The sequence below is a fragment of the Serinus canaria genome, chromosome 11 (genome assembly GCF_022539315.1).
Source record: "Serinus canaria isolate serCan28SL12 chromosome 11, serCan2020, whole genome shotgun sequence".
NCBI classification, from domain to species: Eukaryota; Metazoa; Chordata; class Aves; order Passeriformes; family Fringillidae; genus Serinus; species Serinus canaria.
Genome location: NC_066325.1, coordinates 19332422 through 19444046, shown reverse-complemented (window position 1 = coordinate 19444046; position 111625 = coordinate 19332422). Strand labels below are relative to the sequence as shown.

The 111625-nt window shown below is 56.5% G+C and overlaps 6 protein-coding genes across 14 annotated transcripts; 4 read left to right on the top strand and 2 right to left on the bottom strand.

Annotated features, from left to right (window-relative positions):
* Window positions 1–16285: 16285 nt before the first annotated feature.
* CBFA2T3 (CBFA2/RUNX1 partner transcriptional co-repressor 3) lies at window positions 16286–44496 on the top strand. 7 transcript variants are annotated; one of them, XM_050978954.1, is made up of 12 exons: window positions 16286–16666; window positions 33125–33262; window positions 34639–34716; window positions 35899–36140; window positions 36483–36572; window positions 37986–38167; window positions 38275–38522; window positions 38624–38709; window positions 38983–39178; window positions 39324–39392; window positions 39567–39754; window positions 40634–44496. In XM_050978954.1, exons 2-12 carry the CDS (start codon window positions 33151–33153, stop codon window positions 40907–40909), a joined length of 1767 nt encoding a protein of 588 aa, XP_050834911.1. In that variant the 5' UTR covers window positions 16286–16666; window positions 33125–33150; the 3' UTR covers window positions 40910–44496. The 7 variants fall into 7 exon arrangements, with proteins under 7 accessions (XP_050834911.1, XP_050834907.1, XP_050834912.1 ...); XM_050978950.1 differs by having other exon boundaries at window positions 16287–16666; window positions 39564–39754; XM_050978952.1 differs by lacking the exon at window positions 16286–16666 and adding an exon at window positions 24235–24335 and having other exon boundaries at window positions 39564–39754.
* A 540-nt stretch (window positions 44497–45036) lies between these two features.
* PABPN1L (PABPN1 like, cytoplasmic) lies at window positions 45037–49956 on the top strand. Its single transcript, XM_050979089.1, has 8 exons — window positions 45037–45247; window positions 45565–45794; window positions 45916–46024; window positions 46452–46516; window positions 47382–47488; window positions 47565–47652; window positions 47757–47899; window positions 48218–49956. Exons 1-8 carry the CDS (start codon window positions 45037–45039, stop codon window positions 48255–48257), a joined length of 993 nt encoding a protein of 330 aa, XP_050835046.1. The 3' UTR covers window positions 48258–49956.
* Window positions 49957–50614: 658 nt separating this feature from the next.
* Window positions 50615–53194, bottom strand: TRAPPC2L (trafficking protein particle complex subunit 2L). Its single transcript, XM_009090781.4, has 5 exons — window positions 53109–53194; window positions 52194–52366; window positions 51717–51804; window positions 51534–51613; window positions 50615–50783 (listed from the first exon to the last, which is right to left on the bottom strand). Exons 1-5 carry the CDS (start codon window positions 53139–53141, stop codon window positions 50738–50740), a joined length of 420 nt encoding a protein of 139 aa, XP_009089029.1. The 5' UTR covers window positions 53142–53194; the 3' UTR covers window positions 50615–50737.
* GALNS (galactosamine (N-acetyl)-6-sulfatase) lies at window positions 53191–94875 on the top strand. 2 transcript variants are annotated; one of them, XM_050978769.1, is made up of 14 exons: window positions 53191–53357; window positions 55613–55736; window positions 56948–57022; window positions 57990–58092; window positions 60230–60373; window positions 61838–61904; window positions 62006–62133; window positions 62836–62975; window positions 64156–64259; window positions 69971–70107; window positions 72611–72713; window positions 80782–80903; window positions 89525–89642; window positions 92897–94875. In XM_050978769.1, the coding sequence occupies exons 1-14, from the start codon at window positions 53232–53234 to the stop codon at window positions 92981–92983; spliced, it is 1578 nt and encodes a 525-aa protein (XP_050834726.1). In that variant the 5' UTR covers window positions 53191–53231; the 3' UTR covers window positions 92984–94875. The 2 variants fall into 2 exon arrangements, with proteins under 2 accessions (XP_050834726.1, XP_050834727.1); XM_050978770.1 differs by lacking the exons at window positions 53191–53357; window positions 55613–55736 and adding an exon at window positions 59906–60031 and having other exon boundaries at window positions 57005–57022.
* Window positions 94876–101313: 6438 nt separating this feature from the next.
* Window positions 101314–105313, top strand: APRT (adenine phosphoribosyltransferase). Of its 2 annotated transcripts, XM_050978771.1 has the most exons (6): window positions 101314–101449; window positions 101865–101968; window positions 102962–103095; window positions 103347–103381; window positions 103906–103984; window positions 104240–105313. In XM_050978771.1, exons 1-6 carry the CDS (start codon window positions 101370–101372, stop codon window positions 104267–104269), a joined length of 462 nt encoding a protein of 153 aa, XP_050834728.1. In that variant the 5' UTR covers window positions 101314–101369; the 3' UTR covers window positions 104270–105313. The 2 variants fall into 2 exon arrangements, with proteins under 2 accessions (XP_050834728.1, XP_030083336.2); XM_030227476.2 differs by lacking the exon at window positions 103347–103381.
* Window positions 105314–106833: 1520 nt separating this feature from the next.
* CDT1 (chromatin licensing and DNA replication factor 1) lies at window positions 106834–111303 on the bottom strand. Its single transcript, XM_050979065.1, has 10 exons — window positions 110778–111303; window positions 110229–110393; window positions 109903–110141; window positions 109492–109686; window positions 109259–109407; window positions 108893–108996; window positions 108517–108705; window positions 107923–108057; window positions 107616–107817; window positions 106834–107539 (listed from the first exon to the last, which is right to left on the bottom strand). The coding sequence occupies exons 1-10, from the start codon at window positions 111135–111137 to the stop codon at window positions 107376–107378; spliced, it is 1902 nt and encodes a 633-aa protein (XP_050835022.1). The 5' UTR covers window positions 111138–111303; the 3' UTR covers window positions 106834–107375.
* Between the last annotated feature and the right edge of the window lie 322 nt (window positions 111304–111625).

The following is a 111625-nucleotide window of genomic DNA, read 5'->3' as shown; positions in this document are numbered from 1 at the left end:
CCTGCCAATCTCCATCCCACCCTGCCCCCACGGACCATCCCCTCCAGGATCTGTATCCCTGCTGCTCCCCATTCCTTCCCCTGCTTTCCGGGGTGTTATTCATCTCCTTGTCTGTTTACTCCTTCCCTTCATTCCCGGTGGCCGGGTGCCTGAAGCCTGGAGCTCCCCATTGATTCCTCTCAGTTCATCTCCTTTACGGCTCCGCAGCCTCCCCCGGAGCACCCGCCCCCCTCCCACGCCGCCTCCCTCCCACCTCGGCATGGGAGCACCCTGTGGATGGGGCATTGCCTCCTAATGGATGCTTCCAGTAAATTCCACACCTCTGATGAATATTTAACACTGACATCCAGTCTCTGCTGGTCCCATGGGAAGCTGGGTTTAGCCCTTGGGTGGCTGCATCCCGGGCTGTGCAGATGGCAGGGAGCAGTTATCCCAGCGGAGACTGGCACTGGTGACATCCTGAGCCAGCATTCCTGTGAATCCCTCATCATCCCCTGTGCCCACTGCAGCTGGTGGCTGCTCATCCTCAGCCTATCACAACCCCAAAAATAAAACATCTCTCTGTTTCTCTTGCCACCCTCAACTTTTTCTCCTGCTTCTCCTCTGCAGGTCTCGAGTCCATAGGAGCCACCCCGGCCTGGCCCTGGATGTCACTGTGCCACCCCTCCCTGTTGTGGGACAGTCCTGGGGCTGTGCTCACGTGATGTGATGGATTGGATGTGCCACCAGCCTGGTCCTTGCTGGGATGTGCCAACAACTGCTGAGCACCAAGTCCGCTGCGATGTGGCAATGGGAATGGGATTTCCCTGTGACCCTCCTGCAGCCACCAGGACTCAGCATCCCCGGGAGTGAAGAAGGTTCATTCTGCCAGAGCTTTATCCATGCAAGCACAGGTGGAGCTTTCCCAAACATGCCCAGGCCCTGCTGGCTGCCTTGGGGACCAGGATTCTGCCTGGGGAGGAGGAACGTGCTCCCTGCCCTGCTCCAGAATGTGGGAGCATCACCCAAGGGATCTGTGTGGACTCTCCAAGGGCTGTGCCAGGACCTGCTTTGCTCACCTGGAGCACCACCTCTCCTAACCCCAGCCCTTCTCCGTGTCCTGGGGATGCTCTGGGTTGTCTGCCCCATCCCCACCCAGGAGCTCTCTGTGCACAGGGCCATCCCACCCTTCTGTCCCCAAGGAACCAGGCTGGGAAATCTTGTAAAGGGGCTGGTTTTGGAGTGGGGTGGGGGCGCTGGAGGAGGTTCTGGGGTGCTGGGAGCTGCGGGTGCCCGGGCACGGGCGGGGGCTGCCGGTCACTGCCAGGTTACATCTGCCGGGGCACGCAAGAGTGACTCCAGATGCATTAGAAGTGCCGTGCTCCAATTTCAATTTCATCGTCTCACAATCATTTTCAGGCTCCTCTTAGTGCCACATTAACGAAGCCTGCTCGTTTGAATGCATAATTAGCCCAAGCATTCTACCTCGCTAATTTCGAAGCAAGGGGGGGGGGAGAGAAGGGGGGGAATTTGCATATTAATTTAGCAGAGGGAGAGAAAAACTGTTTACCACTTGCTTCTTGCTGTTGATCACAGCGGACTTAACTCTTTCCCGGGTGCCATCTGGAGCTGCGGAGCCGGCGCCCAGCCGGCACGTGGGACGGGCTGCAAAGGTTACACACAGCAATTAAATCCTGCCGACCACCCGGGCTGCCCTCGGGAGCTCCCTGCGAGCGCTGGGTTGCAGCTCCTGGGAGAGCAGGGCAGATGAAGGGCGGCTGAAGTGGAGGTGGCAGCTCCGAGGTGTCCCCCAGCCCTCCCCCCCCCCGTGTGGTTCCAGGCTGAAAAGCCACCCATTGTCACCCCCTCAGGGTGGCAGGGTCCCATCCCAGACCTGTCCCTGCCATCCTCGGCAAAAACAGGAGAAGGGATTCCCAACGGTGTCATCCCTCCTGCAAAGAGCGGCTGGGTCCGCTCTGTCATCCCTGGTGTGTCCCCTTCAGAGGGACACCTTTGCTCTCGGGGCTCTCTGATTTTTAGCATCATCCACCCATGCTATGGTGTTGGATGAGCCTGTGCCTTCCCCAAAGCCCTTTGCAGCAGGAGTGTCCCATGGAATGCACGGGGTCCCACAGATGCTGCACACAGAGAGCACCCAAGGAGCAGGGTGGGAGCCTGGCTGAGCACTGACAGCCCACAGCAGCCCCAAACACCATCTCCCTTTGTCTGGGAGTCTGTGGGCGTCTTGAGCCGGGGTTGGAGGTAATTTGTCTGTCTCCTGCAGCGTGCTGTCATCTCGCATCTGTGAGCCAGTTCCATTTGCAATGCCATTAAAAAATTCTCAGGTCTGACAGGTAGTAAAAAAAAAAAAAAAACATTAAAAAAAGAGCAACAGGATGTTGGGAATATCACGGGCTCGTCGCAGCTGGACCACCCTCACATCCAGCTCTCACTATCCAGGTATTTGGATTTGAGGGTCGTCGCAGCAGCTACGAGCCCTATCTTGGCATTTGGACATGTATCCTCAGGGATATCCCTTGGCACCTCCATCCCAGCTCTCCCAAACGCCTTCCTCACCGCTGGAGACCCCCTGCCCCATCATCCACCCTGTCTGGCTGGCTCGGAGCCATCCCAGCGCGTCACAGCGATTTGGGGACACTCCATCCTCGGCATTCCTGTCTGGCTGCCGCATGCCAGCCGCACGCAGCGATGCCCGGGGCTTTGTGCTGCCCCTGCTCTGGGAGCTGCGGGCAAGGGGCACATCCCCAGCGTGGCTCAGGGGTCTCCGGAGTGGCCGGAGCGGTGCCGGCGCTGCGGAGGAGCGCTGGGCTGGCTCGGAAAGGGTTAACAGTTGATTACAGCCTTTGTCTCCGCATCAGTGTACATAATGCGCCCGCATTTGCATACTGCAGTGTGCGCTCAATTAAAATGAACTTTTAATTTCTTCTAAGTAAATTACTTCTTCCCGCTACGTGACGCGCACAAAATGTCAGAATAATGGGAGAGCCTTAATGAGCTGGGAATGAGGGGCAGGGAGGGGAATGCTAGGGGCTCCGGCTCCCCTCTGGGCCACTCCTGCCGCGGGAGAGGATGGATCCTGCTCTCTTCTGCCTTCCCTGCTGGGCCGCGGGACGTCCCTGCTGCCAGGATGTCACCTGGGCAGGGCCGGGGTCGTCACCTCCTCCCGATCACCTCCTCCTGCCCGTGCTCCTGCAAGGAGCTGAGCTCTCTGGGCGCTGCCCGCATCCCAGGGATCTGTGGGGACACAGGGACATCCCTGTGCGGATCTGAGCTCTCCGGGTGCTGCCCCCATGGTGGTACCCAGGGATATGTGGGGACACAGTGACACAGGGACGTCCCTGGGAGCAGCTGAGTTCTCCAGGTCCTGCATCCTTCCCACCCTCCCAAAACTGCTTCCTGGGCCATCTCCTTCCCAGGAGGCCTCCCACCGCCCCAGGGAGCCGCAGCCTCTCTGTCCTTCCCCCGGGGGATGCTCGGGAGGGACCCGGAGCCCCCCGCCCGCCACGACCCTCCCGCTGCCCCCCGCCCGCCCCGCGTGTCCTCGGGGGCCAGATGGCAGCCGAGATTACTGGAATTTGATTTTCAGATAAATCACAAACCTGGATGAGCGAGCGCTGCTCCAGATGCATTATCCGTAATCCCCTGGAAGGGAACCTTTCGGAGGAGCCGGTGCCCGTGCCAGCCCGGCAGCAGCTGGGTAATCCCGGCACGGCCCCGCAGCCCGGGGGGCTCAGCTGCCGCCGCCGCCCCGCGCTGCGCCACCCGCGCTCGCCACGACCCACATTCGGTCCCGCCGAGCCCGGCCGGGAGCAGATGGAGCCAGATGGAATCACACCGGGAGCACACGGGCACCGGGACCAGCCCGTGCCCGGCGGGTACCAAGGGAGGAGGGTGAGGGGGGCAGGGGTCTCTGCCGGGCCCTCCCCATCTCACCTCTCCCTGTAAGGGATGCCCAGAGCATGCCAGGCCCTCCCCATCTCACCTCTCCCTGTAATGGATGCCCAGAGCATGCCAGGCCCTCCCCATCTCACCTCTCCCTGTAAGGGGTGCCCAGAGCATGCCAGTGCTGCCGGTGTGGGGGCAGGGAGAGCCCCTCTCCTCTCACCCCACTACACCTAAGTTAGGGATTCACCTCCACTTCTCCCAGGACTCACTGGGATGTGGGAATGACCCCCAGGCTGCAGGGCCAAACTGCTGGGGAGGAGGAGGGAAGGGACAGCCTGTGGGGCTGCTCGTGGCCCTCCCTGGGCTGCCCAGGGGAACCAGCACCAGGGAGCTGGGAACAGCAGGAGGTTGCAAGCCCCAGAATTTCTGGGGGTGCTCAGGTCCATGCTGGGGTTCTCAGATGATTTGAGGGCATGTTTTGGGGGCACACTGAGTTTTGGAGGCTCTGAGTTGGGCACATCTTCCTTGAGGTCAAGTCTGACCCATCCCCACCGAGCCTCCTGCAGCTCCTCCTCTCCTCCAGCAGCACAAATTCAGGGTCCCCCCTAATAAACTTCACCTGAAAGAGGTGGGGTGCAAGGTCCAGCACAAAGCCCCCTCTCCCCTCTCTGCCTGGCCAAGCACAGGCGTGGGCCCTGGGGCTGACCCTGAGGTGGTGCCAGGTTGTGCCCACCTGACACAGGACATCCATCACCCAGCAGGCATGGCAAAGGCAGCCCTGGCACAGGGTGCAGAGCCATGGCTGGAGGATGTGCCCAGCAGTGGGTGCTGAAAGCTGAGCCTACACCTCCTCCCCGGGCTGGGGGGTCTGGGGGGCCAGGGGGAGGTGACACATGTTAATTCCTCTTCATGTCCAGAATGAAAAAGGGACGGGAAAAGCCGAGTAGGGAAAGCAAAGCTTTGTCTGGCTCCAGTGTGGAGTGGGAATGTCAGCCCTGTGTAAGAGGATGGTCCTCGCACACCTCTGGGTGCATCCCCTAAAGGACAATCCCAGCTGTGTCCCCAAAGGCAAGGGTGCCCAGGCTGTTTGTGGCACTGAGTGTATTAACAAACAGGTATTTGTGGGGGTCAACAGAAGCTCCACTGCTGGACCCTGCTTTTTATTCCACCCCCAGCCCCCCTCTGTTTGCACACTCATTTGGAAGAAGGGCAGTTCATCTCCCTAGAGTGGTGGCCCAGCTTCCCGGGCTGCTGGTCCCTCTCCCTGGGCTGTGACCCATCTCCTGGGCCATGATCCCTCTCCTTGGGCTGTTCCCCACCTCCCCAGGCTGTTCTGCCCTGGGACAGAGCAAGGATGCAGCCTGGGGCAGGCATTTCCCACCCCCGTGCCCCTCTTTGGGCCCAGGGCCCCCCCAGACCCTGGCAGGTCCCTCTGGCAGCCAGGGAGCACGCACCAGCTTCCCCCCAACGCCAAAATTTACATTGAACCACAAATTAATTTCATAATTTTTTCCTCTCTAATTATGCCAACATCTGCTGCGAGGCCCAAGCTGTGCGCATGCATTTTAATCCAGCCCTCCCCCCGCCTCTCCCAGCACTGAACTTTCTGCAATTATCACCAGGAGAAGGGCTCCTTTCCGCGGGAGGGGAGGCCAAGGCTGGCAGAGCACATGCAGGGAGGTGCAGGCAGGGGCTGTGCCCGGCCTGGGGGCTGGCATCAGCCACTGCTGAGCCGTGGGGCCTCATTTCCAGGAGAAAAGGGAAGGAGAAGGGATGAGGCTGCTCCAGAGGCAGCTTGGGAGGGGAAAGTGGCAGCAGGGCCCCCCATGTGCAGGGAGCTGCACCCTGTGCCGGGATGGGGCTCCCAGGACAGCTCTGCCCAGGGATGCTCCCTCCCAGGCCATGGGGAGCAGTTCCCAGCTCTCCCCAGGGACATTGAAGGGTCCTGCCCTGGACACCTTGGTCCTGTTGTCACCTTGGCCTTGTGCCCTGTTGGGGGACACCTCGGCACCCTGCTGGGGTGGTGCTGGTGGCGTGTCAGCCCTGTCACACCCCCACTGCACGGCTGCTCCCACTCAGGGAGACGTTTCATGGCCTCGCTGGAAGATGCAAAAGGTCATTTGGCTGCCAAGTAATTAAACCTGGCAATTATCAGAGTAGAGCAGCGAGCTCCTGGCTTGGTGGGTGCTCAGGGGAGGGGCAGAATTGGGGCAGTGGGACAATGCCCATCCCCGAGCTGGGACCTCGCCTCCTGCACAGGCAGCACCTCTGGAGGGCCCACAGGGCTTCCACGCTCTCATTAGGAAGTTCATCAAGGGTTTTAATTAAAAGGTGAGGGGATGAAGGTGTTGCTTGGATACAGGATGAGCTTGGCTGGCAGGCTCTGAGGAGGAACGTTCTGCCCTGGGCATGGATTCCTCAGACCTGGGCAGGAGCTCAGAGCTGAGCTCAGACCTGGGCAGCAGCTCAGACCTGGGCAGCAGCTCGGATCTGAGCTGAGCTCAAACCTGGGCAGGAACTCAGAGCTGAGCTGAGCTCAGACCTGGGCAGGAACTCAGAGCTGAGCTGAGCTCAGACCTGGGCAGGAACTCGGAGCTGCCTCTGGGCTGGGAAGGGTCCAATCCTGCCCGGAGCTGTGCCACATCCCAGGGCACCCAGGGCATGACCCAGGCCGTGCCATCTCTTTTCAATTTCTTTTCAGTCTCTTTTCCCTTTTCCTTGCCCGAGGCAGCCAGCCCGTGGAGCATCCCCGGGGGGCAGCGGGGCCATCCCGCACCCTGCCCGGGGTGCCACCCCCGCGGGGCCGGCTCGGGTGGCAGCCCAGGTGTGCCAGCAGGAGCGGGGCCGCGCAGCCCCGATCGGCTGCTGCCGCCCGCCCGGCGCAGCCGGAGCAGATGGCAGGCGACAGAAGCTGCCGATGAATAATACACGGCTAATGAGCGCCGCTCCCGCCGCCCGCGCCGCCGCTGCCCCGCACGCCCCATCTGCGCCCCACACCCCGGGGTGCTGGCCCTGCTGTGCCCCTGGCACCCCGGGTCCTGCCCCACACCCTGCTGTGCCCCTGGCACCCATCAACCCTGCCCCACACCCTGCTGTGCCCCTGGCACCCCGGGTCCTGCCCCACACCCTGCTGTGCCCCTGGCACCCCGAGGTCCTGCCCCACACCCTGCTGTGCCCCTGGCACCCCGGGTTCTGCCCCCACAACCCTGCTGTGGCCTCAACCTGCCAACCCCATCAACCCTCACCCCACCCACACCCTGCTGTGCCCCTGGCACCCCAGGTCCTGCCCCACACCCTGCTGTGCCCCTGGCACCCTGAGGTCCTGCCCCACACCCTGCTGTGCCCCTGGCACCCCGGGGTCCTGCCCCACACCAGGGCCCCCCTGCCAGGCACCTTGGCACACATGGACTCATCCCCACACCATGGAGGCCCTGCCTGGCACCCATGAACCCAGAGCTGCTCTTACCACTGCGGATGCTGAGGCAGAGAAGTGCTGGGGACCAAGCAGTGGCTCTGGCCTGGAGCTGGCAGGGAAGGAGCACGAGGGTGCCACAACACATGGCAGCCCAGGTCCATGCTGCCCGGAGCAGAGGAGTCAGGATGGGGAGCAGCCTCCCAAGCATGTGCTGGGTTCTGTCCATCCCTCAGGCTGCTGGGGCTGCAGGGGCTGCTTCCCTGCCTGGGGCTCTCTGGTGGTGCACCTGGCAGCCCCAAGCCTCTCCTAGTGAGGAGCACACAGGTGAATTTTCCATCACCTGGACGTGAGGGTTCTGGCCCTCCAGTTCTGGGATGCTCCACTCACCCTCTCCAAGGGGTTTGTGTTCCATGCCCTGAGCTGAGCTCCCACCCACCATCATCATCATCCTCCAGCCCAGCTCCCACCTCAGGCCCCCCTTGGCTCCTCTCTCCCGGCCTGGAGCAACCCAGGTCAGTGGGCACCCAGAGCCACCACCTGGGGAAGGGGAGGAGGAGGATGGAAAACAAAACGCTGATGGATTGTAAAGCTATTGAAGTGCCAGCGAGTAAACTCCATATTTTTAACAGCATTTAAATGCCTCCAAGCAGATTAATAAGGTCTAGGTAATAGCAGCACCAGTCTATATTTATTCTATCTTAAACGCCAGTTTGTCAGGCTGTATTAATATTGATGGTAAGGCTTGGATTGAGGACAGGAAACGCTGGGACTTCACTTTATCTCTCCCAAGCAGGCTGCTCAGCCCCTTTATCAGGGCTGAGGCTGCAGCAGCAGCTGCCTCTTCAAGGGCTCAGCGCATCCCCTCTCCCCCCCCCACTCCCTCTTTTTAATCAGAGGAGGAGAAGTTGCTGGCTTGATCGTTCCATTTTTATCTCTTTTATTTACTCCATTTTCATGTCTTTCAGTGCATATTTTATTCCCATCAAGGCAGGACCATTGATAGCTTAAGCTGTGTCCCCCCCCGGCTCCCTCGGTGAGCCTGCCTGGGAAGGACGAGGGGTAATTACCAGGAAAGGGCCCCTCTGCCCTCCCCTCCTGCCCCACGGCAGCCACACGCAGAGGGGCCCCCCAGGAGGGGCTGAGCTGCCATTTGGGGGGTCTGGGGGGAGCAGCCCCTCCCGACCCAGCCTCAGGGCACCCCCCTGCCCCCCAGCCCCTCTTACTGCCGTCAGTGCTGCTGCAGAGGCTCCTGTGCCCACTGCCACCAACCCTTCATCCCATCTCATCCTGCCCCACTGGGCACCCCAAAAACCCCTGAAACAGCTGCTGGGTTCCCTGGGGCTCTGCCATGTGAGGAGAACCCTCTGGAGTTCCCACCCCAGAACCTCCTATGGGCCGAGGACAAACCCAAACCCATTTTCTTCCTGAATATTCCCCAAAGCCCATATTCCTGCCTGGCTCTTGCCTGCTAGCATTTGAAATGCAAAGTACTCTGGGTCTTGATTAATGCTCCAAACCATCCAGCTGGGGAGCAGCCGCCTGGCCACGTGGCTGGGGCGCTCCCCAAGCCTGGAATATTCAAACTGTGCAGCCCTTCCCCTGCAAGGGTGGGAAAAGTGATGCACAGGGAATTTGCACATGATTTCAGACGGGGGAGAGCGCCGGCTAGGCGGGTAATGAATGCAAAATAATCGTAATAAATGCTAATTGTGGCAGGAGAGAGGCAGCCTGGCACGGGGCTTGGAGGTAGTCTGGAAAAATCCACCAGGAGAGCAGGACAGGCTGGAGGGACACGGGACAGCCTGGGGGTGCTGGGTGCATGGGGATGTCCAGGGATGCTGAGGATCCCTGGGATGCAGGGGTGCCTGAACACCACAGGGACACACGGGAGTGCTGGGTGCCGTGCTCACGTGCAGGACAGCCCATCTCCCACCCTGATGGCCACAAATCCCTGCTCCCACATGACCCACATGGTGGGGATGTGGTGGGAGATCCCCTGTCCTCCCCCCACAGTGGCTGGTGGCTCCCAGGGCTCTGGGCACCGTGACTGGAGCAGCCCCTGCTCCCCATCACCCTCCAGCACTGGCAAAGCGAATAAGTCGAATTTAACAGCCATTAGTCCTGGAAACATCAAAGGGCTTCTCTGCCAGAAAATGAAAATCCTCATTAACTAATAAAAAGCCCATCGCTCACTCTGCCTTTAATATAATTAACACCAGCCAAGACTTCAATTAAGGTTTTATCCAAACTTCAAAATGCCACTCTCTCTCTCTCTCTCCCCCCTCTCCCCCCATAATTACGGCAGGCACAGCAGCTTCAGGTTGGGAAGGATCCTGGGTTCCTCCAGCCTTCCCTGGCATCCTCCATCCTGCCCTGGGTTTCTCCAGCCTTCCCTTGGTTGCTGCTCCAGCTTTCCCTGGGATCCTCCAGCCTGCCCTGGGATTCTCCATCCTGCCCTGGCATCCTCCATCCTGCCCTGGGATCCTCCATCCTGCCCTGGGATCCTCCAGCCTGCCCTGGGATCCTCCAGCCTTCTCTGGGATCCTCCATCCTGCCCTGGGAACCTCCAGCCTGCCCTGGGATGCTCTGGCCGTGCACCCGCCGGGACAAACATCCCAAATAGGAAATGTTTGTGCTTGGCAGCAGCCGGGGGCTCAGCCGGGTGCCTGTGAGCTCAGCAGGGAGGAATGCTGCCGGCAGGGAGCGGCAGCCGGGCGCTGGGAACGGGCCGGTTCTCACCGCCCTCCTCCCTGCGGGGGCCGGGCCGGCAGCGCTCCTCTCACGCCAGGGATGGGGAGGTCAGGGGATGGCAAAGGCTCCAGTGGTGCTCGCAGGGATGGATCACCCTGTCCCCTCGGCTGCGTCCCCAGTGTGTGGAGGTGGCCCCAAGCCAGGATGTGTCAGGGGGATGCCTGAATTCCCCAGTGATGCAGGGATGCTGACTTCCCAGGGATGGTACCAGAGATGCTGAGCATCCCAGGGATGCAGGGATGCTGGGTACCCAGGAATGCAAGGATGCTGGTACTAGGGATGCAGGGATGCTGGGTACCCAGGGATGTGCAGGGATGCTGGTACCAGGGATGCAGGGTACCCAGGGATGTGCAGGGATGCTGGTACCAGGGATGTTGGGTGCTGTGCCCACTGCAGGACTGCACTTTGGCCACCCCAGATGGCCACGAGCCCTTGTTGCCACCTGATCCTGGTGGGGACGGGGTGGGAGGCGCAGCCTGGAAGGTGCAGCAGGTCAGTGCTGCCACCCCAGAGCCCGGCTGGACACGTTGTGGCAGCAGAGGCAGCAGGAGACGGACACACAGATGGGACCCTAATCCTCCCCATGGGTCCCATTATCATCCCTAGCTGGTGAAAAAACTCTCATCCTGGATGTGTCTAATCCTAATCACTCCCTATGGCCCAGGACCACTTCAGACGGGCCAGACGGACAGACGAGGCCTCTCCTGCCCGGAATATCTGCACAGGCAGCCCGGGGGGGACCCGGGGGGGGGGTGGGGACAGGCCACCCCTTCGCTCCTAATCCCTCGGCGAGCCCTTCAGTTAAAAGGGGATTTGCTGTTTATTCCCTCCGCAGGCTCCGCGATCATCACCGGGGTCAACATCTGAGCTGGGAGCGCCTTGTTAAAAGGTGCGAGTGGTGTGTTAATTGGGGGGCAGCGGTAATGGGCTGGGAAACGCACTGGATGGTTTCCAAACCCCACAGCATCCCCTGGCCTCTGCTCTGCAATGAAAGGCTCTGCTCCCTGTGGCTGGGGATGCTCCCAGAAATCCTTTGACTTCCCCAAAGCACCCAGAGGTGGTGGAATCCATCCTGGGGGAGGGTGGCTGTGACACCAAGCCCTCCCCCAGGCATTTCCTTGGGGGGGGGGGCTGAGATTTGCCCCGCACAGGCCCCTCTTGGGCATTTCATTCCCCCTTCTCCTGCTCCCACATCCATATTTATGGCAGGGATGGGCAGGGGTCGGGGTCGGGAAGGTCATCCCTGGGGGGAGGTCTCCTTCTGCCTGCCCAGCCCTGGGGGCTGCCTGGGGCTGCTGGGGGGATGGGGATTAAATCCAGAAGGGAAAATATCCTGCAGCAGGTGCAGCCTGCGCCAGGTCTGAACGGCTGCCAGCCGGCTCGGAAATCCCAAACACATCTGTGCTCATCAGTTGGACACCAGATGGGCCCTGGGTTAGTATTTTGGGCTGGGGTTGTGTGGGGGGGTTGGGCAAGGCTGGAGGGGGGCTGGCTGCTCCAGCCCGGGATGCTCACACCCCGCCTGCATTCCCTCATATTTATCCTGGTATTTTTAGCCTGTTTTATCAGCTGGAGGTCGGGCCCCTCTTGGGATCAGGGGCAGGTTGGGGCCACACTAGAGCTCACAGCCAGACACCACAGCTTTCTGAGTCCTGGCTCTGCCCCCAGCTTCTCCTCCAAACCCCCCAGGGACACCCATCCACCCCCAGGGGCACCCATCCACCCCCAGGGACACCCATCCACCCCCAGGGACACCCATCGGGTGGGAGCTGCACAACCCTGCCTGCCTTAAAGGTGTTGAACATTATCAGCTCTCACTATTCTCATCCACAGCTGCACATCTGATTCCCCAGTGCATTAGGACCATCCCAGCACCAAGAGCACCTCATCTCCATCCTGGTGTCCTCCCGTCCCTGGCACCAGGCTGGCACAGGGGTGGCTGGATCCTTCCAGGCTGGTGGCTCCAAACTCTCCTCAAGACAAATTGTGCTGGGGCCAGTCCTGCAGCCCAGCTCTGTTCACCCCAGCTCTGTTCACCCCATCTCCATCCCTCCCATCTCCATCCACCCCAGCTCCATCCCTCCCCAGCTCCATCCCTCCCATCTCCATCCCTCCCAGCCCTGAGGGATGAGGGCTGGAGCTCTGGGCTGCTCCCTGTGGCAGCAGCTGCAGCTCTGCAGCCTCCCAGCTCCTGGCTATTTTTAGGAGCATGTCTGTGGCTAAATCTGGTGCCGTGTGGGCTCGAGGCTTCCCGGCCACGTGGCTGCTGCCCTGTGAGGCTCTTCTGGGTTCTGTGTGTCCTCGTGGGAGTGGGAGCATCATGGGCACACTCAGGGCAGTGCTCCCGAGCCAGGGTGTGCTGAGAGTGGGACAGGATGGGAAAACCATCCCAGAGCAGGGATGGCAGCAACAGGAGGGCAGTTCTGCAGCCCCGAGTGAACGTGGGGGACAGGGTGGGTGACACCAGGGAAACACCAGCACCCCCTGCCACATTTAACAACTGCTGAGTGTCAGGAGAGAGGGACAAACCCTGACCCCAAGCACGGTGATCAAGAGCCGATGAGGATCCCTGATGGCTTCACTAAGCTACAGGCAGGTGATGCCCCCACCCAGCCCCTCCTCCCCCGGGGCTGGGGCCATCAGGGCAACTCTTCCCTCCCTGTGTCTCCCCGGGCCCAGCAGAGCTGGGAGCTCATGGTCGCTCTGATAAGAGGAGAAAGCTGTTGAATACAGAAATGTGGCTGAGGGAAGTGGAGCCAGCAGGGCCTTGCATGCCCGGGGAGGAGGAGGAGGATGTGCCTTCTTCCAGTCTGGCCTCTGCCCAGCCAGGGCTGAAACAGAGCATTGGGAGGGGTCCTTTTTCTTTCCCCTATGTCTTCCCCCCAGTCCCACTTCTCCTGTGCATGTACAGCCCCATCCCTGTCCCCTTCCTCATCTTGGTATCTGTCCCCATCCTTACCTCCATTCCTATCCCTGTCCTCATCCCCATCTCTATCCCTGTCACTGCTCCCATCCTGATATCTGTCCTTATTCTCATCTCTGTTCCATCCCATCCCATCCCATCCCATCCCATCCCATCCCATCCCATCCCATCCCATCCCCTCCCCTCCCCGCAGCCCGGGGGTCCCGGCAGAGCCCTGGGGGGTTCTCAGGGACACTGTGCCCGGGGGTTCTCGGGACACTGTGCCCGGGGGTTCTCGGGGACGCTGTACCCGGGCGTTCTCGGGACGCCGTGCCCGGGGCACAGAGCCCAGCACCCCGCCAGGGCCCGGCTGCGCGTCCCCGCGGCTGCCGACGGCCGCTGCTCTCCCCTCGCCCCCTCCCCTCTCTCTCCCTTTCTGAAAATTGATAATTAACCTTTTGTCCGTGGGGCTGTTGTGTTTATTTGGCGCAGGCGGCTGCAGGGCGCTGATATGGAAATCGCAGCCGGCAGCCAGCTCCCGTCCCCCCGCAATCTGCAGCCGCGCACAGCCGCTGGGCAGAGATAAGCAGGTGCTTATTCACAGCCCCGCAGCTGCCGCCGAGGGCAGCCCTACCTGATCACTCCAATCTCAGTGAAAAACTACTTGAGGTTGGGCTCCCGCGATGGAGAGAGGCGATAGGGACGCGCCAGACAGCTCCCCCGGCTCCCGCTTCGCCTCCCCGCGCCGCCTGCCTCCCTCTGCCCGCGTCCTCTCCGCTCCCTCCGTCTCCCTGCTCTGTCTTCCCTCTTATCTCCCTCTCCACATCCCTTTGATTTCTTTTTTTTTTCCCCTTTTTTTTTTTCCTTAAAGAATTTGTCTTTGTGTTCCCTGTGAACTCTCGGCAGCTCCCATCTCCCTGGCTTGGCCATCGCTCTCCTTCCCATTCCCAGCTCCTGCCTTTGCTCCTGCAAATCCCCGTTTCCCTGGGCTGGAGGAGGCAGATTTAAGCCCCATCCCAAGCCCAGGCTGGGCCGTGCCCCGTCCCAGCCCCTGTTGGGAGGTGATGGTCTCGGCTGGGCTCCTGCAGCTGCCGGTGATGTTTTGCTCCCCGGTTGTTGCTGCCGCTTCCTTTTCCCCCTTGTTCCCCCACCCATCATTGCTTCCAAATGGAGAGAGGAAGGCAGTGGGGCACTGCAGGCAGTGGGGAACATAAGCACGGGGCATTTCCAGCACTGGGGAAGCGTACCATGCCATCCTGTGCCATCCCATGCCGTACCGTGCCATCCTGTGCCATGCCATGGCGCATCCCGCCAAGCACAGGGCTGGCACAGCCCCGCTACATCTGAAGGTGGCAACACCTCGATTGCCCTCCGGGGCTTCCTGACCTCGTTGCCCCAGCTCGCAGTGAGTGTGTGGGCCGTGGGAGCCCGTCCTTCTTCTCCTCGAGCCGGGGGAAGTTCCTGCTCGGCAGCAAGAGCCGCTGTGACTCAGAGAGAAACCGGCCGGGGGCACCGGGAGCGTGGCGGGAGGGGTCACCTGTGCCAGGGCAGACCCCGGACCGAGGGGTTCCCCCGTGCCAGGGTGGGCCCTCCACCCCCAGCGGTTCCTCTCCGCGTTAGGAGAGCTCAGATGTTTCCCCTCACCGAGCCAGACCCCGGGGCCCCGGGGGTTCCCCTCCCTCGGTGAGTCACAGCTCTGGATCCCAGGGGTTCCCCCTCCCCCGAGCCAGACCCCGGGACCCCGGGGGTTCCCTGCACCCTGGGGCAGAGCTCGGGGGTCTCCCCTGCTGGGGCATTCCCCGCAGCCTGCAGCTGCCCGGGCAGGTGCTCTCTGTTTCCTGGCGGAGAAAACCCTCCCGCGGGGGTGACACGGGGACACGGGGCCACAGCTGGGAGGGATTTTCCTGGCCGGCCCTGAAACCCTCTTGTTTTGACTCGCTGCCCTGGGACACTCCCCAGAAGTTGCCACTCTCCGTGTCCCATGGTGAGGCTGGCCCTGGCCGAGGGGCAGCTTGGCAAAACCCCGGGCAATGACACAGCTCCCACCTGGGCCGGCCTGAGAGAAAAGGGGAAGGAGCCAGAGCCTGAACCACAGCTGGAAACCCTGCCAAAAGCTCTGCCAGCCTTCAGCCCACACTCAGGCTGCTGTGCCTGTGCTGGTGGGGCACGGGCACCTCCAGGGTGGGTAGAATGGAGCTGGGGTGTCCCAGCATTGCTGGGATGCAGGATGTGGGGCCGGGGTGGAGCTGCGTCGGGGACAGCTGTGGCATCTTCCCCCAAACACATGGTCCTGAAAGGGTCAGGCTGTGCTTTGTGACTTGTGGCCCTTTCCCCAGCACATCAGCCCTGTGCTGGGGTTTCCCCTCATGTCCCTGCAGCACCCAGACCATGCTCAGTGTCCCCTGGGGCTCAGGGCTGCACCCAGAGAGCAGAGACACCCCACTTTGCTGGTGACACCCCACTTTGCCCCCACAGCACAGCACTCCCACACCCCGGTACCTTCCTCCCCACTTCCCCCCATCCCTTCCTGGCCCCCCCGAGGCCGGGTGGGGGGCACAGAGCAGGGAGCCCCGGGTACCATCTGCAGGAGCCCAGGTGGCCGCCGAGACACGCCATCTGCTCAGCCACCTTCGGGGACCATGCAGGCGCTGCTGTATTTTTAGGACACGTTTCCTCCCTCCCACCTGCAGCCCAGAGCCGCCTTTCGGGTTTCTAACAAGTTGTTTCTCTCTCGCTGACAGCTCTTGGGGAGCCCAAACGCCGGTGCTGAGGGACCTGGCCTGGGGTGCAGGGATGGGCTGCACAGGGGGGTCCCCCCAAGTGCTGAGGAGGTGGGGGTGATGCTGCAGCTGCAGATCAGGGCAGCAGCAGGAGCAGCCATGGGAAAACCTCATCCCAGGGTGATTCCAGGCAAAGGGGCTGCAAAAAGGGGGGCCCAGGCTGCAAATGGACAACCATGCCCTGCCGTGGCATGCTGGCTGTGCCGTGCCCCTGTGCACGGGGCTGGCTGTGCCAAGGTGCACCAGGACAGCCGTGATGTGCTGTGCTGTGCAGTGTCAGTCCTGCCGTGTCTGTCCTGCTGTGCTGTGCCATGCCCGTTCTGCTGTGCCCGTCGTGCTGTGCCCGTCCTGCCGTGCCACTCTGCGCCGCTCCAGCCCCTCACCGTGAGGAAGTGAGGCCGGCGCGAAGGGGAAGTTGTTGGAAAGTCAGACCGGAATGGCTGATAGGGAAGGCAGAGCTGGGCTTGGTCACAGATGGTTCCTGTTGGGGAAGGACACGGGCGCAGCTGCCCGGCCACCCCCACCCGCCGCATTATCACTGCCCGGCAGCTGTTCACCTTCCCCTCGCCATGGGACACGGCTGCGCTGCCACCGCGGCCCCGGCCGTCACATGAGTGGCCCTGGCGGCCAGGCAGGCGCCGGGCAGGCAGGACACCCTGCTCCCCTCTGGGCAGGACACCCTGCTCCCCTCCGGGCAGGACACCCTGCTCCCCTCTGGGCAGGACACCCCAAGCCCCTCCGGCCAGGACACCCCGAGCCCCTCTGCAGCTCAGCATCCCCAGCACAGCTCCTGCCTGGGACACCTGGGACAAGGCTGACAGCACCAGCCTCGGCAGGGCTCACAGGCTTGGGGTGCTGCCACCAAGCCCTCGGGAACCTCCAGAGAGGACAGGGACCCCTCTTGGGCCAGGGCACCACGCAGGAGCAGCCAAGGTGAGAGGCGGCAGCGGGGGAAGGTGGCGGTGGCCATGGCAGTGCCATGTGCCGTGGCACGGGTGACTCACTCCAGTGCCAAATGCAGCCTTGGGCAGGCAGGTGCTCCCTGAGGGTGGCACGTGGCTGGCACTAGTCAGGGCATCCCCTTGGGGATCAGCCAGTGGGAATGGGGAGCTGGGACATGGCCAAGCCCATGGCAAAGGCACAGTGGGGCACCATGGGCTCACTGTCATGGGGACTCATTTGGAGCCTGCTCTGTGATTAAACCTTTCCATAACAAGTAACCAGCCCCGAGGATGTTTTATTTCCAGCATTTCAGCTCTGTGTTTGCTGGGTGTTTGTGCTCATTCTGGGATCAGCAGCTCACATCTGACCCCACGGGCTCTCCAGGTGCTGCTGCTGCTGGTCTGCAGTGTGGAGGCTCCATGGGGATGGAGCATCCCACATCCCTGTGCTGGAGCATCCCCAGGCACCGAGGCCAAGGGGCTGTGGCAGCTCTGGGGGGCTCGGGGGCTCTGCTGGGCCCGTGCTTGGTGCGAGCAGGAAAGTGGAGCCGGCTGAGTCACCAGTGTGAACAATGCTGGCCCCGTGCCTCGCTTCCCCTCACTCCCCACCCCGCTCCCCAGCACAGCGCTCCAGCCGCAGCCCCCTGCCCACCCTGGCACCCGCCCGTGGGTCAGGGACACAGCTGGGACAGCACAAGGGCAGGGTATGGGTGCACCCCGGGTGCTGCACGTGTTGTGCCAGCCCACCAAGGGTCAGGAGCCGTGCTGGAGTCCCTGTCCCCCGAGCTGGCACATGCCAGCAGGGGCACGCTCCGATAAGGCGCTGGGATGCGGCGCGGGGCTCGGCGGGCACCGTGCTCCGGAAGGCTGCAGCCAGCGAGCCGTGCAGATTGCTGCGGGCTCGCCGGGCTGCCCGTTAGGCTTTTGGCAGGAGAAATGTTTATTTTGCTGGCCAAATATCTCTGCAAACTTCCTGATTTCCTTGCGGCCGGCGAGGCAGCGATAGGGCTGGCGAGGCCGTTGCCGGCCCCGCTCTCCAGCTTCGGCACCGAGAGCTGTTATCTCTGATGCACAGCGGGCAGGGAAGAGGTGGAGAAAGGGAAATGAAATACAACAGAGGTGGCACATTTTTTGCTCTTGATAACAAGCCCTGCTTTTAGCCTGGGAACTTGGAAACGATGCAGGTGGCCAGAGACAGCCTCAACGTCCTCCGCTGCCGTGGCGCATCTGGAGCTCGTAACAAATCCCAGCCCTCACCCGGCACGAGCCCGTGGCTCCCCGTGGCATGGCCTGGCACAGCACAGATCAGCACTGGCCTCCACACAGCCAGAGTCCCAGGATGGAGGATTTTGGCCCTGGGAAGTCTCTGAAAGCACCCCAGGGCCTGGATGTCCATCCAAGCCAGAATGAAGGCAGGCTCACACCACCTCCTGCTAGCTCCCATTGATTTTTGCAGGGATGTGAGGTGTCAGAAGTGCAATGCCTGCTAATTAAATTCCCATTGTTATTGGGATGATGCAGGCAGTGCAGCCTGTGGGATGGGGAGGGCCAGGAAGGAGTTGGTCCCCAAGGTTTGGGTGGGAGAAGGGGAGTGTGAACCTGTTGTGAACCCAAGGGTGTCTCAAGGGATTTTGTTCAGCATCTCCCAGTGAATTCCTGATGGCCAAGGATGAGGCTGGCAGGACTTGGCACCGGGTGCTGCTCCCATGGAAGTGCTCTCCATGCACCCCAAACACCAGCTCCTGGAGTCAGGGCGGCCCGTGCTCATCTCTGCTTTGCAATTAAAACCCTTCCCAGGCTCCCCATGGCAAAGAAAAGCTGGAAACTTGGCCCCTGGCAGCCCCAAAACCTGGAAGCACCCAGAGGAGCAGTGCTGTATCCTGAAGTCTCCCATTTTTTAAGGCAAACTGGTGATTTTCCGGAGCAGGCAGCACAGGGCAAGCAGGATGATAAGCAGTAGGGGGTGGTTTCCCTTTGAATGCCACGAAGCAGGAACGAATCTGTTAGCAAGGAAAACAGGATTTTAATTATTATTTTTTTTCTTTTAATGGGAGATGCACTTTTCTTCTTTTCTATATGGAAGTTGTGGGAGAGCCACAAAGCCACTGGATCTGCTTCAGCAGCCGGTGGGGCTGCTCCTTGCAGCCTGATGGCTGCAGGGTGGGTGACTCCAAGTGTGGGGAGCCCCAGGAGTGGTCACGGAGGGAAGCCAGGCACAAACGAAGCCCCTTTCCTGGGAAAGGCTGGCGAACAGCACTTCCTGCCCAGCAGATGTCCCCGGGCGGATGCAGCTGCGGCGGGCGATAGCCGGCGGGCAGGCGAGCGTCTTCCCGGCCGCTGGCTCCCCACCGGCCCCTTATCTCCCTGCTGCATTCCCCGATGGATTAACGGGCAGGAAAATCCAGCGCCAGGGCTCCTACTGCAAGCCAAATGCCAAGGGAAGAGTGCTGGGGGCTGCAGCCTGGCTCCTGGCACTCCTGGATCCTGGTGCTCGTTGCTGGCGGTGCTGGCACAGGGATGGATTTAGGCACTGAGATTTGGGCACTGAGATTTGGGCACTGAGATTTGGGTACTGAGATTTGGGCACTGAGATTTGGGCACTGAGATTTGCCACTGAGATTTGGGCACTGAGATTTGGGCCACCACATCCAGGCTCGCAGGCAGGGCAATGGGACCATCCATGGTCACACTGAGCCTTCCCAGCCCAGCAGCTCCCTGTCCCTGCAGGGATGCTCCAAGCAAACGGAGGTTGGAGACCCCAGAACCGTGCAGGGCTTTGCACCACTGCAGCTCGTGGGCCACACGTTGTCACCAAGCTCTGCTTGTAGGGCACTGCTGGCAGTGCCACATCCAGCAGGGACACAGGGAGGTGCCCAGGGATGCTCTGCTCCCCGAAAGGGAACGGATAGAGACTGAGAAACCCAGACGGACAGACAGACCCGCTGGGGGTGACACAGGAAACCTGTGGCACGCCAGGGCTGAGCGCGGCACGGCTCGGTGCCCCCGCCTGCAGACACCGTCGGTCCCGTGAGAGCCGGAGGGGACAGGACCCGGCATGGGGCGGGGCGGAGGGACAGGGCTGGGCCACCAGCCCGGCCAGGGGCAAGGTGTGATAAACCAGCACCGTGGGCTGTTTGAAAAAGCCTGAGGCTTGTGAAGAGGGGATGCGGCCGGAATAGCAATCAGCAATCAGCTCGGGGCTGGGCCGGAGCTCCCGGAGAGCCGGGAGAAGGGGAGTGCACGGGGTCACCACCGATGGCTGGGCACCCACAAGGTGTGAAAAGTGTCCCCATCACTGCGGTGGCAAGAGGGGCATCTGAGGGTGCCCTGGTGGCACCGTGAGCCCAGCACCCACCGCGTGAGCGGCCCCGATAGCGGGCAGGGGTCGTGTGCAGGGCAGATATGGACGGCACACGGTGGTGACCATTTCCTGTGAGGTTTTGGTACCAGCTGCCTTCATGTGCTCTCAGCGAGCACCTTATCTCCTGGCACACACCACACCGAGGTCTCAGTGCTCCCCTTCTCCCCCAGGCTGTGCCTTGGGGTGTCCCTTCCCCCGGGGCAGATCCTTGGCACCCTCCATGCAGCCTCTCTATGTGCACACCCAGCAGGGGTGGAGGACGTGACCCGGCACCACGAGCACAGGGGGTGGGTGATGGTGACACCCTCCCGTGGGGCTGGGCAGGCACGGATGGGCACCGGGCAGGATGCTCGGCAGTGGCAGATGCCACCTCCCCACAACAAAGGGAGCAGGGATCACCACGCCGTGTGTGGCTCATCCCCGCCCCGGGCTGGCCACGCCATCAATCACACCCCGGCGTGACCGACAGCGAGTCGGGACGGGAGTTTCCACCCTCTCCCACGGGTGGGAACGCACTGGGCCCCATCCTGCCCCGCTTTCAGATTTGCCGGGGGCAGGATTGCCAGCCCGGGGCTGGGATGGATCCAGCGGCTATCGGGCTCTGGCAGGCGCTTATCTCCGCTCCAGCCGTTAATTTCCCACCGCAGCCGAGCGGAGCGGGGCCACCGGCTCTGCCGGGGCGGGGCTGGTCCCATCGCCTGTCCCCAGGAGCCCCAACAGCACAGAGCCCAGGGGCTGAGGGATGCGGGAATGTTTTCCCGTAGGAATGCCAGACTCCCCTTCACCCCGCCCATGGGACCCAGGCGTGTGGTGGATGGGCGGCCGTGGAGCTCGCAGCAGCCCCGGGCTGGGAGCGGGTTTGGGGCAGGAAAGGGTTAACCCGGGGAAGTTTGCTCACTCTCAGCAATGATTTAAACCAGACAGAAAGGTTCTGTCATCCATCACGCTAACAGCCAGATCATTGTGTTTTAAAGTGTCTGTAATTGCAGCAATACAGAGACCGGGAGGAAGATAAAGGCTGGGAAGATGCAAATGCCGAGGGAAGCACCAGCCCCTCGCACCCAGCAGGGACAGGTCTGGGACAGCCCTGGGGACAGCCGGGGCTGGGCGTCCCAGGCGTCCTCCTGCACGGCGATGGCACGGAGTGGGTGATGGAGTGTCTTTGGTGCGGTGGGAGCATCCACAAAACAGCACAAGGGCCCAAATCCAGTGACAGGGATGGGTAGGGAAGGGTCTGAGGAGGTGCTGCACTCCAAATATTGTCTTAAAATTACGTTTATCTTCCTCATTATCCCTGATTAGTACAAAGTGGCTCTCCTTTCCTGCTTCCTTCGGGATCCGGGGGATCCCAGGGATGGGGCACAAAGGAAGGTGGGAACTCGCCCGAAGCCTGGGAGGAGGTGGCCACGGCCACGGCCACGGGTGCCCGGGCTTTGTCCCCGCATCCCGGACCACGTGCACAGCCGCCGGCGGGGAATTATCAACATTCAGCCGAACCCCGCCGAATAAAGCGAGCTAACACAAATGTTTATTTTCACAGTAGTGAATTATGACTTCAATAGACCAAAATTACAGGCTGCGTGCGTGGAATAGGAACGCAGCAGCCCCTGCCACCCAAACGCCACTGGGGGGGGGGACATGGTGGCTCTGTCCCCCTGCTGTCCCGCGGGGTCGCGGTGCCACCTGCCTGTCCCCACAGTGCTTGAGTGGCTCCTGTGGCCAGGGCAGGGGGTGTTTGATGTTGTCCCTCAGCTGCACCCCAAATCAAGGAGAGGGGGTGGCAGTTCCCAGCAGGTCTCTGTGATGTGCTGGTGGCAGGGGGCTGGCAGGTCAGAGGGGATGGGTTTGGTCATGGCCAGGCTCATGGCATGGCACCAGCTGGGCACTCACAGGAGGGCCTGTGGCGTGTTCCAGGGGTGCACATGGGTGTGTGACACAGGTGGCTGGGCTGAGAGCATGGTCACACCCACGGGCAGGTCCCTGCTCTCACAGTGAGCGGCCTGATCCCGAAGGAGCCCTGTGCTGGCAGCCCAGAACTCTGGGAACAATCTTGGGCTGTCCCCCTGGTGCTGGGGGTCCCCAAGGCTTCGACCTGTGCTGGGAACCACGTGTCCCAGGGCCTGTGTCCCCAGGCACACGTGGTGCTGGCATTTGCATGTGCCAGCGGTGCCAGCCATGCAAGGCCGGGTGTGGCGAGGCAGGAGTGCAGCTGTGGGGGCAGAATTCCCTCCTGTGCCAGGGGGCCCTGGCACCTGCACGGGGTAAGGTCCTGTGGGAACGGGAGCAGCAGGGCCTGGAGAACCACTGGGAGCCCCCTGGGAGCCCCCTGAGAGCAAGGGGTGGAAAACTGGAGCTGAGGCTGGAAGGGCTGGGCCAGGGCCCTGCAGCACCTCCTGCTGTGACCCCAGCAGTGGGGGGAGCTGGGCTGTGCAGTGACCACGCAGTGGTCATTCGGGGACCCTGTGGTGGCCCCAGAGTGGCCAAGTGATGGCCATTTAGTGGCCACAGAACGGTCACTCAGTGGCCTGGTGATGATCATTTACTACCTATAGAAAGGTCACTCAGTGGCGTGGTCATTGGCATTTGCTGGCCATGCAATGACCCTTTACTGGCCATGCAGTGGTCACACAGAGGCCATGCAGCCCTTGTGCAGTGCCCTCACAGTGCCCATGCACTGTCTGTGCCTCGGGGCCACTCTCTGGCTGTCCAGTGGCCACGCAGCTGTCCTGTGCCACCCAACCCCGGCTGTGCCGAGCCGGGTGACTCCGCCCGGCAGAGCTGCCGCTCTCCCAATCCCTGGGAAGCAGGGAGGATGAGTAATGCACCGGCACAGGGCAGTCGCAGAGGGAAGCAGCTGCCAGGCACAGTAATTACACACAGAGGCAGGGCTGGGCTCGCAGGGAAATTCACAGGGAAATTCACAGGGATTGTGTTCCTGCTGCACGGGAGCAGCAGTGTTGGAGTAGGACTTGGGGAGGGAAAATTTGAATGCTGTTCCCCAGCTGGCATGGGGCATGCGGGAAGGGTGTGCCAGGCAGCCAGATGTGCACCGCTGTTGGGGAGGGTCCCACCGGCATTCCCAGCACGCAGCTGCCCTTGGAGCCCCGACGAGGCCCAGCAGGGTGGGGAGAACCCAAACCAGGCTGGGATGGGCATGTGGGACTCTGAGGGCTGTGCCCGTGCTCTTGTGGCTGCTCCAGTGCAACCCCAGCCCTTGGGCCCCTGGACAGGGAAGCTGAGCAAGCACAGCTCCATCCCCTCACAGTTCCCCATCCCCTTGCAGACACCCCCAGCCTGCTCCACTCCTTTGACTCTTCCCATGGCCCCAGACCAGTCCTGGCTCATTTCCTTGCAGTCCCTCCACCTCCTCCAGAACAACTCACAGCTTCTTGCAGCTCCCTAAAACATGTAACCTCGCCCCCCATGCAGCCCCCCACTCCCAGCTTTGCAGCCCCCGATCTTTAGCACCCCAACTTTGACGATTTTGCAAACCCAGATCTCTGCAGCCTCCAAGCCCCGTACACCGTGGTGCACGGCCTTCCAGTCCCCAGAGTGTCACCAGGTCCCACGTGCCCCCTGAAGCCCTGGGCAGTCCCATGTCCCCTTGCAGACCGCCGGTGTCACGCAGCCCCGCGTCCCACTCAGTCTCCCGGTGCCGTGCAGAATCCCCGGTGCTGCCCAGCCCCGTATCCCATCCCATCCCATCCCTGTCCCAGTCCATCCCATCCCGTTCCCCTCCCGGTCGCTCATCCCGGGGGTCCCGCTCCGGTGGCGGCGGCGGCGGCGGGGCGCCCCCTGGCGGGTGCGGCGGGCCCGGTCTAAGGCAGCGGCGCGGGCGGGCCCCGCTCACTCCGGGCCGGGCGGGCGGCGCGGCGGCAGCGGCGGCGCGGCGGGGGCCCGGCCGGGCAAGGAGCGCGGCCGAGGGCGCCCCACGGCCGCGGCGCGGCGCCGGGAGGATGCGCCGCCGGGCAGCGCGCAGGGGGTGAAGCGGCCCCGCGGATTTACCGCGGCTTCTCCGCCCTCCCCCGCTTCTCCGGTGCCCCCCCTCCGGGGGGTGGGGAAGCGCCCCGAGCCCCGGAGCTGGCGGCGAGCGGCGGCCCCGGGCGCGGCGAGCGGCGGCGGGCAGGTGCCGGGGGCAGCCGCCGCCGCGGGGCCGCGCTCCGCCAGCGCCGGCCTTAAGCGGACCGGGGCCGCCGCCGCCGGGGGCCGCTGCCGGCTCTGCCCGCTCCTGCCCGCTCCTGCCGGCCCCGCCGGCCCCTGCCTTGGGACTTACCTCACGCCTCCGCCACACCTCAGGACGGTAAGTGCCGTCCGCCAACCGGGACGGGAACGGGGAGGCTGCCGGTGCCCGCGGAGGCTCCCGTTAAAGCGGGGCTTGGAATTCTGCCGGTGTTCGGGGGATGCTCTCGGTGTACGGGGGAATCGGAGGCTCCCGGTGCCCGGGGAGGCTCTTAGGGCAGAGGGGCTGTGGGTACTGCCGGTGTTCGGAGGATGCTCCCGGTGCCCGGGGAGGCTCCCGTGGAAAAGGGGCTGGGAATGCTCCTGATGCTCGGGGGGGGCTCCCGGCGCGAAGGAGCCGGGGAGGCTCTCGGTGCTCGGGGAACGCTCCTGTTGTGCGGGAGTCCGAGGTGCTCTTGGCACCCGGGCGAGGCTCCCGGTGTCGGGGAAGCTGCCGCTGGGCAGGGCAGGAAGAGGCTCCTGGTGCCCGGGGAACGCTCCGGTGCGCAGGGAAGTCGGAGGCTCCCGGTGTCCGGGGGATGCTACCGGTGTCGGGGCGGCTGTCGGTGCGCAGGGGCCGGGGATGTTCCGTGTGCTCAAGCCAGCGCCTCCCCGCCACGGCGGCGGAGCGGGGCAGGGCGAGCGGGGGCACAGCCGGGGCGAGCGGGCGCAGCGCTCCGCGGCGGAGGCAGCCCCGGAGCGGGATCGCCGCGCCCGTGGGCCCCGCTCCCACGCACCGCTCTGCCGCGGGGGCGGCGGGTGCAGACCCCTCTTCCGTGCGCTTCCTGCTCTCCCCTCCGTGTCCCCTGCCGCCGTTGCCCGAGCGCCGGGGCGGCGTGGGGCGGCACAGCGTCCCCGGGAACCCACGCGAGTTTGTGTCCACCCCCAGCAGACCCCCCCCGGTTGTGGCTCCCGACTCGTGCCCAGCAGTCCAACTCTTTGTCATCCCCGCATCCCTCTCCGTCTGCTGTGGGCTGGGAGCCGGAGCCGTGCTGGGGGGCGAGGAGGAGCTGACCCACTCGGGAGAGTTTGCGGGAACAATCCCGGGGCTGCTCTGGGAAGTTCCAGCCCCTCCGTTGTGTGTTTTTGTGCGAGGACACGGCTGCGTGCTGGGGACGCGGGGCTGTGGTGGGAAGACTCGCAGAGTCCTGGCGTGTGCCGGGGGATGTTTGTTTGGATGCGGATTTGGGAAGGAAGGCTGGCTCGGGAGTCTCCGGCGCTGCCATTCATCACCGCCCGCTCTTGCTTTCCCTTTGGAATTGAGCTGAGCTGGGCAGCCCGGCTTTGCCAAGGGAATGCTGCCGGAGGAGCGATGGAGCGAGGCTGGCCCCGCGCTTCTCCGTGGCTCCTCCTCGACACCGAGCCGAAGCACAACCAGCTCTTCCCGTCATTCCCTCGCCGCTGGATGGTGCCTTCGGATACCGCAGAGCGTTTCTCTAGTTAAACACACCTTTTCTTGGAATTCTTTTTTTTCCCTCTATTAGCCAAGAAAAACTTTGCAACTTTCCTTCGCTGTCGGAGAGGAGCCACTGCCGCTGCTGCGTTTCATTTTGTTTTTTTAATTCGAGGTCACGTGTGCATTGACAGTGTCTTTGATTCCAAGCGATGGTCTCGTCTCCAGCTCAGGAAGAGCTTTTGAGCTCTTCCCTCTGTTGTTTTCTCTCTGTTCAGGAACAAAGAGATTTTTCTGCCTTTAATTAAAAGGAATATTAATTCCCTGCTCCTTTGTCGAGCGACTTGAAGACACTCTGCAAACACCCGTCTGCTCGGCGCCGCGGTGGGCGAGCTCTGCCGTGGTACCGGGCGTGGAGGAATGGGGGAGCCAGCCCGAATTCCCGCGGCAAGCACGGAGCAGCAGCCGGGGAGGATGCTGACAGCCACGGTCCTCGGGTGAGGAGCCCCATGGAGCTGAGCTGCCGCCTGGGGTGGGCTCTTGGATCCTCGGAGGTTTGTGAGGCAGATCTCCTGCTGAGAGCTTCCACGCAGGGAGAGAATCCGTGCTTGGGGAGGCGAGTGGAGATGAACTTGGCTGTGCCAAGGGGGTTTTCCCTGCCGGCTGCCTCCCGTGCCGGCAGGTAAGGTTTTACCCGGGAGCAGGCAGATGTTGGGTGTGTTTTGTTTGGCAAACGTGAGTGCAGATGTTGGTTTGTAGGGGGAAAAAGCCAGGACATGGCGGGGGAGAGGCTGATCTCCCGTGGTTCTGGGTGCTGCCGTGGGCTGGGTGCCGGGTTTGGCTACTGGGGAGGCCTCGTGTGGCTGCAGGATTTGCCTCTTTCGTCGTGAACTTCCAGGCTGCAGGATGGAAAAATATCCTGGTGCTCAGCCCCCCTTCAGGGCTGGGCTGCTGCAGGCAGGAGGGGGCTCTGGCAGGTCCCACGGGATACCTGGGGCTGGCAGGTCTGTGCCCATGTTCCTGGAATTCTGCTCTGGAGCCGTGGATGTTTGCATGCCTGGAAATCCCCGGGCAGGATCAGGCGCTGAGGCTCCTGCGGTGTCCGGCGGTGCCCTGGGAATGGGGTCTGGCTCCGCTCGCTGCTGTAAATCCCTGCTGGAATGTGGGGGCACTCTGGCTCTGCCCGTGCCTGTGCACAGCCCCCTGTCCTGCAGCCACCTCGGGAAGGTGTCTGCGTGCTGCGGGACCCCCGGGGAGGGAGCCACCCCACAAATTCCTGTTATTTTACCTCTTAGCCAAAGTCAGTGGACTGGCAGCGAGTCAACCAGGAAGGGCAGGGCTGCCAGGGAGTGCTGGCAGTGGGGCAGGAGCTGGGTCCCTCCTGGGGGGACACACCAATCCCCCCACGCCAGCAGTGACCCTCTGCAGCCCCCAGCCAGAGCAGCAGGGTCACAGTGAGTGCAAGGCTTGGGGGAGATCAGGGCCGGGTCCTGTGAACGGGGCCGGGAGGGACCAGGGACAGCCCACGGGTTAAGCTGGGCTTAATCGCTGCTGCTGGGGCCGGGGATGCTGTCGGTGCTGCAGGTGGGGTGCTGCAGCCTGCCCTGTGCTTTCCAGGCTGGATCTCACGTGGGACTTGGATTTAGCTGCCCAGCAGGATGGGGAGTCCCCGAGCTGGGATCAATCCTTGTCCGCCGGGGGCAAGATCAAGCTGGCGGCACAGAGGGCACTCCCTGCCCGGGTGCCCTGGCCTTAGTGCCATTGCCCAGTTTGGGGTTATTTTTAGATTTCCCGAAGCTGTTTTCTGCCGTCCCTCCCGCTGTGCTCAGGCTCCCCAGGGGGAACCCCACCTTGACAAACTCCCAGCTTTCCTTCGGAAGATGCTGACCGACGGTTCCAGAAAACATCCAAGGGATTTCCTGTTTATTTTGCAAAATTCTCATTAATATTTTTTTTCCTGTGTTCTTTGATTCAATTTCACATGGGCAAAATCGCCTTGAAATGGAGCCCGGGGTTCAAAAATAGACAAAGAGTCGGTGAGGCAGCAGCCTGAGGCTGTGGGAGAGCGCGGCCGGATCCGGCACCCCCTCGGAGCCGGTACCAGCCCGGCGCCTGCGGGGCCGGCTCTGGCACGGCGGCCCCGGGGCGCGGCGGCGTCTCGGCGTTCCCACGCTGCCGGGACCGGAGCCGCGGGGTGCAGGGGGAGCTTTCCCTGCTCCGGCCGCTCTCTGCCCCCAGGGTGCCCCGAGCCCCCTGCGTGTGCCGCTTGTCGCTGCTCCGGCCATCGGGGCCACCTTCGGGCACGAGCATCCCCCGCACGGGGCTGCAGAAATCCCCGCCTGGGGCGCGGGGCCGGTTTTGGGGCGCTCCTGTGGCAGGGCTCCGGGGGATGGTGCAGCCCAGGCTGGGTGGGTGTTTCCTGGGTGGGGGTGGCTCCGGCAGGGTCAGCCCCAGCCCTGCTCCTCTCCAGGTGTTCCGGGCTGCCCGCGGCACTGTTTACTCCTGGTGTTTAGCCAGGATATTTAATTTCCAGGAGTGTAAGGCAGCTGGGGAGCAGCAGGGCGTGTGTGTGCGTGTGCGCCCACCTCCCTGTGCCACCCCGGTGGGATCAGTCCGACGGTGGCAGCGGGCACGACACCGCAGCAGATATTGTGCTCTGGCTGGGTGCTGCTGGCCGCAAGGTCAGGGGGACCCCCCAAACTGCCCCTGTGTGTGGGGGACCCCTCCTCCAGCCGTTCCCCCGCCAGCAGCCACGTCGTCGCCAGCCGCTGTTGACTCACAGGCTCCGCCGTCGAGTCCCGGGGCTGAGGCCGAGATGCTTTTACAGGCAGGGCTGAAATGCACAAAATGTTCGACTTGTAAAATATGTAGCGTGAGAAAATAGCCTTTTCTGCTCTCCTCCTCCTCCTGCCGCCGCTCCCTGCCCCATCTGCTCGCTTGGAAAGCTTCCCGCAGCCGGGGGGGCCGGCGGCGCCCGGGGTCCCTCGCCAGGGATGGCACCCACCCCGTGCCACCCTGGGGCCACCCCTCGGTGCCAGGAGGGCACAAGGATGCGCTCGGTCCGTGGGGACGCTGCCTCCTCGCTCCTCTCGCCATCCCAAAGTTTCTCTCCCTCCCGTGGGCGCGTTTGGAGAAGGAGCTCGGGGCTGGCACCGGGAGTGCCAGCGGGGCTGGGCCACCTCGATTTTGGGGCATCCCGTGGGACTTGGGGTTTCCAAAACCTCTCCAGAGGGTCCCGGGAAATCCCCGTGCGAGGAGCCCCGGGAGGGAGCCGCCACGCCGGAGCTGGCCACGAGCCACGGTTTTCACCTTAATCCATCATTATCTGGGCACATTTCGGATCCTTGCCAAGAGCAAGGTGGGAAGGGGGGGTGTAAGCATGCTTTCCCTATTCCCCTGCCATCCTTTTTGCTGCCTGTGTGTAATTAACAGAGTAATTAAAAACAGGATGAGTTAATTGGTATTCATTTATGTGGCAGATGTTTTTAATTGAGATACGAAACAATTTACCTGTTTACATAAACAATAGCAAATGAAGGCTTGTAAAACAGAGAGGGCACCTTTTTTTTTTTTTTTTTTTGGCATTTTGTTGTTGTTTCGAGGAAAAATCAAACCCATCCCCATCCCCCACCCCCGGCCATGCCAGCTCAGGGTGAGCAGGAGCTGCTGGCACTGCCTTGGTGGCACCAAGCCAGCTGCTTTGGGTCCCTGGGTGGATGGTTTTGGATTAAAAACTGGGATTTTGGGGCTTGGGGTGCGTGGGGAGCCTGGCTGCGGGTGCTGCTGTCCCGTGTGGAGCTGTGCTGTCACTGCCACACCGAGGGGCTTGGGACCTGCTGGCAGTTGGTGGCCTGGAGTTGCTGCGGGGCATCTGCCAGCAGGGCTGGCACTGCAGGATGTGGGTGCTTGGAAAGCAAAGCCAGTTGGGATGTACCTGGGCTGGGGAAATCTGTTCTACCCTGGGATTGTGCTGGTGGAAGGTGTCCCAGGGGGGCCAGTGGCACAGGAGCTGTCTCAGGATGCCCCTGGGGATGACCTGCAGGGGCTCCCCAGGACTGGAGCTGCCTGGATCTGGGTTCCTTTACAGATTGTGCAGAGTTTGATTAATTGGATTTACTTTTGAAGGGTTTCATTTGTGCTGATGAGTGCTGGGTGTGGATTGCTCCCTGCTGGGCTGGCTCCCCAAAATGAGCACCTGGAACACCCCGGTGATGGGTGGGCAGCATCCCTCCAGCATCACCATGGAATGGTTTGGATTGAGAGGGGCCTTAAAGCTCACCTCATTGTCCTGCCATGGGCAGGGACACCTTCCACCATCCCTGGGTGCTCCAAGCCCTGTGCAGCCTGGCCAGGGATCCAGGGCCTCCCCATCCTCACAGGGAACAATTCCTTCCCAATATCCAATCTCAGCCCACCTTCTGTCAGCATCCCACAGCTGCACTCCTGCCTTCTCCTGCTCCAAGTGCAACTGGGGATGAACTCCCAGCTGTCTGTGTCACCTTTGTCACCATGGTCCCGAGAGGGGGTCAGGATGGGTGCAGGGGAGGAGGGAGCTGATCCCAGGGGTGGATCAGGAATAGTGCAGGGGAGGAGGGAGCTGATGGTGCCGTGAGGTCCCAGCAGCTCTGCCGGGCTGGTGCACGTGGCTGGCGCTGCTGCCCGCCCTCAGGCACTGCACGCTTCCAAACCTGCTCCAGCTGGGACAGCTCCGGCCCTGCCATCTTATCGGGGAGTTGTTCTTGGCCCCGCTGGCTGCGGCAGCTGAGGAGCAGGAATGCTTCCCTGCCTTTGTTTCGGAGGCAGCCTGGCTTGGGGAGACGTCGCCTTCAGCATCTGGATTTCATTTGTGGCCATTTGGAGAGCATGAAGGATGCTGGGCGCTGAATTCCCTTTAACCCCTTCTTCACCCGGGCAGCTTTGCCTGCAGGGAGCCGGAGCTTTCCAGCGGCCACATCCCGGGCAGCTCCATGCCTGCTTCACCCCCATCCCTGGGGAAGGGAGAGCGGGGCAGCCGGCCCGGGCGCTCCGCTCTCATCCCGGAGCTGGCACATCCCACTTGTTGCCCGGGTGGTGGCTGGACGGGCTCCCCGGGGCTGTGGGAAGCAGCGCAGCCGGGCTGGGCTGGCTGCCAGCCCCGTCCCTCCGGCTCTGCTCCTGCCCCTCGGCTCCGGGCTGCAGGATGCCGAGTGCCCGCCGGAATGCTTGGCCGTGTGACAGTGTCACCCAGCGGGGACCCTGCCCCGGGGGTTAAACCCTGCCGTGTGACAAATGGGGGGCTCGGGGTCACACGGGAGGTGCGGGGGTCCGGCATCCGCCGGCCCTGGGGGGCAGGGTGGGGAGCGGCTGCTCCAGCCGGCCCAGGAGAAAATACTAATCCTTTTATTTTTATATTATTACTTATTCATCTGGGCTGCACAGACCTAATGGAAACCAGATGGAGGAAAACAGACACGGCCCCGAGCGGCTGGGACAAATTACCCCAAAGAGAGGAAAAAATAGAGGGAAAAATAATTCCAGTGGAGTTGGAGTTGTGCTGGAATCGCTGGTTGAAGATGCTCAGGGGGGCTGCACTTTGCTCCCCAAAACCTCCTTTGCTCCCCTGGAGCTCATCCCATCCTGCAGAGGACCTGGGTTGCTGGCACAGCTGTGGTTGGGTCCTCTGGGCATTCCAAGCTCTGTATCCCGTTGGATTTGGGACGATTTCTGTGCTTGCCTGGCTGTGTTTGGGTTGCAAACACCTCAGGGAAAATTTAAAACTTAAAGGCAAAAAAGAAAACACAAGAAAAAACAGAACCAGGCCCCATTTCCCTGAGTGCTTGCTCAGCTTGATGGAAACTTTCCTGCTGATGGGAAGCTGTGGAAAAGCCATGTCAGTGCCAAGATGAATGTATCCATGTTTTCTCCTTGGTGTGGGAATGTGCACGGAGGCAGGGCAGTGGGGGGACCGGGGCTGGGATGGGGATGCAGGCAGGGACCATTCCAGGGATGCAGGCCAGGATGCTGCCAGGGGTGTGACAAGGACAGGGATGGTGCCAGGGATGCAGGCAAGGATCGTGTGGGATCCAGGTGGATGCCACCCTCACAGGGTCACACCCTGTGCACACTCAGGGCTCATCCTCTGCTGTCAGGGCTGGATCCTGCTCTACTGAGTGACGGGGGAAGCCTGGAAGGCTGGGGAAGTTTTGCCCAGAGATGGACAATTCCACAAAAAGGAAAATAAAAGTTTTTCTAAACAAACCATTTCTTCTGGTAGGCCCTGTAAGGAAGCTGAGGTTTTGGGGGGAGGGAAGCTGCACAGTCTTGGGGTTTCTCCTGTGGCTGGGTAGGGAGAAGGGAGTGAGGAACGAGGAACTGCAGCATGCACACCCAGGTGTCTGCAGCATTCCAGTGTGCTGTGGACAGAGAGGGACAGCCATAGTGCTGGAGCCTTCCAGAAGGATCCTGTGGGTGACCAGCTGAGATTTTGGCTCCTGCCAGCATCTCCTTTTGCTCTGTGTGCCACTGCCTGTGGCACAGCCCCGATAGCATCTCGGAGGGGATCAGGCCCTGCTTTTACTTAGCCCAGCCAATGTGCTGTGGCCAGGTTCAATTAATGTCCCCACAGTAGCCCTGGATTGAGGATGAATATTGGATTAGTGATTATCAGCCAGGCCAGGTGCTGAGCACAGGGGGACCCCATGGCCGGGGGTGGCCGTGGTGGCCGCTTCCATCTTTGGCTGGAGCCAGCAGTGGCGCGGGCACGGTGACAGATCCCCACAGCTGCCAGCACTTGTGGCCACCCGTCAGGGCCAGTGTGGCAGCCAGGGGGCCCAGACCCTGCCCTGGGGCTGTGTCTGCAGGAGATGGTGCTGGCACGCTCCCCCCTCGGTAGGGAATGCACTGCTGGGAGTTATTTGGGGCTGGGAGGGAGGTGGTGATGCCCGCTGGGGTGACGCTGATGGCCGGAGCTCTGTGATCCCTGCATTGCAGGACCTGCCCTTGTAGGGCCACTCTGGGCAGGACAGTCACTGGGGGATATGTGGGCCCTGCTGTTGTCACTGCCACTAAACACGGGCTGTAATGATCCCACAATCTCTGCCAGGGGCTGTGCCAGCCCTGGGTGACGCTGCCAGGGCTGGTGAGGGGTCAGCAGGCAGCAGGAATTCCCAGGATGTGTCAGGAGGGTGCTGTGCTGTGACAGTAGTGATGTGACACAGGCTGGGGCAGGCTTGGCACTGCAGGGGCAGAGCGGTGCCAGCACTCTGTGTCCCCACACGGGCACTGTGCAGATGAACAGCAGCTCCATCACCCTCCCACCATCCTGTGGCACACAGGACACCGGGCACTGTCCCTGTCACCCGAGTTCTGCCGTGGCACCGGCGATGCCCAAGCCAGCCCAATGTCCCCAAGTGTCCCCTGTGCCCCTGACTCCTGTTTGCCAGGGAATCCTGGCCCTGCCTGGCACACCCCGCTCACCTCCCCGTGCCCTCTTCCCGCAGATAACGCGGAGACTGCGGCCGCCGCCATGCCCGACTCGCCGGCCGACGTGAAGACGCAGGCCCGCTCCACGCCGCCCAGCATGCCCCCGCCCGCCGCCCAGGGAGCCTCGCGCCACCCCTCCTTCACACCCAGCACCAGTGAGTACCTGGGCACGGGCTGCCAGCCCGGGGCCGTGCCCCTGCTCCGCCTGACGCGCGGCACCCGGGGCCGGCAGCGTGCTCGGAGCCAGCGCAGCGCTGGCGGTGACACGGGTGACATCACCTGGCCTCAGGCTGGAGGCTCTGCATGGCTGGAGCGTGTTCCTGTGAGGTCCCTGGGGACAGGGATATCCTGCCAGCCAGTCAGCAAGTGCTGGCACAGGGCAGTGTGTGGTTGGAGGGTGGTGGGGGTTGGGGGAGTTCCTGTGGATCGGAGATGGCCCCGTGGAGGGTCCCATGCATGTGGGGACACATCTGTCCCTCTGCATGTGGCACCCAGTGGTGTCAGGGCAGCGTCATGGCCAGCCACAGTGGCTGGGACCTCCTTGTCCTGCCCAGGCTGTGGTGTGGTGGCATCAGGGGACTCCAGGTGGGAGTTTCACTCCCTGTAGTTGGAGTGGGGACAGCCACCCAATGTGGTGGTGGCACCAGAGGCACGTGGGCTCATTGCACACCCGCAGGGTTTGCACCGGGGATCTGTCACTGTGCTGGTGTCACTGTCCTGGCACATGGATGGACAAGGCACATGCAGTGCAGGATCCAGACAGGCAGGGGACAAGGCTGGTCCCCAGCAGGAGTGGCAGTGGCCACTGCCAGGGGCTGCTTCGGTTCTGCTGAGACTTTTCCTGGGCACACATGCACACAAGGGTTTTGCTCGTAGCTGTTTCTTGCTCAGAAAAACCCCAGTAGGGAAGAAAACACCCCAAAACAACCCCCAAGATCCATCCCCTGACACCTGCAGTCCCCCAGTAGTGCTTCTGGACTCTAGAAATCAGCTGGTGCTCAGGTGTGCTTGGTTGGTTTGGGTGTCAATCCCGGCCCTGTGCTGATGTGACAGCCCAGGTGTGGCTGGGTCTGGGATGAGGGACCAGAGGTGCAGGCAGCCTCTGCACCACGGCTCAGCCCAGAGAGGGGTTCAGGACACGGGGCTGGGGATGCAGGCAGCCTCTCTGCCATGGCTCAGCACGGAGCAGGATTCGGGATGCAGGGCCAGGGGAGCAGGCTGCCTCTCCATCCCAGCTCAGCATGGAGCAGGGTTTGAGACACAAGGCTGGGAGCATGGAGCAGCTTGGCATGGCCACCACGGCGTTTTGGTTGCTCTTGGGGGGACCTCATTTGGTCCCTAAACTGTCAGGACTTTATCAGGCAGCCGAGCATCCATCCCCTGAACCCTCCCTGTGGCTGCCTTGGGACGCAGGGACCCGGCTCCCTGGTGGGTCTGGCATGCCTGTGGTGAGGAGCATCCCGTGCAGGGCCCCGGGCTGAGAGCTGCCCCCTCTGCTCTCTCATCATAGCGTGTTTTATTTTGCTTGCAGATCGAGACGCTGGCCCTCCGACGTTTCTGCCTCGCGGCCGTTTTCATGGTTGCTTGAAATGGTCGATGGTCTGTCTTTGTAAGTAAAATGAAACACCCGCTCTCATGAGAGAGCCGAGCCGCAGCCCCGGGGGCGCTCCCCTCGCCAGCCCCCGGCCCTGCCCCGCCGGGTCACGGGGATGGGAACCCCAGCCCCATCCCAGCCCGGGGACACGTGTGCTGTCCAACTTAGGCACGCACCTGTCACGGGAATAAAAGCCCTCGTGGCCACCGGGTTATTTTTGGCACCTCTTCAGCGGGCGGCGGGCGCTGCCCGGCCGGAGAGCGAGCGGGACCCCCCGAGCAGGCAGGGCTGGCAGGGCAGGGCAGGGCAGCACCCCCAGGTCAGTGCGGGGACAGGCGTGTGCGTGCCGGGGAACATGGGTGGCGCGCCGTCGGGACATGGGTGACGCGTGTTGTCACCCCTGCCGTCGGGATGTGGGTGACGCATCTTGTCACCCGTGCTGGCCAGGACATGAGTGACACGTGTTGTCACCCGTGACGTCGGAATCTGTGTGACGCGTGTTGTCATGTGCGCCGTCGGGACATGGGTGACGCCTGTTGTCACCCACCTTGTCAGGACATGGGTGATGCATTTGTCACCCATGCTGTCGGGACATGGGTGACAGGTATTGTCACTGCGCCATCCGGACATGGGTGATGTGTGTTGTCATCAGTGCCGTCGGGACAGGGGTGACATGTGCTGTCACCTGTGCTAGCCAGGAAAAGGTCCCTGTGCTCACGTGGGGCCGGTGCAGGAGAGTGGGGTCTGGCACTCTGATGGTTGGTACCCCAAAATATCCCCCCTGGGTCTGCCGGTGTGCGGTGATCAGGCAGCTCCTGTCCTTCCTGACCTGGCAGTGGGGACAGAGGTGGCAGTGGTGTTCAGCAAGCCAGGCTGGGCTCCATGGGAGATGGCTCATGGGTTCTCTCTGGGGGTGCTGAGCAGCTCCCCCAGGGGCAGGATGGAACCCCTTCCCTTGGCTGCCTTGTCTGTTGAGGAGCTGGATCAGGCCCTCGCCACCCTGGGAGATGCTCTGCATCCCCTCCTTCCCCTCCCTCCAGTCCAGGATGGAGCCCCAGGACCAGCATCCTGAAGCCTTCCAGGGGGTGCCAGCCCCACATTACCCAACAGGACACTCTGGTCCTACCATGCCAGCCTTGTCCCCATGGTGCCATGGCACAGCCACCCGCTCTGACCTCCCATTCCCTGTCTCCCCAGTGATGAACGGGAGCAGCCACTCGCCAACCGCCATCAATGGGGCTCCATCCACCCCCAACGGGTTCAGCAACGGGCCAGCCACCTCCTCCAGCGCCTCCCTGTCCACCCACCAGCTCCCTCCAGCCTGTGGTGCCCGCCAGCTCTCCAAGCTCAAGCGCTTCCTCACCACCCTGCAGCAGTTTGGGAATGACATCTCCCCCGAGATCGGGGAGCGGGTGCGCACCCTCGTCCTGGGGCTCGTGGTACGTCCGTGGGCTCAGCCACGGGGACCCTGCATCTGAGGATCCTGGGTTTTTTTTGGGGAATTAAGATGCTGCTAAAAGGGAAAGAGTGACCTAGATTGATCTAAATCCTGGAGGAAAGAAAGGGGGTTGTTTTCCCAGTGTCTCCTGGGATCTGCACAGCCAGTGCAGGGTTGGTCCTGGCTGCTGGCATCGCCAGTGAAGCCTTGAGCATGGTTTTCCCTTGAGTGTGGTTTCCCTGTGAGCCTGGCGGAGGAGCAGCAATGGGGGAGGAGCAGCCAGGTGTGCCCCAGGGGGATGGGGTGCTGTGCCAGGGGTGCTGAGCCCAGGCTGTCCCCACAGAACTCCACCCTCACCATCGAGGAGTTTCACGCCAAGCTCCAAGAGGCCACCAACTTCCCGCTGCGACCCTTCGTCATCCCCTTCCTCAAGGTGGGTCTCCAGCCTGGGCAGGGTGGGATTCATGGCAGCATTTCAGCACAGGGGATTTGGGGGTGCCTTTGGGGCTGGCAGCTGCCCGTGGGTCTGCCTGTGTCCCCCCAGGAGCACATGTGCCCCCACACGTGTGGAGTCATGCAGGGCCAGGGCTGGTTGCAGAAAGCAAGGGGTCAGCCCAGCTGGTTGCCACTTGCAATTCATTAAAAATTCCCCCTTTTTTTTAATCTGCCTTTTAATTTTGTGCTGACTGTACAGTGTCACCCCTCTCCAGAGGGATTTGCCCGGTGCTGGCACCCCTGTCAGCACTTGGCACTGCCAGCAGATGTTTGAGCCTGGTGTGCCCTATCCATTGTTAGCAAAGGAATAATTAAAAAGTGCAAAAATAGCTCCTTTTCCACCTCTGCATGGCAGCCCCCCAGAGCAGGGGTCCATGAGTGGAGGTCCGTGCTCATCACAGGAATCTGCTGGCGTGGTTTCCTCCATGCTGAGCTGGAGGGAGACAGCAGAGCCCCCTCCCCTCCTGACAGTTTGCAGGGTTTTTGGGCTCCGTGGGAGCAGGGAAAGGTGAACTGGCAGGCCCTGGCAGGCACTGGTGGCCCTGTGGCTCCAGGCAGGCTGGGATCCATCCCCGCTGTCCCCGTGCCAAGAGCGCAGCGGCCGCGCCGGCCGCCCTGGCACCCCGCTCCCAGCTGTTCCCACCACCCGGCCCAGATGTTTCTCATTATCCTAACTGCAACCAGCCGGGCTCGGCGTGCTTCCCAGACTGGGGACTTGCTGTTTTTGTGGGATTGCTCCCCCCCGGCCAGGGAAGGGAAGGGGAGGGAGGGTCTGGCCCTGCTCACCGCAACTGCAGCTTGGGCTGGGGCGCTAACGTGTCCCACAGATGGGATTTGGCTGCAGCTCAGCTGCCTAAGGCAAAATCCAGGGCTGGCAGCCAGAGCACCGGGCAAAAGGGGGCTCTGCTGCTTAATTCCTGCTGCTCCTGGGGCTGCAGCGCCGTGGGGGGACACGGTGGGTGGGTGGGAGGGGAGTTCACAACTCATCCTTACAACTGTGGGTGCCACCGGGTCTGGGGTCCCACAGGTGCAGTTCCCCACGGAGCAGTCCTGGGGACAAGGTGGCCAATCTGGCCCGGGGATGATGCTCTGCAGCCCCTGTTGGATGCAGGAGGGCTCTGCTGAAGCTGTGTCTGAACCCTGTGGGGTGCCACACACATCCCCCAAAAGCCCACCTGGCCCTTGGGCACACTGCTGGCATCCCAAGGCTGTTCCCTTGGGAAGGGGAGCAGGACCCCAAAGGGAAGGCACCCCCTGGCACACCCTGCCTGTGGTGAGCTGGGGGCACAGCCAGGCTGCTCTGAGGGGGGCTGCAGGGCTGTGGACTGGACTGTCACCCCCCACCCCACAGGCCAACCTGCCGCTGCTGCAGCGGGAGCTGCTGCACTGCGCCCGCATGGCCAAGCAGACCCCGGCCCAGTACCTGGCCCAGCACGAGCAGCTGCTGCTGGACGCCAACGCCTCCTCTCCCATCGACTCCTCCGAGCTGCTCCTGGAGGTGGGCGAGAGCGGCAAGAGGAGGACGCCAGACAGGTGCCAGCCTGGGGAGGGGTGTGTGGGATTTTTCAGGGGCACAGCTCTGAAAAGGGGAGGTTGTTCTCGGGGGCCCAGTGGGGACCAACCTCCTCTCCTCCGGCCAGGACCAAAGAGAACGGTTTGGACCGAGACCCCCTGCACCCCGAGCACCTCAGCAAGCGGCCGTGCACCATGAGCCCAGCGCAGCGCTACAGCCCCAGCAATGGGCTGAGCCACCCCCCAAACGGGCTGGGGCACCCCCCCGCCGGCCCCCCCCTGCCCCAGCACTACCGCCTGGAGGACATGGCCATGGCACACCACTACCGGGACACCTACCGGCACCCCGACCCCCGGGAGCGCCAGCGGCCCGCCGGTGAGCCCTGCTGTCCCTGTGCACGGGGGGAACGGGGCTGGGACCCCCTGAAGGGAGAGGGGTCCTGCAGGGGCTGACCCTGCTCTGCTCTTGCCCTGCAGCCGTGCACGGGACGCGGCAGGAGGAGGTGATCGACCACCGGCTCACGGACCGGGAGTGGGCGGAGGAGTGGAAGCACCTCAACAACGTAGGTCGTGTCCCTGCCCCATCCCCTCTGAGTGTGTGTGTGTGTGTGTGTGTGTGTGTGTGTGTGTGTGTGTGTGTGTGTGTGTCCTTCCACTCTGCCCTCAGTCCCTCACGGGGCTTTTCTCCCGAGCATCCTCTGCTTCCCCAGCCAGCACAGCACACTGGACCTGGCACAGCCTGGCAGAGCCCAAATCCCCCTGCCCAGTGCTGGGCACTGAGCCCCCCAGCTGCCTGCAGCAGAGCCCCCTCCCCATGCCTGCTGTTGCCCCCGCAGCTGCTGAACTGCATCATGGACATGGTGGAGAAGACGCGGCGGTCGCTGACGGTGCTGCGGCGGTGCCAGGAGGCCGATCGAGAGGAGCTCAACCACTGGATCCGGCGCTACAGCGACGCCGAGGACATGAAGAAAGGCAGCCCCCCCTCGGCACGCCCCCACAATTCCTCCTCTGCTGCTGAGGCTCCCCAGTTAGGTACTGACCCCCGGGGCCGCGGGCTGCGTGCGGGGGCTGAGCCCGCTCCGGGTGCCCGCGCCACTCTCCCGGGGGTCTGGCGCTGCCAGCGGGGGCGTTCCCAGGGGATGGCATCTCCTAAGGGCATCCCCTCTCTCCTTGGCAGACGCTCACCGGGACTTTGCGCCGCGGCCGCTCTCTGGGTACATGCCCGAGGAGATCTGGAGGAAGGCTGGTGAGTGCAGAGTGGGCACAGCCCCCGGCAGAGTGCCGAGCCAGCAGGGCTCTGCCCTGGCTCCCCTCATGGGGATGCCTGCAGCGGAAGAGGAATTTGGGGTGGTTTTGTGGGAAGGGGGGATGCTGGGGCAGCGGCACGCCGCGGCCACGCTCGGCTGCTGCCTTCCAGAAGAAGCCGTGAACGAGGTGAAGCGCCAGGCCATGTCCGAGCTGCAGAAGGCCGTGTCGGATGCCGAGCGCAAAGCCCACGAGCTGATCACCACGGAGCGCGCCAAGATGGAGCGGGCCCTGGCCGAGGCCAAGCGCCAGGCGTCCGAGGATGCCCTCACCGTCATCAATCAGCAGGAGGACTCGAGCGAGGTGGGGACCCTGGGGACAGCTTGGTGGCAGTGCTGGTGTGTGGGACCTGCTCCTCTTGCCATCAAGGTCGCAGCATCTGCGTGCGAGGGTGGGGATGGGAGCGTGTGGCAGCACTGTGGGATGGGAGGAGAGGGGAGTTCCTGCACCGAGATGGGGATGCAGGGGGTGGGCAATGATGGGGTGCATGGTCCTGGGTGTGGATGCAGTCTAGGATGATGTGCATGGTCTGGGATGTTGTGAATGGTCCAGGGTAGGGTTGTATGGTCTGGGATTAGGGGGACCTGGTTCAGAATGGGGGAGCACGGTCCAGAATTGGTGTGCGTGGTCTGATATGGAAATACACATTCTGGGATGGATGTGCACATTCTGGGATGGATGTGCACAGACTAGATGGGATGTGCACATTCTGGGATGGATGTGCACAGACTGGGAGGGATGTGCACACTCTGGGATGGATGTCCACAGTCTGGGATGGATGTGCACAGACTGGGATGGATGTACACACTGTGGGATGGATGTGCACACTCTGGGATGGATGTCCACGGTCTGGGATGGATGTGCACAGACTGGGATGGATGTGCACGGCCTGGGAAGGATGTGCACAGACTTGGATGGATGTGCACACACTGGGAGGGATGTGCACACACTGGGAGAGATGTGCACACTCTGGGATGGATGTCCACGGTCTGGGATGGATGTGCACAGACTTGGATGGATGTGCACACACTGGGAGGGATGTGCACACACTGGGAGGGATGTGCACACTCTGGGATGGATGTGCACACTCTGGGATGATGGAGTGCCCGGTCCCAGGTGAGGGTGCACAGCCCAGCCTGGGGTGCACGCTCCAGAGCTGAGGCCACGTTCCCATTCCCACAGAGCTGCTGGAACTGCGGGCGGAAGGCGAGCGAGACGTGCAGCGGCTGCAACACCGCGCGCTACTGCGGCTCCTTCTGCCAGCACAAGGATTGGGAGAAGCACCACCACGTCTGCGGGCAGACTCTGCAGGGGCTGCCGGGCCCCGCCGCCCCCGGGCCGGGCCAGCCCGACGGGGTGCCCGCCATGGCCAGCAGCCCCAGCGAGACGGGCTCGGTGGCCGCGTCCCGCGCCGGCACTCCGGCCACGCCGGCGCCGCTGGACAGCGCGTCCCGCTGAGCCGCCCTCGGGCTGCCAGAGCCACGGACTGACTGCACCCCGTGCAATTTCCTCAGCTACCTGACTCGTGTGACCTCCGAAACGACCTCTCTAGCTCTCACAACTAATCCTCACGGATCCTCAAACTGGGCTTTAAGTGGAGTTAAGGCAAATACCGGTCTCTGTTCTTTCTTCAGTCTTTGTTTTGGCTTTTTTCGGTTGGTTTTCTGTCGGTTGGGGGATTGTGGTTTGGGATTTTTTGGGTTTTTTGGCTGTTTTTGTTTTTCTTTTTTGCTCTTTGGATGAGGGATTTGGCTCCAGCATCACCAAGCAGTGCTGTGGGGAGAGACCAGCCTGATCCCATCCCCCATCAACGCTGCCGAGGGGCTCACTTGGAGGAGGAAAGAACCTTCTTTTCTTCATCTCTCTCTTCCTTTTTTTTTCTTTTTACCTTTTTTTTTTTTTTTTTGTAAAAAAATAAAGAAAATAAAAAAGAAAACGTCGGACTCTTTGGCTTTAAGTAAGAAATTGTAAAAAAGAAAAAAAAAGAAAAAAAAGAAAAAAAAAAAAAGGAAAAATCCAAAAACCAGACGACGCGTGACGGACGCTCACCTGTAACTACCTTGCTAGCTAGCCAAGAACAGACCAGACTCACCTCTGCTCCAAAGGAAATCCAAAACCAAGGAAGATCCAAACGTCTCTCCACTGCCAAAGTTCGTTTCGTTCTGTTGTCGCTTCCTTCCCCTCCCCACAAGGATGGATGGACATGCCCCTGGGGCTTTAAAGAATTTCTATTAAAATAAAGCAAAAAAAAAAAAAAAAAAAAGTGTTTTTTTACTAAAACCCCAACCCCCAAGGCGTGGGAGGGGGAGATGGGGCTGAGAACCGCAGCCGGAGCCGGCACATCTCTACCTCTGCCCGCCACCACCCTGGAAAAGGAGAACAAAAAGGAGATTAAAAAAAAAAAACAAAATAAAAAAAATTAAAAAAAGGAAGTTAAAAGACAGAATTTGGGTTTCTCCCTCCCCGAAGGCGTCGGGGGACCCCCATCCCTTCACTGCCAGGCTGCTCCCACGCCCCGCGCTGGATTTGTTTCACAAGGATTTTTAAGAGGAAAAGGAAAGGAAAAGGAAAGGAAAAGGAAAGGCAAAGGAACGCTGCCGCCTTCCTGGCCAAGGACAATGTGGATTCTTTGGGATTCTTGCCTCGCTGGAGCGGCACGGAGGAGGAAGTGCAATAGGGGAAGTGCGAGCTCCGAGCGGAGGCAGCAGTGCTGTGCGCTAATGTGAATGTAAATAGTGTCTGCAGAGGTCCAAAAATGAACCATAATAATAATAATGCTAGTGATAATAATAAGAGACGTTTGCCAAATAAAGGATGAGGAGGAAGCGTGGAGCCGTGGCGCTGGCCCGAGCGAGGCCTGGCATCGAGAGGAGCTGTAGTTTTTCTGCATTTGCAAAACCCATCCTGTGTGTTTTCCGTAGGGGAGGAAGAGGAGGGAAGGGCTCCGGGCTGGGGGGTTGTGCTGCCGGTCACAGGGCTGGGCTGGGCCACAGCAGAGCTTGGGATGTGCCAAGGGTGATGTCACTGGCCCTGTGCCACTGGCATCCAGCCCTGCTGGGTGTTCTGTGCACCCCAAGGCCTTGGTGCATCCCCTGGGAGGGCTCTGCTCACCCTAAAATCTTGGTGTGTCACCTTGGATGAGTTCTGTGCACCCTGAGACCCTGGGGGGTTTCTGTGCACCCTGAGATCTCTCTGAATCCTCCCAGGGTTCCTCTTCTGAGGTCTCGGTGCATCCTCCCAGGAGGTTTCCCTGCACCCCAAGATCTTGGTGCGTCCTCCTGGGAAGGTTCTGTGCACCCCAAGGTCTTGGTGCATCTCCCCAGAGGTTTCCTGTGCACCCCAAGGTCTTGGCACAAGCCCGGGGACGTTTCTGTGCCCCCCAAGACCCCGGTGCACCCCCTGGGTGGTTTCTGTGCCCCCCCCAACCCTGGGAGCTTTGCCGGGTGCCCCTCCCGTGACTGTTCACTTTATTTATGGTGTGACATATGTAATATTGTCTATTTTTCTTACGTTTCCTGAGAAGAGGTAATATATAAGAGTATTGCAGATGCCCCTGCTCGCCCGGGTGTGCGGCCCGTCCCCGCCGTGTCCCCGCCTGTCCCCACCTGTCCCCGCGCGCCCCCGGCCCCGCTCCTGCCGGGGCTCTGCCTCTCTACCTCCACCTCGCCGGGAAACCGGGGGCGAGAGCCCTTCCCCAGGGACTGCTCTCCTTTCCGCTCCACTCCCTGCTGGTTTGCTTTTTTTCTTTTTTCTTTCTTTCTTTTTTTTTTTTTTTTTTTTTTTTTTTTTAATTTTAATTAAGAATAAAACTACCCTACAGAACCTTGCATTGAAACCAAAAGCCGAGGGAGGGGAGGGGGGGGGACGGCGGTGACGGGCGGCCAAACCAGAACGACAGCTTTAAATGTCAGATTTCCCAAAAAAAAAAAAAAGAAAATTGTGCTGCGGGGAGGACGGAGCGGCCGCGGGGCTGCAGCGATGCTGTGGGTGCTTCCCTGGGGGTTTGCTCCGAAATGGTGGTGGTGGGGGCCAAGGGACGTGTGCCACGTGCTGTGCCCCTTTGGTGGCACCTCGGGGATGGCAGCGTGGTGCTGGCACAGCCTGGCCGGGGCGGGGGCTGGGGGGGAGCCTGGGGACACGGGGTGCCACAGCAGGTCCCCGTGGCTGCTCACAGCTCCCGGGTGTCCTGCTCCCGTCACGGCTGGGGCAGGGGGACGGTGCTGGGGACACGGGGACAGCGTGTCGCAGGTGCCCGTGCCCGTGCCCGCCAGGAGGCAGAGCCCAGGGCGCTGGGTGCTGGTGTGGCACCGAGCTGGGAGGTGGCAGGAGGGACGTGGCTCTCTGATGCCTCCCGCGGCACCAGGGTCCCCTCTCCAGCCCCTTCCTCTCGTTCCCAACCCAAAATCCCAGCTGAAACCAAAGTGCCACGTCCCGGCGAGGCTGGAGCAGGGGTCCCACACCTGTCTGGCTTTTGCTCCATCACTGCCAGAGCCCCCCAACTCCCCCTGAAGCATCTCCTCTTCCTCCTCCTCCTCTTCCTCCTCCTCCGGGGGCTGCTGGGGTCTCCCTCTGCATCCCAGTGGCTCTGAGGCTGGGGACGAGATGCCACTGTGTTCCCTGGTCCCAGGCACTGTGATGGGGTGTCCCCCGTGCGGTGGCAGCCCCGGGGGCTCCTGCGATGTCCCCGAACGCCACGGCCCCGGCAGGGAGGTGGTGCCGGTGTCCCCCGTCCCCGCCGGCCGCGGCAGCACCGCTTCGCCGAGCCCTGCGGGGCTGAGCCCTGCCCGTGCTGCCCTGCCAGCCCCAGGATGGGGACACCGGGGACCTGAGGGGCTGGAAACCAGAGCCCCCCGCCCGGGCCAGGCGTGGGGCCAGCCCAGAGAGATGACGTGTAGGACTTTCCTTCGGCATGCTGTCCCCCCTTGCTGTTCCCCGCTTTCTCTAAGTGTACTGTATGTTTGACCTGTGAAAGATGTAAACTTTATGATTCAGGTTATGTCTGTTCTTAACTCTGTATCTGTGTAATAAAGACAATTTAATATCAACCGGAGGCTCCATAGCTCGGGCTTGTGCTGGGTGCCCTCGTCCCCCACTCCTGGCAGCGCTTTACACTCTGTGCCCCACTCCTGCCTCGGGGGGTTCACTACAGCCCTGGGGCCGCTCATTGCAAAGGAGGGGCGCTCATGGCGGGGTAACTCAGGTGTGTCCTCGGGGCACTCAGAGGGATGTGTCCCACCTGCTGCGGCAGCTCCACTCTTGGGGTGCCCCCTGCTGCCCCTGCGCTGCCAGCCGGCCGCACCAGCGGGCTCGCTGCGCTGGGAGAGGCGGAGGGGCCCTGCCCACCCAGATCGGGGGGCCCCAGCTGAACGGCGCTACCGGGTCTCGAACCGGCGGACCCGGAGCCGCCTCGGCCGCTCCCCGCCCCCCCTCCCCCCCCCCGCCTCCCGCCAGCGCGGGCGGGGCCTGGGCGCGCGCCCCGCCCTGATTGGCCGCTGATGTGTGAAAAGTGGCGCGCGGGCACGAGTCCCGCTCGTGGTGGCGGGAGAGCCGCACGTGGTCGCCGCTCGCGCGGGCCGCGCGCAGCAATGTTCGGGGGCCGGGCCAGGTGCGTGCGGGGCTCGGGGCCGCGGGGCCTCGGCATGGGCACGGCCGGCCACCGCTCCGGCACGGCCGGCCACCGCCCGGCCACCGCTCCGGCACGGCTGGCCACCCCCCGGCCACCGCTCCCCGGTGGGCGAGCTCGCTCCCCTGGGTGGGAGGGCGTGTCCCTCCGTGCGCCCCTCGGGGGTTGGGAGGGTACGGCTCTTCCTTAGCTGCGGGAGCCGCAGTTCCCGGCTACAGCTCGGCCGGTGGCCGTGTCTTCCCTGCTCGCTCCCTTCCCTCTCCGCCGGCAGTGTGCCGCTGGGGGATTTTCCACTTTGGGCAGTTGCTTTCCTGTTCCCTCTGCAGCCCCCGTGAGCTGGGAATCGGCTCTTTGTGAGCCGGAGCCCTTTTGGCTGCATTTGCAGTCCTGGGGCTTTGCTGCACGGAGAGCCAGCTGCATTAATGTCACCTCTCCATCCTTCTGCTGGAAACGCCCTGCCCGCCTCTGCCTGGCGGAGGCTGTGCTTTAGCTGGTACGTTAAATGGCTGTTGGTTCAATGCCCTTTTGCCCCTTGTCCCGCCCAGTCCTCTCTTCCTGGACACTTCAGAGATCTGGTGGCAGGACCCACCGTCCCTGCAAGCGGAGGCGGCGCCCTGGGACGTGGCAGAGGTGGCAGCCGTGTGCAAGGCAGCTGATGAGGGCTCAGACCCGAGTCCCCAGGAGGGGAACAGCGCGGAGGAGCAGGATGTTCAGGACCCGGTGAGTGCCTGCCTGGATGGGGAACCGGCTTTCCCTGGTGCCCAAAGGAAATGGGATCTTTTTACACCCGGGGTGTCCCTGCTCCGAGTGCTGTTTGTGCAATTCTTGGTTTGGGATTCAGGAGCTGGAGGCCATCAAAGCCAAACTGCGGGAAATAGAGAAGGAGGATGAGAGGCTGAAGGAGCTGCAGCTGGAAGCTGAGAACCACCTGTTCGTGAGCTCAGAAGCAGGTATGGGTTGTCACAGGGCGCTTTTGTTCCTCCCCAGGGATACCTCTGGGGCACAGGGTGACAGTTGGAGCCAGAGTATTTGGCTCTGCCTCTCTGGGCACCTGGGACTGGACACAAGGTGGGTGAGGAGGGGTTCCAGGCCTGGTTTGGTGCTAGGGCACATTCTATCAGCTCTAACCTCCTACCTGTGTGGGCCCAGATGTAGTTAATTAATTTAATTACATTTAATTTAATTAGGTAATTGAGTTTATTACCAACAGCCCCAGTAGAAGAGTCACTGTGAAAAGGGCCAAAGGGGTGGAGGAGGAGGCAGCAGTGTGAGGGTTTGGATACACCTGGATGTGAGAGGCATCTGAGGAGCTCGGGGTGGCTGTGCTGGGAGCAGACAGATGTCCCTCTGTCCATGACAAATCCCTCCTCTCCACAGCTCTCTTCCCACTGACAACCAAGGAGAAGATGGAGGCTGACCAGCGTTCCATCTACGTGGGCAATGTAAGTGGGAGCCCCTGGCACTGCTCAGTGCCCAGCTGGGTGTGTGTCCCAAACCCCTGGTGTGGGGCCCACCTGTGCCCCCCAAAGCCTGGCTACTCCCATCCCAGGTGTTTCTCCTCTGCCCAGCCTGGGAACGTGGCTCATTGTCTGCCACTTGCAGCTCACCTGTTGCAGGTGTCAGCTCCCCAAAAAGCCCCCTGGAAGCTGTGGCTTGTGAGGTGTTGCTTGTTCCTTCAAAACAGGGCAGGTTGTCTGTTGTATTTGTGTTCCAGGTGGGAGCACTCAGCTGGGAGGGTCCCCTGACCCTCAGCAGGGGCTGAGCTGTGCTGGGGGGGTGTGAGTGGGGCCAGCTGGGTCCTTTGCCTCCCTTGCTGGGGTGTTCCTTGCTGGATCTGCTGCCTTGAGAGGCTGGTCTGGAACAGACCAGACAGAGCTAAATGGACAAAACAGGTATTTACTGAAAGGCCTTAAAAGGACACACCTTGGGCAGCACAAGAGCCTGGCCAGGGCTGCACCCAGGTTGAATCCAAGACAGATCCCGGTCACGAGTTTTTACACTTTGTAAGTTTTGGTTCATCTACACATTGAGTTCAGCTGTCCAATTACAGCTCCAGGTCATGAAGTCTCAACCCCCTGGCTTGCCTCCTTCCCTTTGCTGTTGTTTGTGCCTTTTGGGTAATGGTTGTCCTTGATTCTCCAGCTGGGAAGGGATTGTTTTGTCCAACTACCCTGTGAAGAGAACCTACTAACACCTTATAGGAAGTTTCAGAGTTACACACCAGGCAGCAGAGAACCTGAGGAATAGAAAAGCTGAACCTGAAGGTATCAGGTGCCAGAGAGTTGGGGGCTGGGGCTGTCATTGCAGGTGGATTACGGGGGCACAGCAGAAGAGCTGGAGTCTCACTTCAACAGCTGTGGGCAGATCAACCGCGTCACCATCCTCTGTGACAAGTTCTCGGGCCACCCCAAAGGGTCAGTGCAGTGTGCAGGGGGAGGGCTGGGGGTCTGCAGGGTGTCCCTGGGGCTCTGCTCACACCATTGCCCACAGCTATGCCTACATCGAGTTTGAGGAGCAGAGCTCTGTGAAGGCTGCGGTGGAGCTGGACGAGAGCGTGTTCAGGGGCCGTGTCATCAAGGTGAGAGCTGGGGGGGCCCTGGGGGGCTACTCCCCCGGTTCCCAGCCCTGCCTGCCTGGGGCTGGGCCAAACCCCAGCTCCAGCAGCCCCTCCCCACCCTGCAGGTGCTGCCCAAGAGGACCAACATGCCCGGCATCAGCAGCACGGACCGCGGGGGATACCGGGGCTGCTTCCACGCCCGGGGAGGGCTGGGCCGCTGGGGGGGCCCCTACGGGCAGCAGCCCCGCGTGAGAGGGAGGACCTACAGGTGAGTCTGGGGCTGGGGGCTCCTCAGGTGTGCAGCAGGATGGGCTTCCCTGTGCCCCTCCCACCCTGGCATGGCTGGCAGCATGGAGGAGGGCTCTGGAGAGAAGGAATATCTGTAAAGTTGGAGTTGTCACCTGCAGGAATTTGGGGAGTGGTGGGTGGGCATTGCGCTGCCAGCCTGACCAGTCCCAGAGCTGCCCTGGTTTTGGGGTGTGGCCCAGGGTGGCTGTGCAGGAGGGGGGGTCCCAGCCCTTGGAAGGGTGAAGGAGCAGGGAGTGGTGCTCCTGTGCTTCAGAGTGTTGGTTTTGTTCCTGTGCAGGGGTCGGGCAAGGCTGCTGCCTTGGTATTTTCCATACTAGAAGAGGCTGGACTGCCTGGCAATGCCAATGGGACTGAAACGAGGAGATGGGATTGGAGAGATTTAAAAATATGCCTGCCCAAGCCAAAAAACAGATTAATTTTAAAAATGCCATCTGCCTGGCCGTGAGGATTACTGGTGAGCCCTGTGCTGGGCTGCAGGAGGGAAGATGGGATCTGCTCCATCCTCCCAGCACCCAGGAGAGCTCATCCCACCTCAGCTCTGCCCAGGGGGCTGTGTTTGCACGGAGAACAGGCTCATTCCAGAGAACACTGTCCTGGGAAGGGAAGAGCTCTCCCAGACCATCAAGTCTCATCCCATGGAAAAGGGCTGTCCTGGAGGGCTTGGTTTGGCTCCTGCCTTGACTGCATGCCTTCCATGCCACTGCTTGGCCATGAACTTCCTCAGCTCTTCCTACAGCAGCTGGATGCTCAGCCTTCTCTTCTAAGAGCCTAAAGACTGTTTCCTGTCCCAAATCCATGGAGAAAGTTTTGGGTTGCAGCTCCAGATCTGATTGCTGGGGAGATTTCCTTCATCAGCCTTGGCTGTGACCTTCCTCTTGGGGAGCCTGATGTGGTTTGGGTCTGGTTTTTAGCTTGCTACATTTGTACATCCTGGACAGGGAAAAAGCATCTCTTGTTTCTCTGGAAGCTTCTGTATCTCTGTGGCACTTCAACAAGACCTGGGTATCACAAAATCCTTCTTTTTTAGTTTGGCTGTCAGCAAACCCCTCTTCCCTCCCTCCTGCTTTTATTCTAAGCTCCAGCTGTCAAAGGGTGCTGGCAACTCCTCACTTGACTTTATTTCTTGCATAGCAGCGTTACAGAATCACCTTCAGTGGTGCAGGTTTGGTCTGGCCTCCCTCTTCATTCCCATCACCACTCCTGCTCTGGAGTCAATTTGGGGATGGTGGGAGCCCTGCAGGAGGCTCAGGACCAAAGAGCACCACAGGAGCTGGGTACCAGGGAAAAGAAGGGTCCTGGCTCTTCCCCTTCCTGCTGGATTTGTGTTTATGCAGCCTCGTGTTTTTAAAGGAAAAGCTTTGTGTTAGAATGGGCAGGCTGGGAACCCGGGCAGACAGCATTCCTGGGAGAAGTTCTGCATGGAAATGGGTTTTATTATGTAATTCTCCCTCTAATCTTTCAGGATCCTTGGTTAGGATTCCTCCAACCCAGATGCAGCAGATGCAACTGACTCCTAAAGCAGCTTTTCACAGCTCAGGGGCATTGCCAGGCTAAAAATCCCACTGATTTTTTTTCCCCCCCTTTAAGATCTCTAGACTTTTTTTAAAGCTTGGGGCCTTAACTCTTCATGTTGTATTGATATTGTCCTCAGAGCTGCTGAGATTGACCTTGATTTGAGCTACCCTTAGGCTTAGACTATAAACCAGCTTTTTCTAGGGCTTCTGTTTGATAGGATTATAAAATTTTGAGGCTTATTTTTTAATAAAAAACTACTTTGGGGTGTTTGGACTCTCTTGTGGAAGAGACAACATTGAGCTGCCATCTCTGTGAGTGAAAACAGCCAAATTTTTTAGATGAAAATGTTTTGTGGATAACAGTGCACAGCTGTGCCTTGTGGAGATGGTGGGAGAGGCTTGAACCTCCCATGATATTCCAGGTGGTTGCTGATAAAATGTACTTAAGTTCTGTTTGAGAAAGTATTTGTAACTGTTACTTATTTTTAAAATAAATGATCCTGCTGTGTGAAGTTCATGTGCAGTTCTGGCTTTCTCCAGGCTCCTGGGGTCCCCTGGGGCTGGGCAGGTCTGTTATTTTTAGCTGGTTGCTGTGGTTTTGAACTGAGGAGGTGCTTGCAGTAGAGCTGTGTGTGCCTGCTCCTGCCTGCATCTCCTCTGCTGAACCAGGAGCGATGGAGCTGGGCTGCTTTTCAGTGCAATTTGTGCTTTATTCCAGATAAATACCTGCCACTGATTTGGGAGTCTGTAATTACAGCAGCAGGGAGCTGCAGGGGAGGAGATGCTAATGGAGATGAATTTGGGATGAGCCAGGCAGCTGTGCAATCCTGATGGTTTAATCCATGCCTGGATTGGGTGGATTTATTCCAGCTGCTCTCCCTGGGCTGGCAGTCACTGTGCAGTGTCTGGGTGAGGTGCAAAGTGCTAACAGCAACCTGAGTCACCCAGAAATCAGCCCAGGCAGGGAAACTCCTGGAAAGGTTTGGGTTGGAAGAGACCTTGGAGCTCCTCTTGTTCCAGGGGGCTTGGAGCAGCCTGGGACAGTGCAAGATGTCCCTGCCCATGGAATGAGGTGGCTTTAATGTCCCTTCCCACCCAAACCATGCCATCAGTCTGTGAGCAGTGCTTTGTGTTTGCTAGAGTACAAACCCAGGCAAAGCTTGCAGGTGTCAGGTTTATTTTACACAGAACAAATTTAAATTATCACACAGAATGGAATATTTACAGCACTGCAGGCATGCTCCTGCACACAGGGAATGTTTCCCATGGGGGTGGGAAGGGCTTCAGCACACCTGCATCATCATGGAGTTCACCATAGTATCAAAAGCTCTGGAGAGGGAAATAAACAGAGATTATTAAAGGAAGCAGCTGATTCTGCACAGCTTTTGTAACAAAACAACTTTCTCACCCTGCCTCTGCCTGGCTTTCCCTAAGCTGGACACAGGGTTTTCCTTTTTACAGCACAGGCTGTTGAGGGATTAATGACTTTTAATGAAGCTGAGGTGTAAGGACAGGTCTTATCCTGGCTGCTGCTCTGTGTCTGCAAAGTTCTTCTTGCCTAGGCCACAGAAACTCCCAATTTATTGAAATTCTCTGTGAGGTTACAATGGGAATGGGGGACACTGACTCTTGCAGGTGAGGAATTCCAGGTGCTGCATGTTTGTCCCTATCCAAGGATAAACCCTGGACAAGGGCACTTGTTAACTCTTCAGCCTGTTCCACTTATGGCTCTTTAATATTCACAATTATTAAATCTGCAAAAGACCTCTAGGACCATCAAGTCCAACTATTGTTACCTCTATTTTCAGGTAATTTTTTCTCCCCAAAAAAATACAATTTCTTGGCTTAATGTTTGTAAGCCCAGTTCTGAGGTAGCAGTGAGAGTTCAGGAGAACTTTTTATGACACCATCAGTTTTTCATGAACAGGAATGGCCCCAAACCAACATCACTGTTCTCATTAAGGCTCTTAGAGCACACACACCTGAACTGGCCAACCACAGGGCTGCTCCTGTGGCATCAGAGGTGCCCTGAAAATGCCAGGAAGGTGTCCAAGAGATCCACGTGGACAAGCCACTCACCTGGAATGGATCCTGTCCCCAGGGTTATAGAAGGGGTTACACATGATGTCCGTGTAGGAATTGTGCAGCTTCCGGAACATCTGCAAAGGGAGGGGAGGTGAATTCATCAATTGTTGGTTCCTCAGCAGTCCTGAGGAGCTGGGAGGAGCAGCCCCAGGGCTGGCTCTGCTGGGGGGCACTCACACTGCGGATCTCGTTGTCCCTCAGGGCTGTGTTGGAGGAATCCACCACCATGACAAACTTCACCTTGGAGTTGGTCACGTAGCCGTACCTGGGCAGGGGTCAAGGACCTGCTCCCACCAGGCTGGACTGTGCCCAGAGGGGCAGACTGAGAGGAAACATGGGGGAACCTCCTCATGAGGGGCAGACACAGAGCTGTTCCCTCTGTGACAGGGACAGCACCCAGGGAATGGCTGGAGCTGTGCCAGGGGAGGTTTAGGTTGGATCTCAGGAAAGGTTCTGCCCCCAGAGGGTGCTGGCACTGCCCAGGCTCCCCAGGGAATGGTCCTGGCCTCAAAGCTGCCAGAGCTCCTGGAACCTCTGGACAATGCTCTCAGGGATGCCCAGGGTGGGGTTGGACTGGATGATCCCTTCCAGCTCAGGATATTCTGTGATTAAACTAAACCCACAATGGCCTGGCCCAAGGCTTGACAAAGATACACCTTGTAGTCTTCAGTGGGGTAGAGGAGCCCCAGGTAGAGCTCCCTCTGGTCCACCAGGGCTTTGCCCATGGCTGAGATCTTCTCATCCACCACATCCAGGGAGGTGTGCACGGTGTAGTGGAACTTCAGCTCGTTCTCCGTGGGGACGCTCCGGATGTACAGGGGGTAATTCTGGGAGCAGAGCAAGTCACACTGCCTGGGATCTGCTGCTGCCAGAGCTGGTTAACCCTTTATGTTCCCAGCACAGCCCCTTCCCCACGCTGCAGCACCTCTGGAGCACAGCTGTCCCCATGGCAGGAGATCCACTGGCACAAGCAGCACACAAGGCTCCAGTCTCTGTGCTCTCCTGCCCCAGCAGAGCCCGTGCCTGTCCGTCCCAAGAAAACCCTTCTTTCCCAGCAGCAGGGCAGCCCAGAGCACCCCTGCACTGTGCCTGTGCTGGCTGCCCCACCCCTGCTCCTGCCCAGCCCATTCCACCCCAGGGGCTGCCCCCCTGCCCCTGGCTCTGCTCTGCTTCCCTCACCCCCATCCAGACCCCACAACCTGAGATCCATTGCCCATTCCCCTCTCATACCCCAGAGCCCCAGTCCTGCTCAGACCCTAAAACCAGAGCCCCTCTCCCCTCACCATTCCCCACACCTCACTGATCTCTTGTTCTCAACCCCACAACCTGAGGCCCAGTCTCTCTCCCCTCACCATTCCCCAGACTCCACTGACCCCTGTTCCCCTCAACCCCACAACCTGAACTTCACACCTCGCTGCTGCACCCGGCCCCACTCAGGCCTCATGAGGCCATCTGGGCCCGCTGTCCCCCCGGGTCAGCACACCGTGTCCTGCTGTCTCCCCGGGCCTGCACCCGTGTCCCGCTGTCCCCCCGTGTCCCGCTGTCCCCCCGTGTCCCGCGGTCCCGCACCTCCTTGGCGATCACGGCGATGCACACCGCCATCTTGGCCCCGCCCCTCCCCTCCCGCCGGGTCACGCGGGCCGCGGTCACGTGGGGCGCGCGGGCGGTCACGTGGCGCACGGCCCGGTTGCCATGGCGAGCGCGGCGCCGGGGCCGCGGGGCCTGCGCTGGGCCCTGGGCCCGCTGGGGCTCTGCTGGGCCCTGCTGGGCCCCGCCGCCGCCACCACCACCAACATCGTCCTGCTGCTCATGGACGACGTGAGTGCGGCACCGCGGGGCCGGGGGTGGTGTCGAACTGCGGGGGGGCGACATGGAGGGACGGGTGTGCGGGGCCCGGAGCGCTGTCCGGCTGAGGGGGGACCGGGAGCCGGGCAGGGCCGGCCGGGGAAGGGCAGGCTGGCAGGGGGTCCCATCAATCCGTACAAATGTTCCCGTGGGTGTCACAGGACGGTGCCAGGCTGTTCGCAGTGGTGTCCAGGGACAGGAGGAGCAGCAGCGGCCGTGAACCAAACCACGAGAAGTTCCCTCTCAAGGCGAGGGAGAGCCTGTGCCCATGGAGGGTGGCAGAGCCCTGGCACAGCTGCCCAGGGATGTGGGGTCTCCTGTCTGGAGCCATCCCAAACCCACCTGGACGTGTCCCTGTGTCACCTGCCCCAGGTGTCCCTGTCTTGGGCTGGATGATCTCCAGAGCTCCCTTCCTACCCTGATGATTGTTGGTCACAAGGAGGGGCTTGGTGGCCTCCTGAAAAACTAAACAAGAAAACTAAACAACTAAACAAGGACAGTAATTCTGCTCATTATGGCTCTCTGAACTGGGAAGAGAAAAAAATGACAGTAAATGATTAAAGAGCAGAAATTATCACAGTCTCAAAATCTTTTCAGTTTTGCAACCTTGGCCACTTTGATAAGGAATTATATTCATTTCCAACACAGTCAGATCGCTGCCATCCACCCAGTTCGCTTCTCTCCTGATAATTTCCTGTCACCTTCCAGGTGTGTTTGTGGTGGAAATGTGTTTGTTGCTGTTTGAAGCTCTTCCAGGAGCTCACGAGGGTGGACAAACCCTTCCCTTTTTGCCAGTTTATCCTGCCCATTATTCCATGGTGTTCCCACATTCCTGAGCAGGAGAATCCCCTGCTTTTCCAGCCACCTGAGCCTCTGGCAGGGAGGTCTGGAGTCCCCAGCCCTGGAGGTGCCCAAGGAAGGACTGGAGGTGGCACTCAGTGCTCTGGGCTGGGGGCAAGGTGGGCACTGGGCACAGCTTGGACTCAGAGTATTTCCCAAGCTCAGTGATTCTGTGACCTCAGTTTTCCATTCAGGAATATTTCCCCCTCCCAAGCTGGCGTTTGTAACTTTCCAGAGGAAAGCTCTCTGGGACAGGGGTTCTCCCACTCTGGAAGTGATGGTACAGCACGAGGCTCCTGTCTGCAGCTTCTGTGAACTATTGATTTATTTAATATGTTCATTAAAAACACCTCTCCCTGGGGTTTTTCCCTTGATCCTCAGGGACTCTGGAATTAAAGCCACCTGAGATTCTTTTTGTCTTCCTTCCTTAATGATAAAGAAAAATCAAGAACTTGGGGGGTGAATCCATTGGATGCATTTTAATCCCTCCTCCCAGGGGGAACCATTTAATTGCTCCTTAGCTCAGAAACCATCTCTGCAATGATTTCCTTGTCCAAGCTGATGGCACCAGGTGGTTCCCTGAGGATCTGGATGCATCCAAGGCTCCCCTGACACACACCTTGCCTTTCCCAAAGCACAGTGGAATCCCCAGCACCTGTGGTGCCCAATGGCTCACTGAGCTGCTCCCTTCCAGAACCTTCTGCCTGGAGCTGAGCTTTTCCCAGCCATGGTTTCCTGCAGTGAGCACAGACCCCTGATGGGAATGTTGTGGTTCCCCTGGTGTGTGACCCCTTGGAGTCAGGAGGAAGAGCAGGGTGAAGGCACAGTCCTGCAGAGAAGCACAGGGACTGGTGATGCCTCTGGCAGGTTCCTCTGGCTTTTCAAACACTTCCTTGCTCTTCCTGCAGTGCTGCTCTGGAGTTCAGGCCTTTCCCTTGAGTTTGCAGTCCTGCAGAGGGACAGATCCAGAGGCAGAGGTGGAATCCTGGGCCCCAGCACAGCAGGGCAGGCACTGAGGGCTCAGACGTGGCAGCTGCACAGCCCCGAGTAAACCACGTGTAACTTCCTCTTCCTCCTTGCTCTGGGTGTGCCCCAGGCCTCTGAGTAACAGTGAAGGCACTGGGCTTCTTGCAAGTGCTTTAATCCCCTGTTAATAAATCATTTAATCCTGTGTGTGCCTCAATTTCTCACCCACCAGGGGAAAGTGTGAGAGTTCCCTGCTCCACAGGGCTGGCAGAGATCATTTGTGTCACATTTGTGAGGTGCTGGGCAGGGAGAGGAGCACTGTAAAACTTTATGAATGAAGGGGTGCAGTGAAAGTGTTACGTGGGCCCAAAAATGTGGTTGTGGAAAGGACTTTGACATCTTCTGGTGTGTTCCTTTTACAGATGGGCTGGGGGGATTTGGGAGCTTTCGGAGAGCCTTCTAAGGAAACCCCTAACCTAGACCAGATGGCTGCAGAAGGGATGCTTTTCCTGGATTTTTATACTGCCAGCCCCCTCTGCTCTCCCTGTAAGTACACTGCACTTGGAACCACGTCAGCATGAGAAACATCTCCCTCTGAGGAGTTTGGGGTGTTTGCCAGCCTCTGACATGGGCTAACAACCAAAGCAGTGCCTGCCCTCAGGCCAGAGATTGCATTTGCTGCTTTGATCTTGCATTTTGCTCCCTTCTTTTTTTCTGTTTGGATTGGAAACCCGACAGCTCTCAGTTTGTACAAAGCACTGCTTCAGTGATCAGTGCAGCTGAAGGAATTTTGTTCCATTTCAGTTCAGCACTCCAGCCCCAGTCACTGCATTTTTTTCATCTTTCTCATTTTGGGTTAAACAAAGCAGGATCTGATCTGTTGCTGGGCATATTTGGTCTGATTCTCTTGGCTCTGATGAGACTTTCATGCAAGGAAAGGCAGCAGTTTGTGTCCTGCTTTTGACCCTGGTGTCTTACAGGGCTCCTGGGACAGGGACAGGAGATAAAAGGAACGTTTGGGTCTGGGAGAGGCAGATACTTTTCTCCTTGTTGGTTTTTTCTGTGAGGTGGTTTCTTTTTTTTGCTTTCTTTTTTCCCTCAAACGTGATTAGCTGCCAAGAACTGAAGCAAAAATGAAGAACGGGGGCTTTTTATTTTTTTATTTGGGCTCTCATTTAGGGTAGCACTTGCCAGTGTGTTGATGATGTCCTTGCTCAGAAAAGGCATTTGAAATATGCTGAAATCCTGCTAAGCCAGTGGTGGCACTGCATATTCTTGAAGTTAAACATCTGTTTAAATATTCCCTGCAGTCAGGACTTGACTTTTATTGTCAAAGCTGGACAGCTCTTTCTTTGTATTTCATGATTTTTGTTCAGTCAAGCTCGAAAACTTAGCCTTGAGCATCTAATCAGTTTGTGCTAGGATTTCCTCTTAAAGACATGATAAATATATATATATATATATATATATATAACTGAGCTGTAAGGGTTACTCCATTGACTGTTCAAAGGAATGACTCTTCAGTGTGGCTAATTTAATAAAGGGGCCAAATTTCAGCTGTAATAATAAGGAATAACTCAAATGATGCATCAGAACTGATTCTCCCCATGGCTCATGGGAGGGTGGGAGTGATTTAGTGGCTGGCTGTGACAAGAGGATACTGACACACTCCAGTCAGTGTGCAGCCCTCATCCTCCTGCAAGAACCTGGATATTAAGCAGAGAATGGCTGTAAGGAAATGTTTGTGTTGCTTGCAGCAAGGGCAGCCCTGCTGACGGGCCGGCTCCCGGTCAGGAATGGCTTTTACACCACCAATGGACACGCCAGGAACGGTAGGAGCCTCATCCCTCCCCTCCCTTCCTCTCCTGATTTCCCTCTGGGCCTTGTAGGAAGCTTCTCTTTGGACAAAGGGGATCTTCCCCATGGATGTTGCAGAGTGCCACCAAACCCTGTTAAGTGTGAATTTTATTGCTTCCTCCTCATCAAGCAGACAATCCCCTCAAACGAGGAGGATAACCCAGGCTGCTCGATCCCTTTGTTTCTGCTGGCTGAGAAATGTTTCCTCTGGGCAGGGGAATTGGGGTCTGGTGAAGGAAAATCAGGTGGGGGTGTAAAACCCACAGGGGAGAGCTGGCTGCTCACAGGTTTATTCAGCAGGCAGATTTCCACCCAGTTTCAGAGCAGCTTTCCATCCCTCGTGCCTCTGGTGCTTCCAGGGAAGATCCCTGGGTTGATTTGGGTCCCAGAATGACAAATGCCATGTGCTGGGACAAGGCTGGGCAGGAAGCAGCAGCCTGGGGTTGATTCCCTGAGCACAGTCACACCTGGGAGCCTCAGGGGCTGAGAGACACTCTTCATTTCCTTCAGAATCACAGAATGAATTAGGATGGAAAAGACCTTTGGGATCATCAAGTCCAACCTATAATATATCAGATCAGCCCTTGCAGTCTGAGCACCTTTGTTGGTTAGGAGAGGGCTGCCTTCATTTTAGAAAGCACAAAGCAAATTTACAGCATAAGGACCACCCCTAAAGTACCTGATTTTCTGTGTCATCTCCCTTTCAAGGGTCTCACCTCCTCTCTGGGGTGGCAGCTCTCTTTATTATTTGTCCTCGTGCACATGTGGATGGAAGTCTCCCTTTGGTCTCCCTGGATCAATTTATTCTCTCCATGCCATGGGAGGACTTCCAAGGAATGGCATTGCTGGGACTCCAGATGAATCTGTTCTGATCCAGTACATGAGCTGTGTGCTGTAATATTTTGAAGAGTCAGAAGGGTGTTTTTGATTTGTTTTCCACAGCATACACACCACAGGACATAGTAGGAGGAATCCCAGATTCTGAGTTACTGCTTCCAGAGCTCCTGAAGAAAGCTGGTTACACCAATAAGATCATTGGCAAATGGTAAATTTATTGGGAGGTGTCTTGCTTTGAGATTTCACTGTGTGTGTTGGGAAGGAGCAGCAATAAAAACAGAATTACAGGAAAAAACCCCTGTTTTGAAGCTCAGATGTCCAGCTTTGGAAAGTGTGACGGATCTCCTCCCTGCTGGGATCAGTTCCTGAGTGTTCCCATTACAAGTGCTTACATATGTCTTCATACAAAGAGTTGATGAGGTTTTATGTGTGTATTTGTATTTATAAACTCCTCAACTCTGGGCTTTTATCCACACCTCACACCACTTATTTAATCAGAAAACACCAGGATATTCTGTTGGAATTTGCCTTGAGCACCTACGTGGTTTTTATCTTTGACTCTTGCTCTATTTTGGGACTTTATTAGTGAACTGAATTCCTGTGGAAAGTAACAGGAATTTCTTTATCAGCTTCATTATTAAGTTAGGGTTTGAATTGTGGTTGGATTCACCTGCTGGAGTTGGGAGGAAAGCAAAGCACCCTAAGACAGTGAACGATTTATCAGCACAAATCCAGGCAGGAGAGTGGCCCTGAGGGATCAGCTCAGTGGGCTGGGTGCAATCAGCTGCAGTTCAGTGCTAATAAATGGAAATTCATACACTCAGGGAAAAGGAATAAACAAGGCAAATGCAGATTGGTGCCAGTTCCTTGGGAAAAAAAGCAAATCTGGAAGGACCTGCAGCTGTTAGCAGGAATAGGACTAAGCAGGAATGTGCAGGGCATTATTGTGCATCCAAAAACTTCTCCTGCTCAGGGCTGGGAGTGATACCTGCTCCCTGGAAAGGTGTGAAGAAATGAAGGTAAAACTGGAGTCTCATCCTGGCTTCACAGAGGTTTTCCAGCAGAAAATTTTCTTATTGTTTCATCATCCCTTCTAAAGTCTCTTCAGGGTGTCCTGTGACAGTAAATTCCATGGTTTAATTATAAGTTTGCAAGTCAAGTATTTTCCATGACCAGTGTGGAATTTGTTGTGTTTCATTAAATCTCAGGTTTTTTGTGCTGTAAGATGCAGAGACTGATCTGGAGTTCAGTCATTGTTTAGTGTCTCTCTAAGTTCTTTTAGGGCTTTTGTAGAATAAGATGTTTTTCCATCTGCCCTATTGTAGGAACAGCCAGGAATAACTTTGTGTTCCCACATCTACAAAAGGGGAAAGGGTGGAATCCTGCAGGTCAGACCTGCAGTGTCAGTCACATCACCAAGCTGTAACCAGAGCTGAAATGAGAATTCTTTTTGTAATAACTCACTTTGGAACAGCTCAGAGTGACTCCAAGGATCATTGTACTCCAGGGAATGCATTTTATGCCCTTTATGCTCAGAAGGTGCAGAGAGGGATGGCACAAAGTGGACAGGGGGCAGAGCCAGGTTTGTGAGGAGAGGATGGAATGGTTAAATAAACATTAACCTACCAGGATCCCCTCTAGAGACAGAGAGCATGGGGATTCTCTCTCTTCAAGGTGCTATAAATGCAGGAAATGTAAAAATTGCAGTAAAAAACCTGGAGATTAGAGAGGAGCTTCATCTGGAAGTTAAGGATGGAGGATTTTCAAGCTGCACAGTAGAGAGGAGCTGTCATCAGGAGTAGCTTAATGTGTTTTATGTCCACATGTGCACACAAAAACCTCATTTCATTTCCGTTCAGGTCTCTTTGTACCATTTTGGCAGCGTGAATGCTCCATAAAGGGGATGAGGATGGAATGGTGCATTTCATGAGCTCTGCCGTGTGTTTTTACAGCTCAGTGGGATAAAAGGGACTTGTCATAGATCAGAATCCTTAAGTGAAACATTATGTGCATCTCTGCAGTGGTTTGGGGCAGTGTAGTCCATCAGTGCTGATCATCAGACAGCATGGGAGAAGACACCAGTGGAAGGAAAAAATGGAAAACAGTGATTGGAGAGTAAATAAAATGGAATATAAGTGAGCACTGGGGTGAGTCTGCATGGCTGTGCTTGCAACAAGTGTGAGAGAGCTCAAGACACTGCTCTGGAGTCATTTATGTGATTGAAATGCTTTGAGTTTTGATTTCTTGGGCAGAGACTGTGTTCTTGCATGCTGTTCTGATGAGCCAATGAGGTGTGGCTTCTCTGCAGCAGAATTTTGACTGTGACCTGCTGTTTTTGTTGCCAGGCACTTGGGGCACAGGCCCCAGTACCACCCCCTGAGGCATGGCTTTGATGAGTGGTTTGGGTCCCCAAACTGCCACTTTGGGCCCTACGACAGCACCGAGCGCCCCAACATCCCGGTGTACAGGGACTGGGACATGGCTGGCAGGTAACTGGGGGGAGGTGAAACATGAGAGCCTCATAAATACCATGGCCTGGCAAAAGACTTTGGGAATATAGAAACTATAAGCAAAATTGAAATGAAAGCAAGCTTTGAGATAGCTCAGTCACTGAACAACTGGAAAAACAATGGTGTGGCTGGCTGAAGGTAATCCCCGTGTGATGAAACAACACCCTCTGCTTGCAGACAGCTCCAAGGGTCAGAGCAGACCCTGCCAGCTTGGCAGAGGGGGCCTAAAGAGGAGGTTTTAGGGTTTAAAGTGTAACACAGTATGGTAATGTAATGATTCTTATAGGCTGTGTGTAAATGCTGCAGGATTTGTATCTTGGACTAGATTGGTTAGTGAGAATTAGAATATTCAACACAGAAGATGATTTATGGTATTGTAACGGGAACCTCGCTCTCTCATCCTCTTTAACTCTCTCATCCTTCTTACCATGCTCTTGCCTTCTCTCTCTCTTTACCTCTCTCCCTCCTGTGGCTGGCAGCTCCCAGCAGGGCCCTGCACCCCAGCCCTTTGCAATAAACCCCAAATTCCACAACCTGGCTTCAGAGATCTGTCATCTCTGTCCGTCCTGACTGTCCTACCCCCATCACTCCTACATAACCCAGCTCCTGGCCTGCCTCTGGCCTCTCCCTGCTGCCATGACACACCTTTAAGGATGGGCTTCAGGGGTCCTTCCAAGCCAGACCGTTCTGGGATCCCCTGGTTCTGTGGTTGATCAAGGTCCTACACCACGACCAGCCTGGAAGTGTCATGTGGGTGGTGCAGGGATGTGGAGCTGCCCTCCCAGAGCTGCTTGCTCATCCCTGGCACCCTAAAGGCTTCCACTCTTGGAAGCTGCTCCCATTCTGTACTGAAAGACCTCTTTGTTCCTTCTCTTCCTGTTTGGAATAACATTTTGTGTGTTTGGATAGCTCCATTCCCTGCTCCCAGTCTGCAGTCTGGGCCCTTCTTGTCCATTCATTTTTCACTCTGGTGTTGTCTCATTTCACTGCTGTTACTCCCCTGAGCACTTCCCCAGGCCCTTCTCTGCTGAAGATCCCTCTAAAATAATGTTTCCAAAGCAGCCCAGGTTCTGCTTCCAGCATTTCTCTGTCTCACTGAAAGCTGTTGTGTACTGCTGAAATTTTATTCACATTTCAACCAGCTCTTTAAGAATCACCAGGAGATTTTAAAGCATTTTGCCCCCTACAGCAAAAGGCTAGTCCCTCAGGTTTGTCCAAAACTTGAAGTCATTAATTTGCATCAAGTTGTGTCACCACTTTCTCCCATAAGAACAATTATGGTGACATATTTTTAATATCTGAAGAGAGTTTGCTGAGTGTTAACTGTGACTTGTGTGTCACCTCCTTACACAGGGGATCAAATCCATAAAAGGGGAAAAAATCCTTTTTCTGATGTTTATTCCTTAGGATTGATTTTTTTTCTCCGATTCCTTTTATCTTAAGATACTATGAAGACTTCAAAATTGATCTGAAGACAGGTGAAGCCAACTTGACTCAGCTCTACCTGCAGGTACTGTTTTAGTGCTGGCTTCTAAGCCAAGGTGACTTTCTGCTTTTTTTTGGAGAAATTTGGACGGCAGAGGATAAATTCATTTTTATTGTTGTTTACAGGAAGCTCTGGATTTTATTAGCAAGCAGCAGGCCAGCCAGCAGCCATTCTTTTTATACTGGGCAATTGATGCTACCCACGCTCCTGTTTATGCCTCCAAACAGTTCCTGGGCACCAGTCAGAGAGGGCTGTAAGTTCTGCTTTTTGGGGTTGTTTTGATTAATTCCTCCTGCAGCTGCAACAGCCAACCTGAGCAGTGGTTGGTAGATCCAAGGCACGGATCCCTCCTCAAGTGTGTGTGTGCTGAAATGCATTATTTGCTTGAATTGTTGTTTCATAATTTGGCTTTAATCTGAAGTGAAGCTCACGTGACCCCAGGGGGAGGAGGGGGGCTCTAAGCTGCTTTGCCAGTTGTGTGAGGAGTGAAATGCTGTCTGTGGCACAGATGATTTTTTAGAAGGCTTTTGCATGATCAGTGCCTGTTTTAAAAGCCTATAAATCAGACCAGCAAATAGAAAAGCACTCCTAAAAATGCAGTTTGGAGGAGGCAAAGAGCTCTGTAGACACTGGGAGTGTTGCTTCAAAGAGTTTCTAACCATAAGGAAAGCCATGTTATTGCCTCCCAGTCTGTGGCAAGGTGGGTTTGCCTCTGTTTGTGAATTTTATGGCTGAATTCCTCAGTCCAAGAGCGGCTCACAGCTGAGCAAACCCTGACCCTCAATACCCAAGGGCTGCTCTCTGCAGGCCAGAGACACAAAAGTTTGCAGTGGCAGCAGAAAACCTGATGCATGAGAAGGATTTCTGCAGCACAGGTACAAATGAAAGCCACTGAACATGTTGTGCTGACCCTGGTTTTGCTGCCCTGAGTGTTTTGCATCTCCTTTTGCCTCAGGTATGGGGATGCTGTGAGGGAGATCGATGACAGCATTGGGAAAATCCTGAAGCACCTCCAGCAGCTGGGCATCAGTGAGAGCACCTTTGTGTTCTTCACCTCTGATAACGGGGCTGCCCTCATTTCAGCTCCCAAGCAAGGTGAGGCTCAGCTGAACAAACCTGGCCTTGGGAAATCAAGGTTAAATCTCTCTCTGAGGAGAAGAAAGCCCTGTGTGTGGGGTCTGTGTTAGGAGGTAGGAGAAGCCTCAAAAGACTGAGTATTTATGTTTGGAATAATTTATGTTCAGTGCTTCTGGTCACTGTTGGAGGAGGGGTACTTGGCCAAATGGAATTTTTCCTGCCCCAGTGTTGCTGTTACCTGTGTGTATTTGCACTGTCAGGGAGGGAATATTCTGTAATTTATTGAGAACCAGGCTCAGTAACTTAGCAGGGTGTTTACTCTCCATCTGCCAAATGCATATTTCAGCCTTCTGAGCAATTAGAGAGACTTCAAGAGTCACTCATTCTTCAGCTCTCATGAAAAATATCAAGAAGAGAAACGAGTTTTGTTAGCTAACAAATTTTCTTTTGTTTCAGTGATGGTTTCTCTGAAACAAATCACTGCAGATTGATTTTAGAACCTGCTCTCTTCTCTTTGGAGCCAGGCTTGGCTTGTGGTTATTGAAGCACAGAGCAGGGAGTGACCTGAGTTCTGATTTCAGCTCAGCCACTGGCTTTGACTTTGTGTGACCTGGAATCAGTTATGAGACCTCCCTGATTGTTCCTTGGCCAGCTGAGCTCCAGGGTTGGGTTAAAACTCCAGATATTCCTGCAAAGCCCTGGCCATCTCTGAGTGACCATGCAGGGAATGCAGGATTATTGTTCTCTCTCTTACATCTTCATCTAATATTGTTCTGGTGCTATAAAATTTTAAATCATTTTGTAAAAATGCTATTTCTGCCTGAGAGTGTCAGATTTCCTTTGGTTACAGACAGCAGTTAACACCCTTAGAGGAAAGGAGAACACCTGTGAGGTATTTCCTGTTTGTTTGGGGTTTGGTTTTAGTTTGGTTGTTCTTAGCAAGGTGTGTTTAACTGTCACTCTCTCCCTGTGCTGAAAAGACACTCCTAAAATTTCATCACAAATGGATATTGAAAAAAAAACCCCACAAGCACAACACAACAAACAAGGAAATAATGACAAAAACCCCAACTCTGGCCATGTCCTTTGAAGAAGCATCCATGCAGAAATGAGAATTCATTTCAAACCAGCCTGGGTGACAGTGTCCTTTTGAAATGCTGGTGTTTTGTGGGGTTTAAGGCTTTTTTTCTGTCCCTAGGAGGAAGCAATGGGCCTTTCCTGTGTGGCAAACAAACCACCTTCGAGGGTGGCATGAGGGAGCCGGCCATCGCCTGGTGGCCCGGCCACATCCCTGCAGGAGGGGTGAGTCTCTGCCTGGGGCAGTTCTCAGCAGCCTGGGGGGGCTGCAGGGAGTGGAGAGCTCCTTGCTGGCCTCAGGGGGCTTTGCTTCACACTTTTACCGTGCCCCAAGTCCAGGTGTTTGTGTGAATAAGGAGCTGCTGCTGCCCCAGCCAACTGTGCCATTTTAATGCAAGTTTGCATTAACATTTGTGCTCAGTTTTGCTGTGGGCACCCAGGCTCTGCTCTTGTCTTCCTGCTCTTTTTAACCCCTTTCCTCTTTTGGACCTCATGTGCTTGAACAAACTGGAGTATAAAGAGCAGGAATTGGCTCCCCACACTCTCCATGCCCTGAGCTACCGAGGGGTTTGACCCTCACATCTCTCACTTTGGTGCTTGATGAAAGTTCCACTCAGGGAGGCTCAGACACCACATTATTGCTCTGTGCTGCCTGTACACAAATGCAGATATGATCACTTCAGAAGAACCCCCAGTGGCACTGCCAGCCCCCCTTGTCCCAGCTCTCATTACAGAAGGATGCAATCAGTCCTGCTGCAGGATCCCAGGAACAGCAGAGCCCCCTCCCCCTGGTGAGCATCTCTGAGCCCTGCAGAAAGTGATCCTTCATTAGCTGGGCACCGTGCTCCAGCCTGCAAACTGCTCATAAATAAAACATTTGTGGAGGTTGCATTCCATTGGGGTGGTTTAATTGAGGCAGGCTAATGATAATTTATCATTTACATTTAGGAGGGACCATGAGGCAGCTCAGATCTGCAGCTGAGGGCAGGAGGGTGGTTTGGTTTCATTATTTTTCGAGAGTTCACCAAACCTACTAAGGATGGTTTATTATTTTTCTAATTTGAAATGAAAACAGTCATTTTGTTTAAATTTAAACATTTCCATAAAGCCTTTGCAAGCCAAGTACAACAGCCCTGGGCTAGCAAAGGAGAACATGAAACTGCAGCTGAGTGTTTTGTTTGCTGGGTCCAAACTAAATAATGTGCTAAAAGTAAACATGCATTATAAATGGGGACGAGAAAATGCCCAAATTTAAAAATTCTTTCCATTGTAGTAACTCTGAGGATAATTAAGAACAGGAGGAGAGAGGAATCCTTGTGCCTGCTTCTTTTCTGCCTGGCTGGGACCCCTCTCCCAGGTAGATTTTGGGAGCTGCTGCTTGAATTCCTGGGAAGAGGCATTGCTGTGTGTGCAGAGCTGTGTGTGCAGGGTGGGCTGGGCAGCTGAGCTGTGCCTGGAGCTCCCAGGTTTTGGGATGCTCCCAAAATCTCTCCTCCACCATGCCAGTGTCAGCCTTAAGCATGTGCTCAACCTCAAATCCTCCTTATCTGCTGCTCAGGAACTGTGATAGAAACTCACCTGTGTTTTCTGCTTGTGTTCTTGCCTTCGAGGCTCCAGCACTGCTCCCTCAGCAGCCCTGACCACAGGTGAGAGACTTGTGTCCACCACTGCATTTTTGGCTTTTTTTTCTGTACCTTGCTGTAGCTTCACCATCCTCTGGAGGAGATTTAACTGCTCAGCCCCAGTCCTGTGCACTCCAGGTAGCTGTGAGATGTGGGAAAGCTGCTTCAAAGTCTCTCATTGCTCCTACCTGTCAAGAGTTGAAGGAAGCAAAGGTTTGGGAGTTCTGAACTTCAGCAGAAAGCTGAGGGGTCAAGTCCTTCCTGTGCTGGGTTTGCTCCCAGGGCAGTGGTTGCTCCTTTCCATTTGAGGAGCAAGGGGAGGGCCAGGAGCTGTTTCAGGTGGAACAGCTGCAGCCAGCAAAGGAGAGTTTGTGTCTCTGGCCAGTGAAATCCAGTTATTGTGTGGAAAGCTCTGTGTGCTGATGGGAGTGCCCCAGGGAGACCTCACTGCAGCCTTGCAGTGCCTTGGGAATGGAGGGAAAGGGACTTTTTATATGGGCAGATAGTGCCAGGACAAGGGGGAATGGCTCCCACTGCCGGAGGGCAGGGTTAGGTGGGATATTGGGAAGGGATTCCTCCCTGTGAGGGTGGGCAGGCCCTGGCACAGGTGCCCAGAGCAGCTGGGGCTGCCCCTGGATCCCTGGCAGTGCCCAAGGCCAGGCTGGACAGGGCTTGGGGCACCCTGGGACAGTGGAAAGTGTCCCTGCCATGGCAGGGGTGGCACTGGATGAGCTTTCAGGTCCCTTCCAACCCAAACCATTCCATGATTCCACCTGGAAGTTTGTTAATAATTTCATTGATCCCTAAGGCTGGGGGGTTTTGTTTTTACTAAAGAGCCCATTCCTGTGCTGGAATACAGGAGCACCAGGTCTAAACACAAGGAGTGAGGGACAGGGTGGGAGCACCTGCCAGGCTCTCTGTGGAGCTGGGGATAATTGGTGCAGTTGGCTGCTTTGCAGGTTTTTGGAGGGGAAAGATGCCTCAGGAGTGTGTGTTGCTCTTGGCATCAACACTCAGTGAGTTCTGCTCCCCACCAGGAATATTTATTCCCACACAAACAGCCTGGCTGCACTTCCCTCCTCAGCTCCGTTTTCCAGGTGAATTCACAACAAATCAGCGTTTCAACATTCCCCACATCACATCTGCCTTCTGGAAGGATCCAGCTGGAAAAAAAAAATCATATTCTATTGGTATTTGAATCCTCCTCCTCTCTCCCCTCGCCCTCCTCCCCTTCCTCTCTCGTGCCTGCTTCCTGAAGGAGAAAAGAACATATCAACCCAAAGACAGCATTGCAACCTTTTCTTCCCTATCTCCCATGGGGCGCAAATTGAAATTGAATTAGACAGGGATATCAGGTCTGCTCGCTGTGATAACTGTAAAAGGATTTTATTTAAAAACACCCTGACATTTGTTCACCCAGTTTCAAATATTTAGCTTTCCTCCTTTCCATTCCTGGCGGGGGCGACTTTATTAATTGTCGCCTTTGATTCAGAGTTAAAGCTTGAAAGCACTGATAACAGCACTGGGGACTATTTCTTCCAGCGCCGTGGCCCACAGCAAAAGGATTTCATTTTCTTAAAGACGTTGTGTGGATACTGAGAGTTTATTAAAAAGAAGGGGGGGAAGGAGGGGGAAAAAAATCCGTCCTTACGTGCGTAATACCGGCTGTTCCTCACTGATACAGCAATATCTGATCTCACTCCGTTTATATATTATTTATTTTCTCTGGGCTGTTGCCCTCTCTGGATTTTTCTTTTTCTTTTCTTGAAAAAAAAAAAAGAAATAAATAAAAGGGAAAGGCAGTTAGAATGAAAGAGCCCTGTTGACAGGAGAAAAATGGTAATTTTTTTATTTTTTCTCTGAAAATACTTCAAAGTTTTATATAAACATTAACCTTTTTTTTTTTTTTTTCCCTTTTTCCTTCTTCAGTGTGGTGCTGCAGAGCACAGATAAATCCAAGTGGCTGTGGCATGGGCATTTAATTTCCTTAAGAAGTTTTCTCTGCTTCACGGCAAAAATGTTGTCTGAGACCAGAAACGTAATTGGATGATTAAAGAGAGTCATCTACATCTGGTGCTGGTTAATAAGGGCCAGGACAAGGGGAGCGTGCTGGCCCCCCAGGAGTGTCCCCACACTCTGGATAAATGAGGTGACATTAAAGGCACGAGCCCGGGGTCAGCAATTGCCTCTTATCAAAAGATTGAGGCGCTGGGACGGAGCCACAACAGGAAAAGTGATTTTTGGATTAGATGGAGAAATTGTGAGAGTTCTGATGACAAAAGGGCTCAGCCAGGGGCTGGCTGCTGGGCTGGGCTGGGTGGGGGGAGCAGGAGGGGTTGGAGCTGCTCCTTCTGCAGCTCTGCAGGTGGGAATGAGCCCAGGGAGGAACCCCCAAGGCTGGGAGCTGCTCATGGCCCCAGCTTCAGCCCTGGGGACAGGGCTCAGAGGGACCCTGGCCATGGCCTTGTGCAGGGACAGGGCACAGGGCAGGGCCCAGGCTCTGCTCCCAGGGCCCAGCCATGGCACAGGAGGGATGGGCAGGAGCTGATCCCAGGGAGCTCCACCTGGACATGAGGCAGAGCTTTCCTCTGTGCCCAGAGGGGGTGTGGAGTTCCCTCAGGGGACATCCCAGAAGTGCCTGGACACCATCCTGTGCTCTGGGATGGCCCTGCTGGAGCTGGGAAGTGGGACTGGATTAAAATAATTTTAAGGAGAGGAGAAAGCTGCACTAAAATAAAAATAAATGTTCTCCAGACCCCATCCAAGCTGGCCTTGAGCACTTCCAGAGCTGGGGCAGCCACAGCTTGTCTGGGAAAAGTCTCCCTTTGTGCCTGTCCCCAAGGCCAGGCTGAGCAGGACCTTTCTGTGGCCATGGATAAATCCTGAACTGAGGGGCCAGGACCTGTTGGTCATGGTCAGCTGATCCAGCTGCTTTCCCAAGGATTTCCACAGCCAGGTTCCCTCTTGTGCTTCAAGCTTTGCACTTTGTTTCCTCCCAAGGAATTGTGGCAGGATTCTTGCATGCAGCTTTAATAAGATGTGTTCCTGCCAACACCTCCTGATGAATGAAAGCCATTAAAAATTGAAATGACTGTAATCAAGTAATGTGATATTGTAATGTTAAACTTGTAATTAGGCCCCTGCATGTTGCTTTCTCCAGTTCTTTTTTTTTAAAATTTCTTAATTCTTCCTTTGTGTTCACTTTGTTCAGCCCAGCCTCTTAATACAAGGTTTAGTATCCCTTTTTTCCCCTTTATTTTTGAGCCAGCATCTCATAAAAATTCATTTACAGTGTCATCATTTGTTGCATTTAAATAATTTGTGTCAGCTTAGAGGCTGGGGGTCTGTTTGTGAGTAGAAGGAATCAGAGGTAGAAGAATCAGAGGTAGTCCCAACATTGTTCTGTTGGGACTGGACTTGGATTTTAGTCAGAAGGTGCTTTGGTGCTCACAGCTGTGGGGTTGTATCCAATGGTTTCTCGTTTCCCAATGAGTGCTGTGGCTGAAAATGCTCTTTTCCTGTCCCATCTTGTGCTGGTGCATCCTGGTGCTCCTGATGTGGCAGCATCTGCTTTAACTGAGTGTGTCACTGACTAATTAAACACTCTGCAACAACTCCCACAATCGTGGAGGGAGCAAAGGCTCACAAAGAATCAGGCAGAACAGACTTTGTAGGGTTTTAAAATATAAATAATTAAGAGCATAGAGATGAGTATGGCTTCCAAGTAAGGAAAAAGGGGGAAAAAAACCCTTGCACATCTCCATTGAAGCCAAACCCAGATGTTTTTCTCCCTTATTAAAATATGGACTAAAAATACCACAACTTTACAGTTCTTGAATTGTTGGAAATGGTTTGCAGATGAAGTCATCAGGCTCTTTTTGTTATTATCCATCCATCCCTGTGCTTTCTGGGAACTCTCTCAGGGTATTCTGGACTCCAGAGATGACCTGGAGAAGGGAACAAATCAAGGACTGTTTCTTCCCTTGGTGTAAGTGCTGATTTTTCAATCCCCAAATGAGCTGGAATTTGCTAAATTAAGTTGAGCCCTGTGACAGCACACTCCTGGAAAAGGGATACGCAAGAGTGAGGAGAGGGAGAGGAAAATGGAAAAAAAAAAGAATCAAAAATACAAATTCTCCCTGGAAGTGGAGAAATAGGGATTGTTTCTTTGCTTTATTGTTTTCAGAGGAGTTCACTGGTGACTGCAGCAGTGTAAAGGGAGAGGTTTGCAGGAGCTTTGCAGGGAACTTGTTTCCTCACAGATTTTCCTGAAGGGCTCTTTGCAAACGTGTTTCTGTTGATTTTTGGTTGCAGGTCAGCCATCAGCTGGGCAGTGTGATGGATCTGTTCAGCACCAGCCTCTCCCTGGCGGGTCTGCAGCCTCCCAGTGACAGACAGATTGATGGCATCGACCTTTTACCTGTCATGCTGCAGGGCCAGCTCATTGACAGGTCAGTGATTATCCCAGAGCTGCCAGCCCTGCTCCTGCCTGAAGGGATGCCAGCTCTGGGGCTGGGTTTTTAGCACCAGCTCACAAGTATTGAATGGAAGCTGAGTGCAGGCAGCAGCAGAGCTTCCCCCTGAGCTCCTGCTCCGCTGGAACAGGCTGAGGTGGGAATTCCTGACATGTGGCATGTTGCCATACACTGGAGTCTGGGGACAGATGAAAATGTCACAGGGTTAGCAGGGATCCCTGGAACAACATATGGCAGGAGGGGAGATAAAAGCCTGAGAACTGGAGCCTGGCTGGGGGGAGAATCCATTATTTATCACTGCCCAGAGTGTGCTGGGTCCTTGTCCTGCTGCAGAGCTGGGAGGGGAAGGCTGTGCTGCTGCAAACACCAGGAAAATCCTCTTCCCAAGGTCCTGGAGTGCTTCTGCAGGGATAGATTTGGGTGAAAGACCTGGAATCTTTATGTGCTGTCAGTTCTTGGGCACAGGCACCAAGGTCTGACAGCAAATCCTGCCCACAGATATTTTATTGGAAGTGTCAGAGGTCAGGAGAGGTCTTGGAGCTGGGATTTTGGTGAGGAATTTGGCAGCCTGGGAAATCTGACTACAATCATATTCTTTGGGAGATAGCAAGGAAACATAGGCATGGAAAACATTTTTGGAGCTCTTTTCCTTCTTGGATGAGAACCTTTGTGCTGTGAAATTCCTTTTGTGCCTCTTAAGCAAGGAGCACACCTGACTATCACAGGAGCTTTGCAGGTTCCTCAAACACAGCCTGGCCCATCTTCTGGAAGTTTGGAAAGTTTCTTTGTTGTTTTAAAAGGGAATTTCAGTGCAGTCACCAACCCCTTGCTTGTGTTACAATAACAGTCACTCCAAGCATGTTGTGGCTTTTTTTTTTTTCCTTCTTTTTTTATTTCCTTTTTTTTTTTTTTTTTTTCCCTAGACATGACCAGGACAAAGTCTTCACAGCCCCCCAAAAACTTTCCAGGAGATGCAGTTGTTGTGTTCTTTTAAGCTTAAAAAGAAAAAAGTGAATTGGGGGGGCGGGGGGGGTATGAAAGAAATAATTTATATCAGAATATTGAGTACAGGCTGGATCCTCCTACAGAATAGAAAATGTATTCTTTTACAAGGAAAAACCTAAAACCTTCAGTCAGGAGGGCACATAATAACTGATCATTTTTGGCTGTTGATGGCAAGGAAAGGGAGACTGGAGTGCTGTGTGGAATATTTTTGGGAGGTTTTGGTGATGGCACTGGTTTAGCTCAGGTGCTGCAGTTTGGCAGGTCCCTCTTGCTGCCTTTATTTCACTTCCAGGTGCATTAAGGATGCAAGAATGGGCTTTTCTGGGAGCAGCTTCCCCTTCTTCCTGGGGACCAAGTTGTTTCCCCTTTGTTCCTGGTGACAAAGTTGTTTCCCCTTTGTTCCTGGTGGCAGCTCTTGGTGACAAAGGAGAGAGGCTCATTGTTATTGTGAGGCTAAAAGAGCTCTGAGGCCACTCCTGTCATTCACACAGGGATATTTAAATTTCACCTTGCATTTAGGGACAGGTTTTTCTAGGTGCCATCACCAGAGTGAGCTGTTTTTTGAGTGGTATCTGAGAAGGGAAGACAAAGGTTCCCCCTGACAGTGACAAACAGCTTCACCCTCGTGTTGTGTCAGCAGCCCAAAAGAGCTGGACAGGGCAGCTGCACAAATCAACAAATCCAACAAATCAACCCCCTCTCCTGCAGATAGACCCTTCCAGAGAAATTTTGTGCTGTTCCCTCAAAAAAACTAGGAGTGTTTTGTTGGGAAAACCAGCAGGAATGTTGCTGGGATGCCCAGGGAACAGCACAGATGCAGGGAGTGAGATGCATTTCCTGGATGAATTATTAATTAGGGAAACCTCTGGGAGCAAGTGCAGCTTTAGCAGTGTGTTTACATGCTGCAAAGTGAGGTTTGGGGGGAAAAAATGGAGAGGAATTAAAAGCACAGCATGTCTGGCTGCCAGGTTTTTCCTTGTGGAGTTTCTCAGAGATGTCATCCAGAACACGCTGGCATCTGGCGTCCTCCTGGCCACCCTGCCCGTGTGGCACTGCCAGCTCCACCCTGCCTGTGTGGCACTGCCAGCTCCACAGCAGAGCTGGGCAGAGGATCCTGAGCATCCCAGAGCCCCTGAATCCCCTTTTCCCTGGCAGGCAGGCAGGCACTTGAGAGCTGTTTGACACTGGAACCGCCACGCTCCAGAGGAAATCCCAGGGGCTGGGAGTTCAAGGATTAACAATCACTGGCAGCCAAGCTGGATAATGTTTCATTCTTGCACCCTGTGAGCTCTCAACTTGATGAACACTTTAAGAAATGTTAATTGAAAACCTTGCAGAGGAGGCTATTAGGAGGCAGCCTGTTCCTGCCTGATATCCACATGGGAAGTGGGATGCCATTAAGGGGTTTGTGGCCCTTATCAGGAGGCTGGGCCTGGCTCTTGGTGTTTCTCATGCAGCTCTGCTCTCCTTTCAGGCCCATTTTCTATTATCGTGGCAACGAGCTGATGGCAGTGAGAGCTGGGCTGTACAAAGCTCACTACTGGACCTGGAGCAACTCCTGGGAGGAGCATGGCAAGGTAATGGCACAGGGACCTGGCCTGGAGTCACTGGGATCCTGGGGACAGACACCCTTTAAACTGGGGGATGTCACCATGCGTCAGTCTCCTCAGAGCTGCCAGAGCTGCTGTGCAGGTTTCTGTTGGGTACCAGGAATATTTCTGTCCCAAAAGGGCTGTCCAGCCCTGGCACAGCTGCCCAGGGAGCTGGTGGAGTCCCAGTCCCCCTGTCTAACAGGATGATGTGGCACTTGGGGACATGGGTCAGTGGTGGCCTTGGCAGTGCTGGGGGAGCAGCTGGACTCGATGATCTTAGAGGATATTCCAACCTAAATAATTCTGTGACCCTATAAAAACCTGAGGGGACTGGACCCCCCTCTCCTGAAATCAGGGACAAAGAGAGGAAAATGAGCAAAATCCGAGTTGTTCTGAGGGACGCTCCCTTTAATCAGCACTTAATCCCCCTTAATATTAAACCTTCCCTGCTAAATCCTGAGCTTGTAGATGTTCACCTGTGGTTGGACTCCCTGATCCTTGTGGGTCCCTTCCAACTCAGGATATTCTGTGATTCTGGGAATGTCTGGAGCCTGGTGCCACACTGGCCATGAGTCTCACAATTCCTGGCACAAAACACCTCTTTTGAATTATTGAAATGGAACTGGGATGAGTTTGTTGGGTTTGTGATGGTTTAAAAGGAAAGCTGTAGGAAAGGCACAAGGGAAAATAAAGCAGTGGTTGAAACCAGTGAAATAAATGTGTTTAATCTGTTATCAGCACTTTTGTGAGCCCACATCACACTATGTACACCATTTTATTTATTTTATTTATTTCCTGGCTGATCTCCTCACAGTTAGATGTTAAGCAGTATTATTTCCTTTTCTTTTTGTGTCTTTCTTGGCTCTAAACTCTGGGGCATTTGCTGAGTGGCAGCTTCACACGTGTGCCTTGCTGCAGATCCCTTCAGACAGGAACCCAGAGCATTAAGGCCCAGCTCTCAGCACTCCTGACAGCAGCCTGGGCTTGGGGAGGGATTGTTTGCATGATTTTTTTTTTTTTTTTAACTTATGGAAGGTCCTCAAGGCATCACAGGTGCAGAACTAAGTGCTGGTGACATTTGTGGATATAAAAGTGCAGGGATTCTTTCACTGGGATGTCCTGGGGGGTAGAAGGAAGTGTCAGCTCCAAGGGAGTCATTTCCATTCAGGGCTGTAAATGTGTGTGTTTGTCTTTTTTCAGACTGCAGCTTCAGGATTTAAAGCTTGTTTTACAGGGAGCAGGCAGGAAAGGAAAGTTGGCTCTAGAAGTGTTTTTTATGCTCTGTCTCGGTGCTAATTCCACACAGATAAAATGAGATCATTTATTTGTCTTGTGTGCGACTAAAACCTGTTTATCACCCGTGGAGGGTTTTCCCTGGGTGGGAGGAACTGGGAGCTCCTCTGTCTGTGTGTTTGGGTGTAGGGGTGGCAAATTCCCACAGCCATCCTTGCTCTCCGTGGTGATAAAAGCACATACCCTCATTCCAGTTGGGAAATAAATAAACCCCTGCATGGAACTCAACTCATTCCTGCATGTCTGAGTGTGGAACAGTGATAATGGGGACCAGCTACTCCTTCCAGAGGCTCTCCCACTGTGAGCAGTGGCAGTGCTGCAATTAAGGAATATTTATTTCTTTCCAAGTCTTTGTTTAACTGCTGTCTGATAAAAGTCAGCAATTATCCTGTACATCAGAGAGACGATTACAAATCCACTCTCTTTCCTGCAGCTTGGATCACATGAGCTTGATGTGGGGAAAATTGGAGCACATTAGTGGCCAGAGCAGCCATTAACAACACGCAGAGGAAGCTGAGGCTGAGATTTGTTCCAATTCTCCTCATGTCTTCGAGCCATTAATTACAAACCTCGCAAGTTTAAAAATAGAAATAAATCAGAATGCAGAGCAGCTCCGCAGCTCCCAGCCCTGCTGGAGGAGTTTCTAAGCTCACCTTACAACACAGTTCCCTCTTTCAGTGCCTGGCCTTCCCAGCTGTGTTGATATTGGACTCTGGAATCAAAAAGGCCACTTTGTTTGCTAATTCCATTTGAAAAACAACTATAAATCCGTGCACATCTGTGGCATTTGGAATTCTGACTGTTGGCTGTTTGTTCAATGAGGCTGACTTGCCATCCCAGTAGAACTCCAGCTAATGAGGGTTTGTTAATTGTATGATCTTTAGAGGTCTTTCCTCATTGTGAATCCAGTGAGACTTCCAGATATGAAACTCTCTGTCTGAAGGTCCCAACTCAGACCTGGAATATGTGGTTTTCCTGTCATCCATTGGAAAGAGAGCTGAAGTCGGCCAGATGTGGCAGAACAGCTGCCTGCAGGTTTTGGAGAGGTTTGTTTTATGGGTAGGGGAATATTTCATGGTTTTGACAGAGAGGGTTTAGCCAGTCCTCCTTTCACTTTCAGAATTCCCTTGGTAATTGACTGTGTGGAAAACCACTGATACAGTAAACTTGCCCTGGGTTTAATTCCCATTTTTGTGTGACTTTCAGATCTCATTAAAGCAGCCAGAAGCCCATTTTCATGCTGGTACTGGAAAATGGGGAGCTGGTGCCTGTCCTGGGCCTGTTAGGGGTGAGCAGGATGGTGAGGGAGGATGTGGCCCCTCACCTGCAAAGCTGTGTTTGACTGGGCTGTGAGTTGGTTCAGTAATAAAGGATGTTCACACAAATAAAAACGTCCCAGGGAGACACAGCCTGCAGCAGGCAAAGCAGAGCAGGGCTCTGAGGGCTCCTCTCCATCTGGCACTCGGAATATTTGCTCTGGAAACATCCCATGCAGGCAGCACACAGGTTTGCTGTCATCCCCCAGTCCCATGACAGCAGCATGCCCTTACTGGTCTGCATCCTCTGCCTTATGGCCTGGGATTAGGGCTTGTCATCTGACACACAGATGAATTGTGCTGTTCTGTTCTTCCCAGCTTTTGTTTGTTTATTTTTTAACCCCCAAGCAATTTTATTTTTTTCTAGTCTGACTCCTGTCAGGAAGTCTTGTAGTCTCTCTCAGTGCTGGAGGATACCTTGATGCTGCCTTTTCTGCTGGATTAACTGGATTTCTTGATTCTTGAGGGGGTGGTCTCTTGAAGGCATGAAGGGAAGGCTCACTCACAGAATCAAGTGGGAGTAAGCATTTTGTGGGACATTTTCCCTGAGGATTGCCTAGGATGCTTATTTGGAGCTGTTTACCTGCCTTCCATCTATATAGGTGGCTCATGTTTACATAATTTGACATCTCTGACATTCAAGAGGTGATAAATGGGACAGAGGGAGATGAAAGGAAGCCTGACTTGAAAAATGTGTTTGTATTTTTAAACAGTTTGATAGAGGCAGAAAAATCTCCCTCCTGCATGTCAGCTGAGTCCCTGCTGCTCCAGGACTGGTGGATATCAAAGCTTTTCCATTCTTGTTCACCTTTTTTTCCTTGTAGCAAAAATCAGCAGTGATGAAAATAGCCACGTGTGCAGGAGCAAAGGGAGAACTGGGGATAAACCTGGGGATAAACCTGAGGATAAACCTGGGGAGATCCTCTTGGACAGTGAAAACACACAGGACTTTTACTGCCAGCCACCTGTCAAATGCTGGGGTTTTTTGAAAGTAGGAGTCTGAAAGGGTAAAAAATGGGTGTTTTCTATAAATTTACCAGAGTAGGCAGCAAGTCCTTGGGCATTTTCTAATGTAGTGCTGGATAGAGGAGGCAGGAATGGGAGGTAGCAGGAGAAAGGAAATTTCCTTTTTTCTGCCTCCCTCCAAAAGCATCCAGCACAGAACAGCCCTTGTACTCCCAAGAACACTGAGGCAAGAAGGGGAAAAAAAATAATGAAGGAAAAAACGTGGAAAACGCCCTTTGGTTGTGGGAGAGGGGCTGATAACATCAACCTTTGTGCTGTCAGCTCGTTTGGAGCCTTCCGTGGGATTCCTGGAGCAAGCCGAGCTCTCCTGTGGCTTTAAAGCTGCCGCTATTGTTTTAATGCGAAATGCCAGAGGGGTTATTCCAGTCAGCTCTGCCATTGCCCTTCTCCTGCACGTGAAGGATCGATAAAGCCTTTTCTGCGCCGGGGATGTGAAGTCAAGTAGAACCTCACAAATAATGACATTTGATTTTCGTCCTCTGAGCATATGAACCAGGCATCGATTGGAGCTCGCTGCGCTGCCCATCCCGGGGCTGCCCATCATTCCCGGGGCTGCCCATCATTCCCGGGGCTGCCCATCATCCCCAAGGGCTGCCCATCATCCCCGGGGCTGCCCATCACTGCCGGTGCTGCCCATCATCCCCGGGGCTGCCCATCATCCCCGGGGCTGCCCATCATCCCCAAAGGGCTGCCCATCATCCCCGGGGCTGCCCATCATCCCCGGGGCTGCCCATCATCCCCGGGGCTGCCCATCATCCCCAAGGGGCTGCCCATCATCCCCGGGGCTGCCCATCATCCCCGGGGCTGCCCATCATCCCCGGGGCTGCCCATCACTGCCGGTGCTGCCCGTCATCCCCGGGGCTGCCCATCATTCCCGCGGCTGCCCATCACTCCCGGGGCTGCCCATCATTCCTGGGGCTGCCCATCACTCCCGGGGCTGCCCATCATTCCCGCGGCTGCCCATCACTCCCGGGACTGCCCATCACTCCCGGGTCTGCCCATCATCCCCGGGGCTGCCCATCATCCCCAAAGGGCTGCCCATCATCCCCGGGGCTGCCCATCATCCCCGGGGCTGCCCATCATCCCCGGGGCTGCCCATCATCCCCAGGGCTGCCCATCACTCCCGGGGCTGCCCATCACTCCCGGGGCTGCCCATCATCCCCAAGGGCTGCCCATCCCCAGGGTCTGCCCATCATCCCCGGGATCTGCCCGTCCCAGGGTCTCTTCCAGCCTCTTAACCCATCAGCAGCAGTTTTGGGTGCCCGGGTTGAAGCCTGGCACCCCCCTTGGAGCTCATCCCAAGGAGGATTTCCCCAGGAATGGCCGGGAGGCCAAGGGCACCGTTTGCCTGTGCTGTGGCAAACAGCAAGAAACAAAAAATGCCAGGCTTTAATTGACAGCTGTGCTTTTCTGCTTGCAGTATTCACCTGCTTTTGGTGCCCTGGTGGTGCTTGGGGGCGAGGAGAGCAGAGCAGCAGGCAGAGCTGGGCTGGGCTGGCTCCTGCCCCTGCCAGAGCTGGGCTGCAGCCAGGCTGAGGAATTGCCAGAGGGCTCCCGTTAACACAAGTGGTGATTCCATCTCTTGGCAGGGAGCCCAAACTGGCAACCGGCTGTGTTTGTCTCATGTCTATATTGACACAGCATCTGTGGGCCATTTGCTCTGGAAATTAAAGCTGTGCAACCAAAGGCTGCTGCATCCCAGGGATGGAAAAACAACCCAGGCTGTGAGATTGCTGAGAAGGCCAGGGATGGTGATGGCTGGAAGGTTCGCCTGGTGGGCAGGGAATGCCATGTTTGAATCAGAATCGTTGAAGGAAAGGATTGTTGGAATGTCTCCTGCAGCAAGCAGCCTTTTGTGGTGGTGCAAAACACTGTAAGAGCCGGGCAGGAGCTTTGATGCTCTGTATGGGCTCCCTTAGAAGGCAGGAGATGCTCCAGACAGGAGCTTCTGGTTTGGTTTTCAGGCTTTTGTGAGGGAGGAGAAAAGCCCGAGGAGTTTGCTGAAACACAGGGAGTGACCCTTGTGCTGTGTTTGATCAGTGAGCCCTGGAGGAGCCCTGGGGGCTGGAGAAGCCCCCAGGGTCATGGAGTCCAGCCTGGGAGCAGTCCCCGGTGTGAGCACTGAGCCACATCCAGGCCTTCCCTGAGCCCCTGCAGGGATGGGGACTCCACCCAGTACCTTGGATGGGGAGCAGGGACAGAAATTAGGAATGTGCCCAAATGATTGATCCCTGCATATTGCTGTGAACAGTGTGACAATAAACAACTTTAGGGACAACAGGAGAGTGGAATTGGGCGGTGTTATCCTGCAGGCTAGGACAGGCTTAGGCAGCTCTTGGCTCTTCTCCAGCTCCAAACATCACCAAACCTACCTGTACAAAATAAATAATAATGATTTTTTTTTTTTTTTTACTAATTTGTTGATGAATAGATAGAAAATCTTTGAAGCTCTCTCTGCAGGTTGAGTATTAACTCACAGATTACATAAAAATAGTAATATTCCATTTTATTTGCAGGGATAAAGTTGGAATGCCTTAGAAATGTCCTAAAATGGTATTCTTGGGGTTTTATTTATTTACCTATTTATTTATTTGACTTTTCTCCATTAGACTGCTTTTCAAGAGGGCCCTGAGTGCTTAAATTAGAATGACAGGTGGCTTTGGGCTGGTGGCATCAGGCAAATTGTCCAAGCATTTTCTTTCCTGGGAATCTTTGGGATTGTGTTTTGGAGTCTGGGCTACATGGATTTCCTGGGAAACACAAGATAAAACAGAAACAGAGCAATGTCTAAACAAACACCCCAGAGACAAAAATCTTTCACACTGAAGCATTTGCAGCGAGGAGCATTGTACCAATTAGCAGGCTCTTAATTAAATTGCTTGTTTGATTTGCATCCAAATTATAATTTGGATGTTATGGAGGCTTTGATACCTTTTCATTAACTGGTCCTTTTGTGGGGAAAAAAGCCCACAAAAATCTCTTTTCCCTGTGTGTTCCAGAGGCCTGTGGCATCACTGTGTGGGAAGGTCAATCAGTTTTGTATCCACTTAAAGTCCATTATTGGTAGGGCCACTCCAACCTGTCAAGCAACTCCCTTATTTTTCCAGTCAGTGCTTCAGGAATCTATAGCCCTGTGCAGATAAATGGGATTTCATGGGCTTCTAAACTTCTTGCTTTATTGAAAAGCAGAATATTAACTGCTCCACTGACCAGCTGTCCATTAAAAACATGGGATATTTTTAGAAAATTGTTTGCCAATCAAATCCTACCAACATCTGTAGAGAGGCTTTTCAGTTTGTTTTATAAGCAAATGCTACAGCTGCTTTCCCACTTCCATTGAAGCATTCCCATTTACCTGCTCTCCATGTCTCTGTCCATGTCTGGGGGCACTTTGGGATTGTGAGGAACAGTGTGGGGGCTGGAATTGTAAAACCCAGCTTTAACAAGTCCATTTGGGGCTGGGCTGGGCTGGGCTGGGGGGCCCTGCTTTATTGCCTGCCCAGGGAAATGAGTGCTTTTGCATCTTTGGCTCTTGGCTGGGTTTGAATGGGCTCTGGTGGCCCTGGAGGCTGCAGGCCAGGGATTAGGGAGCTCCCAACTGGCAAATCAGGGCTGGGGAGGGAGGGAGGGGGGCTGGCAGGGCTGGGGCAGATGGAGCTGGCAGCTCTGGTGCCCAGCCAGCATTGAACCCCTTGCTGCTCCCAGCTGCTTCCTCAGGACATTTCCAGGAGCTGAGCCCTTCAAATCCACTGCTGCTGCAGGGAAAGTCCCACCTTGTGCCCCCCCAGATGGTCAGAGACAGGAATGTGGGAATGTCTCCCCTTCCTGCAGTTCTCCCATCCCCACTGTCATGCCCAGGTGAGTCCCTCAAAACCAGCTCGCCATGAATCAAACTGAAAACACACCAGGTTTTATAAAATTAACCAGATTGGCTTCATTTCTCAGAGAAACTGATCCTTCAGGTGCTGGCAGGGGAGTTTTCAGCTGCCTCTCAGGGTGTCTGGATCTCTCTCCTGGGGTTTTGGTTTTGATCAGAAGTGTCAAGCAATCCCATCTTCCTGGGGCTCTCCAAAGCCAGAAAAACCAGCCAGAAAATCCTTTCCACGTGCAGAATTTTTATGATTAAATGCTTCCACCTCTTTGTCTTTTGTTCTGCCATTTCATTAGAATGAATATTTTATTGGGATTATATTTTTATAAGACAAGCATGCACGGCCTTGCTTCAGCTCTTAGTGCAACACCACTTGCTCACCTTATTTTACCCCAGCAGCTCAGAATGTGTTTTGGAGGTTGAAGTGGACTCTTGGTTTAAAATAATCCTGAGGTTTGTTGGTGTTTTGCTGGAGAAAGTGGCATCAACTCAAGTTTTGCTGCCTGCTCTGCATCACCTTTGCTGACCTCTCTCCTTTTTCCTGCAGGGCATCGATTTCTGTCCTGGCCAGAGCGTGGCTGGAGTGACCACACACACCCAGGAGGAGCACACTTACCTGCCCCTGCTCTTCCACCTGGGCAGGGACCCTGGGGAGAAGTACCCCTTAAGGTGAGCCACTTCATGGGCTGTCCTGAGAACTGTTCAGAATTTATTTGCTGGTTCTTGAAATCTGCTTAAAAGCTGTGCCAGAAAGCCATGCTGGGAAACAATGGCTTTCCTGCTGGCTTTTTCTCAGGAGAAGGAACAAAAACCTTGGGTTTGGGTGGTCAGGTGAGATGGGTGTGCACAGGGACCTCTCAGCCTGGTTGTTCCTGTTGTGTGTCCTGCAGCCCCTCGGGGAGGAGGGAAGCACCAATATTTGGCCAGGCCAGGGCTGGGTGCAGCACATTCAAACAGAGCTGCTGGCGAGCCCTGGGGCCAGGGGAGAGATAAATGACCTGTGTGCTGCTGGAGTCTCTGGAGGGCACTCTGGTCACCTTCCAGTCTCCCAGCCCAGCTAAGGGAGCTTCTCCAGAGGGTGTTCAGCAGCAGGACTTTGTGCCCAATCCTGCTCCTTCCTCGGGCTCTCCTGGCTGTCTGAATCCATTTTCCTCTAAGCCTGCTATTGTAATATTTATCTCTGGCACACACCATGCCCTGAGAGATTCCCACAAGGATTTATGCAGTCAGCAGGCAGCAGAGCCCACAAAGAGCCCTGCCACCTCCAAAAATGCTCCCAAGGTGTCCCCACCTCCCTCCTTGCCTCCCTCCCTGCAGCAAATCCAGGGACACGCAGCCTCATCCCTTCCAGGGGCTCTGACAGGGAGAGTGTGGAAATAAATCAAGAAGGAACAGGAGCTGCTGGGACTGCCTGCCCTGAACTGGGTTTGTGCAGCAGCCTGGAGAGGCAGAGATGTTTCCTGAGCTGACAGGGCTGCAATTACTCAGCTGGTTTGAATAATTGAGTGGACACACTCACCCCATTCCTTCCAGAGGAGCAGAGCCTGTGCTGTCCACTGAGTGTTTTCACTGGAGAGAGGAGGGAGGGAAGATGTTTCCATTCTCTCTCACTTAACAGAGCACTTTAGAGGGGCATCAGCAGTGGGTAAAGCTCTTTGGGGGCTCTGCTCCCACTGCATTCCAGCACTAATGAACAGAGCACAGCTGCAGCCCCAGGGCTGTAAATACAGCTCAGTGAAACCAAAGCAGGCTGGGATTCCAGGGGAATTTAACAACTGCTTCATTCCCAAGGGATGGAGGGACAGGACCCAGGGAATGGCTCCCCACTTCCAGAGTCAGGGATGGATGGGATATTGGGGAGAAATTCCTGGCTGTGGGGGTGCTGAGGTCCTGGTGCCCAGAGCAGCTGGGGCTGCCCCTGCATCCCTGGCAGTGCCCAAGGCCAGGCTGGACAGGGCTTGGGCACCCTGGGACAGTGGAAGGTGTCCCTGCCATGGCAGGGGTGGCACTGGATGGGCTTTAAGGTCCCTTCCAACCCAAACCATTCCAGGATTCTGTGATTCTGTTTTAGGAAATGAGTGTATAGAAATAATCTCTTTTTCCAAGAATGAAAAAAATGGGTGGCAGTAACTGAGCTGTAGCTTGCCTGCTGTGTGTGTCACCTTTGTCACCTGCTCCAGGTCACCCTGCCCTGCCAGGGGGTTGCACTGGATGAGCTCTAGAACTCTCAGCCCTAAATACTCTGTGATTTTGGGCTTCTGTGGCACTGTTTGTGTTTCCTCTGGATTTGAGGCAGAGAAGCTCTTCCCTTGGGGGTGTTTGCAGCACCTGCTTCCCTGTGATTCCACTGCTCCTTCCCACCACCCTGGAGTGAGCACTGAAATAAATTCCAGGGTTCCAACTGCAATCATTTCTCATATGGCTGCATTGATTTTTTGGATATTCACAAGCTGTTGCTCTGATTGAATTTTATGGCAAGATTATGACCCGATTATGGAGAGCTGGGCTGGTGTTTATTATGCAGCCCCTAATAGAAACCCTGGTTTTAGCACACCACTCTTCCCTTCTCCAGCACATTCTGCTGCTATTGTCTCCTCTCTGGTCACAATGGAAAACTCATGGGAAGTGGGTCTGCTCTATCGAATGTGGTAATTAAATTATCCTCATTTGTGGAGCTGTTCCTGGTGTGTATTTTTATTTAGCTTAATTATCCCCCTTGGCAGGGAGCCTGCTGGGAGTCCCCACACTAATATTTCTCCAAAGGGAATCCAGCATCCTGCTCCCAGCCTGCATCTGTCTGTCCCTATGTGCTGCCTCTGTTCTCCCTGCCTGCTTTTGCTCACTTTTTATTACATTTATTCCTTATTTAGCCTTTTCTTCTCCCTTGAAATGGTTTTAATAATCTGTCATCTCTCTTGATTTACATGAGTTTGGAGCGGGGTCACGTGCAGAGCCACCAGCAGTGGGTGTCCCTGCTGCTCAGGAGGGCCTGGCAGCACATGCACCTCCAGAGGGATTCACTGCTTCTGTCTTTGGGATCTCAGAGCCAGGCAATCCCAGGAATCAGCAGCTCAGTCACCTGCAGCAACACCCCTGACCTGCAGGGGTGGGACACTGCACGTGCAGGACACACAGGGACAGTTCTCCAAGGCTGCAGGTTTACAGATTCAGGGAATGTTTGAGATTGGACCCTTAGGACCATCAAGTGCCATTAACCTGGCCCTGCCAAGCCCACCACTATTTGAGTCATCTCGTGGGGCTTGGAACTAGATGAGTTTGGAGGTCTCTTCCCACCCAAACCATTCCAAGATTGTTACTCCATATTAGGAGGATGAGTGGATAGAAAGAACCTATTTTTCCAAAACTCAAACAAAGCTTTTCAGATGCAAGTCCTGCAAGACCCAGAGGCAGCAGTCACATGTGCAGCTCCCTGGGGCTCTTGGTGAGGCAGGACAAGTCCTTCCTCTTCCTCACACTGCATTTCCTGGAGCCTGCCTGCAGACAGTGCCAGCAAGAGGAGCTGCACATGCAGTGAAGAATGGCTCAGGCAATTCCAGGAGGTCCTGTCAGGTATGGGGACAGGTCTGGCACTGCTGAGCACCCTGCCCACTGTTCTCTTCTGCTGCTGCCCCCCCTGCCCTCAGCTGTTCTGGGAACAGCCCCCCCAGCATGGACTTCTCCTCCTGCTGCTGCCCCTCTGATGTGCTGGACCCCCCCTGCCCCCCATCTTCTGCCAAGGAACACAGTTGTGTTTGCTCCTTTGCCTTGAAATATCCTGGAATCCTGGAATGGGTTGGCTTGGAGGAACCTGAAAGCTCATCCAGTGCCACCCCTGCCATGGCACCATCCCAGGCTGCTCCAGCTCTCATCCAGCCTGTTCTTGGGCACTGCCAGGGATCCAGGGGCAGCCACAGCTGCTCTGGGCACCTGTGCCAGGGCCTGCCCACCCTGCCAGGGAACAATTCCTAATTCCCAATCTCTCATCCATCCCTGCCCTCTGGCAGTGGGAGCCATTCCCAGGGTCCTATCCCTCCCTCCCTTGTCCCCAGTCCCTCCCCAGCTCTCCTGGAGCCCCTTTGGACCCTTGTGTAGGAGTCACCTCATCCTTGGTGGTGAGAGCTGAGCCCTCTGTGCCTTTTTGTCACCCAGGTCAGTGCAGGCTGGGGACAGAAAATCTCTCTTTTTTTATAGCTCTCAACTTTAAACTGTAAGCAAGAATGTGTGAGGGGCAGCACAGAAAGCAGAAGCATTTCCCTGAGTCTGAGCAGGGCTTTGTTTCCTCCCTGGATGCAATAACTGCCCTTGTTACCAAATTTATCCAAATGCAGAACTAAAAGATCTGATAGGTTTTTTCTTGGCCAGATTCTGTTATCTTTGAGCTGTGGGGTCTGTGCTAAGTACCACAGAGGGAACTTGTTTCTCCAATGTGACAAATTCAGCAAAATTATCTGTTAGTACCATCTCCACAAGCAGTTGCCAGTTTTATTATCTGAGTCAGATTATTGTTTACACAGACATTTACTAAAATACTGCATAATGGTTTTTATATATATATAAAATATTTTATATTTATATTTTTATATTTAGAGATATATAAATATATATATCTAAAAGCAAAGCTGGCAGAGCTAAAAATTCAGTTAGTAAAATACCTAATGCAGCCTGAAGTGGAGAAAGTGTTTTGAAGCCAAGGAATTTATAACAGAAATCTCTGAAATGCTGCCAGTGTGAGCCAGAGGTGCAAAGCTTAGTAACAAGTGAGGACAGGGTGAGCACAGCCTGCTCCCACCTTGTTGTTACTCCAGGTTTGCAGCAGCTTCTGCTCTGAGCAATGAGTTTATTGAATTATGAACATCAAAATTCCTGTGTTTTACTTAGGGCAATGGATTTTACTATTATGGAAGAAAATGGAAGTGATAAGGCTTGGTTGATGAACATAATGATTTTAGAACACATTAATTAAGAAGAGAGCTCACAAGTGCCTATTTCGAGCAGATGGAAAATTCAGGAAATCATCAGAGAGGTAATTGCAGTGGTTATGGAGCCAGAAAAAAAAAGGGAAGGAGCTCCTGAAGGGAAGCTAAAGGGGAAAGGATCTGACAGAAAAGTTGCCAGTCTCACCTTAGTGCTCAGGGCACAAACCTGGCTGTGGGGAAGAGAGAGAAGGTGCAAAACAGGGGGGAAAATGTGAATAATAACAAAGAGCAAGGATTGTGCCTGGGGGAGATGCTGACTCCTCGTCTTGGAAAAGAGAGAGATGGTACCAGCTGCATTGCAGGGTAAATTAGCAGCTGCCACAGCAGAGGTGACACTAAAATGTGGAAATTGTGGCTGAGGAGCCTCAGAGGTGGCAGTAACAACCATGGAGCACCAAGCACGCTGGGGCTGGCTGCAGCAAGGTGGGAAGAAGCAGGGGAGCCAGCTGGAGGGAAGAGGGGGAAATAAAACCCACCTGTGGTGGAGAATCATCAGCCTGGAGACTGGGCATGGGCACAAACACCCCTGGGTCCCTGGCTGCCCTTTCCCAGGGTCTGGGACCAACCTGGAGCTCGTGCTTCATCAGCCCACAGCCCTCAGGTGTTCTGGGTGGAGCCATGCTGCATGAAAAGGAGTATTGGGAGAAAAAACATGCACAAACTGCTGGAAAAATGTTAAATGCAGTTTGATATGGATGCCATCATCTTCATCATCTCCACAGACAGGTCCAGGCAGTGCTGCAGCCACAAGAAAGTGGCCAGAAGAACACAGAACATAAATTGTGATTCAGAAAATGAAAGTTCAGGAATAGCACAGGAGCAGCCAGCAGCAGGATCAGTGGGTAGCTGTTATTTCTGTCACCTGTTCCCCCCCAGATGGAGGCTTTACTCCTCACTCCTTTATCCCCTTTGCCATTTCAGTGCTGGGGTTCCTGGCAGAGAAATCCAGGATTCTGGGAGATGGGGAGGGAGAACTTCCATGAAAACAGGTGAGCAGCTGGAGGATCAGCACCACCACATCTCCTGGCTGCAGGGAGTGTGCTGATCATCACAGCTTGGGCTCTCCCACCTTGGAGGCCTTTTCCAGCCTAGCTGATTCTGCAATTCCAAGGTTTCCTGTGGCCACATGCCCCTCATGCCTCCAGGGATGCATCTGGCCCCAAAATGCTGCTGGACCAGGGGTGACTCAGGGTAAGGGCCACCTTCAGCCTTTGGTTCCTCATTTGTTTTCCTTTGGTTCCTCTGAGTCTCTCCAGTAATTCCAGCAGCAGAGCCCCAAACCTGTCTCTGCCTCCTGCATTGTGCAGACCTTAAATTGCAAATAAACTTGATAATAGAAGAGAGGAACTGAGGAAGACTGAGTAACAAGACAAGATCAAGACTTGGATACCACGGTGCTGTGAAGCCTCAAAGCACTGATAACAGATAAAATCAAATTATCAGAATCTGGGTGTATTTCAGAATTAAAAATAATGGTTTTAATTAAAATAATTCCAGGGGAGAAGGAAGTAAAGTATCATTAGCCACGTTTTATGCTCTTCCCATAACTTCATGTCAGTCTGGGAGCTGCTGTTCCTAGAACCATGGAATCCTGGAATGGTGTGGATTGGAAGGGGCCTTTTAAGCTGCGTAAAACTCATCACCTTTGGCTGCTCCAAGCCCTGTCTAGAGCCCTTTGTCAGGTTTTTGTGACTCCCATTATGGGAGTTTTTATAAAATATCATTCCCATTTTGTCCTCTCAGTTTCACCACGGCCCCATCACCCCCAGGACAGAGAGTGTGAATCATGAGGTGTAAAACAAACATCCTGAAACCCTGCTGGAAATGCTCCTGCATTTATCTGGGTGCTGATCTGTGTGAGGGTGCAGAGAGCCATCCCTGCAGGTGGAACCCCGGGGAGCAGGGCTTAGAGCAGAGTTTGCCTGTGGGTGAGACCAGCCCTCCTCCCTGCAGAGCTGGCTTTGCTGGGAGGGCACGCTGGGGTTAAGCAGCAGAGCCGGTTCCAGGAGCTGTGGGGGGAGGATGGAGCAGATTGCCAAGGCACAATTACAGTAAATGAAGGAAGCACAGCCCACACCTGTGCCTGGGACCCTGCTCTCCAATCCAGCCCTGATTGCATCTCCAGGGACTTCCCGGAGGTAAAGTGTCAATTAGTGTAATGACCCTGGACTTTGTCCACTCTGCTCCCTCCTTCTGAGCCTGGAATAATTTCATGGACGCTGGGGGATCTCTTTTAGCAAGCTCCTCACAACACCACCTGCTCACCCTCTCCTCCTTGCAGTGCTATTCCCAGCCCTCCTTCCCGGGATTGCTGAGCTGGAATAGGAAATGCAGCTCGCCCTGGAGGCTGCTGCTCCCAGACAATGGTGCCCAGACACCTGGACAGATAATTCCACCTCTTTTTGGAGCAGGGAATGCAGCAAACCTGGCCTTGCAGCCCAGGCCTGCATATGCACTCCAGGAAAGGATGGGACTCCACGTAGGAGAGGTTCCCAGCTCCCTCAACAGCTCTGGCTGATTACCAGGAGGTAATTAACCCCATTTTACATGCAAATTCCAGGCACTCTTGCAGATTTTGTCTCAAAATGCACTTGCTTAGGGCTGGAGGCAGTTTTAACTCCTGTGCAGTCAGAAAATACTTCACAAATCCATGGATGTGGGATTTTGGGGCATGTTCTGGAGCTGCACAGGAATATCTGAGATAAAGCTGGGCCATGGAGCCGAGGCAGGAAAACCAACTGGGGATTTCCATGGGGTCAAGAAAAGAGAACCAACCTCCATGGAGCAGGGATGGATGGACATTGGGAGGAATTCCTGGCTGAGAGGGTGGGCAGGCCCTGGCACAGGTGCCCAGAGCAGCTGGGGCTGCCCCTGCATCCCTGGCAGTGCCCAAGGCCAGGCTGGACAGGGCTAGGAGCAGCCTGGGACAGTGGAAGGTGTCCCTGCCATGGCAGGGGGTGGGATGAGATGGGCTGTAAATCTCCTCCCACCCAAACCATTCCAGAATTGTCAGATTCTGTGAAATTTGGGAGCTTCTCGGGATCCTCTGGATTTCAGGGTGGTCCTTCAGCTCTCTCCAGCAGGATCCAGGCAGCTGGGTGTGAGAGCAGCAGCTCCAGCTCCTCATCCCACGTTCCCTTCCTGCTCTGTATCAGCCCAGCCCCACAATCAGCCTCCCCCTGGCTGCCTGCCCAGCTGGGATATTTATAGGGTTTACTGGAAACGCTTGGCACATCGCTGGCCTTCCAAATGTGATTGTTTTGCAAAGAAGGAAATTAGCTGGAGTGTGGGGCTGCTGGCCAGCTTGGCCTGGGAGCAGGGGAGCCCGAGGTCAGGACCCAGCTGCATTGTTTCTTTTATCTTCACAAGGAATTTGCCGCTCTCTGTGGGGTTCTTGGTGGTTTTTTAAGTGACTCTTCACGTGATGGACAAAGAGAGATCTTTGTTAGCAATCCTGCTTTTTGGAAATACTTGAGATAGTAGTGAAGTGCACCCTGAGCCACTCCAGCAAATAGCTGCTGGAGGAATCAGGTGGGTCAGGATCTGGTCATTCAGAACCACATTTTGGGGCATGGCAGATGGCTCCCAGCTTGGAATAGTCAAGCTGTAGTGGAGGAATGTGGATGGGGCAGAACCTCAGCATTTTGTGGAATGGGGGAGGTATTCTTGTCTTGGACAAGGCCCTTCTATTCTTCTCCTCTCTGCATAATTTTAGTTCATTTCCTTGGTGGTTGTGGAGTTTAACTGTGTTTGAAACCCTTCCTGAGAACACTCTTGTAAAACAAAATATTGACATTCCCTTCTCTTCCCTGCAACAAACGCCCCCGCTGGGGCAGGTGTGCAGGAGAGCTCTTGGAAGGGGGGAGAGTGGGAAGAGCTGCTGACCTCAGGTGGGACACGCTGGAAGGGCTGCCCTGGGAAATTCCTGTCCTAAGCTGTCTGGGAAGGTGTTTGTCCTGTGTCTGGGAAGTGTCCCTGGGTGATCATTGAAGGGACAACCCAGAAATGCCTTTTTATTTGCTAAGGCAATTCCCTTGGGAGCCCACATGAGCTCCTAGCAGATCTGCAGGAGGAGGGAACATTTGGGGCCCTGGAGCAGCAGTCTGGGAGGCTGAGCTGCTCTGAAGCCAGGTGATTTCTGGGGAGGACAAGGCACTGCCACCCTTGTTGCCCTGAGCAGAGCACCTGCACCCTGCCAGCCTGGATTTCATTCCCTGCAGACCCGTGGGCAGCTGGCAGCATCTTTGCACATCTCCTCCTCCTGCTGGACACCAGAGGAAGCCCCAGTGTAACCCCTGTGCTTTTCCCCTGCAGCTTTGCCAGTGAGGAGTACCAGCAGGCTGTGGAGCACATCTCAGGGCTGGTGCAGCAGCACAAGGCCACCCTGGTGCCAGGCCAGCCCCAGCTGAACGTGTGTGACCAGGCTGTCATGGTGAGTGTCTGAAGCACAAATGCTCTGGGGATTCCTTGGACTGAAATACATTTTGTAAAGGTTTCATAAACTGTCAGTGGTGGCAAGGGAGGGAGGAGAGATGCACAGTCACCTGCTGGTGGCTTCCTTTCTTAGAGACAGGGCAAATCCTTCTCCTTTCTAATCCCCTTCTGCAGATCCCAAAACCCTGGAATCCTGCAGTGGTTTGGGTGGGAAGGGATCTTAGAGCTCATGCAGTGCCACCCCTGCCATGGCAGGGACACCTTCCACCATTCCAGGCGCTCCCAGCCCTGCCCAGCCTGGCCTTGGGCACTTCCAGGGATCCAGGGGCAGCCCCAGCTGCTCTGGGCACCTGTGCCAGGGCCTGCCCACCCTCACAGGGAGGAACTTTCTCCAATATCCCATCTGTCCCTGTCCTCTTTGTTTTGAGTCTTCTGTGGGACATTTTCAGTGCTGTATCTTTGGTCTTGCTCTGTCTCCTCCAATTCCCCCCATGCCTGAATTTTCCAAAGTCTTTATTGAAACTGAACTTTTTCAAGTTCAGTTTTCTCTTTCAAGTCACCTGTTGGAGAGTTACAGTCTGGCTTCCCTGTCAAGCACTGCTTGGTTTGTTGACAACCTGGGAGAGGAACTGGATAATCTGGGGGAGGTTGTCACTTGACAGGAGGTTGTGTATCAGAGGGAATGTGTCTGTGGGCTGACAGACAAAATAGTAACAGGCAAAATCTTCTTACAGACAAACTCTTGTAACAGGCTGTTGCAAAATAGTAACAAGCAAAATCTTCCTGATAATAAACAAATAAATAAATAAATAATCTCCTGAATCAGTCAGAACCTGCTGCCTCTGGTCTGTCACCAGCAAAGAGCTGGGTCCCCTCAGTAACAAGGCAAAGATCTCCCTTTGCTTTGTCCCATCTCTTTATTTTTGGATGTTAAATAGGAAAAAGATTTGAGGGCCCATTGTTTTCTGTGTTGTTTTCTTTTCTTATTCAACTTTTCCCTTAATAAACACTGTTCTCTGCTCCTCTGGGACCTTCTGGATTCAGGCCCTGTCCCCAGGGCCTGGCTGCTGCCAGAGCCCTGCACTGCAAAGGCTTTTCTTCCAAAACTGCTGCCCAAAGGAAGGCCATCAGTGGGCTGGGGGGATCCTAGTCCCAGGAGAAATGTTTCAGTCCCAGCAGGAAGCACAGTGAGTTTTTCAGTGTGTGTACACTCCTCACAGGGTAACTCCATGGTCACTGCACCAAAATCTCAGGCAGCAAATTGCTGCCTTTGGAGAGCAGAAATGAGATGTGCAAACCTTTAGGGAGTGATTGTATTGCTGAGCTGGACTGGGGGGCTGAATCTGGTTTTGGGGATGCTGGGAGATAAAGATAATTTACTGCCACTATCTCCTGCCACCTGATTGTTTGATAAGGGTGTTTGATGGTTTTGGGAGAGAGGAGGAGAATTCTCTTTACTTGCACATAAACAAAGTGTGTGGAAGTGTTCAAGGAAGTGTCCAAGGCCACGGAGGGACAGGGCCCAGGGAATGGCTCCCACTGCCAGAGGGCAGGGCTGGATGGGAGACTGGGAATTGGGAATTGTTCCTGGCAGGGTGTGAAGCACTGGCACAGGTGCCCAGAGCAGCTGTGGCTGCCCCTGGATCCCTGGCAGTGCCCAAGGCCAGGCTGGACAGGGCTGGGAGCACCTGGGACAGTGGGAGGTGTCCCTGCCATGGCAGGGGTGGCCCTGGATGAGCTTTGAGGTCCCTTCCCACGCAGGCACTGCAGGATTCCAGGACAGCAGGTGGATCACTGAGCAGCTCCTGCAGAGCAGCAATGGCAGCAGGAGCAGGGAGGTGTTTGCAGCCCATCTGTGCTGGATCCCATTGTCCAGGGAGCCTCCCCAGAGGCAGCTCAGCTGGGTTTTCCTGCTGTGCAGGTGTGGGAGAGGCTGTTCCTGCAGCTCGGGGCTGGCTCTGGCACACGTGGTGTCCCCGGGGCTCCCGGCTCAGCCCAGCAGCGGGGCCGGGGCTGCGGGAGGCACCACAGACCCTTTATTGTTCTGCTTCTTCAAAAGAACAAACATTGCAGCTCATGTGTTCCTTTGGCTCTCAGTTCCCTCTGCAGAGTGCTCTGAATTTTCCAGCCGTGGCTGCACATTTTAAACCAGAGGAACAGATTTAGAAAACGACATTAATTGTTCAGAAAGCCTGCGGAGCCCTCGGTGCAGAGGTGGCTCCAGCACAGCTCCCTCTGTGTCTGCTCCTCTGCAGGAATTGCTGGTGTCTCACTGCCATCTGTTGTCAGCTCCATGGAACAAAAACCTGCTCCAGTGGTTTTCTTCCTGGGGTTGAGCATTTCTTTTCTGTAGGAATTTAATTCCAAGGAAACAGAAATACTTGCAGGGTGAAAATCAGCAAAATGAAAGGCAAGAGGTCAGTGTTGAACTGGCCTTAAATAGGGGGACAGCAGGAATGTCCCATGGATGGGTAGACCTGAGAGAGGGAGGCACAAAAGATTCCTGAAGGCAGAATGGGAAGTGTTATCTGCCCTTCCCATGACCACAGTCCAAAATTTTTAATGGCAAAACCTCCATGAAATTAAAAATGTTCATCTATCCAAATTCCTTCCTCCATGAATCCCTCTGGAAGCTGAGGTTGGCAGTGGATCTCCTTTTTCTGTTCCACACATTCAGGTAGCTCGAGAAACCTGGAAACAAGGCAAACAAATAGTTTTGGTGTGCAGGCACTGGAAGAGGTGTCTCAGGAATGCTTCCTGCTCCCTCTGCCCATGGACTCCTCCATCAAAACACTCATCAAAATACCAGCATTCTTATCTCTCTCACACCCTTGGCCTTCTGCTGCCTTTTGCCTCCTCAGGACAGTGCCTGGATACTGCAGTGCTGGGAATGGGAGCTCCCCTGGACTCCCAGGAGAACTGGGCTGTCACCAAAACCTCCTGCTCTGCTTGCTCTGTGCTGCCACAGGAGGGACAGGAGGGTCACCAGCACCCCAGCAAGCTGGGCAGGAGTGTCCCAGCAGAGGGAATCATCTGCTCACAGCATTTGCAGCCCTTCCCAGCTTTTATTTGAGCACTGTTTGGAGTGGGGAAGTTTATGAGCCCAGAGGCTTAGGCTGCAGGAGGAGTTTCATTTTTCAAGCAGCACATAAAAGTGTCTTTGTGAGGATCATAAAGAGCTGGTTGGGGCCAGAGCTTAGCAGATACTTGGTGTGAATCATCCTTGTGTCTATTTCTGTTTGTGTTTAACAGAATTGGGCCCCTCCGGGCTGCGAGAAGCTTGGGAAGTGCCTGAAAGCACCGGAGTCTGATCCTAAGAAATGCTCTTGGCCTCACTGATGGCTGCAGCCCTGCAGAGCGACCCAGAGGCAGTGGACATCCAGTTTGCAATGCCTGCTCCTGTTGGCACTCCTGTTTACACAGGAAGGGTGTGATGTGTGCATGATATCATCACTTGCTCTTCCAAAAGGGCCAGTGTTTATATTCCTCATGCTCAGGGTTTAGCCTCTACTCCTCTCTTCCCCCAGCTCTTTCCCTAAATGGTAACTCCAGTGAGGATTGGGTCAGCTGTGAAAGCTCTCTGGACGCTGCCATCAGCTCCAAAATGCCCTGGGTCACTCCTGCTCCTTCCACCCAGCCCTGCTCACTCAGCTGCCCCAACAGGAGCCACGGGACAGGTCAGGAAACTCAGAGCTGCCAGAGAGCCCTGCCCAAACTGCCCATGTTTTGTTTGCCTGTAGCTTGTTGTTTTAACATTTCATTTCCCTCGTGAACTCTGGACATCAACTTGTTTTTCCTTTCTCCCCAAATTTGTGAGTTCTGGGTGCAAACCAGGGATCCCTCCTGCTCACAGCTGAGGGGTTTGGATCCAGGGAGAATGCCCTCAACTCCTTCCATGTCTAGCTGCAAATATTCCCAGGTCATGGTTTCAGGAAAGGTGGGGACTGTGTTCAGGTGAGGTTACATTGGGGTTACAGCCCCTGCCAGCCTGAAGGAACTCCAGGAGAGCTGGAGAGGGGCTTTGGGCAAGGGATGGAGGGACAGGACACAGGGAATGGCTCCCACTGCCAGAGAGCAGGGATGGATGGGATATTGGGAAGGAATTCCTGGCTGTGAGAGGGGGGAGACCCTGGCACAGGTGCCCAGAGCAGCTGGGGCTGCCCCTGGATCCCTGGAAGTGTCCAAGGCCAGGTTGGGCAGGGCTGGGAGCAGCCTGGGACAGTGGAAGTGGGGCTGCACTGGATGAGCTTTCAGGTCTCTTCCAACCCAGACCATTCCAGGATTCTGTTGCCAGGGGTTGGTGCAGGACATTTGTGGGGAGCTGGGGGTCAGCTGTTCATTTCAGGGCTTTCCTGCATTTCCAAAAATCTGGCTCCAGAGCAGCTCCAAGCCACGCTTCCCATCTGGTGCTCTGGGCTCAGAAATGCCCCTTGGCATCAGCCCTTAACTCTTAACCCCATTTCCAGCACATGCTCTCCCAGGAATTCTCCTTGTGCAAACCTTCCCCAGCCTGGCTGTAGCTCTGCTTTAGCCAGAGTTCCTGGGGAGCACAGAGCCTTTGCTCAATCCTGCAGGGCAGATCCCTGCTCTGCCCTGGAGCCTGGTCCACACCCTTGCCTGTCTCCAATAACCTGTCTGCAGCAAAACCAGCCTCCTCTGGGCCTGCAGGGCAGCAGCTGGAGGGAGCCTGAGCATGTTTGGGTTCAGACTGAAAGAGGGGAGGTTTAGGTTGGCTACAAGAAAGGAATTGTTCCCTGTGAGGGTGGGGAGGCCCTGGCACAGAGTGCCCAGAGAAGCCTGGAGCAGTCTGGGCTAGTGGAAGGTGTCCCTGCCCATGGCAGGGGTGGAACAGGGATCCCTTTTAGATCCCTTCCCACCCAAACCATTCCATGATTCTCCATTTGTCCCACCAGCAGCTCCACTTCCACCCCTCCAGTGTTTTCCACAGCACAGGTGCCCTCTCTGTGTGATGTTGTGCTGCCTTAGGAAAATCCAGGTGCTCTGTACCTGGAAACAGCTCCAATTCCTCCCCAGCTGAGCTTGGAGCTGCTGGAGAGCTCTGCTCTTGTGCCAGCTGCAGTGCTCCCACCAGCTCCAGGCTCCAGCTGCTGGTTCCTACCCTCCTGTAATCCCAAACCCTCCCATGCTTTGTGTACCTGTCATCCCCTCCATGGTAATTCCTGCTGTGTGTCTCATGAGCTGGATAATCCCATTAAACTGGAATGAGAACAGCCCTTGGGTCAGCTCTTGCTGTTGCACCTCTCAGAAATCCCAGCCAGCAGTTCAGGGATCCCTGCACGTCTGCAAGTGGCATTTGTTTATAGCCCACATTTCTTAGGATGTTCCTGCTTGTCCTTCAAGTGTATCACAGCACTTCCAGCTCACCCATAACATTCCTCCTTGTTTAGACACAGCTCAGGGCTCGGGAGATGTGGCCAGCAGCTCCCTCAGAGGGGAGCTCAGGGCTGGCAGCAGTGGTGGGTCTGCCAGCACAGATAAAACCAGGAGCTCCCCGTTTGCTGGGGCTGCTCCACCTCTGCTTTGGGGCTTCTCCATGTCCAGGGAAGGGAATGGAGCTGGGAAGGGGCTGGAGAATCCTGAGGGAGCTGAGGGGGCTCAGCCTGGAGCAAAGGAGGCTCAGGGGGGCCCTCCTGGCTCTGCACAGCTCCTGCCAGGAGGGGACAGGCTCTGCTCCCAGGGAGAGTTGTGCCAGGGGAGGGTGAGGTTGAATATCAGGGAATTTTATTCCTGGGGAGGGTGAAAAGCATTGGCACAGGGCAGTGGTGATATCCCCAGCCCTGAAGGGTTGTAACCACGTGGATGTGGCACTGGGGTGACCATGGGGCAGCAGGTGCTGGGCTGAGGGTTGGGCTCCTTGATCTCCAAGGTCTTTTCCAGCCTCATGGCTTTGATTCCACAGTGTATCCCTGGGGCTGTTAGAGCCCTGCATTCACTGTAAAACTCCACCAGAGGAGGGAGTCCATGGCTGCAGCTCCCTGGCAGTCCTGGCAGCCCTCAGATCTTGGGAGGCAACAGCCCTTGGTGGGGTTTTGTGCTGCTTAGGAAGAGTTCCCCAGGGTCAGAGCTGGGCCCTGGCCTGGCCATGCTCCTCAGTCCCCAGAATTTGCTCTGGCCACCTCCTCCCTGTCCCCTGCCTGCTGCTCCCTCCTCTGCTCTTCCACAGCTGCACTTTGGAAGATCCTGCTCTGCCCCTGGAATTGCTCTGAGCAGCCACGGGGTTTGTCCCCTCCCAGCACAGCAAAGCCTCATCCCTCATTCCTGGAGTAATCTCAGGACACAGATCCTGGAGGGAAATGTTGCACTTGAGAGCAAGTAAGTGAAGCCATGACGTGTCTGTTTAGAGTAGGAGGACACGAAGCAGATAATAAATTATCAGGGTTTAATGTGACAAAGCTTCTGCTTTAAATTTAAATAGGAATAGTTGTTTTACAGCTGGATAATAGGAGGGATTTTAAATGAATGCCTTTCCTAAAATTGTACAGATTTAAAAGCTGTGAGGTGAAGAACTCATGAGGAAAAATAAACTAATTTATCAGCAGTGCAGTCTGTGATTTCACCTGTGAGCCAAGGGAGTAACAACCTGCTTGGGGCACTCTCCCAGATTCACCTCCTGGGTCATGGGACTGGCTGGGCTTAAAAACAACTTGGTTTGTTTTCCTGGAATTATTTTTACCCTGGATCAATCTCCCAGCCCACACAGTGCAGACCAGAGGCTGGGGGGACCCAGGGCCAGCACAGGGGTGGGGATGGTGCCTGCAGCCCCCACTGCCCACTCAGGGCACAAAGTGGCCACATCTGCCCTTAAAAACCATCCTGAGCTGCTGGCCTGAAACTTCCCAGCTTGGGAACTGGGGCAGGAGTGGGGCTGGAGGGATTTCCTGCCCACTCAGGGACCTGCAGCAGCCAAACTGGTCTGGTGGTGGCTTCTGTTCTCGAGCAGAGACAGAAATGCCAAAGGAATGCTGGAGTTTGGGGCTGTGATGTTCCTTTCTTTATGTTTATTATGCTGAACACTAAAAGCTCCATCTCTTCCAGGCCTAAGAGTCCAAAGAATTTCTTTCTTGCCTTTAATTTCCAATTAGCTGAGCCTCTCAAGCCTCCCAGCTCTGCCCCTGAGGCTCTGTTATCATCCCACCCTCCGTGCAGAGCAGCTTCTGAAATGGATGGAGCAAATAATGGTGGAGGAGCTCGGGCTGCACTTGAGGCTCTGGAGCCTTGATTTCAAATCCTGCAGCGACAAATGGATTATTTCCGTGGCAGATTGCTCCCTGGGGAGCAGCAATTTGGGGAGCTGAATGCTGGAACTGGGAAGCAGCAGATCAATTCCCAACACTTGGAGCCAAGGTTAATGCCCTGCAAACTGCCCTGAGTGCAGAGTGAGGAGAGCACGGCCCTGCCTGGCCCAGGGGGCCTCAGGAATGTGTCCCAGGGAAAATGGGCAACTCTGGAACCAGGGAAGTGAGAGAGTCCCATGGATTTGCTGGTAAAACCTGGGGGCTGTTCTGGGGCAGTGACAGTGGGATTTGACTCCAAGAAGTGGAACTGATATCTCCAAGAAGGAGGCTGTGGGACTTGGGACAGTAGTGGCAGTGGCAGCTCCCACTCCTGTCACCTCCAGCCCTTCCCAGACATCAGGGACAGCATCCCAAAATTCCTGTTTCACTTAAGGGATCTCCTCAAGGTTGGACACTCTTATTCTCCCCAGTGGCAGCAGCTTTGAAATAACCCCATGAAAGAATTCCAGCAGCTGAAGAAGGTGAGAACTGGATGAAGTTTGTGGGGGAGGAAGGTTTGGGGTGCTGGGAGGTGATTTCTGGCTGCGGAGTCCCCAGCAGCCTCTGGAGCACAGGCAGCAGAGAAATCCCTCCCCAGGGATCCTGCCTTGTCCTCAGCACTGGGAAACTTTACAAACTAAACACACTTTTATTCTCTTAAGAGTTCCTTTGCTTGTTCAGCTTCCAAATAACTGTTCAGCAGTTAAAATGGCCTGTTTTCCATCTCTCCTAGCAGTTAGAATACTTGGGAATTGACTTTTCCTTTTGTTTTCTGGTAGCACTGGATGTTTTTCTATGTTATCAGGAGGCAACACTGTGGTGCCCCTTGAATTAAACTGTCAGGTTTTAAGAACAGCTGTAAGGGAAGAACTGAAATCCCATTTTGGGTTCTTTTCTCCTTTGGAAAATGGCTATTTTAAACACCAAGGCTCCATTTGCCTGTTTTCTTTATATCCCCTTCCACCATTTAAAGTTTTGTTGTCGCTTGAAGCCGAGTTGGGATTATATAAATCCTAAATAAAGGTGGATCCGTAGCCAGAAGCTTGTGGTCTTTTAGGAGGGAGAAAAAACCTCTGCCTTCCAGCTTCTGCAGAGAGGAAATCTGGCAGCTCTGTGGGCCTTTGTCCCTCTTGGAGTCACTTAACACCCTCTGGGTGACAGGAGGTTGGTAGCACAATTCCCAGCTGAAAGGGAGAGCAGATAAAAGCCAGCAGCCAGGAATGCGAGCCAAATCCATTAGTTCTGGATCAGACACAAAACCCAGGCTGGCCAGGGGAGAGAGAGGAGTTTTGTGTCTTCTCCAAGGGCCTGATCCAACCTGCTGCAGCAGGCAGGAGGTGCTGCCTTGGGCTCTCGGGCAGGCAGAGCTGGATCACTTTTTATTTTCCACACTTTTCCCTCTTTTAGGGGGACAAAACCAGGTCTGAGGCTTCCATCCCAAGCCCAGGGATCTGGCTGGGGAGCTGCATTCTTCTGGTGTTGAAATAAGATATTTCAAATTTGTTGTTTTTTTTTTTTTTTTTTTTTTTAATAGGGTTTAAAGTGCATGAGTTTCCTCAGCTGAGATTGAAACATTCCAGTGGATTTGCAGGGAAATTGTTGTGCTCGTTTTCCCTCGTGGAAGGGGGATGTTGAAATTCGGGGCATTTTGTTCCACTTCACACTGAAGTGTTAAAATCCTGAACGGAACAGAAACTTCCAGGCTCAGCACAGCTCTTTAATTGCCTGGTTAAGCTGATTAAAGTTAGTTCCCAGGCTTTTATATTCCCGGTTTCTGTGCTCCCTGGCTAATAACACCTCTGCTATCAGGATCTCAAAGCACTTTTAAATCACTGATGGCCTCGGTGTCCAGAAAGGAGCAAAGCCAGAGTTCCCTGGGGGAATACAGATTCCAGGTGCTGATTCCTCTGCCAGGCACGGAGCACTCTGAGCCAGGGCGGATGTGGAGTCACCTCCCGGGTGATATTCCAGAGCCCTTTGACATCACATTTGGAAAGGGGTCCTAGGAAAGTTCTTTGCAGATGGAAATTGCAGTAGGAGTCAGCGGTGTTGTTTGAAAGGTGGAACAATCACAGGGAAAACTGATTTCCTTGGGGTGTTCCAGTCCAGTCTGTGCTGGTGGGTGCAGTTGGAATCCTTGGAGATGGGGGATAAGTGAGGAGTTCAGACAGGAATCTCAGGAATGTTGTCTTTTAACCATGCTTTCTGGCAGCTGGGTCACTGCAAGTCCAGTTTGGTGCAACCTTTGTGCCCTTCCCAGCAGAACTGGTGGGGACAGACTGATCCCACATCCGAGGAGGAGGAGGAGAACATTCAGTGGGGGCACTCAGCAGCTCATCCTGCTGAAGGTTTGCAGGGCTTGGTTGGGATGAGGGGCCTGGGAACCTCACTCAGCCTCCAGGAAAATGTGGTGGAGTCTCCTGCAGGGAGGGTGGGATCGTGGGGGGTCACAAGCAGGACAGGAGTGACACAGACCCCCCCGTTCTGGCCCCTCTGTTAGTGAGAGGCAGAAGCAGAGCTGCCTGGCAGGCTGAAAAGATCCTTTTTCCCAGGAAATAAACTCCTGCTTATTTATTTCCACGAGTAGGCAGATAAATTCCATCAGCAATTCCATCTGCCAGGAAGAAGAGGAGTTGCTGGAAGAGCTCATTGTCCAGTGCTGTGCTGTAAGGTCACCAGAGGAGCCCGTCCAGCTCACGGCAGGGAGCGAGCGCTGCGAGCCCTGGCTCCCCTGGCAGGCCCTGTCCTTCCTCCCTCTCTGCTGCCCTGCAACAGCTGCCCAAGAGGATCCTTCTGGTGCCAAAGAGATAATCCGAGTTCAGGGAAAGTCTCAGTTTGTGGGGGAATGGTTGTGAAGGGAGCACGGGCTGTCTCTGGCAGCAGAGGGAGTTTAACCTTAACAGGAGCTGGGCTTGTGCAGCCTGGGGAAGAGCAGCTCCAGGGGGACCTGAGGGCTCTTTCCAGTGCCTGGAGAGGTTCTGAGAGAGCTGGAGAGGGACTGGAGACAAGGGCCAGGGTTAGGGGAATGGCTTCCCCAGAGGGCAGGGTTAGATGGGATATTAGGGAGAAATTCCTCCCTGGGAGGGTGGGCAGGCTCTGGCACAGGGTGCCCAGAGAAGTGGCCAAGGCCAGGCTGGACAGGGCTTGGAGCACCCTGGGACAGTGGAAGGTGTCCCTGCCATGGCAGGGGCTCTCCAGAGGGTGTGGGTGAAGTTTTCCCAGTCACAGCTCTCGGCAGCAAACACTGAGCTCAGCCAGGGGTGTTACAGGCTCCAACTGCTTCTGCTTTCCACAGCGAGCCGTGCCCGGACGGGTTTGGAGCAGATCCAAGGTGTATTTGCTAATGGAAGAGGAGATCTGAACTCATTTGGTGGATTTTGCATGGCCAAACAACATTCACCACCAGGAGATAGGAGATGGGAGCTGTGGGAGCTCCCTGCCGTGCCCAGGGCTCGGTGACACCGGGAGCTGTTGGTCCAGGACCTGGGGCTGTGTTATTGTCCCTCATCCCAACCAACAGGTTTAACAAACACAGAACGACTCCAGGAGTTCACACGAGGTGATGAGGGATGGAAAAGCAGGAAAGAGTCAAGTCCTGAGGAGTTTGCTGTCTGTGTTGTGCTGAGCAGGGTGAGGGGGTACAAATGGAACCCCCAGGCAGGGAAATCCAGCTCCACACAGAGCAGGTAGCTGGGAGCTCTTCAGAGGGGAGCCTGGGGCTCCATCCACTGCTGTGCCAGGGCTCCATGGCTCTGGGAATTGCAGCTCCATGTGCCAGGGCTCCATGGCTCTGGGAATTGCAGCTCCATGTGCCAGGGCTCCATGGCCCTGGGAATTGCAGCTCTATGCACCAGGGTTATCAGAGCTCCATGCACGGGGGGATTTGGGCTCTGTGCATGAAGTGTCAGAGCTCCACACACCAGGGGTATCGGTGCCTCGTGTCCTGGGGTACCACACCTTCGTGGGGGGCTGGGGGCTCTGGGATAGCTCCATGTCTGGAGTATCAGACCTCCATGCACCGGGAATTTGGGACTCTGTGCACAGGAGTTCCGTGTGCCCAGGGGGGCGATGCCCCATGCTCCAGCATAGCAGGGCTCCGAATACCGGGGAGACTGGGGCTCCACACCGCGGGATACTGGAACTCCAAGTACTGTGGGGACTGATGCTCAATGCCCCGGGGTACCAGAGCCCCAAATACAGGGGGGACTGATGCTCAATGCCCCGGCATATCAGAGCTTCGCACTCCGGGGTACCGGAGCTCCAAACACCGGAGGCACGGATGCTCCATGCCCCGAACTGCCACACCCGCAGGTCCCCACGGCACAGCCGCTCCCTGCCCCGGTGCCCGCCCGCTCCGGTGCCGCCCCCGCCCCGCCCCGGCCCGGCCCGCGGGGAGCGGAGCGGCGGCGGCTGCGCACGGCGGGGCCGCCATGAGCGACGAGCGGCTGCGCAGGGTGCGCGACCGCGTCCGGCCCTTCCCGGACTTCCCGGAGCCCGGCGTGCTGTTCCGGTGAGGCCGGAATGGGCATGGGGATGGGAGGGGAACGGGATGGAGGTGGGCATGGGGACGGGGATGGGATCGGGGAGGAAACTGGGGTTGGAACCGGGACAGCGGATGGGGCCGGGCCGCGGATGGAGGCAGGACCAGGGCTGGAGCTGGGGATAGAACCAGGGCTGGAGCCGGGCCGGGACTCGCTGCCGGCTCCTGTCCTCGCTGCCCATCCCTGGCCTCGGCAGCACCAGGCAGGAGCCTTCCCTGGGCCCCGGGGCCTTCCCTAGGCCCAGGAGCTCCCCCGGGCTCGGGAGCCCTCCCTGGGATCAGGACCTTCCCTTCCCTGGGATCAGGAACCTTCCCCGGGTTCGGGAGCTCAGCGTTTCCAGAGCAGCCCCGCAGGTGCCTCACGCCCTGCCCTCCCTCATTGCAGCGATATCAGCCCCTTGCTGAAGGATCCTGTGGCCTTCAGGACTTTGATTGATCTTCTGGAGGATCACGTGAGGGCGTCTTTCCCGAAAATCGACTTCATTGTGGGTGAGTGTTGTTTGAACAGCCCCGAGGCCAGGGCAGAGCAGTGTGTGCCGGGTGGGAAGTGTGGGGTGGCCCCTGGGGAATGTTGTAGCCCTTGGACACGAAAATCACCTGAACATTGGCCTCTGTCACGAGGTAACACCAGGACAGTTTCTGCCCTTCCGCTCCTGCTGTGGTTTCCTGAAATGCTGGTGTGGGATGTGGCAGGTGCCCTCTGACACTTCATAATTCACTGCTAGAAAGGAGGGGGCACACAGAGCCTGCAGTGTCCCCACGCTGTCCCCAGGGCAGGCAGACCCTGTCCCAGCTGGTTTTCCTCAGGGAGCCTTTCCAGGCCAGCACAAACGGCCTTGGTGGCCAGAACACCTCAGCTCACCTGGCCAGGTGCTGAGGAAGGCAGTGCTTGGGCTGGGCCACAGCCAGAGGGGCACAGACCAAACCTGGCCCAGGTGAGATAAGTGGAAGCTGCCCAGAGGCACCAAATTCCTGCTCATGTGGCTGGACTGATACCAGGGCCCTGCTGGCTTTATCTCTAAGGAAAAGGGTCAGAGGGGAGGGAAATGGCTCTTGGGGCCAGCAGCAGCGCATGTGGGTGAGAAGAGGAGTGTGGGCTGTGTTTTCAACCCTCAGAAGTGAATTGAAGAGCAAATTGCTTTTAGAATGGGAGGATAAAACAGGGGTTGTGCCAAGACCCTCCCCCAGTGAAATGGCTCCCATCTGAGTGGTGGGACAAGAGGAAAAGGCCTCAGGTTGCACCTGAGGGGGGGGTGGTTAGGTTGGGTATGAGGGAAAATTAATTCACTGAGAGGGTGATGAGGTGTTGGGACAGGCTGCCCAGGGCAGTAGTGGAGTCACCATTCCAAAAAATACGCGGATGTGGCACTTAGGAACGTGGCTCAGTGGTGGCCTTGGCTGGGAAATGGTTGGACTTGATGGTCCTGGAGGCCTTTTCCAAGGTGAATGATTCCTGATTGCCTGTTCCTGCTGTGCCCCCAGGCCTGGACTCCCGGGGGTTCCTCATCGGGACCCCCCTGGCGCAGAGGCTGGGCATCGGCTTCGTGCCTGTGCGGAAAAAGGGAAAACTGCCTGGTGCCACCGAGTGCATCTCCTACAGCCTGGAATATGGCAAGGCAAGGCCTGGGAGCAGCAGGGGCTCACGCTAGGGGGGCCAGGGGGGGTGAACCCGCGGGGAGGGGGTCCCAGGCTGGGTTGTGAGGCCATGGATAACCTGGCACAAGCTCCGGGAGCGGCGCTGAGCCGGCCCCGAGCCGCGGTCGCTCCCTTTGTGCCCACGGGTGATGTTGGGTGCTGTGCCGTGATTCTTCTCAGGGGGTTGGTGCTCAGACCTGGTGCTAAATGGCTTTCTTTGGCTTGAATTCAGGGGCATGACCACGGAGAGTGTCCCCCACTCTGGCAGTAAGTGCTGTAAGTCAGAGCTGTCCCGCATGGCTTCCCACATCCCGCCCTGTAACCCGCAGCTGCTCCGGGGGCTGAGCCTGTCTGTGCTACTCCCACTAGGAACTAACAGCAGCAGAACCCCCAAAGCCAGGACTAAGCCATGAGGATTGTTTGGGCCACCCAAGCTCATGTGACACATCCAGACAGGTGCCAGTTTGGATCTGGCTCTAGGCAGAGCTCCCCAGTGCGTGACAGATTTTCCTCGCTGGAGAGCTGCTCTGGGATAAGATTCCAGCATAACTCACACGATGAAAGTTCAGGATCTTGGTGTGCCAGAGGGTTGGCCCAGCAATCCCCTCCCTGCTCTGTGTTTCTGTGGCGCTCCCCTGTAGCTGGAATTTGTGGGGTTTTGGGATTTTAGGTGCTGAGTGTTTAGGCTGATGTCGCTGAGGACTTGTCTATGTTCCAGCATGAACCAGCAGCTTGTGAGGGGCTTCTCTCCAAGGCCAGACTAAACCAAAGCTGCTCTTTGCTCCCTGCAGGCTGAGCTGGAAATCCAGAGCGATGCTGTGGAGCCAGGACAGAAAGTGGTGGTTGTGGATGACCTGCTGGCAACTGGAGGTGAGGAAAGCACGTGTGATCCTGTACCCCTGTGTGCATGGAATGGCTGGGTAGGATAAATCCCATCCAGTCCCACCCCTGCCATGGGCAGGAACACCTCCCACTAGCCCAGGTTGCTCCAAGCCCCATCCAGCCTGGCTTTAGACACTCCCAGGAGCAGCCACACCTCCCTGGTACCCACAGCCTGGCAGCAGCAGGGGTGGCTGTGGGCTGGAGCTGCCCCTGGAGTGAGGATGTTTCTGCTCCCCTCCACAGGTACCATGGGTGCTGCCTGCGAGCTGCTGAAGAGGCTGAAGGCTGAAATCCTGGAGTGCCTGGTGATCATAGAGTTAAAAGCCCTGAAAGGGTCAGAAAAGCTCAATTCCATCCCTTTCTACTCCCTGCTGCAGTACGACTGAGGAGCAGCAGGGAGGAGGGAGCACTGGGAACAAATCTGGGGCTTTATGTAGTGACTGGCTGTCACAAGGGGGTGGGGAAGGGGGTTAAACACAGCTTTTGAGCATGGCCAGGTGCTCTTCAATCCTAAATTTCCCAAGCACTGTGTTGAGTGTAATGATCCCTTTTGGAGTTGAAGAAGGAACAGGCAGATTGACTGGGGGGATGGAGACCAAGATGCAGCTTCTCTGAATGTGTGCTTTTTAGGAGACCAAAGTGACAATATTGCTGCTGAGGCAGGAGAGCTCTGACAGGGCACCAGCATTCCCTGGGCTGGGCTGTCAGCCTCCAAGGAACCTGCTAAAAACTTCCCAAAGAAACACAGGAGATGGGCAAAAAGCAATTATTTCTGTAAGGGACAAATCCTGCTGTGCTGGACCTCAGGATGGGCTGGCTGCTCTGTGCTGTCACTCACAGCAGAACAAGTTGCTCTTGCACCAGGGCTGTGCTTGTTCAGGAGAATGAGGTGCCTGCTGTGTCCTTAAATCAGGCTGGTGCTGCTGTGGGATGAGCCCAGTCAGTGTTTTCCTTCCCTGGAGACCAGAGGCACCTTGTGCTCAGCAGGAATTCCCCATCTCCTGCACCACATCCCACTCCTGTGCTGCTGCTCCCCCTCTGCTGGGCTGTTCTGGGCCATCAGGCTGGTGCCAGCTCAGAGCCTGCCCTTGTGGGAGTTTGGTGCCAGGTGAGGCCACAGGAGAGGTGTTGCAGTGGTCTCAGGTGTGTGATGGGGGTTTGGAGATGCTTCCTCCAGCACGGTTCAGTTTGCTCACGGCTAAATCCCGCTGTGCCAAAACTTCCACAAGCCTGAAACCACCAGGGACTGTGTCCCTGGCCCAGCAGGGACTGGACTCACGGGTAAAATAAATACTGATGTATTTTTATGTTTCCTAAGCTGTCTCAGAGGTGTTTTGCAGTGGCTGAAGCCGTCAATGACCCTTGGCAGTGTCTCCCTGCAGCCCCAGGTGATCAGTGGGGCAAGGCTGTGCTGTGAACTCTCCCTTATCCCCCAAATGCTTGGAATTGTTTCCCAGGGGGCATTCAGGTATCTTTTCTTTACTTTGCACCCACCTCTGGCTGGAGAGGCTCGGTCAGCTCAGCTCCTCTTCCCCATCCAGCACCTGGGGCCACCTCCCAGCCAGCCCTTCCACTTGGAAGGACCATTCCAGCTACTTTCATCCCCATTTCCTGAAAAGCCCCTTCAGTGCTGCTCAGTTTACACTGAGGGTCACAATTCCCTGGGGCCCAGCCTGCCCCAGGGCCCTTGGGGAGCCAGGGCAGGCAGGCTTGGCACCAGGAGAGGGTCTCTGCTGCGGGGGAGGAGGGAAAATCAGTTCCACCCCAGAGAGCCATGGAAAGCAGCTGCGTGCCAGGGAAGCAGCGTCAGCCCTGCCAGTGCCAGCAGGTGACATCAGGGAACGTGGGGACGGTGCCTTGGCTGCCAGCAGCCCCTGATGTCATTTGCTTGGAGAGACAAGGCTGGGCAGAGGCAGCTTCCAGGTGGGATAAGGGTTTTATCCGAGGAGCAGAAGGGCTTTATCCCGAGGAGCAGAACGGGAGCTCGCTGGGAGCTCTCCTGGGAGAGTGTGGCTGCCAGGCTGCTGATTCCAGCTCCTTTCCAGTCCTGCTCCACTCCAGCTGCTGCAATCCAGCTCCTTCCCACCACGGTGAGGTCCCTGAGCATGGCTGAGAGCCCAGCCTGCCCCAGGAGCCCCCAGCCTCACACCCAGCCCCTGGGTCAGGTTTAATCCCTCTTCCTCCTCCCTGGAAACTGGGCATGCTCCTGCCAGCAGTGCCGGCCAGCTGGGCTGCACAGGCAAGCACGGGCCTGGAGGAGGAGGAGGAGGAGGAGGAAGGCCTCTTGCTCCCTCAGGAAGTGCTGTGGGATCTCAGATGCTGCCAGACTCAGCCCAGCACTTAAGGTGAGGAATCTGCCCAGGAGCAGCACGGGATGAAAGGATGAACGAGTCCCCTTTCCCTGCAGGTCCCTGGTGTCCCCAGGGACAGCCAGCCCAGCCTGCCTTGGGGAGCAGTGTGAGGTGTGCCTGACGTGGCCCTGGGCAGCTCCCACCCCTCCCCTTCGCCCACACTGCCCTGACCTGGGCACGGTGCCAGCCCTGCACCTTTGCAGCCATCCTCACCCTCTCTGTCCCTCTTCCCAAGCCACTTCAGCTGAGTGGCCTGGGATTTCCCCTGGGAAAAAAAAACCCTGGATGCCTGTCAGCCCTGCCTGCCCCTGTGCCTGCAGCAGCTGCTCCCCCAGCCCCATTTACAAAAGCTGCATTCAGCTCCCTGCAAACCCACGCTCACTTTTTCCAGTGAGTTTTTCTCCAGGAGCTGGATGAGGACCCAGCCCTTCCCGGCGCCAATTGCCATGGAGAACCACGAGACAGGCAGCGAGGAAGAGCACTGGGTTAACACAAGTCAACTATATTTAAAACATTTAATACAAATGTGTTTTGACAAGTCCTGCAGTTGTTTCCAGTGAGGACTGGAAGATGCGTTTTCCCTCTCTTAAAAACAGAACGAGGCCCGAAGCTCCAGAAACATCAATTTGTGACTTTTTCTCTCGCTCCTTCCTGCCTGTCACCCTCTCAGCCTGCCCTGTTCTGCCTTCACCCCACCAGGACCCAGTTAATGGAAGAAACCTCTGAAATTGGACCTTCAGGAGACCCCTCATGCATTGAACCTTCAGGAGAACCAAGAAAGGGAGAAGAAAAAGTTCCTCAGGTTAGGTTGCTTTCATCACCACCCCAGGACACAGGACGGCTCCAAAACTAGGGGACCTACAATGCTCACAGCTCCCACCACAGCAATTAGTTAAATTAAGGCATTTTGCCCTTCCTCAGCCACCCGAGGACGAACCTCCCTCCAGCCCACCCCAGACTCCAGAGCGCTGTCGGGATTTGCTACATTTTGAGGAGATTGCACAGAAAAAACGCCGACCCTGAGGGGCTCAGAGGGCTCCGGCCTCCTTGGCCACCTTGTTGAGCCTCTCGATGACGAGGCCCAGGTCCTTCTCTTTGTCCAGCTTGACGTAGATGTCCGTCCTGAGGGCGTGGATGCCCACCCAGTCTGGCAGCAGCTCGGCGAAGAGCCGCACGTGTTTCTCCATCTCACCTGCGGCCGGGAGCAGCGGGGTCAGCGCTCCGCTCCCACAGCCCCCTCCTCCCGCAGAGATCCCCCCAATCCCTACCTGGTGCCACCAGCTCGGGGCAGCTGTCGGCCAGGCGGGCGCAGAGCAGCTCCATGCTGAGCGCCGGCTTCTTCTCGGCCACGAAGACGCCGCGCAGGAGGCGCGCCATGGCCGGCAGCCGCGCCAGCCGCGCCGCCCGCTCCTCCTGCCGCGCGTCCCGCGTCAGCAGCGCCGCCAGCCGCCGCGCCTCCTTCGCCCGCACCTGCACCAGGGACAGCCACCGTGAGCACAGGCAGCGCCCCGAGGGACGGGCTGGGCACAGGGAGCGCCCCCAGCCCCGCGTGTGGGCCAGCACGGCGTGACTCACCCGCTCCAGCAGCCCCTGGGACACCCCTCTGAGCGCGCCGGAGGTGCTGGCAGGGGCCGGGGCTTTGGAAAGCGCCGGCTCCCCCGCGCTGGCTTCGGCCGTTCTGAGGGCCAGGTTGGCAAGAGCTTTTTCCATCTGCTCATGTGGAAGAGGGAGGAGGAGTTGGGTTACAGTTCAGGCTGGAGGAAGGAGAAGTTTCCCCTCTGCCGCCCCCGCTGTCACCCGGCAGCCCAGTGCTCCCAGCCCAGTGATCCTGATCCATCCTGCACAGGAGACTCGGGTGCTTCATGGAATCATGGAATGGTCTTGGTGGGAAAGGACCTGGAAGCTCTTCTCATTTGCAGCCCCCTGGCCTGGCAGGGACACCTTCCACTAGCCCAGGTTGTTCCAAGCCCTGCCCAGCCTGGCCTTGGACACCTCCAGGGATCCAGGGGCAGCCACAGCTTCTCCGGGCACCCTGTGCCAGGGCCTCACACCTTCACAGGGAAGAATTCCTTCCCAATATCCTATCTAACCCTGCCCTCTGGCAGTGAGAAGCCACCCAAACCTTCCCAGAGGTGGCACGGACAGAGCCAGCCCCTGGCTCTGCCTCACCTTGGGGCTCAGCATCCCCCGGGCCGTGCTCAGCACCTCCTGGGCCGTGCTCAGCCTGTCCTCCTGCGGCGGCCGCGGCAGCTCCGCGGGGTTGATGTCCGGCACCTCATCCACGTTGAAACGGGGATGCCACCGGGTCAGCTTCTCCTCAGGCACCACCATGGGAGGGCTGAGGGCAGCCAGGAATGCCTGGAGAGGGGTGAGAGCTGTGTCATGGCACCAGGAGTGGAGAGGCAGCCACTGCCCTGCACTCCCAGCACAGCTTGGTGACACAGAGAGCTAAATCAGAGCCCATCTCCTAGAGGAACCTCTGTGTCCTTCTGCCTGGATGGCATCAGTGACGAGCCCAGAGCACGGCGTGCCAGGTGCCCCTCACCTTGTGGTGCTCCCTGACGATGTTGACCAGGTTGCGGTGGAATTCCCTCCGGCGCTCCAGCAGCCGTGACGCTGACAGGTGCGGGCGCCCATCCACCTTCTCCTCTGCCAGGAGGGACACGAGTGTCAGCCACAGCACCCCAGCGGGGCACAAACCACGGCAGCCTCGGGAAGGACAGGACCAGAGCCCTGCCATGGAGCTGAGCTGCTGCCTGGACATTCTCCCTCCTGTCCCAAACCTGTTTCCCACTTCCAGCATGCTCAGGGCCTCCATTTAATGGACCAAGCAGAGAACATCCCTATGGATTCAGGGATCAACCAGGACTGAGTGTACCCCAGCTTTCGGGCACCCCAGAACCATCCATACCTTCCCCCAGGACTGGCTCCAGCGTGAGCTGATACTCAGACTTCTTCTTCCCACCGCTGCCGAAGGTGGGGATGTTCTTCTCCTGGCGCAGCCGGTACGAGCTGGGATACACAGCCTTGATCTGCCCCAAGTGCTGCTCTTCAAACTGCCTGTGACAGCACCACAGAGGTTGGGGATCCCCAGAGCTGGGACCCCGAAACGGGCTGCTGGGACCCCAAAAGGGGCCAACTCACCTGCGCATCATGTCCTGCACGCCCTGCTTGACCTTGGCGAAGGTGACGGTCTCGGCGCGGTTGAAGAGCATCCCGGTGATGGTGTCCACGCTGCGGAACATCTCTGCCAGCACCCGGAACTTGTAGGGCAGCGTCAGCCCCGGGGGCAGCTCCTGGGCCAAGGTGTGGAACCGCTGGTACGCCGGGGGCTTCTGGCTGTGGGGAAGGACAGGACGGGGTCAGGGCCCTGCTGCTGGCACCGTGCCCACCTCCCACCCCCACCCCAAAGCCCTTCTCTGGGTAAGTGTGGGGGTCACGTCACCTGTGACATTGGTGTCACAATGCTCAGAGCCCCCACAGCCCTCAGACCCCCACAAAACCACTTCAGGGCTGTGGCAGTCCCCTCAAATCCCTCCTGCAGCTGCTCCTCACCCAGTCTCTCCCCCTGACGCTGCCGCCCCGGTGTCCCCAGGGGCGGTGTCTGTGTCCCCAGGGGCGGTGTCTGTGTCCCCGGCCCCGCCGGCCGCTCTCCTCTGCCGGACGCGCAGCTCCAGCTGCCGCACGCGCTCCAGGCGGCTCCGCAGGTCACTGCTGGTCCCGCTGGGGACAGGGGGGACCTGGCTCGGCACCTTCATCCTCTGCAGGCGGCCCTGCAGCTCGGCCACGTCCTCCTGGGCAGGGAGGGGACACAGGGTCAGAGCGGGACACGCGGCACCGAATCCACCCGCGCCGGGAGCAGAGCCGGGATCAGTCCGTACCCGCTGCAGGCGCCGGGCCGGCCCCGGGGCGGCTGGGCCGGGCTCTGTCCCCGTGTCCAGCCCACGGCCCGGGGAGCCGGTGGTGCTGGCCGGGGGGGACACGGCCAGGTCCCGTGAGAGCGGTGTTGGAGGTCTAGGAGTGGCCAGAGGCGAGGAGCTGGTGGCCTGCAAGAGAAAGGAGACTTAAGGACTGTCCGCGGAACCCACCCGCCCGGATCCCTTCCCCTGTGCCCCCCAAAGTCTTGGACAGGGAGGGGGAGCCATAGAGGGGTCTGCAATAGGGGCAGGGGGCACGCCCGGGGGGCTGAGGGGCTGAAGGGGGCGAGTTTGGGGCTCGTGCACTTGGGGCAGGGGTAAGTCGGGGTGAGGGGGGGATTGTGAATCGGGAGAAGGGGAGGCAAGTTCGGGGGATCCTGTACGGGGAAAAGGGGTCGAACGCTTGCGGGGCTGTTGTTTCATGGTTCCACACGCACCCATCTACTCCCCCACGCCCTTATCCTCCCTCATCCCGGAGGAAGCGCCGCATCCCCGACCCCACCATGTCCCTACCGCTGCCGGAGACCCCTGCTCTGCATCCCGGGGCAGCTCCAGCTTCTTCCGCGCCGACTTCCCGCTCGGTTCCCCGAGCCGGGCCCCGACCGGCGACCCCGCTTCCATCTCCCTTCGGTTCCGCTTCCTGCCCGCCAGGCCCCGCAGGGCCGGGGAGCCCCCGCGGGCCGGGGTGCGCGGCGAGCCGGGCAGCGGCAGCGAGCGGCCGCTGAGCCCCGCCGGGACACCATCTTCCTCCTCCCGGTGCACCGGCGGACCGGCGAGGGCGGCCTTGAGAAGGCGGCCGCCGCTGCGCTTGGCCGGGGCTCCGGTGGTCCCTTTTGTCTGGCCGAAGAAGTCGGTGAGGCGGAGCTGGGCCATGGCCGCGGTCCCGGTTCCGATCCCGATCTCGGTTCCGATCCCGATCCCGGTTCCGATCCCGATCCCGGTTCCGATCCCGATCCCGCTCCCAGGAACACGTGGGGCCGGTCCCGCGCGCTTCTCTCTTGGCGGGAGCCCGCGCGCCGAGGCCCCGCCCACCGGGGGGCGGGCAGTGGTCACGTGAGACGGGATTGGCGCCACTCGGCTCTTAAAGGGGCCGCACCCCTCGGAGCGGTGCTGCACGTGGGGGTCCGAGGGGGCTGGGACAGCTCCGGGGGGCTCCGGCCTTGCTGGGTCAGGGACCAGCTGAAGCGCCATGGGCAGAGATGGAGGTTGCCCACTCTGGCTGGGGCCAGTGGGGTAAAAGCCGGGAATTTCCATTGGAATGGTGCTGGTGGTCACGCCCTCACTGCTCTTCCCAATGCCCGTGGGGCCAAGCCCTGACTGGCTTCCACCATGGTGGCATGGGGACCCTCCAGGGCACAGCC

Coding starts and splice junctions, on each gene's coding strand:
- CBFA2T3 (XM_050978950.1), top strand. CDS start 33,151: ATGCCCGACTCGCCGGCCGACGTGAAGACGCAGGCCCGCTCCACGCCG. Junction 33,263..34,638: donor CTCCTTCACACCCAGCACCA/GTGAGTACCTGG, acceptor TTTTGCTTGCAG/ATCGAGACGCTGGCCCTCCG. Junction 39,755..40,633: donor AGCAGGAGGACTCGAGCGAG/GTGGGGACCCTG, acceptor CCATTCCCACAG/AGCTGCTGGAACTGCGGGCG.
- PABPN1L (XM_050979089.1), top strand. CDS start 45,037: ATGTTCGGGGGCCGGGCCAGGTGCGTGCGGGGCTCGGGGCCGCGGGGC. Junction 45,795..45,915: donor AGCAGGATGTTCAGGACCCG/GTGAGTGCCTGC, acceptor TTTGGGATTCAG/GAGCTGGAGGCCATCAAAGC. Junction 46,025..46,451: donor GTTCGTGAGCTCAGAAGCAG/GTATGGGTTGTC, acceptor TCCTCTCCACAG/CTCTCTTCCCACTGACAACC.
- TRAPPC2L (XM_009090781.4), bottom strand. CDS start 53,141: ATGGCGGTGTGCATCGCCGTGATCGCCAAGGAG. Junction 51,614..51,716: donor GGGACAACGAGATCCGCAGT/GTGAGTGCCCCC, acceptor CTCCCTTTGCAG/ATGTTCCGGAAGCTGCACAA. Junction 50,784..51,533: donor GGGGACAGGATCCATTCCAG/GTGAGTGGCTTG, acceptor TTCCCTCTCCAG/AGCTTTTGATACTATGGTGA.
- GALNS (XM_050978769.1), top strand. CDS start 53,232: ATGGCGAGCGCGGCGCCGGGGCCGCGGGGCCTGCGCTGGGCCCTGGGC. Junction 55,737..56,947: donor CAGCCCCCTCTGCTCTCCCT/GTAAGTACACTG, acceptor TGTTGCTTGCAG/CAAGGGCAGCCCTGCTGACG. Junction 62,976..64,155: donor CATTTCAGCTCCCAAGCAAG/GTGAGGCTCAGC, acceptor TTCTGTCCCTAG/GAGGAAGCAATGGGCCTTTC.
- APRT (XM_030227476.2), top strand. CDS start 101,370: ATGAGCGACGAGCGGCTGCGCAGGGTGCGCGACCGCGTCCGGCCCTTC. Junction 103,096..103,905: donor ACAGCCTGGAATATGGCAAG/GCAAGGCCTGGG, acceptor TGCTCCCTGCAG/GCTGAGCTGGAAATCCAGAG. Junction 103,985..104,239: donor TGACCTGCTGGCAACTGGAG/GTGAGGAAAGCA, acceptor TCCCCTCCACAG/GTACCATGGGTGCTGCCTGC.
- CDT1 (XM_050979065.1), bottom strand. CDS start 111,137: ATGGCCCAGCTCCGCCTCACCGACTTCTTCGGCCAGACAAAAGGGACC. Junction 108,997..109,258: donor GGAGCCAGTCCTGGGGGAAG/GTATGGATGGTT, acceptor CCCTCCTGGCAG/AGGAGAAGGTGGATGGGCGC. Junction 108,706..108,892: donor TCGTCAGGGAGCACCACAAG/GTGAGGGGCACC, acceptor ACCCCTCTCCAG/GCATTCCTGGCTGCCCTCAG.